The 111,872-nt window shown below is 35.1% G+C and overlaps 2 protein-coding genes across 3 annotated transcripts; both read right to left on the reverse strand.

Moving 5' to 3' along the window:
- Positions 1-9,730: 9,730 nt before the first annotated feature.
- LOC128222587 (NAD(P)H-hydrate epimerase-like) lies at positions 9,731-16,872 on the reverse strand. The gene is made up of 7 exons (XM_052931674.1): positions 16,733-16,872; positions 14,558-14,666; positions 13,569-13,679; positions 12,789-12,966; positions 12,287-12,370; positions 10,744-10,943; positions 9,731-10,011 (listed from the first exon to the last, which is right to left on the reverse strand). Exons 1-7 carry the CDS (start codon positions 16,852-16,854, stop codon positions 9,982-9,984), a joined length of 834 nt encoding a protein of 277 aa, XP_052787634.1. The 5' UTR covers positions 16,855-16,872; the 3' UTR covers positions 9,731-9,981.
- A 26,221-nt stretch (positions 16,873-43,093) lies between these two features.
- Positions 43,094-104,225, reverse strand: LOC128222586 (NAD(P)H-hydrate epimerase-like). Of its 2 annotated transcripts, XM_052931673.1 has the most exons (9): positions 104,201-104,225; positions 100,859-101,017; positions 49,295-49,403; positions 48,307-48,417; positions 47,537-47,714; positions 47,034-47,117; positions 46,098-46,297; positions 45,063-45,129; positions 43,094-44,766 (listed from the first exon to the last, which is right to left on the reverse strand). In XM_052931673.1, the coding sequence occupies exons 2-8, from the start codon at positions 101,002-101,004 to the stop codon at positions 45,103-45,105; spliced, it is 855 nt and encodes a 284-aa protein (XP_052787633.1). In that variant the 5' UTR covers positions 101,005-101,017; positions 104,201-104,225; the 3' UTR covers positions 43,094-44,766; positions 45,063-45,102. The 2 variants fall into 2 exon arrangements, with proteins under 2 accessions (XP_052787633.1, XP_052787632.1); XM_052931672.1 differs by lacking the exon at positions 43,094-44,766 and having other exon boundaries at positions 44,809-45,129.
- Between the last annotated feature and the right edge of the window lie 7,647 nt (positions 104,226-111,872).

Consider the following 111,872-nt stretch of genomic DNA (forward strand, 5'->3'; position numbering starts at 1 on the left):
GATGGCATTTGTAATTATAGCAATAACAGGCGTTCAATCGCGTTTTTAATTATAGCACTAACAGGCGTTCAATAATATTTGTAATTATAGCAATAAAAGGCGTTCAATGGCATGGGAAATAGCAAAAATAACAGGCGTTCAATGTTTTCGGTAGGAAAGCAATGAATGCTTATTACATCAGTATTTATTTGCAATTTTATTTGTATAAGTTCTGTTAGTTGAAACAACATTCTTATAAATTGTTTAACTCATAAAACGGGCTTAAAATGATTCGTTGTAGAAAACAGGAGCAAGAAATTGATATGAAATGAGGTTCATAAGTCATTTTTTTCTATAACAAATGCAGTAAAAGACGCGCCAGTTTTAACTCAAGCATCTCTGACAACTCTGTAATTGTTTGTCACTTAAACATGAATATAACACTGCATGTTTGGCTTTATCCACCGACTTATTAAGAGGTCTAGACACATTGAATCTTAGTTAGTAAACTAACCCTTGCCCCTGACTGCATAAAATATATCATAGAATTTGCTTTGTCTGGTTGATGTTTATACAATATTTTTGATTATCAGACGGTTCCGTTCAGAATTTAAGTCTAATTTCCATATATGTCCTGGAGCTGTCATGTTGTGATAACGTAGGTCGGGCTTAGGCAACATTCTTCTTAGCATCAAATTGAAGAAATAGTATTGACCCTTTCGAACGTTGTGAAGACATTTAGCCTCAATGAAATTGATTTAAACATAAAAAAGTAACGTCGAATTTTGCACTATCTGGTAGTTTTATAAAACTCCACAAAATTTAATATCAAAAACATATAACTTGGAAAATGCTGTTTTAGGCTGTCTAAGCATGGACAATGTTGTTGTTAATATTAATCTTTAGAAAAACTAAAAATAGGATACAACAAAAAGATACATCATCTTCACTTCTCATGCCACTTAATTTGATAAAACTGCTTGAAACTCCTTATCACAAAACACGGGAAATAAACGCAATCTTAGCACAAACAATGTTGTAGTAAATATCAACATCACATCTGAAACCACTAAATTTTATAAACCTATTATCACAAACATGGGAAATAACTTAGAAATGATGTTTAGCTCTATGAATTCAACGCACGACACGCATTCCTAATTTGAAAGAGTATGCTTCTTAAACAAGAGTAAGCACATGTAATCATTATAAAAAAAAAAAATTCATATTACAGAATCGCATATGAAACGGATTTGTCAATTACAATTTACTTTTTGTATATCAATGTAATAAAAACGAATGTGAAGCATTGAACTGAATATACTCGGGGGGGGTAGAAGCACTACATAATGTTATCCACGTGGAAGTGTTTTGGCCTGACCATAATGATTGCCTGTAATAAAGGAGAACACTATTGGTTGATGCAAAATGATAATTAGATATAATGCCTTGTGACCATAACAAAAGACAACAAGAGCTATTATTTTATAGATAAATTAATATAAGCTAAATTATAGTTTTCCCCGAGTTTTGACTGGCAAGATGTGCCCACGTAGCTAATCACGCTTATAAACTCGGTATGGCTCGGGCTTAATGTATCATAACCTAAATCACTACCAGTCATTTCGCGAAATATTTTTGATCATTGAAACAATGTGAACACAAACTTTGAGAACGAAGCATTAGATAAACGATGTAAAGAAAGCCTGAAATACACGAATTGTTGATTAAATTTGTTTTAAAAAAACTCTATTGATCCTGACAAAAACGATTAATTCTAACCTTTGAATAAATACAATTAGTGCTACTGCCAAGAAACCAAATTTGTTTCGAAATTCAATTTAGTCAACGTTTTGTGTGTTTTTAATCAAGGTTTGGTTTGTTTGTGATATTTGTAATTGTGTGTGCGGTGTCATTTTATTTTTGGTGCTCTGTTATGTTCATATGTTTGTGTCTATAGTTCATTGCCGTTTGGACCCTTGCCTTGTGCCCCTAAAAAGGGAGTATTATTGAGTTTTCGACTACTGAATTGTAGTATTGCAAAACACGAGTAAAGCTGCTACAAGGAAAACAAATTTGTTTCGACTGACGCGCAAATAACAGAGAAATAATTTACTAGAAACAAGAAATGCATGTATCACCCTCGTACCTCGAAAACTTTAATCAACAAAATACATTGCCAATGTGATAAAACACATGTGACCTAATTCTGAACCGTAAACGGTAATTGATGTCTTAAAGTTGCACTCACACAGATTGATCGTTTTGACAACTTTTTTTTATTTTTTGCCCTGGAATGAGGCAATATTTGTGAAAATGTCAGGAAACCAGTGATACAATACTTGTGACAAAATATATGTGTCACTGTGTTTTATATTTTTGTTCGTAAATTGATGTTCCGTGGCTAAAAGCGTTAATAAACCGTTAAGAAAAATTACATTTTTCGGCAGATTCCCAAAGAATTGAGATATGTTCTATTGTGAGTTATCTTATATGAATGAATTGACGGCATATATACCAAAATCAGATGATTCCGTGACAAAAACTAAAATAATGTCAAAACTGTCAATCTGTGAGCATGAACCTATAACGGTAAATAATGTCTTAAGTAGAGAACCAAAATTCCCCCAGGAAACACATTCAAAACACTCCTAATTGTAATTGAAACAAAATGATTCTCCGGGAACATGCAATGACGCTAATCCAATCCTGCACTGTAAGTCAAACTATACAATCCCAGTCATGTCCTTCCAGGTTAGTCCAATTATGAATGGATTTTCAAATATTCCAATCGTTTTTGTTGATACTTATGTGAAAAACTACAGTAACAAGCTCAGTAGCCAAACGTTTAAACATAAACCCCGTTTAATGGCACAGGGTAATAGCCTAAGACATAGAACACACAAACAAAATATCACAAACAAGAAACATGAAGAACATGTCATTGAACAGCACAAAACTCCACAAAGCAACACAGTGCATATATACTATATAAAAAAATAGGTATGTTTATCAAGGATTGTTAGGTACCGCATTGGAACGGTCAGTAAAATGTAAATTTACTGGGGGTTTAAACCAGTTTACGTGCAAAAACATCACTCTTATCCCAACAATCCTGAATAAAAAAAAGAACGTAAAAGGTTAACAAGTTTCAGTTTCAGTTTTAAGAATGTCGGTGGTTGGGAAACGTGTTTTGAAAGTGTTGCTTTAAGAAACACTGGCTTGCTTTTCTGTACAGCTTCAACAACATGATAAAGCTTCTGCATGTAGCCTTTGTTTCTATATCTATTCAAAACAATGATACCGTAGATGGTCGTTTACCTGTTTCAACTAAATGGTGTCTCAACACACGTGTTTGATCACTGTCTTCCATGTTCTTTGTTTCAAAATGGGCCAGTTTTCGAACAAAATGAATCGACGAAAACGCCTACACATTATTTTTTGAAATTGTCACAACAAATTAACACAGTTCGTCAAAGCAATATAAAACCAAAACTAGTTATTACCAACATAGCGCCCTAAATATTATTTTATACGCTGCACACTCACAGACTGACCGTTTTGATAACTTCTTTTACTTTTTGTATTAGAATTAGTCATTTCTTTCCTGATATCTGCTTAAATATTGTCTTTAAACTCTAGAACTTTAAGTAGCTTTAGTAGTGCTTTTAAATAAGGCTTAAAAGTTACATGTTCCCTTAGTTTATGTAAGAGTGCTCGTGGGCGAGTGGCTTGGTTGTCCGTTTTCAATCTTGGTCATGACTGTACAGTCTTTCGCTCGCTTCCCACTTCCCAGTAGTATTTCTTTCTACAATTTCGGTTCCAAAAAGTAAAATGATTATAATAAAAGTCCTCAGATCTCTTACCGTGAAACAAAATGTTTCAAAACCACGATCGAGTCCCTTTCAAGGATGAAGGCCTAACTAACACAAAGCGTGAGACTCACAAGGGTTCTTGCAGACACAAATTTCTCACAGGAACACGAGCAAGATGAAGCATGTAGGCCACATCAGTCAAGAGATGACATTAGTTCCATAATCACGTTCGTAAAAACCGTAAAAAAATACATTCACTCCCTCTTAAATTCCGGAAACGGAGAAATGTTGGTCGTAAACGCGAGCTGAATCAGTATATGAGGAGCTTTTACCAGGCATGCATCACTGTTATATTTCACTCGCGGATTCATCTCATAAAATAGTCCAAGTTCAATATCGGAGAAATAAAATGAAATAAAATAAGCTCAAAATAAACCATTTCGACCTAAATCATGTTAAAATGTCTTTTCGGGATTACCCTAAAACCCCTGCCAATATTTTCAACCATTTTAATTTTAGTTATGAACAGAAGTATCTATGGAATTGAGAATATTCCAGACGGCATTTATTGTGAATACGTTTTGTAAATAGTATAAATAGTATTGGGTACCCCTTAAACAACTTGCGATTTCACTTAATCATATAATCATGGGAAATACAGGTACAAAACTAAATCGCCAGATATTTAATGATGGTCATGGTCAAGCACAATGTCAAGGCGTAATACACACTGCAATGAAGTATGTAGACACATATTTGCCCACTCCCGACCCGCAGTAATTGCACATAAGCAAATATCTCATCAGTTGGTCAAATATATTAGCAAGTGGCAAAGCATCGTCGGATACACCGTCACACTACTACGCTATGCTTCATTTTGTACCGTGGGTAAGTTAGCTAAGAAAATCTCGCAATCATGTTTAATTAATCAAGCAGTTGTATTGGTTACGCAATGTACCAGATTCTTTCCTTTTGATTTATAGTTTGCGATTGCTGGATTGAACCGGTTCCGCCTTCCAATAACAATATTTTTTGTCAGCAGTCAAGACCCCAACGCCATCGAGGCTAATGCCACTTCAGGGTTATTGAAAAAAAAAATGAAAAATCATTGGAAGTAGAGTTGTCTCCCCTGTTTCATGCATATTCATTTGAGATTTTGTCAATCAAATGTCCAACGGTGTTTATGAAGTATAACGGAATTTTGTACCGTGGTTGCCGACGATTGTGTCAATCATGCCATTACCACGTTCGTAAAAAATACATGTATACCCTCATCATGTCCACGACCGATAGATTTTCTGCAATAAATGTGAACTATGAAATAGTACATTATAGCAGCGTAAGCATGATGCTTGGAACTTTTGTCACATAAGATATTACATTAAAAGCAAACGGAATAAGTCCTAAATTTCTCGTACCGAAATATCTTATTTTTATCATTTGTTATATCAAAATAAGATAATGATCCGCATTAACAGATTCATAAGAATACGTGATCAAAATGGCCACCAGAATGTCTCCTGCCAAATTCGGAACGTTGGAAAAGTCAAAATCTCAAACGTTTCCCTTTACGCGCATTTCCGAGGATACTGGATAATAAACCGGTATTTGTTGCGCTTGCATGAGCTATTGAAATATTATGGCTTTCAAAGCGAGCATTTTCTGTCTAAAAGCTGGCCTTATCCTTGAAATTATTCCATTTATATTCCGTTTTTTAATATCTCTGTTCGTCGCATTTAATAACTGGAATTCCTCCATTTTAGAAATTTTGTTGACAGCCAATTTATGTATTGCCCAAACCTAATAGTTCTTGCAATTGATTCCTTGTTACAAGAATAAAGGCATGGAAATTGCAATTTTAAAACAAATCGAAACAACAAACAAAAATAAACTAGAGATTGCCTTTTTTTTAAAGCGCTTGACTCCTCCATTGTGTGGCCGTATGATAGTAATAATCAATGATGTACATGAAATTTGTACTTTTGGACTGAACACGAACGAAGTTTAACATATGGTTCATTTACTGCTCATGACCAACCAATATACCAAGTATGAAGTTCCTGGGTCCCTGTATTAAGTTTCTTGGTACAAACGTTCTTTAGTTATTCAACGAGAAACACTTTTGTTTTGTTTTTACAGCTCAAGGCCATTTGACCTACTGACGCCGATATCAATAAGGGTCATCAACTAGTCATTACCAAATGGCATAACAAGTTTTATGTTTTTTGCGCTTTTTAAATGGAAAATACGTGGCTACGTTTCGATTAATTAAAGAAAAAAACATTTTAAAGGCTATTTTTTACTATATGGACCTAAATGATATGCTATTATTTGTTGTTATTATTTAAGACAAATGGGTCAAACAAGATAGTGCACTGAAATTAAGATAAATGCATCAACCAATATTATGTGACTAACACAACGCTGAGTGTGTTTGGGAGCGTTAGAGATTTTAGAAGGTAGTCATTTACAAAGTAATAAGTGAAGGTTTTTCAGTGGGTTTTTTTGGCCTTTTTTGGAGCCAAAATTCGGCCCACTTCCCTCCTGTTTTTTTTCCTCTACCCAGGTAAAACTTTTCGTTTTAGGGAAACTTTTGTATTGGGCGCCTTAAGCAAATTTAAACAAAAATATCTAACTAATATGTACATTTATGATAAGCATTTTTATTTCCTTTTCCATATCCAGAATACCCTTTTCTGATCCCTCCTGATTTTTTTCCTCTACCCAGGTAAAAATTTCCGTTTTAGGGAAACTTTTGTAGTGTGCGCCTTAAACAAATTTAAGCAGAATATCTTACTGATATGAACATTTATGATAAGCATTTTTATTTCCGTTTCCGTATCCAGAAAACCATTTTCTGATCCCTCCTGATTTTTTACCTCTACCCAGGTAAAAAAAATCCCGTTTTAGGAAAACCTTTGTATATTTAGCGCCTTTGTACAAACTGATTCTTATTTCACACGCAACTAAATGTTTTGATAAACAGATAACATAACTATTTCAGGAACATTCTGTTTCTCAAAACGATTCTGTTCGAGACTTCAGCCGGTTTAATTGTGCTTATATTGCAGAACAAGTACTGAATCATAAACTCGACTAATTTATGACGTAATGTCCGGATTGGTGATTCCGGGAATTGGCCTGTCAAAACTGAGGGCAGTGTATTCGCTTAAAACAAAAACTGATTCAAATGAGGCATTCAAGAAAATGAATATCTCGATGGAAAGATTTTCCGGTGTCCTTTTCCACGTCTAATTCGATGTATGAATGTTCGTGAGTGTTCGTCTGTTAACTTATGCGTGTTTACCAACCGAACGCAACCTGATACACGACGATCGATCATAAAATCGTCTATATATATATACCACCGGTATAAAACTAATTAAACAAAATGAGACATAAGCAATTTGTTCTTACGAATGGTGAACTTAAAATTAATTCAATACTATTTTAAACAAACGACGATCTGCATATCTTTGATCATTTTTTTTTCTCAGTTAAGTCGTCTATAATTGATTGTAATTTTAATTGAATCGAATTACTCGCAGATATTCTAAAATGAATATTTGATTAGCTCATTGCAAAACTGTCTTGTCTGGTTATATTTTTTTTATGAAATATTACCAAGTTAATGAGTTTGTAGACAACGGACATTTTACTCGTGAATATTCTAGACGGAATACTCCATTAACACATTGCAAAACTGCTGTGTCTGACTTCACTGAAGACGATAGTGAATATGGGCCCTGAACAGTTCAAATACGGTGTTCTTCGTTTGTCTCCTCCTTATATATACTCCTTTATTTCCAATTTTCAGTGATTATACATATAAAGTTATTGACATGTTCAATGCAAAGAATAATGAAATATAAATATGTGAAAAAACAAAATAGAATGGTGTGTGATAAAACGGTATAATGGTATTTGTCATAGCCTTGGTCTTGTCTGGCAAAACGTCAACATTGGCTTTAACACAAAAATAGTTATTCAGATATACACAGGTTACTTGTGACTGTTATTCAGATAAACACAGGTTACTTGTGACTGTTATTCAGATATACACAGGTTACTTGTGACTGTTATTCAGATATACACAGGTTACTTGTGACTGTTATTCAGATATACACAGGTTACTTGTGACTCTTATTCAGATATACACAGGTTACTTGTGACTCTTATTCAGATATACACAGGTTACTTGTGACTGTTATTCAGATATACACAGGTTACTTGTGACTGTTATTCAGATATACACAGGTTACTTGTGACTGTTATTCAGATATACACAGGTTACTTGTGACTGTTATTCAGATAGACACAGGCTACTTGTGACTGTTATTCAGATATACACAGGTTACTTGTGACTGTTATTCGAATGTTTAGTAAGGACCATATTTTTTTTCCTATTGTTGTGGGGTTACGCCCTTTAATTGATTATTTTCACCATAGTACGTAGTACACTTTTGGCCAAAGTATTCAAATGAAGCATTGTAATTATGTTACCAGTGACAATACCCATGTGAGTACGAGTTGTGACCTGTATGAATTAATATAACGAGCAAGTGAAACTCGTTGAAAATATGTACACCTCCGGGTGCATAACCGCAAGAACCCGTCAAAGGCAGTGCCTCATTTCATACCACCTACATCGCTACAAGTCGTTTCACGAAATAGTTCTGATCATCGAAACATGGTTAATACAAACATTGAGAACAAAGCATTAGAAGAACAAGGTAAAGAAAAACTGCAACAGGTTTCAAAAAAGGGGTGTTTAAATGTGTATGTGTGTTTTAAAGCTATATAAATCCGGACAAAATCGATTTATTCTAACGTTTGAATAAACACGGTCAATGCTGCTGCGGTGAAAACAAATTTGTTCCGATAATCGATTCATTATAATGTGTTTTTTTATGAGGGTATGGTTTATTTTTGATGTTTGTATGTGTGTAAGTGCTGTTAGTTTGTTTTTTGGTGTTTGTAATTGTGTGTGTAATGCAAATATGTTTGTGTCTGTAGTTCATTGTCGTTTGGGCCTTTACACAAGTTGTTCTTTTTCATTTTCGACAACTGGGCATGTCTCAGTATTATTATTCGTTGTTTTATTTGAAAACACGATCAATGCTACTGCCAAGTAAACAAATTTGTTCCGACTTACGTGCAAATGACAGAGAAAAGAAATAACTACAAACAAGAAATGCATACATCACCCTCGTAGCTCGAAAGCTTTAATCAACAAAATACATTGCCAATGTGATAAAACACGCGTGACCTAATGTTAAACCTTTAACGGTAAATGATGTCTTAAGGAGACAACAAGAATTTCCTCGAGAAAAAAAAAAATCAATAGACTCCCTCGTAAAAAAATACAACGACTCTCCGGGAACATACATATATGCGTCATCAATATTGCATTGTAAGTCAAACCCTACAATGCTAGTCATGTCTAACCACGTAAGTCCAATCATACACTGTTTGTCCAATCTTAATGGATTAGTACGATAATGATTAGTGGAGTCAAATTTTGTAGTTTTGAGTCAATACTACCGTTTCATACTGTTGATGAATGGTGTCCAATATATAAAAATATTTGAATACAAGTGAAAAATTCTAAATATCTACTAAATAATACGAAATGTGATTAAAAGTGACAATAGACAATTATGATTATAAGTTTAAATAACGTAACCACTTTTGTCTTCTATAGGTTTGGGCTTCCGCCCACGGAGCAGGAGACTGAAGGTCTGAGCCCCACACGGTTCGAGTTCTTGTATAGCCGATTGCTAAATCTTCAATTAGTTTAATAAATACGTATTAATTGCCCTCCTGCCCGACGACCATATACACGGATGTCTCCAGAACTGCTCAGGAAACAAGAAAACGTGAAATGAATAACTCAACGTATTACATATGACTATTTATTGTCATAATTATGTCGAAAACAGATGAGGAAATAACTAAATAATGTTATAAATAGCAAGGAAGTTAACTATCACGTATTATCATGCCGTGAACTGTTCATTTTTAGTTAACATTTTATTGAACTTTTGAAATGTATGTATGGATCAGTTCATCCTTATTCGCATATAACAAATAAAACACTATTCAACATAAAACGGAAGTACAAAATCAGCAAGCTATCAACGCGAACACTCAAGATCGACGACAGTTCCCTGTTTGACACAAGCCGCTATGCGGTCCCATCCTCTTGTGTATCCTGCTGAAAAGACAAAACACAAATAAATTAATCTAACATTGCAATCAGTACTTTGCCTGAACCGATCTGCAATAATTCGACAATTTCTGTAGAAACAATTTGAATGAATGACTACATCAAGAGATAACGCGCCAAAGTCGTATGCGCCGTTAACCAGTTAAGAACATTATGATGCATTCTATTTGGAGACTTATCCTAGACTTTTCTTTAAGTTGCTTTAACTGATAAATAAATATGTGAATGTTGGATGCCTGGTGCGAACTGAATATAAAACTTAGACAAAAAATAATATATATACACAAATCAAAATGTGCTGACCTTGAAATTTTACAAAGTACTTCTCAATATATTTCAGTTGAAAGAAAGAAGAGAAAAAATCACATTAAAAACAATACGTAACATATAGTTTGAAATGTTTTAACGTACTAGTATAAATCATTTATCAACATGCAATTCTCTTTGAAATCACACCATACCATTTAACCATACCTTAATTTCCAGATTGTATGGGTAATATTTCTCCACCATACCTTATTTACCAGATTGAATCGGCAATATAACTCCACCATACCATAATTTCCAGATTGGATGGGTAATATAACTCCACCATACCTTAATTTCAAGATTGGATGGGTAATATTTATCAACCATATCTTTCTTACCAGATTAGATCGGCAATATAACTCCACCATACCCTTATTATCAGATTGGCTGGGCAATTTAACACAAACATACCTTTAATTCCACCACACAGTCAGTGCCAGGGTAAGGCGGCAGATTCAGCTCGTATTTTTGTTCCAACGTACGAGGGACAAATCTTCCGCCAAGGTAGTGGTGCTTTCCTTTGAACAGGCGAGCACATTGTTTAGGAGCAGTTAGTGAGATAAGCAGTTCGGGTTGAAGACCATTAGGATCGCCTTTTTCAACGTCCCATCCTAAAACATTAAGGAACAAGTAGCGAGATCAGAAACACCTATTACCAGTCGTTTGGGTGTCGAAGCTGAAAAAAATGGGAGCACCTTTCGTGATCAGTAGAGCAAGGGCCGTTTTCACTAATGTATTGAATCTCAAAATGTAAATTCTTCATCTTATTCCACAATTGTTATAAGAAGAACAAAGCATTTACAACTGGTATCAAACTTTGCAAAACAAACATGCCAAACATGTTTTGAAACATAATGACAATAAACATTAACAAGATTGCATATACTTTTATAAAGCGTTTTTCTAAGCAATGGGTATCAAAATCAGAATAGGTTAGTGGACTTGATTTTTTTACACAAACTTAACTGTAATGTAGCAGTTACGGATATGAGTAGACCAGAACAGAGATCTTTTGGGTTGCTTGTGTCTTTGTTTCGACGTTAAGATTTATGTTTCAGGCTCTCCAGCAATACATCTGAATAAACTAGGAGAAAACTAGGAATTTTTCGAGCAGAAAACCAGGAAAAAACTAGGAATACTGAGACAAAAACTAGGTGACATTATCAGATAAAGTATTACCTTACTTCTGTTTAACTGTCCAATTACCTTACATATAAGTGTTAAGCTGACTGTAAATTTGTTTCTGTTTGGCGTCACTTCAGCATAGTCTAACCTTAAATCACTATGGGTGAAGGCCGAACTATGTATCAGTGACACGAAACCATTACTGCAAGTAGCATAGGCAAGTCAGCTGAACATCTTTACATTGTTTTCTGCAAGAAAATCTTCAAAACACAATGAAAAAACAAAATTTGAACTTTCAGTCTGGACTTCATGCTGCAAATGAAAAACTAGGAATACTGGGATCATTTAAAAAAAAACTAGGAAAAACTAATTAGCACTTTAAAAACAAGGAAACACTAGGAAAACTAGGGAAAGAAGGAACGGCTGGAGAGCCTGCTATTTATTTTTCAGCCCGAAATACAGATTATCGACGTTAACGAAAAAGAAAAACGCATTAACATTTATTAACAACTATCCAAACAAAGAATGTTTACTTAACTGCGTACAAATAGTTCATGTTATTTGAAGGAATAAGGGAAGTGTGACGCCCTGACGTAACAAATTGACTTCTGCATTTATTTTGACTTACCATTACAAATTGAATGATATCGTTCAGAACGTCTAGTTAATACCAAACATGTTGACAGTTACGACTCATAAACACATTCAAATATTCATCATGTAAAGGCCAAGGGCCAATAGTGATGAATAAATAGTAAATGAAGTTATCATACGCGTACCATACCCATTACACGTACATATGCCTTTCCTGTTTAAATATTTGGCCTACCTGAGGGAACATCAATGCTGCAAATGGGCGCCTCAATCTTTTTCAGCGTCTCCATGACTGGTTCAAATTCCGGTCTTACGGGGGCTGGAAATACATGGACATTTAATTAAAATTCATCATATCATTTTCATTTGACCTACATCGTCGTTAAAAGGCATATTTTCGGTAATACTAGATCAAACGTTACCGTTTTGTAAGGGATGATAGTAACGAATAATTTTGAAAAGCCTTTGGGGAACTTGCACAAGTAAACTAAGACCTGGACATCTAAACAAACAAACAACATATTGTTCACGCAACATATTACATGTATGTTTTAACATTATAGGAAAACGTAGGCGGGATTGAAAGGTGTCAAAACATATGCGTTGTATTAAATGAAAAGAAAATTGTTTGTTTCCAAGAATATGTTTTCTTATTGCAAAAAACCTTACCTTTACAACTGAATCCTTTCAAGTCATCAGAAAGGAAGGGGTTCGTGTCTAATATAAGGGGAGCATACCTTTGAAACTAAATCCAAACAAGGCATCGACTACGAAGTTGTACGAGTCGGTTATAAGGTGAGCTTCTGATGGGAAGAAAGATAAAACAGGCATGTCCATCCCTTCACATTGCTGGTACAATGCGTCGAACAGGGGTTTTGATGGCCGCTTTGGGTAGAAGATGGTGGGTTTGTAGCCCTACAATTTACAGGAGAAAGGCTGGTTCTAGAAATGTTTTTTCTTGATATGCGTATATGATTAAAAGGATTTTTTTCTTCATCAGGCAACACATTGACAAATACTTCCCTTGTTTCCCGATCGAAATATTTCATCAATAACTCAAAGGAGTCAATATCTATATATTGTAAGTCTGGCGTATTAATCAGTTGTTTGTAATTGGTTCGTGCCTCGTTAGTCATGTTGTTCAGAAAATGCCATCTTGTTTAATAATATTATAATCCGTTAAGGCTACTTGGTTATATAAAATGGTGACTGACCTGAGTTTCCTATATTTTTTCCATACAAATATAGGCTTGAATTTCGGCTAAACCTGTTTACCGTATGTTTCCAAATGTCATATTTGTATGCATCGGTATTGATGAAACATATCAGCGGAGAAAAAATCTTATGCACGAAAACATCATAAGCAAAAAATAGACTCATTGGCCATTGTCTTATGCTAAAAGAGAAAAGGAGCGTTCAATATGACAGAGCAGAACTTACAAACATGTTTAGTTTCATAGCATAGCATAAAGTAACGTAATAAAAAGGTGAATATGTGTAGCACTAAGTATACTTACAAACATTTTAAGATGTCTCGCACACACCAAACCATCCCCTCCATTATTTCCCGGACCACAACAAACCAACACCGCATGGTTGTCTTTCGTCATCTCTTCTATGGGATAGCACTGTAAAAACGTTCGATCCAACATTATTTAAGGAATGAATTTCGGGACTGAAGTCATTTTCGGGGTATGAGCTTATTTTGGCTGATTAAAGTGTGTTGAGTCCGACGGACCAGCCCAACTGCGTTCTTATCGCCGATAATGGCATCAATTCGCAATTCATTACTTATATCTACACCAATAGTTCATTATTTCATTCAAAAAAATGTTTTTAAAAATACTTTGAATAATTTAAGAAAACAATACAGTTAGTCTTCATCAACCACTCTGTATATAGATCGACCCGATCGTAACCGGAAACAGTTAATCAAATGACGTCACAATAACGCGGGAGAATCAATAACTTCTTATTAATTTAAAACGTAAAATTGAAACACTAATGAAAACAATACATTTAACATATCATTAATTTACTCTTTGTAACATGTTGATTTAAGTTTTTTTAAGGTCCTGCTGACACAATTCAACAATCACAAGATACACATTTTTCAATTTACATGTATATTGTTATGCGATGATTCGTGATTCGAAAATGTTGCGTTCATCGGAAAATATTCGCAATTGCCGAAAGGCAGTTCATTTAAGGAATGGAAGTTGAAGTGTGGATATTGTCAGTTAAAATGAGTTTCTAGCAAGGTTTTGCTTGTGAACAATGAAAATTGCATGTTTTGGAAGATGTAATAATGTTTGAACAAAGTAAGCCAAAGGAAATGAATGCAAAAGGCTTCGCGTTTATTTGTGCCATTGTTTCGTTGTTTCTCTCACGCACCTTACCAATGTATAACCTTTGCTATCGCATTGGCGCAGCTATAAACGGCCTCATTCATGAGACCATGTCTCTAATCCAATAAACGGATCATCAATAGAAACAGATAACGTACCTTAGCTATTGCCACGGCACAGCTATAACCGGCAAGTTCCATAAGCTGGTCAACACTAAAGGCATATTCCGTAAACAGCTCTTGGTCAATATTCTGAGCTTCCGTCTGACTGAAAACAAAACAAAGTAAATTTCAACTGATTGGCTAATTCTACAGCATGGCTATTTACAACTCGTTTTTTTCGAGCAGCAAGTCTGTTTTCATGACATGTCCGACAGATGACATCCGACTTGTTACCGAAACTGTCCGATATATTAAGGCCTAAATCATGTTTAATAGCACGACTACGCGTGCTTTTTCCGCTATGCTTTAACTCTTTCAACCACCACAAATATAGTTGGAAAAATTGGCTTTGGCTTGTAAGCTTAATTGTAAAAATCTAGTCATCAACGCCCTTCGTTGTATTCGTCCATTTCGTTTTATACTGTTCTATTTTCCAGGTTTGCATGTGTTTACATGTGTTTCTTTCATACCTCTGACTGATTTATCTAAATTATCACGTAACATGCGTGAGCTATTCTCCAGATGCTAAAAGAAGGGTATGATAACAATGAATAGCTAAAAGATTGGTATTGATAAAGGCAAAGGTTAATGGAGGAGTCACGGATGTGATGAAATCCAATTAGTCATATCATTTTGAGAAAACATTATTAAATTCACGTCTTAACACATGTCGTAAGCTACTTAATTCTAGATTCTAATTCTAATTTTCATACTGCTCTTTTTTTCTTATCTAAAGCACAATTACTTTAGATCTATAGCAAGTAACAATTCAGAAAAGCAACCAGACTCAAGTTTAGTTAGAAAGATGCAACGGTTAATGGCAATATAAACACGGAAAGTTAAATCCATTAATGGTAAAATCAAAGAGTTTAGCTTCAATCTATTTCTTGAACATTATCTGCAAATTCCAAAAAGTTAAATACATTGATCCCTTATAAATAGTTTATGATTCGCTTAGAATGTTTGTTTTTTTATTTGATGTGATGTCATAAATTGATGACACAAACAATTTATATAAATTTCTGCTGAAAAAAAGTCAAATACTTTGCACATAAGATATTAAAAATAGTTCCAAGTAAAACGCATGACTTTTAAGGAAACAGATTTTACTACCATTTACTGAGAACAGATTTAACAAATTAAGTGTTAATTGAAGTGTTGTAATTATATGAAATTATTAAAGTATAAAAACTTAAAATAAAAGTGCAACGAATGTGTAGAAAACAATTGTAAACATGATCTGGGTTGCCATTCAACCATTGGATTGACCTTTAATACGTGTATGAAAATCGGATTTCATTTGTTATCGATAATCGATTCGAATTTGCCTTTGGACTACTGTTGAAAGTTCATAATATAATTTGGGAATACATTCTTTAAACGTACTGCCATCGTGAGCATTTAAATGTTTTTACCTGGAATTAGTGAGTGTCTTTATCCATGCTGGTTTAAACAGTAAATACATTTCCATAACATTTTACTGTCTACAATAACTTAAAGAAACAACACAACAATTAAACACACGCATAATAATTAATTATCAGTTGCAAAACGATGCACACGACATTAAGTAAATTATATTTGCATTTTATCAATTTAATAACACAATGCATAGTTATTAACCTTCAATAACATATTGACCTGGAAATTCCGAACACATATCCTACTTTTATAACATTTCACAAAAAGTAATTAACATGAAATAAAATCGATATTAAAAACGGTTTTACGAACAGAATGGAACCAGCCGGGATCCCTATGGTAACAGACAATTGTAAAAGGTGGTATGAAATATATAAACCATAAAACATAAATCGTAATTTTTGGAGAATTTGGAATGATTTGAGCCAAATTGTTTAAAATTACTGCGTTTTTATAAAATAGTGACCTCCCTTGTATAATGAACAAAACGACAATGAACCGGAAAGAAAGAAAAAGTTACATTTTCTGGACTTTAACGGCATTACAAAAAAACACATTATTACCGGAAGTAACATAAGCGACATCGATTTTGGACAACCACTATCATTGTCTCCGACATGACATTGTCAGCGACGATGTATGGATTGTACTCGATAATTGTGTCATCACTTACTAAATCTATCAGTGTTCGACATTCATTAAAAACATAACCTTCGGACCTAACAAGAACAATAAAATATTTACTATTACCTAATATACTTGATCCTAGGTATATCCTCACTGCTGTTATCGGAAAGTTCGTGTCGATGTTTATCCTTTTTATGACTCACTTTGCGTCGAAATGACAAACGACTTACATTAATTCGATCCATTTTATTCGCTTAGGAATGGTGTACTGAATATATGTCAGGAATGTTGTCTTGATTATCCTTCAGGAATGGTGTCCTTAATTTATCTTAGGAATGGTGTCCTGAATATCCCATTAGGAATGGTGTTCTTAATATAGCTCAGGAAAGGTGTCTTAAATATATATCAGGAATTGCGTCCTGAATACGTTTCACAAATGGTGTCCTGAATATCCCATTAGGAATGGTGTTCTTAATATAGCTCAGGAAAGGTGTCTTAAATATATATCAGGAATTGTGTCCTGAATACGTTTCACAAATGGTGTCCTGAACATAGATTCCTTAATATCACTTAGGAATCGTTTCCGGAATCACTTTGTTATGTTTTCTATAAGAACGCTCCGAAACGGTGTCCTAATTCTTTCTCAGGAATAGTAGTATCCTTAATTTCTCGCAGGATTGTCTTAATAGCCTTCCACAGCGCAAAAATTGTTTGAAAGATCAAAACATAAACTGTTAAAAAATTCATGTTTATTTAGTTTAAAATAATTTGATGTTATATATTTAGCAAGCATAATACATATATCCATTGCGACATGTAAATCTGTAAGTAGGAGTTGATTTTTTTTAAAAAGGAAGATTTTATCAGATTTCTAATCAAAAGGAATTTACATTTTTCCGGAAATGTCATTATACAAAGGTCAGGGCAACCAAATAAATAATGTCTTGATGGCGTGTGGTGATTGCAGCTATTTTAAGAAAGATGTTTGCATTTTTGTAACTCAGAAATGAATTAAATCCACTATTTTTCATAATTTTATTGAATGTCTTTCTTATTTGAAGGGATATAATCAAGAAATCTCAAGATATTATTTATTAAGTAGTCTGGGGAAAAACCTTAAAAGGTATAACAAAATAGAATACTTAGGTATGTTTGTCTTGTGTCATAACATGATCGACGGACAACGAAAATAGCGCTACAACAGCATAGAGACACGACTGCTAAATTTTTGTCACAACGACAGACGATAATTCCAGAATTTACGGCACACATGTATGCAAATGTGACAGTAAACCTATTTGTCACAACGGCGGACAATCACGCAAGATTTCACGAGACAAATGTCTATGTGTGACGATGTTATATTTTCAGTCATAATTACAGACAACGGTGCCTGATTTTATGACACAACTAATAATAAGGCTTTAAAAAAACAGAAATTACTTAATGCGTCTGCAATAATGAAATCCAAAATAACTGTAGATGCAACAACCTTGTATATGTCTCATTTACAAGTAGTCTAAGAAAAAAGTAGTCCCATTGGTAACGTCATACGTCAAGATACCTCTTCCCTATGCTAAAACAATTCATGAGACGACAGCACTTTATTGGCCTGGACAAATCGTTCAATGCAGTTTAGTCGGCGATATCTTCCCTTCCCCCTGAACCGTTTTTGCATAGTTACTATGCATGGGTGAAAAGGTACAACTTCGTGTTTCGTAATGAGTATTTTGAAAATTCTGATAGGAAACAAAGTGTTTGAAAATATATGCTGTTCTAGATCACGTCAATGACGTACGGCCGCATACCCGGCACTGTAAATTCAATAGTCTCGATATTAATCACTTTGTCAACCTTTTCTTGTAAACTTGTAAAGTAATGAATACTTTAAATATTAAAGCAGCAATTCTCATGAAAATGCGATTTGAAAAAAAATGAGAGCACTTTTCCGCAAGCTTCTTTACACTCCTCATTTATATCATGAACTGCTGCCCTCTGTTTATGGTAGAAGTGCTGAACATATGAACAATGTATTACATGCAGTAGAGTACCTTACAAATTAGAAGATAATGGTGTTTATTTTTTCCATTTCAACGAACAAGCGGCTATCCTGCAGAAGACGAACTGTATATATGTATCTCTTTGTAATATTAGCAAATTAACCTGTCGTTGTTATGGATTATTAGTTGTATATTGGTTGTCTGTATATGTAGCCATGATGAAAGTATTTTTGATATTTATATTGTGATTTAAGCAGAGAAGAATTGTAAATGATTGCCTGAAAAAACATAAACCAGAGTCTACGATTGGTGTTAAATCATGTTCACGCCTCTGTAATCAATCCCTGTTCCGTTTCGCTTGGCCCAGCCAGGAAATTAAAACAACCCATTAATACCACGAATATCGTGCGTTGCTTTGTTTTTAACTGAAAGGACGAGAAACGCGGGCGGTCAGGCATTCCGTTCAACAACTGATTGAACAAATTTCTCAGACTACAAAGGTTATCTTAAAGCAAATTAATGAACAACAATTGAATCTGAATGATATGATAAATAAACGGAAAAATTGCAAACTACTTTGGATATGCTCACATATATGTAATTACTGAAAAGAAAGTTATTATATACCCATTTTAGACTGGTTCGTTTGTCGTTTAATGGAATTTTCTGTTTGAGGTACCGAATATATTCGTAAGATACCTTTTGTTTCGATGTTAAACGATATTAAAGTACCAAAACTACTACCAAATTATATTTTGACTGCTAACTGCCTCAGACTCTTAGGTGTAAATAGACAAACACATCGTCTTCATATAACAATGAGGCATGTGTTGGTTTTGATTTAGTTTTTTGAAAAATAACTGAATGACAAGTTATATCATATGTTATAAAATCAACATTACCGTAACAGTAAGACTGAGGTATGTGATAAATAAGTCGTACTTCAAATCAAATGTAATAATTCCGTCAATTTCAAATATACACCTGTCGCGTTCATTAATTTAAGAAGTGCGAGGAGTGTACAATCGTTAATAAACTGAAAGCGTTCAATTCCAACATTTGATATCTGTTGGATATTACGATGTCTTAAAAACGTCCAAATAACTAGACAAACTCCTTTGAATGTTAAATTAGAAAACTTCGCAAACACTCCAAGATATATTGCTATCCAAGAATCACTACGAACAACCACAGCGAAGCAGCAAGTAATGGGACTGGACAGCAGTACGGCCTTAAGGCCTTGTACGGGCAAGACATCGGTTTCCAATATTGCAGCGGTGAGTACCACAGCCTCCCGCAACAGCTATAAAACTATACGAAGACATCGGTTATCTGTTTCAGGAACACAGCGTGAAGTTATGACAATTCAATCTTTTTAATGATCAGAAAGGTACAACATTCAAGTTAATTATTACTCGAGAAATTAAACATTTTTATGTGGCATGAGTTGAGGATGGCAGAATACCATAAACATGAGACCGTCCAATATCGAGGCTTTGAGCAGGGTTGTTTTCGCTTTGCGATCTACAACCGAGTTCGACGGCGTCCACGCTAAAACTCGAACCAGTAAAATAAGCAAAACATAGTATAAGCGGCTAAGCTTTCGTCTCACTGCTGTCGCAAACAGTATTTTGTTCATATTTAACTTGTAGCTTGAATTATTGCTACAGTACATCCTTTGATTAAACTAAAAGAATGAAACAGATGTAACATTCAAATAATTAATGTTTAAATAAACCCTGGACATCTTTATGTGATACGACAAAACAGAATTAGGTACGTCTTGGTTAGAACCTTAAACATATATTTGTTTAAGCAATTACACGTTAAACTTACTCAACTTATATCTTACAAGTGTTAAGTTATCAGCATTCAAGTCCCTGAAATCGCTCCCTAATGTCCAGCCTCCATTACATTTGTTCCTCTTGGTGATATTAAATCTGCTGCTGTTGGTGTTTCGATGTTTTGCCTGATAATGAAGAATCCAGCTCTATTCTAAAATCGAGATACTATCGTGTTGCGCCAAGCCTGTCACATTGTCTGCTTTAAGTGTGTGATTCCTACAAGAGTCATGGTGTCAACATTCAAGTCCTTGAAATCTCTCCCGAAAGGTCAACCTTTATTATATGTTTTGTCTCTGTGTGATATTATGTCTGCTCCTTGCGATATTTTGATGATAAAGGTCTTAAACATGCCCAGACATCGAGGATTTTGCAAACTGCTCGATGCTTCAAAATCTTTTTCCTCCGACAGCGTCGGATATTAAGTGCAGGGTGACGCGTTGGCTTCCTCGGAATGTCCCTGTATTGACCGCGTTGGTCAAATTTGTGATGCGGTGTAACGGCAATATTTGCAACATACGCGATGTGTTGGGTGCCCCATTTACTTTCTCTCACAGGTTTATAGTTAACCGACACTGTTCTTTCCATGCTTGTTGTAAATGTTTTGGTTTTGAAGAATTAATTGTACTAATTTGCTAACGTCTACACACGGAATGATGGACGAATTCTTCTTTTTTCATAAAGGTACAAATGTAATTAAAATTGTAGAGTTATTATGTTGGCCTTGTAACAAAGCAAATTGAATTCTACAAATGAAAGAAAATAGAACGTATGAAAATCCCAATGTAATTCTATTCGTTCTTTGATGAAAATTTGTTTGATCTTGATATCATACGTGAAAAGATCGTGAATACAACAAAACTGCTGCAGCTCATTGAATGGAAGGGAAAATGATTACATCAAATTGAATACGTATATTTTCTCCCTGGCTTTTAACTAAATATGTCTGTTCTTTTACAAAAGCAATGCTTCATCATAAATAGTATGGCAATATAATGTAATTAAATGCAAAATTTACTCGGATCTCTTCTTTGATAACACTTTGTACAGCCTTTTTGCGCATCAAAAGACACCAAATTTCTTCAATAGAACCACATTTCTTTTTCCAACGAATCCTATCATAAATGAATACTAATTTGCCGTTGAACAAGGTCTATGTAACTTCTTAGTTTTTGGGATCATTCTGTCTATATCCTTGTATAATGGACTATATAAATGACAGGTCGAAATGTGAGCCAGTGCAACAACACTGCTATTGAACGCTCTACTTTTTATAAATTCCAAAAGCCTTTGCCTTTTCATTGGTATGGAATAAAGGTTTCTATCAACTCAAAGATTGTCAATCAAGACGTATTGTAAATATAATGTGATAATATGAGTTGTCCGTCACGCTCGCATCCTTCACAATGTTAAACAATCAAAGTTATCGGGCATTATACAAATCCTATTAGTGTTATGCCATAAGGACCTGGACTAACCATGTTGTTGCCGACACTCTCAGTTAAGTACGCGTTATGTATAGGATATTAAGAAGTACGCGAGATGGTATTCGGTACGCTATTATGGATATTGATATTAATTATATGAAATATGTTAATAACTGAATTAAACTCAGAACTCAGAAATTAACCTTATATCGCTCAACCATATGATAATTCTGAACAGCTTAAAAAGAAAAAAATCATATGCTCAATAGTTTCTGTTATTTAAATGACATCTGACTTTTACAATTTGAACAACAGTTACAAAGTCATTAAGATATAGACACCTTAAAAGGACATACTGCGCATAAACACTGATTTCGCACAAGGTTTTCAGGGAAATAAATTAATCGTTCATCACAACATGGTTATATATCATTTCCGGTACGCTTGCGTCGCAGAAAATAATACCTTAGAAGCAACCGACCGTCACACAGAATAATTATTTTCAAATGAAGCGAGGACACCGTAGTCGATATACTCGATCTGTCAAAGTATTGGTAGAAAAGCGACTGTACCGGAAACGATATGAGTTTTTTTATATAAATGTTGATATTTACAGCAGTTTTGTGAGTGCCGTGTGGAAGCTGTAAAAAGTCGCCCTGCACATTTTATGTTGTCATAATTTCCTGTTTTATAAAGACTGAGAACGGTAACTTTTAGTTCACAAAATCGTATCATTGTTGAAGACCTTTTTATAAACGGGTTATAGTACATTTCTCTAGTCACTCAGTGTTGATTTCATTCATTCACTTTATATGACCGAATAAATAATCACTTATGAGTTTTTAGACCGCATTTAATTTGCCAGGACTCTAATCTCAAGTTTCAATGCATGTGTAGTTACGTTGATTTTCGGTGGTCCCTAATATAGCTTTTTAGCAGGGTTATAAAACGTTTCTATGAACTAGATGGCTATTTTTACCAAGATTAATGAATGCCATTAAACGGGGTTTATGTTTAAACTTATGGCTACTGAGCTTGTTTCTGTAGTTTTGCATATACATTATGAAACAGATACATGCTGAAAAGCAATGAAATACATTGATAATAGTGTCAAACTGGTAAACCAATAGCATACGTATGTATGCCATAAACTTCAATTGATTGTTGAATCTGACCTCGAAACCACGCGGTGTACCATTGTAGATTGCTTGGACATATAATTCATATACTTGAAAACAAGTTCTAGACAGGAATATTTAAGGTATTTGCCATTGAATATAACTCGGGTTACATCGACATATATTGCCACTCGCCGTTACAAATCTCGACAACGAACGTCAGGCGTGTTCGGCCTGTACCGTATATTGCTATTTTAAGTAACTGAAAATATTTTCGAACAATTCAAAGGTCAGTATTTGGCATTTCTATTTTCCTTCGTTTGCGGAAACGAAAACATAATTGGGATTCACTATGACTTCTTAGGGAAATGTTTACTTGTGAAAACAGCGATTTAATGTAAGTTAAATGTAAGTTTAATAGATGAGAGAGTTAAAACATGGATATGTACACTTTAGATCAACGATGTGCCATTATGTATGTTTACGTATTTTAATTTGTTCACTTCAGACACATAACATTATGGAGTTGTAAGCAAATTGCAATAAATTCAATTCGTTTTCCAGTTTCTGACATGAAGGATTATCTATCAAAGAAATCTGAGGAGTAACTTTTAATTGGATTAAAACTATAACAAACACACCTGACTAGCAATGTTGCATGCTGTTAATACAAAACAAGCTTTAAAAATCCGTATCAGTACAATTTTACTTCATTCTCGAAATACTGGTTTATTGTCATATGCTGTTTTTAACCTTTCGATATGCATGAAAGGGATACATATTAACCCTAATGTTTATAATAGATATGGGAACGAATCATTCATTTTGCTATTGTCACGAGTTATATGTTCCCAATGCATTCACTCGACTCAACACGACTCCACCATAGGACAGCATCACCTATTATTGTATACAGAGTTTTCATTAAGTAATTACGGTGTTCCCATTCTTGTAATTCCAATTATTGAAGCTTATTTGTGAGAAACAGACATCAGCAACCAAGCCTTTTTAAGCATAACAAGGAGATATTACCTTCGCCGTTTAAACGTCATAAACACAAACTACAGGTAATCCGATACCTGTCATAAACTCATATGTCAAAAGGATCATGATAGTACTAACCAAAATAAAAATCAACACCTCCGATTTACATCCCTGTCAAATTGGCTTATAAAGATAGATATAATACATATACATATTGTATGGCACATTCATATTTCATCTGCTTTACTACAACTAACAGGACCTTCTGCAACAGATCGCCCGATAGATCAAACTTATCTTACGACCATTTCAAACTTAGCGTACAACAAATACTCAATAGCTTTAAATTAACACAATTGTAATCAACCGGACAACAAAAGGATTAGACATATTTCAGATGCTATTTACGAGTCTTCTGTGGCCATGTTAATGTATATTTAGAAAAAAACGTTACGTTAAATAAGTATTGACAATTTTGACTGAAAATCCATGATGGTTTTGGGGTTCCCTACTATTGTTTCTCATTTGCCAAATTAGGTTTTATTCTTATGCAAAACATCCCCGTAAAGTTCATATTCAAAGTGCAACTTGGTTACAATCAAGATCTTAGCTAATATATATGCGTCACTAAATGATAATAACCAAGACCAAAAACGACCATCCACCACCCTAATGCCATTGAAAGCGTCCATATTCGTTAAGCCTAATAAGTTCAAGGCGCTGATACCTGTCAATGCTTCTGTAAATGGATGATATCCAGTAAGTGAAAATATATTAATTGGAAATAAAAGCAATCAAAGATGACTTATAGCATGGGGAATATTCAAATTTATTAATTAGAAATGATTAATGGTTGTGTGAGGCACAAGGGTACTTTATTCATTTTGATTATATACGTTCTGGAACATTATTCATGAACAATTCTGTTGTTGTTGTGTGTTCTTTTTCCAGATAAATCAAGGCTGGTTTGCGATTGAGCCCCGGAGCTAGAAACTTTTCCGTTACTAAAAATACCAATATACGGTACAGGCCGAATACGTCAGATGTTGGTCAAGATTTGTGATGGCGAGTGGCGATAAATATCGATGTAAACCGAGTTGCATAACGGTGGACTAAAAAATGTTTGCTATATCATACTTTCTACTGATGATGGATAGTTTGGCTATGTCGTGTTCGTCTTCAATTTAAGGGACAAACAAATCACGGTAATGCATCTGAAAACAATAATATGTGAATCATTTTACCCTTTGATTCAATAATTGCAGAAAAGAAACAACAAAGCAAAACAGAAGGTCTCTAATGCTAACCAAATAATTGACATCGTTGTACACAAGACATTGAATCTTACTTACTGGTATAACACGTTGCTTACGACACATGTATCTTTTGCAATTTTTGCGCAATTTCAATTAAAATATTTACTGGGATTGTCTACCATGTATATCCCAGTAAATTTTAAAATAGCGTCAGTATATTTATCTGTACACAAAAGCAGATATGGTTTACACTGGAAACCATTATGCGCTATTGTTAAACGGGGAAATTCCGATGAGACAGAAACATGTTTGTTGCATTTATTCTTTAAATCATGTAAATGATGTATTATCTGCCTCCAATATCTCGCATTGGCAATTCTATGCTTGTTTTGAGGAAATACTTTATTGGCTGATTTTTTGACCATCGAGTGTCTAGTCCCTATAAGTGTTTATTGGTCTGAGAATCATGTCGATGAAAGCAGGAAAGAGATTCAATGTGCAAATTATCGAGCAAGTGTGAAAAAACACGTAGAATCTACACCTTCACCCGAAAAACGATGAAAAACTAGAAACATAAATGAAAAAGCATCTATTGAATACCACTGGTCATCAATAATCAGTTATGTTATGCCGCTTGTCAAATTTACCAACACCATTTACCGCTTGTATACCACTGCTGGAATTTAACTAGGTTTAGTTTAAACATATTTATTGAGGAAAATAACACAAGACAACATATATACATCAATGAAAAACAAAGAATTTGATCGAAAGTATAACTTATATAGATCATTTTCGTATGCATGTATACTTTACGAATCAGAAAAAGGTTGTCGCACAAAATATCATTTATTATATTTACCAAGAAGATGAATATGTCTAAAATAAATGTAGAAGAATAATGCTATTATGAAATTTAAGTATTGTAATAAATCAAACATAGAGCAAGTTTAAAGTTGAGCGGTACTACAAATGAATATTGCTATAGTAAAATGTAAATATTTTAGTAAGTCAAACATATAAATAAAATGAGTTAAGCGCTAATAATACAAAATCATTAGAAACAGTAGAAGATTATGGGAATGATGTGTCTCAAAGTAAACAGATTAGATGAATTTCAACGCACACATAAGCTGTTTAGAGATTTAGTACTCAAAGAAACCTCTTGGTAGAATCAATGTATGAGTAAACAATAGAAAAAACCTGCGAGTTGACGGGATCAGTAAATCGAACGTTACCCTTTAGCAATAAGTCGAGCGTGATAGCTGTACCAGGGACGAGCAAATTTATTGACTCGAACATATCCTCTCTGTAGGAGGTATAAAGGGGACAAAATAACATAAAATGGCGGACAGATTCAGAGTCACCACAGAGACAAGCTTGTGAGGAAACAATATTCTTCCGGTAAAGATCATAATTAAGTAGACTACAGCCTAGCCTAAGCCTAGTGTAAACGCCTAGGTCCTGTGTTAAAATAATGAGGAACCTTAGGAGTATTACTAATCAGCCTTTTAAAACTTTTTATTGAGTCAGCGGACTTGAAACTTGAATCGAGAGTATTCCAAGCACGAATGGCAGACGGAACAAGAGAGTTATAGTATAGTGTGGATCTGCAATGTATAAGTGGAATATCCGAAGAGTTTCGAATATTGTACCTAGGATCGGCTGGGCGTAAAGGAATGAGATTAACAAGGTATGTAGGACTAATATTGGATTTTATTTTAAACATAAAAATAAGTTTGTGGTTGGTGCGGCGATCTGAAAGGGGCTGCCAGTTCAGGTCACTGTAAAGTTTATCAATAGATCTAGCTTTGTTGCACCTGTGACGATTCTCGCAGCCTCGTGTTGTATTTTGTCAAGTTCCTGCTTTTCCCCTGCAGTGCAGTTGTCAAATATAATATCGCCGTATTCAAGCAATGGTCGTATAAAGGTCATATAAATTGTCTCAAGGGTGAGACGATCAAGAGTAAACTTGAGCGAACGTAGAATATTAACACGGGACCATGCTTTGTCTTTGATATAATCAATATGGGCAGACCAGGAGCAGTCACTAGAAAGAGACATACCGAGGTGTTTATGGGAGGAAGTCTCTGAAATGTTATGGTTAAGCATAGTCAAAGGGGGATGTAGGGGTCGGTGGAGTTTCCTGGAAATCATCATCGAGTTGGTTTTCTGGGGATTAAAGGAGACTAACCAAGTATCGGCCCAACGGCCTATCTTCTGTAAGTCCGAGTTAAGAACAGAAGCAGTATTGTTAGGGGTATCGACTACCATAGATAGGCTAGTGTCATCAGCAAAAAGACTGATGTTAGCTTCGATGTCGCGAACAATGTCATTAATATAAATGATAAAGAGCAAGGGTCCTAATATGGAACCTTGAGGAACACCTGCTTTAATGTAACGAAGGGAAGACGAAGAATTCTGAAGTATAACACGTTGTTTGCGGTGTTGTAGGTAACTACCAAGCCAGTGAAGCAAATGATCTCGGACGCCAATAGCATGCAATTTCGAACGAAGGCCTCTATGCCAGACACGGTCGAAGGCTTTACTTATATCACAAAATACGATACGCACCTCCTTACCGTTGTCAAGTGCTTCACAGAAGCTGTTATATATAAAGGATAGTTGATTCACAGTTGAATCACATGGTCGGAAGCCAGACTGAAAATCCGTCAATATATTGTTATCTACAATATGGTTAAATAAGTGCTTATAGACTGCACGTTCAAAGACTTTGCCAAGTGAGTCAAGTAGAGATACAGGTCGATAATTAGCGACAAGATTAGACTCACCCTTCTTAAAGATAGGGCAAACATTAGCAATCTTCCAGGAATCAGGAAAGGATTGAATAGACATCGAATAATTGAAAATATCACTAAGTGGTTTTGTGAGGACGGCAGATAGTTTAATAAGAACACGATTATTAATCGTGTCTGGACCTACAGCTTTCCCTAGTGGCAAAGAACGAAGGAGAGGCTCTATATCCGAGGGACTAAAAACGACTGTTGCTAGTAGGGAGGATATATGGTAAGTCGGTGGTACCGGTTCACTGTTAGGCTCTGTGAGATGAGAAGTGTTGAAAGCATCAGCCTTATCTGCATTGCTATGAATAATACCAGATTCAACAACTAAAGGTGGAATCGAAAGAGAACCAGAGTTAGGGGACATGAATTGTTTAATGGTAGACCACCAGCCTTTGGAATGTTTCTTTTCGAGTAGAGATTTAGAGATAGAATCAATATGCAAAGCCTTGGCTTCTCTAATTTTAGAAATAATAAGATTCCGTAGCTCTCTAAATTTCCTCCATGTAGATGGTATGTTTGACCTCTTCGCCTCTTTATATAAGCGTTTGCGACGACGAATGAGCCTCTTGATATCCGATGAAATCCATCTGGGTTCTTGAGGTCTGATAGTGATCATACAATTAGGTATATAGCGCTTGGCACCATCAAGAATATTAGATTTAAAACGAGAAACCCATGTATTAAGATCATTGGAGCGAATCGAGTCCCAATCAAAATCTTCGAGGTGTGCTCTAAATGTATTGTAATCACCACGGTCATACAGCCATACAAGACGACGATAAGAAATTAACTTTGGCTTACAAAACTTAAAGAAGACAAAAGTGGGACAGTGATAGCGAACTTGTTGATCAAACAAGGGATCTCCAACTTCACAGAGAAGCAAACTTCTAGTATTTTTTAAAAATACCAGGTCAATAATAGACGAAGAATGTTCGGTAAAATGAGTGGGCTCATCAATGCATTGGGTAAGACCATATTGCTGACATAAAGACACTATTTTAGGACTGATACAATATGGAGTAGCATTCAAGTTAAAATCACCCACCAAAACAATGTTAGAAATATCAGTGTTTACAGCCGTGTCAATAGACTCCTCAATACGTGAATCCAAGACAGCAGAAGTGTTTGGGGGTCGATAAAACAATCCAACAAGCATCTTCAAGTTAGGTTTAATAGCCAACTCGATCCAAATGCATTCAGTGTCCAGAACTTCTAGATCAAATCTCCTCTTATAAAATGTATTTTCCTTGACATATAAAATAACACCTCCATAATTGTTGGTTGCCCGATCTTTGCGTTCAGGAGCCTGAAAATGTGGAAGAAGAATATTGTTGGTGTCAACTGACTGTGATAACCAAGTTTCCGAAAACGCTAAAACATCGAAGTCTAGAAGTTCAGCTTTGATTATGTCAAGTTTTGGTAATATGCTTTGGACATTGTAATGAACCAAGGATAAATTATGGGACAAATCTAACGATGATCGTGATGAGTGATCTGCAGGGCCTGGATTAGGATGGATGTCACCACTCTGGTTAAGAAGTACTGCCAACCAGGTGCAAAGAGTACATACGGATAGTGTGACTATACAATTCCTAATAAAAGTGTTATTACACTGGAACACTCGGCTTCCTGCTAGGTCACACTTCTTGGATTGCAGACCACGGTATATCTTACCACAGGTGTCTAGTGACTTTAAGTTCACAAGCACTGAGAAAGCGGAGATGGTGTTGAACAATATTACCAGGGAAAACAACAGGGTTAAGAGACGAGTAAGTCTTGATCCTATGTCAAAGGTTTGTTGAGTAGGGGAATTAACAAACTCAAGGGGCATATTTAGGTTATATGTGAAACAAGTGTACAGAAGAGACGAAGTCGCATAAGGAAGTATACAACAGTGCGGTCGCTGAATTCATATCTGTTTACAGAGTAAAGTGTAATATCTTGGAGACACAATGAGTGAACAAAAATGGAAGTAAAAAGAAAAACGGAACAAAAATATAATGTTCCACGATACATAATAATGGTGAATTGGTCAAAACAATAGTGCATAAAATATCTTACAAATAGGACTTGTATTGTTTTCTCTTAAAATTTGGCAACAAAAGTACTTTATCTACACTATATATATTATAGTTATGAAAAATATTATGTTGGTATAATCCAAATGTTTAAAAACAAGTAACAATATCTTCAATATTTTATGGATATTACCAAATATATCTTTAAGGCTATATTTAAATATCAAGATCGATAATTTATATATTTAAACATAGCTTAGAGTGAATAGCTTATTATTTAATCAGTACGATGCATGTTATACCAGTTTATAAAAAGCATATGGTGACATAATAACACTGCTATTTTTCAAAGAATAGTAACGGATTATCTGTTCAGTCGTCACTAAGATAATTTATCAGTATTACAATCACTTATAATAATAAAAGATAAATGATATGTTGAACATAATTGTTTAATTTAATATTATAGGATCACGGATGCAGAACGGCCAGTAAGACAAGATTACAATGAATATGGGACAGGTGAACTAGGTTTGCCTTTATTTTTGCAACTACTTGGCTTGTCCCCAATGAGATATACCTCAATTAATTCAATTGATTCAATTTACCGTAAAGGATGAATACGTATCGAAAACAATGGTTCCTATGAATGATACCGTGTGTAATTCGAAAGACAAGTGTATAAAACACGGTATTTCTATCTTATGACGATACTTTATCACCGTTAATCTTTTACAGCCCATCAATAATTTACTATTTGTGCAGTTTCAGCTATTCAATACACAATTACAATCTTGTTATCAGTAATTAATATTTCCATAAATGCATAATTTAGTAAGAAGTTAAAGATTTATCACTTAAAATTAATGTTTGTTATACATGATTTTACATACGAGTATTACTTGAAATAAAAGTTTGCGAAACATTAAATGACAAAAAAATGTCTAAAACAAATTCCCAAAATAGAGTATTGGTGGTTTTCGCATGTTCGGCATACAGGATAACTACGTCAGGACAGTTGCATTTACTCTCATCACCACACTCGTTTAATGTCCTCTATTGGTTTCCGTGTATGAATTATTTGCCATAAGCGAACACGTTGTTTTATTATATAGCATCGTTAGAACATGTATGAAAAATGGAAGAAAATGGGAATTAAGCGAGGAGTTTATAATCCATTTGTTACAAGAACACCATAGGATAAAAACAAGTGCCTCATCATTTGCAAACAATATGGAGCCTTTGGTGAAATACGAGCAATGCAGCATAATACATGATGTCTCTGACAGATTGTCTCAATATCAGCAGTCAACAAATTTGATGTATGGCCGTGATACAATGCCTGTTTGAATTGATTCATTGTTGCATATTTGAAAGCATGGAAACACAATCATTTAATCAGGTTGAAACAATGAGAAGTTACTTCCTTTTCTATTTGATATGGTGGTGACAATACAGAGTAAGGTTATATCGAGCGGTAGATTCTAAGAAATAAATCAGTTGTCATTTTAACTGTCATAACGACTGACTAGGGCTTTCGAGGCATGGCTGTGATATAGAGAGCTAGAACGCTACTGACTCCAGAACAGTGGTACAATTTGCAATGTTTAGAAATGGCTAGAGGGCTCCTGACTTAAGAATGGTGAACGATAACAATGTTACGAGGGCTAGACAGCTCCTGGCAGCTGAATAGTGTACGATTACAATGTTTAGAGAGCTATCGAGCTCCTGATGCTAGAATAGTGTACGATTACAATATTTAAAGGGCTAGCGAGCTCCTGATTTTAGAATATTGTACGAGTACAATGTTAAGAGGGCTAGAGAGCTACTGACTTTAGAATAGTGTACGATTACAATATTTAGAGGGCTAGAGAGCTACTGACTCTAAAATATTGTACGATTACAATGTTTAGAGGGCTAGAGGGCTGCTGTCTCTAGAATAGTGTACGGTTACAATGTTAAGAGGGCTAAAGATCTCCTGCCTCTAGAATGGTGTACGATGACAATGTTGAGAGGGCTACTGACTCTAGAATAGTGAATGATTACAATGCTGAGACGGCTAGAGGGCTACTGACTCTGGAATGATGTACTGTAAGAAAATGTTTAGAGGGCTAGAGATATCCTGCCTCTGGAATAGTGTACGATGACAATGGCGAGAAGGCTAGACAGCTACTGACTATAGAATAATGTACGATAAGAACATGTTTAGAGGACTAGAGATCTCCTGACTCTAGAGAAGTGTACAATTACAACGTTAGGAGGGTCAGGGAGCTACTGACTCTAGAAAAGTGAACGATTACAATGTTTAGAGGGCGAAAGAGTTCCTGACTATAGAATAGTGTACGTACGGTAAAAACACGTTAAGAGGACTAGAGAACTCCTGACTCTAGAGAAGTGTACAATTACAACGTTAGGAGGGTCAGGGAGCTACTGACTCTAGAAAAGTGAACGATTACAATGTTTAGAGGGCGAAAGAGTTCCTGACTATAGAATAGTGTACGTACGGTAAAGACATGTTAAGAGGACTAGAGATCTCCTGACTCTATAAAGGTGTACGATTACAACGTTAGGAGGGTCAGGGAGCTACTGACTCTAGAAAAGTGAACGATTACAATGTTTAGAGGGCGAAAGAGTTCCTGACTATAGAATAGTGTACGTACGGTAAAAACATGTTAAGAGGACTAGAGAACTCCTGACTCTATAAAGGTGTACGATTACAACGTTAAGACGGTAAGGGAGCTACTGACTCTAAAATGGTGTGCGGTAACATAGTTTAGAGGGTAAGAGAGCTCCTGACTCTAAAATGGTGTGCGGTAACATAGTTTAGAGGGTAAGGGAGCTACTGACTCTAAAATGGTGTGCGGTAACATAGTTTAGAGGGTAAGAGAGCTCCTGACTCTAGAAAAGTTTACGTTTACAATGTTTAGATGACTTGTGAGTTACTGACTCTAATATTGTGTACGATTACAGTGTTTGGAAATACATTGTGAATGCCAATACTAACTTGTCATTGGTAAAAAATACGTTATATTTCTTCGAATACAAAGCAGACACTATGAAGAGTTACACTTTCATAATTATGCGGGAGTTGATTTACAGCATTTCCTTGTCATCTAGTAATGGAAACTTTCGCTTACAAATAGATACCCTTGAAATAAATAGTGTATCCATCAGGATAAACAGATTAAAGCGCAATTAAAACTGCCAGCTTAAACAAGCAATCTGATATTGATCCAGCTGTGTCATCATTTATTTACGAGCTATGAAATTTGGGTTGAATTACTAGTTTGAAATAATAACATTTGCTGCCAGGGACGTTTTACAGCATTCGCGTTACACAATTCAGATTACAATGTACATATCCAACAAGCTTAAACTGTATTAGGCATTTAAATCAAAATAATGTATAAAAAAATAATGAAAACATTAGGGAAAGCCCCATAGCCTTATATTTAAGATGTACCATGTAACGGCCTTAAGGGGACTTAACAATTGGCAAATGAATACAATTACAATGGAGCTTAAACTTGTAAAACCATTTTGATGCCATTTGTTTAAGTACATATTCGCTCATTACTAATTTTCCCAGTAGTTCTTCATCTTTTATTCAAATAAAAAAAATCGTGACTAATTAAAAATTAAACAATTGATACCTGCAAGTCGACATATCGCATTTGAAAAATGTTCATAACGTTGTGTTTTGTTTTTTTCAAAACTACAGTCCTTGATGTTATATTTTGTTTTGTGATATTGAGAAATTGGTTAATGAAATAATGAAACAATTCTATTTCGCATCGGTTAAAGAGCAAGTGTATAAAAGTTAAACGTTTCAGTTTTGTCTGGAACAACTAAGATTTATGTTTAATGCTTTCGTCTTCTAATTCAAGTATTTAGAGGCGGGACTGCAAGGCGGCGTTTTAAGGTCGCCAATATACTATATCAATGGATATAATATTCCTTCTCTTGTCCTGCGTGAGCATCAAATATGATATTGATAATTGAATGTCACGGAAATAGAAAACGCATTTCAAAGCGGTCTTAAGGTTCAAAGTTGTGTTGAATTTCCCTCTTTTCACCAACAGTCTACCTTACAATCATATTGTGATATCATGGGTCATGATTACGAACAGTCTCCGAGTTCAGACTCAAGTGGCAACACTGCAGATCTTCATTTTACCATTATTCGCATTTATTTTTGTAAAAAATGGAATTAAGATTAATCTTTTATATTTAATAAAATGGCTTTTCTGTGTTTGAATCTCGACGTGGACTTGAGACCGTTGGTTATCATGGCACGAAAACTTCATGTTAATTAAAGATGTAGCTTTACTTAGGAAACTTGAATCATATACAATTTGTAACAAGGTATTACTGGGGCAGGGTATGCTTGTTGTAAGTTATGTCATTGCCATTTATGCCAACCTTATGTTTAAAGGGAATATAAAAATAGTATTATGATTGCGATGGTATATTTGGGAAAATAAAAGAATCAAACACCCAGACGAAAACGACCTTTTGCATAAATAAGGTATTGTTCAGCCTGTGTCGTGTATTCGCTAAATAATCCTAATCTTGCGTATTTGTCTATAAATTGATCACTTCATGTATATACTGAAATAGGGGGAAGGTAAATAAATCCTCAAAAGGCGTTCAATAGCATTTGTAATTATAGTAATAAAAAGTGGGCAATAGCATTTGTAATAATAGGAATAAGAGTGTTCAGTTGCATTTTTAATTATGGCACTAACAGGCGTTCAATAATATGTGTAAATATAGCAATAAAAGGCGTTCAATCGCATTAGAAGAAGAGCAATAAAAGGCTTTCAATATTTTTGGTAGGAGAAAAATAAAATCTTTACATCGCTTATAGTATCAGTATTTATTTTTCAATTCTAATTGTGAAAATCTTTACGTTCCAACAACTTCTTATAAATTGTTTAACACATAAGCCTGGCTTGAAATGATTCGTTCATTCGGAAAATTGATGTGAAATGAGGTTTATAAGTGAGGTTTTTTTCTATAACGAATGCAGTTAAATAGGCACCAGTTTTAAATTAAGCGACTCTGACGTAATTGATTGTCATTCAAACATAAAAATAACACTGTTCGGCTTTATCCGCCGACTTAGTAAGAGGTATAGACACATTGAGTCTTAGTTAGTAAACTAATCATTGCCCCTAACTGCATAAAAGATATCATATAATTTGCTTTGTCTGTTTGTCTGTCTATAAACCCGTTTTGATTACGCAGACGATTCTGCTCAGAATAGAAGTCTAATTTCCATATATGTCATGGGGCTGTCATGTTCTGATTACTTAGATCGGGCTTTGGCAACATTATTCTTAGCATCAAATTGAAGTTCTTACAGAAATAGTATTGACCCTTTCGAACGTTGTGAAAGACTTTTAGCCTAAAATGACTTGATTTAAACACAAAAGAAAATTAAAAACAAATGTAAAATTCACGTCGACTTTTGCACTACCGGAATGTTATAAAACTCACAAAATTTAATATCAAAAACATGTAACTTAGAAAATGTGGTTGTAAGTAGTCTTAACATGAACAATGTCGTTTTTAATATTTGTTATCAGAAAAAAACAAAATACAGGAAACAACAAAAATATACATCATCGTCACATCTCATTTCACTTGATTTGATAAAACTGCTTATAACTCTTTATCACAAAACATGGGAAATAACTGAGAACATAAAAACAAGTATGCAGTATGGAACAAAACATACTTTGGGACTTAATAACACTACAGAATGTCATCAAAGCGAAATAGTTTTGGCCTCACCGTCATGATTCCGTGTAATTCTGAAATGAGGCAATTAATAAGATCAATGGACAAATTTACGTTAACGGCTTTGTAATTGAATTATGTTTGTCAGTAAAAACATGTGTAATGCGTTTAATTGTAGTTGGAATATCAACACGTATATTTTTTCGAAAATATAAGTAGTTATTGTGGCCGATTTCACAAGTATTATAACATGGATCACCAATCATTTTACAAGCGAGGTACGGCAGTATTTGTTGAGGGGTTACAACCACTTTCCAAGTGGTCATCAACTGCATGACTGCACCAACGTAATGCTACGTTCATGGCTGCCCTCACCATAAAACAAAAAAGTAATTATTTATGCAGACGGTAATTCTGAGAGTCTACGATTGTAATATGCAACTATTTCATTTGTTGAGAGGTAAAAACCACTTCCCTAATGGTCATAAACTGCATGACTGCAACGAATAGAGGCTGTTTTTTCTTGGTTGGCTTCAAAAATCCATATTTACTAAGGAATTGATTGATTACGCAGACAGTAATTCTGAGAAGCTAAGATTGATACAAATAAATATGCCCTTTGGCTGTCATTATCTAATTACGATCTTCCGAATACATTTATTTCGTATTCTATATGACTATCCTATGGAATGTTTATCTACATCTGCGTTTATCATACCCATGTCGCTACAAGTCATTCCATGAAATATTTCCGATCATCGAAACGTTGTGAACATAAATTTTGAGAACGAACCATAAGATAAACAATGTAAAGAAAACCTGTTACAAAATACACAAACGGGTTGATTAAATTTGTTTTGAAAGAAATCCAGACAGAAAATATTTATTCTAACATTTGAATAAACACAATCAATGCTGCTGCCAAGAAAACAAATTTGTTTCGAAAATTATTTAGTCAAATGTTTTGTGTTTTTTTAATCAGGGTTAGGTTTATTTGTGGTATTTGTAATCGTGTATGTGGTGTAGGTTTATTTTTGGTGTTCTGTGATGTTCATATGTTTGTGTCTATAGTCATGGTCATTTGGACCCTTGCCTTTGTGCCCATAAACAGGGATTATTTCTTAATTTTCGAGTTCTAGGCTTGTCCCTGAATTTTTCATTGTAGTATTGATAAACACGATCAAAGCTGCTGCAAAGAAAACAAATTTGTTCCGTCTTACATGCAAATAACAGAGAAAACAAGTAGAAACAAGAAATGCATATATCACCCTCGGATCTCGAAAGCTTTAATCAACGAAATACATTGCCAATGTGATAAAACGCATGCGACCTAATGTTGAACCTTTAACGGTTATTGATGTATTAAAGCTGCATCCACACAGATTGATCGTTTTAACAATTTTGTTTTTGTCTTGGAATAAGGCAATTTTTGTGTAAATATCTGGAAACCAGTGATACAATTATCAAAAAAAAATATAGCTGTGTTTCATATTTACGTTCGTAAATTGGCTATTAGCGTCAATAAAGCGTTAAGAAACATTACATTTTTGCCAGATTCCCACACAATTGAATTCTGCTCTGGTATGAGTCATCTTATTTTACTGAATTGTAGTCAGAGATACCAAAATCAGCTGATTCTGTGACAACCTAAAATAATGTCAAAACTGTCAATCTGTGAGCATGAACCTATAACGGTCAATAATGTATTAAGAAGGGAACCAAAATTCCTCGAGGAAACATATTCAAAACACTCCTATTGTAATAGAAATAAAACGATTCTCCGGGAACATGCAATGACGCTAATCCAATCCTGCACTGTAAGTCAAACTATACAATGCTAGTCATGTCCTTCCAGGTTAGTCCAATTATAAATGGATTTCCAAATATTCCAATCGGTTTTGTTGATACTTATGTGAAAAACTACAGTACCAAGCTCAGTAGCCAAACGTTTAAACATAAACCCCGTTTAATGGCACAGGGTAAAAGCCTAATACATAGAACACAAAAACAAAATATCACAAACAAGAAACATGAAGAACATGTTATTGAACAGCACAAAACTCCACAAAACAACACAGTGCATATATACTATATAAAAAAACTAGGTATGTTTATCAAGGATTGTTAGGTACCGCCTTGGAACGGTCAGTAAAATGTAAATTTACTGGGGGTTTAAACCAGTTTACGTGCAAAAACATTACTCTTATCTCAACAATCCTGAATAATAAAGTACGTAAAAGGTTAACAAGTTTCAGTTTCGGTTTTAAGAATGTCGGTTGTTAGGAAACGTGTTTTGAAAGTTTTGCTTTAAGAAACACTGGCTAGCTTTTTTGTACAGTTTCAATAACATGATGGAGCTTCTGCATGAAGCCTTTGTTTCTATATATATTCAAAACAATGATACCGTAGATGGTCGTTTGCCTGTTTCAACTAAATGGTCTTTTAACACACGTGTTGGATCTTCCATATTTGTTTTAAAATGGGCCAGTTTTTTCAACAAAATGAATCGACGAAACCGCCTCCACATTTTATTTGAAATTTACGCAACAAATACACAGTTTGTCAAAGCAATATAAAACCAAAACTAGTTTATTCCCAACAAAACTCCCTTAATGTAACGTTTAAGCTGCACTCTCACAGATTGACAGTTTTTGGTCCTAAAATCAGTAATTTTTTGGTGATATCTGCTCATATATTGTCTTTGAACTCCAGCATTTTAAGTTGCTGTAGTATTAAGTAGCTGTAGTTATGCTTTTCAACATAAGGCTTTATGGTTATTAAAGGATTATTCCTTAGTTTATTTAAGAGTTCGCGTGGGCAAGCGATTCTGTTGTCCGTTTTCAATCTTTTTCATGACTGTACCGGCTTTGGCTTGCTTCCAATATCCCACTTCCCATTAGTACTTCTTTCTGCAATTTCGGTTACAAAGAGTAAAATAATTATAATAAATATCATCAGATGTATTACCGTGAAAACCGTGTTTCAAAAACACGAGCAAGTCCCAGTCAAAGATGAAAGCCTAACTGACACAAAGACTCACAGTGGTTCTTGTGGACACATATTTCTCATAGGAACACGAGCAAAAATGTTTGCATGTCGGCAACATCAGGCAACAAATGACATAAGTTCCATAATCTCGTTCGTAAAAACCGTAAAAAATATATTCATTCCCTCTTGAATTCCGGAAACGGAGGACTGTTGGTCATAAACGCGAGCTGAATCAGTATATGAACCAGGCGTGCATCCCTGTTGTATTGCACAAGCGGGTCCAGCTCCTAAAATAGTCCAAGTTCAACATCGGAGAAATAAAATGTTATAAAATACGCTCAAAATTAACCGTTTCGGCCTAAATGATGTTAAAATGTCTTCGTGGCAGTACCCTAAAATCCCTGTCAATATCAACTATTTCCATTTAAGGTTTGAAGGAAGGGTGAGTATCAAAAGGTTGTGCCCCTACACTACACCTCCTCTAAAGTCAATTCCTGGTTCCACCCCTGCATTGGGCAAAACATATACAAATGAAAAAACGCAGAACCCGTCCCACATTCACCTAATCATTTGCTTATCATCCTTGTTTGATATATCGAACATGGGGATAAAGGCTCCCTAAAATGAATGAGCATTTACTTGGCCATAAGTGAAAGGTATCATGTATGACCGCCAGTTGGTTTGTTTCCGAGTGTTACTATGAAAAGAAACAGAAACATAAGGCATTGGACAAATATTTGAAGCTATCCAAAATGTGGCTAATTGTTGAGATCGTAACAGTTGTCTTGTTGAAAAAAGCTCTATTAACTAACATTTGATTAAACACAATCAATGTTGCTCTATTAAATATACGGACATATTGGATTACATTTAGTTCCAAATATGGGTCTTGTAATATATGCCTAGTGAACTTAAGTATACAATTAATGTAGAAAAACAATCAGATCAAAAACGACGTTTTGTTATGCAAATAAAGCATTATTCTTATTGTTTTAAACCAAATTACAAAATTTAAGTGCGTCAATATACTTAAACATGTTTCCCAGTCTTAATTTGTATCCATTAGGCAAACTGCAAAAGGAGAGAAAATGTTTTCGGACATAAGTGCAAATGATAATAAACACATGAAATAAAAGGCACAAATCACCCTCGCATTCTCAACAATTATTCTACAAAATACAGTTGCAATCTGGTACAACATGATAATAATAATAATAATAATAACTTTATTTAAAGAAGGTAACACATTAAGACATAGACATCATATTATAAACAAACATAACACACGACTTATTTACAATGTGGCCTTCTGAAAGAACATACACACGCACACACACATAAATGCTTAGAATGAAAACGTAAGCATAAATTTTTGTTATTTCAAAAGGGTACGTATTAAAATGTTATACGAAAACATAAAGAAACATGAATGTCATACATTAATTATAAGATCAATGCCGAACAATACATCAATTTGTACCTAAAGGTTAACAAATCGTATCATTAAAATTTATTAACTGAGTAAGTAGGACAGTCACACATGTATTTAACACCTTAATCGAGATATATATAATGTAAAAACAATAGTCATGGAATTATGCGTACAATTCTTACAACGGTTTTTGCAATTGATGATGTAAAAAAGTATAATATATGTATGATAGTGTAATCTGTTTCAACGAAGAGTGTTACTTATGTCCTAAAAACAAGAACAAGAATCCCTGGAGGAAGAACTTGATATTCTGCTTAATCAATATTGAAAACTACACTCTAAAACACAATGCATGTTTCATTAGAAAACCTAGATAATTCTTTAAGTGATGCATTCGGCAAATTTGATTCACAAGAAATAACAATTAGAGTTGTTTATTGTTCAAAGTGGACTATGTTTTTTTATATTCCCTATAATGTCAAATTCGCATAAAATTGGTAATGATAGTTTGTTCCGGAAACTGGCATCTGAACAGATCAAATATTTATCAATTGGAATCAATCCAGACGACACTGAATGTAAATATGTTTTGTAAATAGGATAAATAATATTGCGTACCCAATAAACAACTTGCATTTTACTAAAGCATACAATGAAAACTACAGGGACAAAAAACCAAATCGCCTGATATTTATCAATAGTCATGCTCCGAGGCACAAGACCAAGGCGTAAAAAATGGAGTATGCAGACACATATCTGCCCACATTAATTGCACATAAACAAATATCCCATATGTTACACTTCTAAGCTATCGTTTTGTACTTTGGACAATATAAATAAATCTCGCTAACATGTATAGTTAATGAAGCAATTGCATTGGTTACGCAATGTACCAGATTTTTTCCGTTGAAATATAATTTGCGATTGCTGGATTGAACCGGTTCCGCCTTCTCAGAACAATAACTTTTGTCAGCAGTCAAGACCCTTAAGCCATCGAGGCTAATGCCACTCCAGGGTTTTTGAAAAACATTTATTTGTAAATTTATTGGAAGTAGAGTTGACTTCCCTGGCTTATGCATATTTATTAAAACGAGATTTTGTCAATCAATTGTCCCACGGTGTTTATGAAGTATAGTGGAATTAGGTTCCGTGGTTGACGATGATGGTGTCGAACATGCCATTACCACGTTGTAAACATACTATTATTCCCTCGTAATGTCCGCAACCAATATATTTTTCCGCAATAAATGTGAACTATGAAATTGTTAAGTATAGCAGCAGGAGCACGATGTTTGGCACTTTTCGTCATATGTATATCCCTTAGAAATTGACCTAGATCTATACATAAAAAGAGTACGGAATAAATCCTGAATTTTTCGTACCGAAATATCTATATCATTTGTTATATCAAAATAAAGTAATGAATTGCATTCACAGATTCATTAGTAAAATATCAAAAATGGCCACCAGAATGTTTTTTGCCAAATTTTGGTCCTACCAAACTCAGAGGAAAGGGGAAAAAGTCAAAATCTTAAACGTTTCCCCTTTACGCCCGTGGATACTGGATAATAAACCTGTATTTGTTGCGTTTGTACGAGCTATTTAAATCTTATAGCTTTCAAAGAGAGCATTTTCTGTCTAAAAGCTGCTTTTTCCTTGAAATTATTCAATTTATATTCCGTGTTTTAATATCTCCGTTCCTTGCATTTAATAACTGGAATTTCTTCATTTTAGAAATAGTGTTGACAGCCAATTGATGTATTGCCCAAACATAATAGTTCCTGCAATTGATTCTTTGTTACAAGACTAAGGCATTGAAAAAGCAATTTTGAAACAAATCCGAAACAAGAGGCACATCAGTGCCTGTGCTCCACTGGCCAAAAGGTTCAAGCAAAGACCACCTAACGAACATTTTCGTCAAGTTTCATAGAAATACAATCATCAATTTTTGAGGAGAAGTTATTTAAAAAAAAAATTTACTTTAATAGCTCTGGCTGCCATGTTGTGCAGTGGACCGAAATGATTTGGGCAATTTGAGTAAAGGAGCACCAAACAAACATTTCTGTCAAGTTTTATCGAAAAAAGGTCATCGGTTTCGACGACAAGTCGTATAAAGTTTTTTTTTATTTTTTAGCTCTGGCAGCCATGGTGTGCAGTGGACTGGAACCATTTAACAAATTTTGGTTAATGACCACCCAAGGAACATTTCTGTCAAGTTTCATCAAAATCTGATCATCGGTTTCTGAGGAGAAGTGGTGTAAAGGTTTTTCCTATTTTTAGCTCTGGCTGCCATGTTGTGCAGCAGACCAAAACTGTTTGGGCTATTTTGGTTAAGGACTACCCAAGTAACATTTCTGTCAAGTTTCATTGCAATACGATCATCGGTTTCTGAGGAGAAGTCGTTTAAAGGTTTTTCTATTTTTACCTCTGGGGGCCATCTTGTGCAGTGGACCGAAACCATTGAAGCAAATTTGATAAAGGACCATCCAAGGAACATTTCTGTTAAGTTTCATCAAAATCTGATCATCGGTTTCTGAGAAGATGTTCTTTAAAGGTTTTTCTATTTTTTTTGCCCTGGCAGCCATGTTGTGAAGCGGACCGGAACCATTTGAGCAATTTTGGTTAAGGACCACCCAAGGAACAATTCTGTCAAGTTTCATCAAAATCTGCCTATCCGTTTTAGAGATGTCGTTTAAAGATTTTTGCTATTTTTAGCTGTGGCGGCCATATTGTGCAATGGACCAGAACCATTTGAGCAATTTTAATAAAGGACCACCCAAGGAACGTTACTGTCAAGTTTCATCAAAATCTGCCGAACCGTTTCAGAGGAGATGTCGTTTAAAGATTTTGCTATTTTTAGCTCTGGCGGCCATATTGTGCAATGGACCTGAACCATTTGAGCAATTTTGGTAAAGGACCACCAAAGGAACATTCCTGTGAGGTTTTGTCAAAACAACAAAATGGAAATGAACTAGAGGTTGCTTTTTTTTAAAATGGCGTCTGTCTCCCCCATTGTGTGGCCTTAGGATAGTAATAATCAATGATGGACATGAAATTTGTACTTTTGGACTGAACACGAACAAAGTTAAGCATTGGGTTCATTAACTGCTCATGACCAACATGTATACCACGTATGAATTTCCTGGGTCCATGTATTAAGTTCCTTTGTACAAGTGTTCTTTTGTTATTCAACGAGAAACGTTTTGTTCCGCGCCTTTAACAAATTAATCAAAAATACCTAACTAACATGTTCATTTATGATAAGCATTCTTATTACCTTTCCATATCCAGAATACCCATTTCTGATCCCTCCTATTTTGTTTCCTCTATCCAGGTAAAATTATCTTGTTTTAGGAAAACTTTTGTATATTTTGCGCCTTTAGCATATGTTATGACACATATCTACCTAATATGTGTATTTATGATCAACATTCTAATTTCCTTTCCCATATCCAGCTTATCGTTTTCTGATCCCGAATCAAGCCATTTGTTGAGTGCTACCTTTCACACAACGCTTCCTATTTTAAATCAACTAAATAATTTGATAAATAGGAAATGGATAATTTCAGGAACATAATATTTCTCTCATTGAAACTGTTCCAGAAAATACAGCGGTTAAAATTGCAAAACAAGTACTTAATAAGTATAGAATTGCATTGTCAACATTAAGAATGTCTGCACACAGATTACAGGTAGAGGCTGGAAGATGGCATAAACCAGCTCTTATACCTTATTCGGAAAGGAAATGTCATTTATGTGATTCACAGGAAGATAAATATCATATTGTTCTTGAATGTAACTTGTATACTGATATACGAAAAGCTTACATGGATACATTTTATGATGCAAGACCTTATATGCATAAATTTATAGAATGATTCACCTATAAAAATCCTTATGTAAATAGAAAATTATCTATGTTTGTTTTGAAAGCTTTCGAGTTGAGAAGTGCCTACTATAGTTATAACCGATGATATTTAGTTATTCCTCCCGCTATTTATGTTGTTCTATGGAATTGTGATTGTTAACCAAATTGTAACTGTATGGTTGGAAGATTGAGTGACCATTGACTATGTTATAAACATTTGCGTATTTTATTGATTGTGTACACATGGGCGTATTGCCGATTGAATTCTTACATAAAATCTACACTCTATAAAAAGTCTAAACATCTAAATATCTACTCAATAATTCGAGATTTGTGTAAAAGTGACAATAAAAAAAAACAATTTAATGGTAGGGTTTGTTAATATATATACATACATTATATATCTATATATATATATATCACATAACAGGTTTTTTGTGTGTCATGTTATTTCAGATATAAGTTTGGGATTACAAGTTAAAATATATCTCCTATTGGTTTGGGCTTCTTTGCACGGAGCAGAAGGTTGGAGATTTGAGCCCCACACGGTTCGAGTTCTTGTATGGCCGATTGCTGACTCTTCAGCTATTTAATTTGATATGTACCAATTGCCTTCCTGCCAGACCACGACCACGCAAGACGAAAACATGGCCCGTACACAGGTATGCCTCAAGTTCTGCGCAGGAAACAAGAACACGATCAATTGATAACTCAACATATTACATATGACTATTTATTGTCATAATAATGTCGAAAACAGGTGAGGAATTAACTAAAAAATGTTATAAATAGCAAGTAAGTTAGCTATCAGGTATTATCATGCAGTGAACTATTAATCTTTAATTAATTTCTTATTTAACTTGTTGGCATGTATGAATGGATCAGGTCATCCTTATTTGAATATAACATATACCAAATAACACACTATTCAACATAAATGGGAAGTACACAATCAGCAAATTAGAAACGCACACACTAAAATCGACGAACGTTCCCCGTTTGACAGAAGCCGCTATGCGGTCCCGTCCTCTTGTGTATCCTGTTGAAGAGACAAACCAAAAAAAATAATTAAAATGTGCAAAAGGCACTTTGCCACATCGATCTGCATTAGTTCAACAATTTGTTTAGAAACAATTTAGATGATTGACTACATCAGCAGATAAAACGCCTGCGTCTTATGCGCCGTCAACAGTTAAAAACATTATGATGCATACTATTTGGAGACTTATCCTAGGTCTCACTTTTCTTAAAGATGCTTTAACTGTTACCCAGATATGCGAATAATGGATGCATGGTGCGCAAAAAAATTATAAATTTTAGATAGAAAATTATATATATATACATACATCAAGATGTGATGACCTTGAAATTTAAAAACTAATTTCTCATTATATTTCAGTTATAAAAAGGGAACAAATCACATTCAAAACAATGGGCAACATATTTATTGAGATTTTTTAACAAACTTGTATCAATCATTCATCAACAGGCACTTCTCTTTGAAATAACACCAAAATGACATGTGGTCACAGGGCAAGGTGATTTAACATGCCAGATTGAATTACTAGATTGGATAGGCAATATAACTCCAACATACCTTCATTATCAGACTGGATGGGCAATATAACTCCAATATACCTAAATTATCAGATTGGATAGGCAATATAACTCCAACATACCTTCATTATCAAACTGGATGGGCAATATAACTCCAATATACCTAAATTATCAGATTGGATGGGCAATATAACTCCAACATACCTTAATTACCAGATTGGATGGGCAATATAACTCCAACATACCTTAATTATCAGATTGGATCGGCAATATAACTCCAACATACCTTAATTATCAGATTGGATCGGCAATATAACTCCAACATACCTTAATTATCAGATTGGATCGGCAATATAACTCCAACATACCTTAATTATTAGACTGGATCGGCAATATAACTCCAACATACCTTAATTATCAGATTGGATGGACATTTAAACACAACCATACCTTTAATTCCACCACACAGTCAGTGCCAGGGTAAGGCGGCAGGTTCAGCTTGTATTTTTGTTCCAAGGTACGAGGGACAAATCTTCCGCCAAGGTAGTGATGCTTTCCTTTGAACAGGCGAGCACATTGTTTAGGAGCAGTTAGTGAGATAAGTAGTTCGGGTTGAAGACCATTAGGATCGCCTTTTTCAACGTCCCATCCTAAAACATTAAAGAACAGGTAGCGAGATTGGAAACACCTATTATAAGCCGTTTGGATGTCAAAGTTGCACATTAAGGAACAACTTTCGAGGTCAGAAGAGCAAGGTACGTATTAACTTATATATTGAGACGCAAATTGAGAAATCTACATCCTACTTACAATTGCTTTTAGAAGTGCAATGCATGTTAAACTGGTAGAAGGCTTTTCAATTACCATAATTTACATGTTTTTAAACATATTGGCAATTTACGTTAACCAGATTGCATAAACTTTAAAGCGTTTTTCTAATGCAGGGTATCAAAATTAGAATCAATACGTTAGTGAACTTCAATGTAGCAGTACCGGATATGAGTAGATCAGAATAAAGATTGACTGGATTAATTCTCACAAACGTTTACGAATTGAATGGTATCGTTCAGTAATGTCATATATCGGACCATTTGGACAGTAATTATGATTCATGAACCCATTCGACTATTGATCATTTAAAAACCAAGTGGAAATAGTGATGAGTGAAAAGTAAATGGAGTGATATCGAAACTTTAGCTCTGGTTTAGCCAATTTGAAAGTTTTACTATAAAAGGGGGTTGTATGTCTTACATGTGTAGGTATATAATTGTTTAAAAATATTAACTTCATTTAAAAGCTACCGTAGAGACCTATATATCTCCTGCCAACGCATACATACACGTATCATACACATAACATGTACATATGCCATTAGTATTTGCCTACCTGAGGGAACATCAATGCTGCAAATGGGCGACTCAACCTTTTTCAGTGTCTCCATCACTGGTTCGAATTCCGGTCTAACGGGGGCTAGAATTAAATGGACATTGAATTAAACTTCATCATATCATTTGAATATGACCTACATCGTCGTTAAAAATGCATATTTTCGGTAATAGTAGATCAGACGTTACCGTTTTGTAAGGGATGATAGTAACGAATAATTTTGAAACGCCTTTGGGGAAGTTGCACAAGTAAACTAAGACCTGGACATCTAAAAAAACAAACAACATATTGTTCACGCAACATATTACATGTATGTTTTAACATTATAGGAATACGTAGGTGGGATTGAAAGGTGTCAAAACATATGCGTTGTATTAAATGAAAAGAAAATAGTTTGTTGCGAAGAATATGTTTTCTTATTGCAAAAAACCTTACCTTTACAACTGAATCCTTTCAAGGCATCAGAAAGGAAGGTGTTCGTGTCTAACATAAGGGGAGCATACCTTTGAAACTAAATCCAAACAAGGCATCAACTACGAAGTTGTACGAGTCGGTTATAAGGTGAGCTTCTGATGGGAAGAAAGATAAAACAGGCATGTCCATCCCTTCACATTGCTGGTACAATGCGTCGAACAGGGGTTTGGATGGCCGCTTTGGGTAGAAGATGGTGGGTTTGTAGCCCTACAATTTACAGGAGATAGGCTAGTTCTAGAATTGTTTTTTTCTTGATATGCGTATATGATTAAAAGGATTTTTTTCTTCATCAGGCAACACATTGACAAATATTTCCCTTGTTTCCCGATCGAAATATTTCATCAATAACTCAAAGGAGTCAATATCTATATATTGTAAGTCTGGCGTATTAATCAGTTGTTTGTAATTGGTTCGTGCCTCGTTAGTCATGTTGTTCAGAAAATGTCATCTTGTTTAATAATATTATAATCCGTTAAGGCTTCTTGGTTATACAAAATAGTGACTGACCAGAGTTTCCTATATTTTGTCCAATGTGAATTTCGGCTAAACCTGTTTACCTTATGTTTCCAAATGTCATATTTGTATGCATCGGTATTGATGAAACAGATCATCGGTGAAAAAATCTTATGCGCGAAAACATCGTAAGCAACACATAGACTCATTGGCCATTGTCTTATGCTAAAAGAGAAAAGGAGCGTTCAATATGTCAGAGCAGAACTTACAAACATGTTTAGTTTCATAGCATAGCATAAAGTAACGTAATAAAAATGTGAATATGTGTAGCACAAAGTATACTTACAAACATTTTAAGATGTCTCGCACACACCAAACCATCCCCTCCATTATTTCCCGGACCACAACAAACCAACACCGCATGGTTGTCTTTCGTCATCTCTTCTATGGGATAACACTGTAAAAACGTTCGATCCAACATTATTTAAGGAATGAATTGCGGGACTGAAGTCATTTTCGGGGTATGAGCTCATTTTGGCTGATTAAAAGTGTGTTGAGTCCGACGGACCAGCCCAACCGTTCTTATCACCGATAATGGCATCAATCACGCAATTCATTACTTATATTTACACCAATAGTTCATAATTTCATTCAAAAAATGTTTTCAAAAATACTTTATTTAATTTAAAAAAATATTACAGTTAGTCTTCATCACCCACTCTGTATATAGAACGACCCGATCGTAACCGGAAACAGTTAATCAAATGACATCACAATAACGCGGGAGAATCCATAACTTCAAATTAATTTAAAACGTAAAATTGAAACACTAATGAAAACAATACATTTAACATATCATTAATTTACTCTTTGTAACATGTTGATTTAAGTTTTTTTAAGGTCCTGCTGACACAATTCAACAATCACAAGATACACATTTTTCAATTTACATGTATATTGTTATGCGATGATTCGTGATTCGAAAATGTTGCGTTCATCGGAAAATATTCGCAATTGCCGAAAGGCAGTTCATTTAAGGAATGAAAGTTGAAGTGTGGATATTGTCAGTTAAAATTAGTTTCTAGCAAGGTTTTGCTTGTGAACAATGAAAATTGCATGTTTTTTAAGATGTAATAATGTTTGAACAAAGTAAGCCAAAGGAAATGAATGCAAAAGGCTTCGCGTTTATTTGTGCCATTGTTTCGTTGTTTCTCTCACGCACCTTACCAATGTAAAACCTTTGTTATCGCGTTGGCGCAGCTATAAACGGCCTCATTCATGAGACCATGTCTCTAATCCAATAAACGGATCATCAATAGAAACAGATAACGTACCTTAGCTATTGCTACGGCACAGCTATAACCGGCAAGTTCCATAAGCTGGTCAACACTAAAGGCATATTCCGTAAACAGCTCTTGGTCAATATTCTGAGCTTCCGTCTGACTGAAAACAAAACAAAGTAAATTTCAACTGATTGGCTAATTCTACAGCATGGCTATTTACAACTCGTTTTTTTCGAGCAGCAAGTCTGTTTTCATGACATGTCCGACAGATGACATCGAGCAATCCGACTTGTTACCGAAACTGTCCGATATATTATGGCCTAAATCATGTTTAATAGCACGATTACGCGTGCTTTTTCCGCTATGCTTTAACTCTTTCAACCACCACAAATATAGTTGGAAAAATTGGCTTTGGCTTGTAAGCTTAATTGTAAGAATCTAGTCATCAACGCCCTTCGTTGTATTCGTCCATTTCGTTTTATACTGTTCTATTTTCCAGGTTTGCATGTGTTTACATGTGTTTCTTTCATACCTCTGACTGATTTATCTAAATTATCACGTAACATAGCGTGAGCTATTCTCCAGATGCTAAAAGAAGGGTATGATAACAATGAAGAGCTAAAAATTGGTATTGATAAAGGCAAAGGTTAATGGAGGAGTCACGGATGTGATGAAATCCAATTAGTCATATCATTTTGAGAAAACATTATTAAATTCACGTGTTAACACATGTCGTAAGCTACTTAATTCTAGATTCTAATTCTAATTTTCATACTGCTCTTTTTCCTTATCTCAAGCACAATTACTTTAGATCTATAGAAAGTAACAACTCAGAAAAGAAACCAGACTCGAGTTTAGTTCGAAAGATGCTACGGTTAATGGCAATATAAACACGGAAAGTTAAATCCATTAATGGTAAAATCAATGAGTTTAGCTTCAATCTATTTCTTGAACATTATCTGCAAATTTCATATGTTAAATACATTGATCCCTTATAAATAGTTTATGATTCGCTTAGAATGTTTTTTTTTATTTGATGTGATGTCATAAATTGATGACCCAAACATTTTATATAAATTTCTGCTGAAAAAAGAATCAAATACTTTGCACATAAGATATTAAAAATAGTTCCAAGTAAAACGCATGACTTTTAAGGAAACATATTTTACTACCATTTACTGAGAACAGATTTAACAAATTGAGTGTAAAATAAAAGTGCAACGAATGTGTAGAAAACAGTTGTAAACATGATCTGGGTTGCCATTCAACAATTGAATTGACCTTTAATAAGTGTATGAAAATCGGATTTCAGTTGTTTTCGATAATCGATTCGAATTTGCCTTTGGACTACTGTTGAAAGTTCATAATATAATTTGTTAAGACATTTTTTAAACGTACTGTCATCGTGAGCATTTAAATGTTTTTACCTGGAATTAGTGAGTGTCTATATCCATTTTACTGTCTACAATAACTTAAAGAAACAACACAACAATTAAACACACGCATAATAATTAATTATCAGTTGCAAAACGATGCACACGACATTAAGTAAATTATATTTGCATTTTATCAATTTAATAACACAATGCATAGTTATTAACCTTCAATAACATATTGACCTGGAAATTTCGAACACATATCCTACTTTTATAACATTTCACAAAAAAAGTAATTAACATGAAATAAAATCGATATTAAAAACGATTTTACGAACAGAATGTAACCAGCCGGGATCCCTATGGTAACAGACAATTGTAAAAGGTGGTATGAAATATATAAACCATAAAACATAAATCGTAATTTTTGGAGAATTTGGAATGATTTGAGCCAAATTGTTTAAAATTACTGCGTTTTTATAAAAGAGTGACCTCCCTTGTATAATGAACAAAACGACAATGAACCGGAAAGAAAGAAAAAGTTACATTTTCTGGACTTTAACCGCATTACAAAAAAATACATTATTACCGGAAGTAACATAAGCGACATCGATTTTGGACAACCACTATCATTGTCTCCGACATGACATTGTCAGCGACAATGTATGGATTGTACTCGATAATTGTGTCATCACTTACTAAATCTATCAGTGTTCGACATTCATTAAAAACATAACCTTCGGACCTAACAAGAACAATAAAATATTTACTATTACCTAATATACTTGATCCTAGGTATATCCTCACTGCTGTTATCGGAAAGTTCGTGTCGATGTTTATCCTTTTTATGACTCACTTTGCGTCGAAATGACAAACGACTTACATTAATTCGATCCATTTTATTCGCTGAGGAATGGTGTCCTGAATATATGTCAGGAATGTTGTCTTGATTATCCTTCAGGAATGGTGTCCTTAATTTATCTTAGGAATGGTGTCCTGAATATCCCATTAGGAATGGTGTTCTTAATATAGCTCAGGAAAGGTGTCTTAAATATATATCAGGAATTGCGTCCTGAATACGTTTCACAAATGGTGTCCTGAATATCCCATTAGGAATGGTGTTCTTAATATAGCTCAGGAAAGGTGTCTTAAATATATATCAGGAATTGTGTCCTGAATACGTTTCACAAATGGTGTCCTAAATATAGATTCCTTAATATCACTTAGGAATCGTTTCCGGAATCACTTTGTTATGTTTTTATAAGAACGCTCCGAAACGGTGTCCTAATTCTTTCTCAGGAATAGTAGTGTCCTTAATTTCTCGCAGGATTGTCTTAATAGCCTTCCACAGCGCAAAAATCGTTTGAAAGACCAAAACATAAACTGTTTAAAAATTCATGTTTATTTAGTTTAAAATAATTTGATGTTATATATTTAGCAAGCATAATACATATATCCATTGCGACATGTAAATCTGTAAGTAGGAGTTGATTTTTTTTAAAAAGGAAGATTTTATCAGATTTCTAATCAAAAGGCATTTACATTTTTCCGGAAATGTCATTATACAAAGGTCAGTGCAACCAAATAAATAATGTCTTGATGGCGTGTGGTGATTGCAGCTATTTTAAGAAAGATATTTGCATTTTTGTAACTCAGAAATGAATTAAATCCACTATTTTTCATTATTTTATTGAATGTCTTTATTAATTGAAGGGATATAATCAAGAAATCCCAAGACATTATATATTAAGTAGTCTGGGGAAAAACCCTAAAAGGTATAACAAAATAGAGTACTTAGGTATGTTTGTCTTGTGTCATAACCTGATCGACGGACAACAAAAATAGCGCTACAACAGCATAGAGGCACGACTGCTAAATTTTTGTCACAACGACAGACGATAATTCCAGAATTTACGGCACACATGTATGCAAATGTGACAGTAAACCTATTTGTCACAACGGCGGACAATAACGCAAGATTTCACGAGACAAATGTCTATGTATGACGATGTTATTTTTTCAGTCATAATTACAGACAACGGTGCCTGATTTTATGACACAACTAATAATAAGGCTTTAAAAAACAGAAATTACTTAATGCGTCTGCAATAATGAAATCCAAAATAACTGTAGATGCAACAACCTTGTATATGTCTCATTTACAAGTAGTCTAAGAAAAAAGTAGTCCCACTGGTAACGTCATACGTCAAGATACCTCTTCCCTATGCTGAAACAATTTATGAGACGACAGCACTTTATTGGCCTGGACAAATCGTTCAATGCAGTTTAGTCGGCGATATCTTCCCTTCCCCCTGAACCGTATATGCATAGTTACTATGCATGGGTGAAAAGGTACAACTTCTTGTTTCGTGATGAGTATTTTGAAAATTCTGATAGGAAACAAAGTGTTTGAAAATATATGCTGTTCTAGATCACGTCAATGACGTACGGCCGCATACCCGGCACTGTTAATTCAATAATCTCGATATTAATTACTTTTAACCGTTTGTTGTAAACTTGTAAAGAAATGAATACTTTAAATATTAAAGCAGCAATTCTCATGAAAATGCGATTTGAAAAAAAAAATGAGAGCACTTTTCCGCAAACTTCTTTACACTCCTCATTTATATCATTTATATCATGAACTGCTGCCCTCTGTTTATGGTAGAAGTGCTGAACATATGAACAATGTTTTACATGCAGTAGAGTACCTTACAAATTAGAAGATAATGGTGTTTATTTTTTCCATTTCAACGAACAAGCGGCTATCCTGCAGAAGACGAACTGTATATATGTATCTCTTTGTAATATTAGCAAATGAACCTTTCGTTGTTATGGATTATTAGTTGTATATTGGTCGTCTGTATATGTAGCCATAATGAAAGTATTTTTGATATTTATATTGTGATTTAAGCAGAGAAGAATTGTAAATCATTGCCTGAAAAAAAACATAAACCAGAGTTTGGGGTTAAATCATGTTCACGCCTCTAATTAATCCATGTTCCGTTTCGCATGGCCCAGCCAGGAAATTAAAACAAGCCATTAATAACACGATATCGTGCGTTGCTTTGTTTTTAACAGAAAGACAGCCGGTCAGGGATTCCGTTCAAGAAATGATTTAACAAATTTCTCAGACTACAAAAGTTATCTTTAAGCAAATTAATGAACAAAATTGAATCTGAATGATATGATAAATAAACGGAAAATTTGCAAACTACTTTGGATATGCTCACATATATGTAATTACTCAAAAGAAAGTTATTGTATAACCATTTTAGACTGGTTCGTTCGTCGTTTAATGCAGTTTTCTGTTTGAGGTACCGAATATATTCGTAAGATACCTTTTGTTTCGACGTTTAACGATATTAAAGTACCAAAACTACTACCAAATTATATTTCGACTGCTAACTGCCTCAGACTCTTAAATGTAAATAGACAATATCGTTTTCATATAACATTGAGGCATGTGTTGGTTTTGATTTGTTTTTTTGAAAAATAACTGAATGACAAGTTATATCATACGTTATAAAATCAACATTACCGTAACAGTAAGACTGAGGTGTGTGATAAATAAGTCGTACTTCAAATCAAATTTAATAATTCCGTCAATTTCAAATATACACCTGTCGCGTTCATTAATTTAAGTAGTGCGAGGAGTGTAAAACAGTTAATAAATTGAAAGCGTTCAATTCCAACATTTGATATCTGTTGGATATTACGGCGTCTTTAAAACGTCCAAATAACTAGACAAACTCCTTTGAATGTTAAATTACAAAACTTCGCAAACACTCCATCCAAGATATATTGCTATCCAAGAATCACTACGAACAACCACAGCGAAGCAGCAAGTAATAGGACTGGACAGCAGTATAAGGCATTGTACGGGCAAGACATCGGTTTCCAATATTGCAGCGGTGAGTACCACAGCCTCCCGCAACAGCTATAAAACTATACGAAGACATCGGTTATCTGTTTAAGGAACACAGATTGAAGTTATGACAATTCAATATTTTTAATGATCAGAAAGGTACAACATTCAAGTTAAATATTACTAGAGAAATTAAACGTGTTTATGTAGCATGAGTTGAGGATGGCAGAAAACCATAAACATGAGACCGTCCAATATCGTGGCTTTCAGCAGAGTTGTTTTCGCTTTGCGATCTACAACCGAGTTCGTATGCGTCCACGCTAAAAATCAAACCAGTAAAATAAGTAAAACATAGTATAAGCGGCTAAGCTTTCGTCTCACTGCTGTCGTAAACAGTATTTTGTTCATGTTTAACTTGTAGCTTGAATTATTGCTACAGTACATCCTTTGATTAAACTAAAATAATGAAACAGATGTAACATTCAAATAATTAATGTTTAAATAAACCCTGGACATCTTTATGTGATACGACAAAACAGAATTAGGTACGTCTTGGTTAGAACCTTAAACATATATTTGTTTAAGCAATTACACGTTAAACTTACTCAACTTATATCTTACAAGTGTTAAGTTATCAGCATTCAAGTCCCTGAAATCGCTCCCTAATGGTCAGCCTCCATTACATTTGTTCCTCTTGGTGATATTAAATCTGCTGCTGTTGGTGTTTCGATGTTTTGCCTGATAATGAAGAATCTAGCTCTATTCTGAAATCGACATACTATCGTGTTGCGCCAAGCCTGTCACATTGTCTGCTTTAAGTGTGTGATTCCTACAAGTGTCATGGTGTCAACATTAAAGTCCCTGAAATCTCTCCCGAAAGGTCAACCTCTATTATATGTTTTGTCTCTGGGTGATATTATGTCTGCTCCTTGCTATATTTTGATGAGAAAGGTCTTAAACATGCCCAGACATCGAGGATTTTGCAAACTGCTCGATGCTTCAAAATCTTTTCCTCCGACAGCGTCGGATATTAAGTGCAGGGTGACGCGTTGGCTTCCTCGAAATGTCCCTGTATTGACCGCGTTGGTCAAATTTGTGATGCGGTGTAACAGCAATATTTGCAACATACGCGATGTGTTGGGTGTCCCAGTTACTTTCTCACAGGTTTATAGTTAACCGACACTGTTCTTCCCATGCTTGTTGTAAATGTTTTGGTTTTGAAGAATTAATTGTACTAATTGGCTAACGTCTACACACGGAATGATGGACGAATTCTTCTTTTTTCATAAAGGTACAAATGTAATTGAAATTGTAGAGTTATTATGTTGGCCTTGTCACAAAGCAAATTGAATTCTACAAATGAAAGAAAATAGAACGTATGAAAATCCCAATGTATTTTCGTTCTTTGATGAAAATTTCTTTGATCTTGATATCATACGTGAAAAGATCGCGAATACAACAACACTGCTGCAGCTCATTGAATGGAAGGGAAAATGATTACATCAAATTGAATACGTATGTTTTCCCCCTGGCTTTTAACTAAATATGTCTGTTCTTTTACAAATGCATTACTTCATCATAAAGAGTATGGCAATAGAATGTGGTCAAATGCAAAATTTACTCGGATCTCGTCGTTGATAACACTTTGTACAGCCTTTTTGCGCATCAAAAGACACCAAATTTCTTCAATAGGAACACATTTCTTTTTCAAACGAATCATATCATAAATGAATACTTATATGCAGTTGAACAAGGTCTATGTAACTTCTTAGTTATTGGGATCATCCTTGTATCATGGACTAAATAAATGACAGTTCGAAATGTGAGCCAGTGCAACAACACTGCTATTGAACGCTCTACTTTTTATAAATTCCAAAAGCCTTTGCCTTTTCATTGGTATGGAATAAAGGTTTCTATCAACTCAAATATTGTCAATCAAGACGTATTGTAAATATAATGTGATATTATGAGTTGTCCGTCACGCTCACATCCTTCACAATGTTAAACAATTAAAGTTACCGGGCATCATACAAATCCTATTAGTGTTATTCCATAAGGGCCCGGACTAACCAGACCCTGTTGCGGCCGACACCCTCAGTTAGGTACGCGTTATTCGCGGGATGTTAAGAAGCACGCGAGAGGGTATTCGGTACGCATAAACTCAAAATATTTTGGAGTTTGATATAAATACTATCAAATATGCTAATAACTGAATTAAACTCAGAATTCAGATATTAATTAAAGGAAGGAGAAGTCGGTACGCATGGAAAAGTTTCAGCCTCAATGTAGTAGCATAGTAAATCGTTTTATTACTACTTGGTGAATAACTTGTCATATCTAAAACGTTATTTCTTCGCCTCATAACCTTTTATAACGCTTCACCGTATGATAATTCTGAACAGCTTAAAGCTGCACTCTCACAGATTGAACCTTTTGAGAGCTTTTTTATTTTTTGTCTTGGAACGAGGCAATTTTGCGAATATCCATGGATACCTGTTATACAAGACTGAACTCACATATGCAATAAATAAACTGTAGCAAAAAGGCACACCATTGATAGTGAATCGAATATATATTTCCCCTTTCGGCGATGACGGATTTCTAGTTACCTATTGACCGATTTTTTTGTCCCAATTTGCTCTTTACTCTATTGCATTATCTTTTGGATACCCAGTAAGTTTGTGTGTTGAACATTTTGTTCGAGAAAAGGTTCAAACATGTTATGTTTTTATTTCATATCATAAAATAAAAACACAGAAGTCGATACATATGCTTAACCTTTTGCACCGATATATGATGAACATTGTATATCACTTTTTGAGGTGTTTGATTACCCAATGAATGCATCTAGACAACAGCAAGTTCTTTGGAAGATACTTCCATTCGACAATGAGCCCCTTTTACAAATGCTTGGATTAAAAAGCGATATCAAACAATTGAATTATAAAACGCCGATCATCTAAAAGTATGTAGGTATTTCCAATTAGCGATCGGCTGATAAAAGGTATGCTTTTTAGACAAATGAGAACATATGAATGTGAATAGATCGATGTAATGTTGCTTATATAACTCTCATTGCTATACGGACATTGCTTTAGTTTACGTTGGTTAAACGTTTTCTATATAACAATGGTTCTCGTTGCTCAACTACATTTAATTCTACTAACAAGAAAAAAGCGCGTCATTGGTAAATAGACAAAAATCAAAGATCAAAACCATTACATACAAATGCATTACTAACATAATGTTTGAGTGATTAACCTTTAAATTTTTACTAAATAGTGCATTTTTGGAAAATATTAATTACCGATAACAAAACAGTAACCGAATATTTAATAGCAGAAAGCGCAAAAAAAATAAGTTTTTGGTAAAATTTCAAAGTTTTACGGTGATCTTATATAGCCGTATAAGGTAGATTTCTTTCAAATTAAACTCGGTATCCTTCATAAGATTTATTGTTTTCGACATGTATTTATTTTCTTTTTGAAACATTTAAACAATATTATTAATTGTGTTTTATCTGATATGGGAGTAATAGTTTATCTTTTTCACCATCCTTGCCAAGGAGAATGCCAACATTATTTGCTTATGCTTATTGTGTCAAGTGTATGCTGCTTTGTGTTGTTGTATGTTACTCAAATATTATTTGTTTGGCCATGGTCTGTGTGTCTTAAGATGTTTATAAATGGTTTAAGCTACAAAACGTGTTCCAAACAAAATTATTTTTATGAAGAGAATCAATCATTGTTCAGGGATATAGGTTTCAAGTTACTATGACAAGATATTCTATTCAACAAAGATCAGGTGTTTAAGTTGATAAGTTCTTTGAATTTTAATAACATTTTCTGCAGACAAAAGATGACATTATCTCCCACGTAAAAACACGGTTTCCAATTTTCTCGGATAATTGCTTTCATGTCAATATGGGCTTCATATAGATTTGTGAAACCGTCAACTGACATTATCGCAGCGTGGTATAGATGGATATTATTAAAATACAAAAAGTTAGCAAAAGCAATTAAATACAATTATAATCTCAAACTGGTAAAAAAAATAACATAATTATTTCAGACACATAATATTATGGAATTGTAAGCAAATTGCAATAAATTCATTTTTTTCCAGTTTCGGACATAAAGGATTATCAAGCAAAGAAATCTGAGGAGTAACTAGATTAAAACTATAACAAACTCACCTGTCTAGCAATGCTGCATGATTTAAATACAAAATGCCGTTTTATTTATCCTTTTGATATGCATGAAATGGGAACAAATTAACCGTAATGTTAATAATGAATATGGTTACGAATCATTTATTTTGCTATTTGCATGAGTTATATGTACCCAATTTCTTTACTAGACACGACACAACTTCACTATAGGACACCAGATCCTATTTTACTACGTATACATTAATTCTCAAAAATACCTCTGAATACTAATGCCTATTGGCATACTGTATACGCCCTGGACTTTTCATAAAGTAATAACGGTGATTTCATTTTTTCTTGTAATTCCATTTGTTGAAGATTATTTGTGAAAAACAGACATCAGCTAACAAGCCTTCTTAAAGCTTAACAATGAGATATTACCTACGCATTCGAAACGTCATAAACACAAACTTAATCTAGGTAATCCGATTCTTGTCATAGACTCATATCTCAAAAGGATCATGAACGACATGTTCCGTAATCGCATATATTATGTTTAGTATTATATACTGTTTACTCCAGAAATGGATTATTTGTCATAAATGAAGACAATGTAATTAGCTTTGACAGAATAGTACAAGGCAAATTAGAAATCAACACCTCCGATTTACATCCCTGTCAAATTGGCTTATCAGGTTGATATAATACATAAACATATTATATGGCATATTCATATTTCATCTGCTTTACCACAACAAACAGGACTTACTGCAACAGATCGCCCGACATACTTACCTTACGACCATTTCAAACTTAGCGAATATCAAATGTTCAATGGCATTGAGTTAACACAATTGTAATCAACCAGAAAATAAAAAGGCTTAGACATATTTTATTAATTTCAGGTGCTTTATACGAGTATTCTTTGGCGATGTAATTGTATGATTGGAAAGTAAAACGTTACCTTAAATAAGTATTGACAATATTGACCGAACATCCACGTTGGTATTGGGGTTTACTACTATTGTTTCTCATTTGCCATTTACAGATTTATTAAAATTATTTAAAACTAGAAATGTGTCCATAGGACACGGATGCCCCCACTTCGATTTTTTGTCACAGAAAATAAGCCATAATGATTATTCAGGATAATCTGCACAAGGGCAAATCCTTTTCAAAAATTAGATCGGATAAGATATTTTTTAAGTATTGTTGGGAAATAAAGGGCCCTAACTCCTAAATGATTAAAGCGATTTCCATGGCTATCGAACTTGATCAAGGTATTATGGTCACAAACATGTGTTAAAAGTTTGGTGAGGATTGGACAAACAGTTTTCAAGAATTAGATCGGAAACAATCTTCGGGACGTATTTTTCAAGTCTTTTTTTGCAAATAAAGGGCCGTAACTCCTAAATGACAAAAGCGATTTCCATGGCTATCGAACTTGATCAAGATATTATGGTCACAATCATGTATGTAAAGTTTGGTGAGGATTGGACACATACTTTTCAAGAATTAGATTGGAAACATATATTTTTGAAGTATTTTTGGCAAAAAAGGGCCGTAACTCCTAAATGACTAATGCGATTTCCATGACTATCGAACTTGATCAAGATATTATGGTCACAAACATGTGTTTAAAGTTTGGTGAGGATTGGACAAACGGTTTTCAAGAATTAGATCGGAAACAATCTTCGGGACGTACGTACGTACAGACAGACAGACGTACGTACGGACAAGGGCAACCCTATATGCCGCCACTTTGTGGGGGCATAAAAAGAAAGTTCTCAAATACTTAACATAGAATTGACATGGTCGTGCACAACACATTGAATCTTACCTACTGGTGCAACACATAGCTTACGACACATGTATCTACTAGGGTTGTCTACCATGTATATCCCAGTAAGTATGGAAATATAATCCGTATATTTATCTGTACTTATAAGCATAACGTTTTAAACTGGAAGTATTGTTTAACGGGGAAACCCAGATGAGACAGCAACATGAGTGTTGCGTTTATTCTTTTAATCATGTAAATGATGCATTATCTGCCTCCAATATCTCGCATTGCCAATTCTAGGCTTGTTTCGATGAAATACATTATTTGTTTATTTCTTTTGACCATCTGATGTCTAGTCCCTTTAAGTATTTATTGGTCTGAGAATCATGTCGATGTAAGCAGGAAAGAGATTCAGTGAGCAACTAATCGAGCATGTGTGGATCACCTCGCAGAATCTACAACTTAACCCTAAAACCAATGAAGAACTAGAAACACATACGAAAAAGCATCTATCGAATACCACTGGTAATCAATAATCAGTTGGGGTATGCCACTTGTAAAATTTACCAACACTATTTACCGCTGGTAAACAACTGGCAAACTGCTTGAATTTTACTGGGTTTTCCTTTATTTTTGTAACTACTGGGCTTATCCCCAAATGAGATGTACCACAATTAATTTAATTGTTACAATTTACCGGAAAGGATGAATAAATATCGAAAGTAATGGTTCCTGGGAATGATACCGCGTTAATTCGAAAGAAAGGTGAAGAAAACACGGTATTTCTATCTTATGAGACGCTAGTTTATCACTATATATTTTTACAGTAATGAATATTTTTGAATAAATGTATTATTCAGTTAATATTTAAAGGTTTATAACATAAAATTAATGTTTATTATACATGTTTATGTACTGAATTTAAATACGAGAATTAGTTGAAAATTAAAGTTGGTAAACCATGAAATGACAAAAATGTCTAAAACAACTTCCCGAAATGGAGTATTGGTCGTTGTTGCATGTTCGGCATACAGGATAACTACGTCAGGATAGTTCCATATACTCTCATCACCACACTCGTTTAAAGTAATGTCCTCTATTGGTTTCCGTGTATGAACTATTTGCCATAAGCTAACACGTTGTTTTATTATATAGCATCGTAAGTACATGTATGAAAAATGGTAGAAAATTGGAATTAAGCGAATAGTTTATAATCAATTTGTTACAAGAACACCATTGGATACAAACATAACTTTCAAGCAATGTGGAAATACGAGCCATGTAGGACAATACATGATGTCTCTGTCAGATTGTCTCAATATCAACAGTCAACACATTTGATGTATGGCCGTGATATAATGCCTGTTTGAATTGATTCATTGTTGCATATTTGAAAGCATGGAAACTCAATCCCTTAATCAGATCGGAAAAAATGAGAAGTAAATTCCTGTTTCATTCAACACGGTGGTGACAATACAGGATAAGGGTAAGATTATATCGAGCGGTGGATTCTTAGCAATAAATCAGTTGTCATTTTAACTGTCATAGCAACAGACTAGGGCTTTCAAAGCATGGCTATTATATAGAGAGCTAGAACGCTACTGACTCCAGAACAATTGTAAGGTTACAATGTTTAGAAATGGCTAGAGCGCTCCTGGCTTAAGAATCGTGAAAGATTAAAATGTTACGAGGGCTAGACAGCTACTAACAGCTGAAAAGTGTACGAATACAATCTTTAGAGAGCTATCGAGCTCCAGACTCTATAAAAGTGAAGGATTACAATATTTAGAGGGTAAGAGAGCTCCTAATTCTTGAATAGTCTACGAGTACAATGTTAAGAGAGCTAGAGAGCTATCTGACTCTAGAATGGTGTAGGATCACAATATTTAGAGAGCTAGAGAGCTATCTGACTCTAGAATGGTGTAGGATCACAATAATTAGAGGGCTAGAGACCTACTGACTCTAACGTAGTGTACGATTACAATGTTTAGAGAGCTTGAGGGCTGCTGTCTCTATAATAGTGTACTGTTATAAGGTTTAGGCGGCTGGAGGGCTGCTGTCTCTAGAATAATGTACGATTACAATGTTTAGAGGGCTTGAGGGCTGCTGTCTCTAGAATAGTGTACGGTTACAATACTTAGAGGGCTAAAGAGCTACTGACTCTAACGTAGTGTACGGTTACAATGTTTCGAGGGTTTGAGGGCTGCTGTCTCTAGAATAGTGTACGGTTACAATGTTTAGAGGGCTGGAGGGCTGCTGTTCCTAGAATAGTGGGCTAGAATGTGAATGCCAATACTAACTTGTCATTGGTAAAAAATACGTTATATTTCTTCGAATACAAGGCAGACACTATGAAGAGTTAAACTTTCATAAATATGCGGGAGTAGATTTACAGCATTTCCTTGACATCTAGTAATGGAAACTGTCGCTTACAAATAGATACCCTTGAATTAAATAGTTCATCCATCAGGATGAATAGATTAAAGCGCAATTGAAACTGCCAGCTTAAACAAGCAATCTGATATTGCTCCAGCTGTCATCATTTATTTACGAGCTATGGGATTTGGGTTGAATTACTAGTTTGAAATAATAACATTAGCTGCCAGAGATGTTTTACAGCATTCACGTTACACAATTCAGACTGCAATGTACAACGAACTGTAACTGTATTAGGTATTTAACGAATGGCAAATGAATACATTGTAGCTAAAAAAAACTTGTTAAACATTTTTGATTACATTTGTTCAAGTACATGATTGCTCATAACTAATCTCCCAAGTAGTTCATGATTTTTTTATTATTTTTATTCAAATCGAGACTATTTACGAATTGTACTATTGATATCTTCAAGTCGGCATATTACATTTTAAAGATGTTCATGACGTTACAGTCCTTGATGTTATTTTTTGTGATATTAAAATTTTCATTTATAAAATAATGAAATAGTTCTATTTCGCATCGGTTGAAGCTCAAGTGTTTACAATCTCAACCTTTTCAATATTGTTTGGAACAACTAATATTAATGTTGAATGCTTTCGTCTTCTTAATTGAAGTATTTTGCGACATGGTAGCATCACGTTTAACACAAGTAACTCTGACGTCATTGAGTGTCTCTTAAACAAGAAGATATAACTGTTCGGCTTTATCCGTTGTGTCTTAGTAAACTAACCACTGCCCCTGACTGCATAAAAGATATCATAGAATTTGCTTTGTCTGTTTGATGTTTACATTATCTCTTTGATTACACAGACGGTTTCGCTCAGAATAGAAGTCCAATTCTATATATGTCCTGAGCAATTATGTTCGTATTACGTAGATCTCAGACATATTCGATGTCTCATATCCTCTGTACGATATATATGTAACATATACGAACCAACTACCCGCTAATTTCACCGAAATTTTCCAGACTAAAATGCATTATCCCGCTATTGTATCATAAATTCAACACGTGTGCTTAAGAGAAACAATATATCTATCACGATACATGTGAAATGGAAGTCAAATATCGTCCCATAGCACACGGAATGAACACGAACAAAGTATAACATAGGGTTCTTTTACCTCTCATGACCAACCTGTATACCAAGTATGAAGTTCCTGGGTCCATGTATTAAGTTCCTTGGTACAAGCGTTCTTTAGTTATTCAACACGAAACCGTTTTGTTTTGTTTTACAGCTAAAGGCCATTTGACCTACAGACGCCGAAATCACTACGGGTCATCAACTAGTCATTACCAAATGGCAAAACAAGTATAAAGAATACTTGGCTACGTTTCTATTAATTAAAAAAGGCTAATATTTTTATCTGTACCTAAATGATATGCTATGTTTTGTTGTTATTATTTAAGACATATGGGTCAAACAATAGAGTGCATTGAAATTTAAGCCGGTTATATTGTGCTTTTAATACAGAACAAGTACTAAATGATAAACGCGACTGATTTATGACGTAATTTCCGAATTGGTAATTCAGGGAATTGGCTTGTCAAAGCTGAGTGCAGTTTATACGCTTGAAACAAGGAATTATTCAAATGAGGCAGAAAATACAATGAATAGCTATGATAGGAATATTTCCTGGTGTCCTTCTCCACGTCCAATTCGATGTATGAACATGAGTTCGTCTGTTAACATATATGCGTATTTACCAACCGAACTCGACGATATACAAGACGTCAAATCAGGCGACCTATCATAATATCCTGTATGTATTTAACTGGTATCAAAACTATTTTAACGAAATGATACATATGCAATTTGCTAATATGAATGATGAACTTAAAAATGAATTCAAAACTATTTCAAACATTTGACGATTCTCATCTCTTTCTTCTTTTCTCTCAGTTTAGTCGTGAAAAATTGATTGCAATTGTATTTGCTTCCAGTTTCTCGTAGATAATCTGGACGGAATATTTTTATTAACACAATGCAAAAGTGTCTTGTCTACTCTTTGAATATTTGAGTAACTATTAACCCACAAAACTCGATGACGTCAGAAAAGTGACCTTTCATAATATCCTCTATTTTTTCCACTGGTATTAATACTATTTTAAAAAAATCATACATACGCGATTTGTTCTTTTGAATGAAGAACTTAAAAATAATTTCAATACGCTTTCCAACATTCGACGTTCTGCATCTCTTTGTAGGTTTCCTCAGTTTGAGTCGTGAATAATTTGATTGAAATTCGAATTGGTTTCAATTACTAGCAGATAGTCTGGACGGAATATTTCATTAACACAATGCAAAACTGTCTTGTCTGCTCTTTGAATCTTTGAGTAACTAGTAGCAAATTAAATAATGCCTTTTAGGAAAATATTTACTATGGATAACAATTTTGTAACACTGTTTTTAATGGCTGAAAACGCAAATATATGAAATGATTGGTGAGTGATTTACTGTGATCTACAATAGCCTCATAGCTTAGAAATACCATGTTTTCTGCACCTTTCTGTCTGGATTAAATCGGTATCCTTCATATAAACCATTGTTTTCGACATTTATTCATCCTTTTCAGTATATAAAAACAATTGCATTACTTGTGATTAATCTTATTTGGGAGTAAGAGTGCATTTTTAAACATCCTGAAATGAGTATGCAGACGATCATTCCCAGAATGGTGTTTATTCTTAAAGACTATCATTGGTTTGCATTTACCCTGGGGCAGAGGCAATCTAAATACAATTTCCTCATACAGTTTATTATCTCCTATTGTCTGTACTGGTTAGGGACCGCTTGTTCACCAGTAATAATTATTCGCCCACCCTATAAAGCCCTTGTTTGACAACTCCAATATGATTAAATTGTTTGCCAGAGTCTGGCTTCGGTTTCATTAATCATATCAAAACCAAAACAAGTTATTTACTGTCTGAACCTCGGAACGCTGTGAACACAAACTAAGCATTCTTGAGATCCTTTTAATACATGGTATTTACAAGGAACCTGAAAAGTACATTTATGTTTAGGGTGCTTTAAAAGTATGCTTCCATTTATCCAACACTCATGAAAATTGGAAACAAATACAATTCTATATCTATTTGAAATATTAATAAGACGCTAAAATATTTAACAGTCGAAAACCATTTGTCTCGAGCACCCAGGGACCGGCGAAAATACCTCAAGCCTCTGAAAATTTGAGCCAAGCGGGAATGCTTTACTTCAGGAGAAAGAAATCAGTAATTTACATCCAGTTCGAGCCAACAAGTATAAAGAGCCAAGCGAGTTCGAGCTAACGGGGTTCAAATGTATTTGAACTGTCGATAAAATCACTGAGCAGGTGACAGGTAGACCCTATTCAAAGGCACACAGTCAATACAATAACAGACACTTAAAGGGACTAGACACCATGGTCCCAAAATCGGCAAATACAGTATTTCCTCAAAACAAGCCTAGAATTATCAATACGAACTAGGATGAGGCCGATAATACATCATTTCACATGATAAAAAGAATATTTCGTCGCTGTCTCAGCTGAGTTTACCCGTTTCAAAAGTTTCCCAGTTTATAGTGAGTATATTGAACATGTGAAAGACACCTGGTTAGTAAAGATACATATACCGACGTTATTTTTAAATTCACTGGGATTTACGTGGTATCTTAAATTTGGCTAACAATCGAAATATAGCGATATCTGAACAACGTGTTGTTAAGGAGATCTAACATCTGATAATTGTTTAATCCTGAAAATCGAGCCGAGAGTCTGCCTGAGTATGAGGAATTCATGCTAAAAGCAGGGTTAAGGGGGCTTATAATCATATTGCAATTATACTTCCTACTCTTTTCACTGGATCTGTTCAACAACAATCAATCACTACATTACTTTAATGTTGAAAGCCCCAAGTTACAAACAAGCATTCGAAAACAGGGCAAAGCCCAACTGTTTATACATTTTATTAAACAGGACATAACCCAAAAATTATACTTTTTATTTAACAGTACATCACCCACTCATTGATATATTTTATTAAACACCATATAACTTGTAACATAAAGGCATAACTTATAAATTGATACATTTGATAAAACCGGATATAACCAATTAGTTGATACATTTTATCAAACAGGACATAACCCATTAGTTGATATATTTGATAAAACAGGACATAACCCATTAGTTGATACATTTGATAAAACAGGACATAACCCATTAGTTGATACATTTTATTAAACCGGAAATAACCCATTAGTTGATACATTTCATTAAACCGGACATAACCCATTAGCACTTACATTACATCAAAGTAATTCAATGTTTATCTTACAAATAGATGTTGAAAACAGTGCTCGGACTTAAGTTAAAACAATGGAGAAGAAACAATACTCTTAAGAAAGTAGGCATATATCACCGTTGAATCCGTAACAAATAAAGATACAACAAAAAACATTGCCAGTGTTATGAAAACGCGTGACCTAATTCAGAATCTGAAAGCTGATATTTACCGAAAACGTTGATGGATGTCTTAAGAAGAGAGCCAGAATCCCCGCGAGAAGAACATTAAAATAGATTTTCATAAGAAAATTAACAAGAATCCACAGGAGCATGCCTAAAGGCAAAACATACTCCTACATCGGTAATCTAGTAGCGATGTTAAAGCTTACTTCAAAGATTGACCGTTTTGACAAAAAAATATTTTTGTCTTCGACGCACCCGATACATTCCTCCGCCTTGCATATATTATTCTATCCATCCACGGCACTAACCTAGACTTCACTATGTATCATTATCAATGGATTGTGTGGCTATTAGTAAATACACGCAATGTAGAAGGCATATAATATTTTAGGTTAAGTAAACAACTAAAAATCACTTCAGAAGTGATTATACGAACAACATGAAATGCAAAATAAATTAATGTGCTTTCGTTAGTTTTAGTCACAGCTTATTAGCACTTATACTCCTGGGCTGTCATAATCAAATAACGGTGTCCCCAGTAAAAGAGATCAAAAACGGCCACCAGAATGTCTTCTGCCATATTTCGGTCTTACCCGACTCAGAGGAACGGGGAAACAGTCAGAATCTTAAACGTTTCCCTTAACGCGCATTTCCAAGGATACTGGATAATAAACCTGTATTTGCATGAGCTATTTAAATCGTATGGCTCTCAAAGTTTATGTAAGAGTCCTCGTGGGAGAGCGGTTTTGTTGTCCGTTTCCAATATTTTCCTTGATTGTACCGGCTTCTCACTTCTCACTAGTATTTCTTTATGCAATTTCGATGACAAAGAGTAAAAAAATATTATTAAAGTCTTCAGACGTTTCACAAACACGAGCGAGTCCCTTTCAAAGATAAAGGCCTAACTGACACAAACAAGAGACTAACAATGGTTATTGCAGACACATATTTCTCACAGGAACACGAGTAAGATGTAGCATGTCGGCCACATCAGTCAAGAGATGACATTAGTCCCATAATCTCGTTCGTAAAAACCGTAAAAATATATTCATTCCCTATTAAATTCCGGAAACGGAGGACTGTTGGTCATAGACGCGAGCAATGCAGTCAATTGTTATAGCAACTGAAACAGTATATGAGGAACTTTTACCAGGCATGCATCCCTGTTATATGGCACTTGCGGATTTAGCTCCTATAATAGTCCAAGTTCAATATCGGAGAAATAAAATGTAATAAAATGGGCTCAAAATAAAACATTTCGGCCTCAATGATGTTCAAATGGCTTTGGGGAGTACCCAAAAACCACTGCCAATATTTTCAACCATTTCAATTTAAGGTATGAGGCAGGGGCGAATGTCAAAATATTGTGCCCTACTCTACGCCGCCTCTTACGTAAATTCCTGGTTCCGCCCTTGTATTGGGCAAAATGATATACAAATGTAAAAACGCAGGACCTGTCCCACATTCTCCTAATCATTTGCTAACCATCCTTGTTTGATAAATCGAACATAGGGATTAAGGCTCCCTAAAATGAATGAGCAATTACTGGGTCACAGGTGAAAGGTATCTTACATTGCCGCCAGTGGGTTTGATTCCGAGTGTTGCTATGAACAGTAACATATACATAAGGCATTGGACAAATATTTGAAGCTATCCTAAATTTGGCCGATCTCTACGGAAACCAGCATAACATGAATTATTTGATTACATGCTATGAATATTATATAATGTTTTATACAATAAGCATTTCGTGTCGTATGGTGACAGTTGACTTGTAAAAAAGCACCATTCAATAGGGCATAACCAATTAGCACTAACATGTGATTAAACAACACCAATGGTGCTCTTATGTAAGTTAATACAAGATACATTTTATTTCCAATTATGGGTCTTTTAATATATGACTTGTGAACCACAGTATATAAGTAGTGTAGAGAAAAAGAAACCAAGATGTTTATGCAAATAAAGCATAACACTAATTGTTTCAAAGTAACATTTAAGTGGGTCAAAAGACTTTAACATGTTTCCCACTCTTCTTTTCTATCCTTCAGAAAAAACTGTAACAGGGGCGAAACTGTGTTCAGACCCACAAATGGTAATAAATAACTGGAATAAAATAGGCACAAATCACACTCGCATCCTGAACAATTATTCTACAAAATACATTTGCAATCTGGTACAACTTGATAGTGTAATCTGATTCAACAAAGAGCGTTACTTGATTTCTTAAAAACGAGCGCAAGAATCCCCGGAGGAAGAACTTGATATTCTGCTTAATCAATGATGAAAACTACACTCTAAAACACAATGCATGTTTCAATAGAAAACCCAGATAATTCTTTATGTGAAGCATTCGGCAAATTTGATTCACACGAAATAACAATTAGATTTGTTTATTGTTCAAAGTGGACTATGTTTTTTTATATAGCCTATAATGGCAAATTCGCATAAAATCGGTAATGATAGTTTGTTCCGGAACTGGCATCTGAACAGATCAAATATTTATAAATTTGAATCAATCCAGACGACACTGAATGTAAATATGTTTTGTAAATAGGATAAATAATATTGCGTACCCAATAAACAACTTGCATTTTACTAAACCATACAATGAAAACTACAGGGACAAAAAAACAAATCGCCTGCAATCGTCATGCTCCGAGGCACAAGGTCAAGGCGTAACAAATGGAGTATGCAGACACATATCTGTCCCACCCTACCCCGCATTAATTGCACATGAGCACATATCCAATCTGATGGCCAAAGATATCAGCAAGTGACAAAGCATTGTCGGATACACTGTTACACTTCTACGCTATGCTTCGTTTTGTACTTTGGGCAATTTAACTAAGAAAATCTCGCAATTGTGTATAATTAGTGAAGCAGCAGTTGCCTTGGTTACGCAAGGTACCATATTATTTCAATTTCGCCCGATTGAACCGGTTCCGCCTTCTCAGAACAATAAGAATTGTCAGCAGTCAAGACCACTACGCCATCGAGGCTACTGCCACTTCAGGAATATTGAAAAACATTTAATTGCAAATTCATTGGAAGTAGAGTTGTCTTCCCTGGCTTATGGATATTCATTAAAACGAGATGTTGTCAGTCAATTGTCCAACGGTCTTTATAAAGTATAATGGAATTAAGTACCGTGGTTGCCGATGATGGTGTCGAACATGCCATTACCACGTTGTAAAAATACTTTTATTCCCTCGTAATGTCCGCAACCGATATATTTTCCGCAATAAATGTGAACTATGAAATAGCAAAGTATAGCAGCAAGAGCACGATGTATGGCACTTTTTGTCATATGTATATCCCTTGGAAATTGACCTAGATATATACATTAAAAGCGTACGGAATAAGTCCTGAATTTCTCGTACCGAAATATCTATATCATTTGTTATATCAAAATAAGGTAATGAACCGCATTTACAGATTCATTATTTCGGTCTTACCAAACTCAGAGGAAAAGGGAAAAAGTAAAAATCAAAAATGGCCACCAGAATGTCTTCTGCCAAATTTTGGTCCTGCCAAACTCAGAGGAAAGGGGAAAAAGTAAAAATCTTATACGTTTCCCCTTAACGCGCATTTCCGTGGATACTGGATAATAAACCTGTATGTGTTGCGTTTGCATGAGCTATTTAAATCTTATGGCTTTCAAAGAGAGCATTTTCTGTCTAAAAGCTTGATTTTTCCTTTAATCAATTTATATTCCGTGTTTTAATATCTCCATTCGGTGCATTTAATAACTGGAATTTCTTCATCTTAGAAACTTTGTTGACAGCCAATTGATGAATTGCCCAAACATAATAGTTCTTGCAACTGATTCTTTGTTGCAAGACTAAAGCATGGTAAGTGCAATTTTCAGACAAATCGAAACGAAGAAATGGTTGCATTTATTGAAATGGCGCCTGTCTCCCCCATTGTATGGCCATAGGTTGGTAATAATCAATGATGGACATGAAATGTGTACTTATAGAATAAACACGAACAAAGTTTAACATAGGGTTCTATTACCGCTCATGACCAACCTGTATACCAAGTATGAAGTTCCTGGGTCCATGTTTAAAGTTCTTTGGTGCAAGCGCTCTTAGTTATTCAACGACAAACCAGGGGTTTTCAGCTCAAGGTCACGTTCACATTGACCTCTTGACCTACTCATGCCGAATGTGTCACTACCAACCGGCATACCAAGTATGCTTTTGCGCTTTTTTAATCGGGAATTCGTGGCTACGTTTCTATTTTTGAAGAAAAAACATTTTAAAGACTAAAAAAAAATTATCTGTAGCTAAATGATATGCTTTTTTTTTTATTATAAAAGACGAATGAGTAAAACAAGATGTGGCCAAAATTCAGCCCACTTCCCTCCTGTTTTTTTTTCCTTTACAAAGGTAATAGTTCCGTTCAAGAAAAAAATAGTTATATTGTGCCTCTTTAAACAAATACAATCAGAAATATCTACCAAATATGTGTGTTAATGATAAGCATTCTAATTTCCTTTTCCATATCCAGCATACCGTTTTCTGATCCCTCCTGATTTTTTTTCCTCTTCCCAGGTAAAATATCCCGTTTTAGGAAATATGTTGTATAGTTTGCGCCTTTATTAAACTTACTGAGAAATACCTACCTAATATGTATATTTATGATAAGCATTCTAAGTTCATGTTCCATATTCAGCATTTCGCTTTCTGACCCCATATCAAGCCATGTGTTCCCTTTCTGATACTGCTTCTTATTGGTAACGCAACTAAATGTATTGATAAATAGGTAACGGATTATTTCAGGAACATACTGTTTCTCTCAAAGAGACTGCTCCGAATAATTCAGCTGTTTAAATTGTGCTTATATTGCGGAACAAGTACTCAAATATAAATGAGACTGATTTATGACGTAATTTCCGGATTGGTTATTCAGTGAATTGGCCTGTCAAAGCTGAGTGCAGTGTATTCGCTTTAAATAAGAACTTATTCAAATGAGGCATAAACTACAAGAAACACCTCGATAGGAGGGTTTTCCGGTGTCCTTTTCCACGTCTTATTCGATGTATTACCATGTAATCATCTGTTATTTTATGCGTGTTTACCAACCGAACTCGACGTGATGCAAGACGACCTATCATAATATCATCTATATATAGCACCGATATAAAAAACTAATTGAACAAAATGACACATAAGCAATTTGTTATATACAGATAATGAACCTAAAAAATTATTTCAAAATATTTCAAACTTTCGACGATCCTCATCACTTTGTTTCTTTTTTTCTCAGTTGAGTCGTGAATAATTGATTGTTATTATAATTGATTCAATTTACTCGCAAATATTCTAGACGGAATATCTCATTAACACATTGTAAAACTCTCTTGTCTGCTTTTTATAGTGACACTCTTATTCAAAACCAATACCAACACATGTATAACAAACATAAATTTTGAGTGATACACCTTTAACTACTTAATAAATAATGCATTTTAGGAAAATATTAATATTAATACCAGATCGTAACCGTGTATTTAATGGCTGAAAGCACAAAAATATTAAATGATCGGTGAATGCTAAAAGATTTTCTGTGATCTACTAGTTTATTATCTCCTGTTGTCTATTCTGATTCGGGACCACTTTTGCACCAGCAACAATTTTTCGCCCACCCTATAAAGCCCTTGTTTGACAACTCCAATATGATTAAATTGTTTTCCAGAGTCTGGCTTCGGCTTCGTCTATCATATCAAAGTCATAACAAGGTACGTACTGGCTGGCTTTCGGAACGCTGTGAACACAAACTAAGCCTTTTTGAAAACCTATCCATGCATGGCATTTAAAATCGGTAAATCTATGAGGTAGCTTTACCAAGAGACAAACAACAACACAACACACAGACATACTACACATACATGAAATTATATGTATTATTAAATTTTGGGTTATGACCATTAAACGGTCAACGGGAGAGGGCCGTAACTGATGTTGGCATAACTCGTGGCCCAATCCCTTTGCATGCTTGGTCAACGGGAGAGGGCCGTAACTGATGTTGGCATAACTCGTGGCCCAATCCCTTTGCATGCTTGATTTTATAATGTCGGTCTAAATATTGTGTTAAAATTTGTATTGATATTGTCATTGTGAAATGTGTTTTCATGCAATAAAATATGATCAAATTAAAACGGTCAACGATACTTGCGCCACATCGTTTTCACAATATTTATATTTCAATACGTTTTCCTCACCTAAGAATTAAACTATAAATGAGTTCTTTTACCGAAGGTTAACAGTGCAAGAAGTACAAACCATTCGACACAGGAAAATATTTAGAACAAGCCATTGTGCAGGAATAAATCAAGTCGACAGCAAAACAATCTTTGAAAAAAACCATTCGAAAAAGAACAATTCCTTTTTACAAACCATTTGATAGAGAAACCCCCTTAGAACAAGCCATTCGATAGAGATAAAACCTTAAGAAGAAACCACTAAGCTGTCTTAAATTTGGCTTAAAGTCGAAATATAGCGATATTAAGAGAACAGGCTTTTCAGAGGATCTAACATCTGATAATTGTTGATCCTGAAAAACTAGCCGGCAGTCTGTCTGAGTATGAGAAAGTCAAGTCAAAAACGAGGTGAAGGGGCGTGGATCCCAATAGAAATTAAACTGCCTTTTCTTTTCGCTGACTCTGTTCAACAACAATTAATCATGACATTACCTTGGAGTTAAAAGCATTTTATCAAACAGGATAATAATCAATTAGTTGGTACATGTTATTAAACCGGACATAACCCATTAGTTGATACATTTTTAAACAGGACATAACCAATTAGTTGATACATTTTATTAAACAGGACATAACCCATTAGTTGATACATTTTATTTAAGCTGCACTCTCACATATTTACCGGTTTTCCAACTTTTTCATCTTGGAATTAGTAAAAAAAAGGCGTAAATATCTGCTAACCAGTAATGAAAGACTTCTGACAAAAGATCAGATCGCAAATGATCATATTTCAATTCCAAATTTAATGTTTTATGGCTTAAACCGTTACTAACAGTTTAAGAAAAATGCATAATCATCACTTTTTGGACGGAAATATGTAAAGCTGCGATCTGATTTTTTGTCAGCAGTCTTTAACCACTGTTTTGCAGATATTTACGCCAAAATTGGCTCGTTCCAAGACAAAAAAAAAAAAGTTGTCAAAACGTTCAATCTGTGAGAGTGCAGCTTTAAACAAGACAAAACCCATTAGTTGATACATTTTATTAAACCGGACATGACCAATTAGATGATTCATTTTATTAAACAGGACTTAACCCATTAGTATTGTCATTTCATCAAAACCAAATCAAAGACTCTCTCACATATGGATGCCAAAAGCAGTGCTCTGACTTAAGTTGAAATGATGGAGAAAAAACTGCTTGAACCAAAATAAGCATATATCACCGTTGAATCCGTAACAAATTAAGCCTCAAAAACTGCTAATATTGTGTAAATCACGTGACCTAATTCTGATTCTGTAAACCGATATTATCCGTAAACGTTAATGGATGTCTTAAGAAGAGAGCAGAATTCCCTAGAGGAAAAACATTTAGATTTCTCCGCATAATAAAATTAACAAGAAACCACAGGAACTTGCCTTATAGCAGAACACATTCCTTCATTGGTAGTCTATATGTGTGATATTGGACACAGCCATGTTAAAACTGCACTTTCACAGATTGACCGTTTTGACAACTTTGTTTTTATGTTTGTACATTTGGTTCGGGTTACCCGACCCTACCTACGACATAGGCACCGACCCTACCGTTTTTATAGTCAGTTTGAAAAAAAAATGAAAAGCTAAAAAAAAAAAAAAAATTGTTTTTGTTTTTTAATTGCTTTTCAATATATAGCTTAAACCTTAAATGCTTATACAGAAGATAACTTTAATACCATTCTCCAATGATGAAAATGATATTCTTATAAAAAGCCTAATAAAAAAAATAAAAAATAAAAAAGCCTACCCACCCTACCTATTTTTGAAAAGGATGTAACCCCAACCAAACAAGTTTTTTTAGGCCTCAGCCAATTTTTGCCTATATGTCTGAACAGTAAAAACCAGTGATACAAGACTGCAGGTAAAAGATCAGATCGCAGTTTTCCAGGTTTGCGTTCAAAGATTGATATGTATAGGTAAAAAGATTACATGTACTAACGCTTTCAGACAAATGACTTTTTCGGCAGTTTTCCGAATAATTAAGATCTGTTCTATTGTGAATCATCTTATGACTGAATTAAATATGGTTGTCCGGTTAGCCCAGTGGTAAGCGCACTTGCTTCTTACCTAGGCGACCCGGTCGGGTTCGATTCCCGGCTTGGGCGCATGTGAGTTTGGTTTGTGGTCACCAAGCCGGACAAGTGGGTTTCCTCCAGGTTTCCCCCACAACACAAGACCACACTCTCGCGTAAAATCGTGCCAACGAGAGTGATTGATATAATGTTGTTATAACTTGTTTCATAATCGTTGTAAAATAAATAATTTTAAACTTATTGAAGTCATTGATACCAAAATCAGCCGATTCTGAGACAAAGATTGTTTTTAAAACAAACAGTCAAAACTGCTAATCTGTGAGAGTGTAGCTTTAAAGTAAGGAACTAAAAATACTCTGGGAATTAAAAGCACTACAGAATGTATTCCATGCGGAACTGTTTTAACCTGAAATCATAACGAATGTGATTGTACCATCAGCCAGCTTTGTCAGCTTTACGGACAATCTTCACGCGTATGGTTTCGAAATACCGAATAGTTTTTAGTTTTATGTAGTGTGCTATCGAACAGTACTGCTTTGGCCTAATATGTCTGCAATGCCGATAAAAATAGAACCTAAATTACTTCTTTTATAAAGTTTATCTTAATATGTACCCGTGTTTAAAATACTGGTTTTTAGTCAAAGACGTACCATAAGAAAAATATAATACATCCTTATGTTGAATGAAATGTGTATGGGCTCACGTATATAATACTTAGACAAATACATATGACTGTTAAAATTAACGAAAATCTGTGTTTGCCGGCTGCAATGTTTCTTAGTAATAGCCTTGTCGGTTATATTTGTATGCTTCAAAATAGAACTTGTACTTAACGGGAGTTAAAGCTGCACACTCACAGATTGAACGTTTTGACAACTTTTTTTTATTTTTTGTCTTGGAACGAGCCAATTTTTTGCGAAAATGCATGGAAACCAGTTATATAAGACTGCTGACAAAAATTAGATCACAGATTATTATATTTAAGTTTTTATAGTCAGTTTGAAAAAAAAATGAACAACTAAAAAAAAAAGATATTTTTTTTTTGTTATTGTTTTTTAATTGCTTTTCAATATATAGCTTAAACCTTAAACGCTTATACAGAAGATAACTTTAATACCATTCTCCAATGATGAAAATGATGTTCTTATAAAAAGCCTAATAAAAAAAATAAAAAATAAAAAAGCCTACCTACCCTACCTATTTTTGAAAAGGATGTAACCCTAACCAAACAATTTTTTTAGGCCTCAGCCAATTTTTGCCTATATGTCTGAACAGTAAAAACCAGTGATACAAGACTGCAGGTAAAAGATCAGATCGCAGTTTTCCAGGTTTGCGTTCAAAGATTGATATGTATAGGTAAAAAGATTTCATGTACGCTTTCAGACAAATGACTTTTTCGGCAGTATTTCGAATAATTAATATCTGTTCTATTGTGAATCATCTTATATGACTGAATTAAATATGGTTGTCCGGTTAGCGCAGTGGTTAGCGCACTTGCTTCTTACCTAGGCGACCCGGTCGGGTTCGATTCCCGGCCTGGGCGCATGTGAGTTTGGTTTGTGGTCACCAAGCCGGACAAGTGGGTTTCCTCCCGGTTTCCCCCACAACACAAGACCACACTCTCGCGTAAAATCGTGCCAACGAGAGTGATTGATATAATGTAGTTATAACTTGTTGCACAATCGTTGTAAAATAAATAAGTTTAAACTAATTGAAGTCATTGATACCAAAATCAGCCGATTCTGAGACAAAGATTGTTTTTAAAACAAACAGTCAAAACTGCTAATCTGTGAGAGTGTAGCTTTAAAGTAAGGAACTAAAAATACTCTGGGAATTAAAAGCACTACATAATGTATTCCATGCGGAACTGTTTTGGCCTTAAACCATAACCAATGTGATTGTACCATCAGGCAGCTTTGTCAGCTTTACGGACAATCTTCACGCGCATGGTTTCGAAATACCGAATAGTTTTTAGTTTTATGTAGTGTGCTATCGAACCGTACTGCTTTGGCCTAATATGTCTGCAATGCCGATAAAAATAGCACCTTAATTACTTCTTTTATAAAGTTTATCTTAATATGTACCCGTGTTTAAAATACTGGTTTTTAGTCAAAGACGTACCATAAGAAAAATATAATACATCCTTATGTTGAATGAAATGTGAATGGGCTCACGTATATAATACTTAGACAAATACATATGACTGTTACAATTAACGAAAATCTGTGTTTGCCGGCTGCAATGTTTCTTAGTAATAGCCTTGTCGGTTATCTTTGTATGCTTCAAAATAGAACTTGTACTTTGCCCACTATCGACATAGCAACGGGAGTTAAAGCTGCACACTCACAGATTGAACGTTTTGACAACTTTTTTTTATTTTTTGTCTTGGAACGAGCCAATTTTTTTGCGAAAATGCATGGAAACCAGTTATATAAGACTGCTGACAAAAATTAGATTACAGATTATTATATTTAAGTTCAAAAATCGATGTTTTGTGCATTTTTCTTAAACATCTTAAATCTGCGATCTGATCTTTTGTCAGCAATCTTTTACCATTGGTTTGCAGATATTAACGCAAAAATTTGCTCTTTCCAATACATAAAATAAAAAAGTAGTAAAAACCGTATATCTGTGAGAGTGCAGCTTTAAACCCATGCCGCGAACATGAAATTATCTTAAACTAGAAATTTTGTTTTCGGACCGCCGCCTTCTGATGTATCCCCTTAAATGAGAGCTTAATTGAAAAGAGGTAATATTCAAGAAGGGGGTATGTCATTCAATTTCAATGAATTCGACTGCCTTCATGTAGTGGTAACTACATGTATATATGTTCCATTATTCATTCAATTCCTTTAAGTTGCAGTATTCATTGTGTGTATACCACGTGCTAAATTTCGTTTGTCGAAATGTTTTAAGAAACTAAACTCCCAATCAAACTCTGGTAAAAGGCCGAAGGCGGGGCTCCGTAGGCGGCGTAGATTGCGCGTTGTTTCATTTAAAATGGTGAAGAAAAAGTAAAGAAATCTTTGTTTAAAGTCTACATTCGAACCAAAATATTGCCTTCCGACGTAGCATTTATGACGCCATTTATCACGTGGTATACACACACACTGGTATTTTTTTATCTTTGTTCCAAGTTTCAAACAATTCCTTCAAATAGCTGTTAAGTTAGGCTCCGGACAAAATTTTGGTTGAAGTAAAATGAAGAATTGGAAGAAAAATAGATATAAGAATAATAATAAGAATAATGACAATTACAATATGTCTTCCTTTCAGACGAAGGGTGGGGGGCGGCATAATAATAAAATGGAAACTTTAGGGACAACAAACCTAGTTGCCAGAATGTATCAGAGGCCCTGTTTAGGGGCACAATTTTAAGGCCTATCGGAAACTCAACGAGAGACACAAAATGGTACACGTATTACCGTCGTTGCCCACGGTTCTTAATTCAGTTATACTTCATAAACACCGTGGGACAATTGACTAACAAAATTTCGTTTTTATGAACATGCATGAGGCGGGGGAGACTACACTTCTTCTAATGAATTCGCATGTAACAATTAAATATTATTCAATAACCCTATAGTGTCAGTAGCCTCAGTGGCCGGGTGGTCTTGACTGCAAGAAAATACAATTCAACTGCAAAGGCGCATCCAGTTCCGTTCCGGCTTTCACCAGAGTATTTTCTACGGGAAAAAAACTGGTACCTTGCCGAGCCAATGAAACTGCTTCATTAAGTATTTATGATAACGAGATGTTTACAGTCAAAATCACCCACGGTACACAACAAAGCATAGCGTAGTATTGTATCGGGGGCATCCGACGACGTCCTTGTACATGCAGACACATATCCCCCATCGGAACAAGGGCAAGGTGTTTGCCTGTTGGCCACGTCGGTCAAGATGTGACATTAATCCCATCAACTCGTTAGTAAAACATATTTATTCACAAGCAATTTCCGACAATCATGGATTTTCCGTCATAAACGCGGACAAGGAAATCATAACTTACAACATAGACGATCATAATTAAGATTAATGGAAATATTGTTTCGAGATTAACGTTTCTGTGATGTTGGTAAAGAATTGGTAGTTGGTAGGCGATCCAACGGATTATTCATGAACGCCCGGAATGTACCAGATTGCACCATTGTTTTCAAACTTTTCCGAGGAAGTATGCCCCTGGGCCCCACTGGCAGAATTATGAACCTATTTTTTCAGGTGCACCCGGTTCAATTACGGCTTTCGCCATAATATTTTTTCTACGGGAAAACACCTGGTACCTCGCCGAGCCAATGAAACTGCCTCATTAATTATTTATGATTACGATATTTTACTAGTCAAATCGCCCACGGTACACAACCAAGCATGGAGTAGTACCGTATTGGGGTCATCCGATGATGTACTTGTATATGCAGACACATATCCCCCGATGGAACATGGGCAAGGTGTTTGCCTGTTAGTCACATCGGTCAAGAAGTGACATTAATCCCATCACCTCGTCCGTAAAACATATTAATTCACAAGCAATTTCCGGATATGATGGATATTCCGTCATTAACGCGGACAAGGAAATCATAAATTCCTACATAGACGATCGTAATTAAGATAAATGGAAATATATTTTTCTGGATTAATATTTCTGTCATGTTGGTAAAGAATTGGTAGTTGGTAGGCGATCGAATTGGTAGTTGGTAGGCGATCAAAGTGGTAGTTGGTAGGCGATCAAACGGATAATTAATGTTTTCAAACATCTTAGAACTCATTCGGAGCTCCTCGGCCATTCTTTTTTTATCGAAAACAACGAAAAATCGGATGTATGCCGGTACATCAGCGGAAGTAGTTCGTATTTTTTTAATCATATTCTTAATTTAATGTACTGTTTTAGCTTGTACGTGATCTAAGTTTAAACTGATTGCAAGTGAAGTGTACTATTGCAAACATAATTTAGATTCCCAAGAGTAAAGTCATTAAGTTTAACTGCTAAATTAAATTATTACGCGATCTACCTGGAGCAGACTTAAAATATACCGATTCCGGAGTATGTAAACCGTCCACATACATCCGAGGTTGTTTTCGAGAAAAATGGCCGATGAGTTCCGAATGCTTAGAACGATGCCGATAAAATAAGCGACTTTCCCTATCGTTTTCATTGGTTAATTAAAAATACACAATCATATTTCAAGTTTATACATATCACCCTCACTGCTGCACATACAAGGTGTCGGCGATATCAGTCACGAGGTGACAATAACTCTTCTCGACTCCGTGAAAAAACTTCGACTAAAATTGACGATCGCTGTTAAGATTAATGGAAATATTTTTATTATATTGATATTCCTATGAAAGTGGTAAAGAACAAGAGATGTTTGTCAAACAGTATCCCCCCCCCCCCACCCTCTGAGCGCCATGTTGTCAGGATTATATGGACAATTGAATGAAATATGCATGGACCGAAATGACAGCTGATTTGTCACTGACATTGGATGCCGTTGAGGCAGTTTTAAGATTATGACCATTCAAAGTGTGAGGATAGAGTGTGTTATGACCATGACCATGACCTTTGACTCTCTGACTTCAAAATTCATAGGAGTCATCAGCTGGTCACCAAAAATCTAAATGTCAAGTTTGAGGGCCATGGGTGCAGGCATTGACAAGTTATCACACAGACAATATTTTTTAGTTCAAGGTTACTGTGACCTTGACCCCTAAAATCATAAGGGGTCATCTACAGGTCAGACACAACTCCAAGTCAGGTTTGAGGGCCATGGGTGCAGGCATTGTCGAGTGATCACTCAAAACATTTTCGCATTCAAGTTCACTGTGAACTTGACCTTTGACCCAATGACTCCTAAAATCAATAAGGGTCATCTCCTGGTCAGGCCCAACTTTCATGTCAATTTTGATGATCATAGGTTCAGGCATTGTTGAGATATCACTGGGAGAGGATTTGTTAACTTTTTTGCGTTAAAGGTTATTGTGACCTTGACCTTGGCACAATGATCCCCTAAATCCAGAGGGGTCATCTACTGGTCAGGCCCAACCTCCATGTCAAGTTTGAGGGCCATGGGTGCAGGCATTGTCGAGTTATCACACGGACAACCGTTCACCATTCAAGGTCACTGTGACCTTGACCTTTGGCCCGATGACTCCAAAAATAAAAGGGGTCATCTACTGGTCAGGCCCAACCTTCAAGTCAAGTTTGAGGGCCATGGGTGCAGGAATTGTCGAGTTATCTCTCGGACAACCTTTCACCATTCAAGGTCACTGTGACCTTGACCTTTGGCCTGATGACCCCCCAAAACAATAGGGGTCATCTACTGTTTAGGCCCAACCTCCATGTGCAGTTTGAGGGCCATGGGTGCAGACATTGTCGAGTTATCACACGGACAACATTTTACCATTCAAGGTCACTGTGACCTTGAGCTTTCGCCCGATGACCTCCAAAAACAATAGGGTCATCTACTGGTCAGGCCCATACTCCAAGTCAAGAATGAGGGCCATGGGTGCAGGCATTGTTGAGTTATCACTCGGACAAGCTTTAAAATTATTTTACCATTGAACAATTCCGTCCGTGGTTTGGACATTACAATTTTGACAAGAGTTTTTCGACATTTTTCTTCTTAAGCTAAACAGGCTTAAGTTCCTTGAGCCGAAATACATACTTTATTTTAATTTTGATAAATGAAAAATGGTTAATTGTAATAATCATCAAGATTTTTCCTATCAAAAGTATAAAAAATGATAATTGAAAAAACTTATTTTTATGAAGCTATTGAAAAACAGAACAGTGAGCTTAGCTTAATCCTGTTAAAAAGGACATAAGAAGTTTCGAAAAAAATTGGGCCCGGTGTCTGGTCCCTTTAAGAGGCACATTCATATTCACTGTTATATAGTCCACCAACTCGAATACCGACCAACGTTTCGCCTGTTTGCTTTATCAGTCAAGAAGTGGGAAAGATCTCGTTAACAACGTTCATGAAAAATACATTTTTTGCTCATAATTTCCGCAAATGACGGGTTTTCTGTCATAAACGCAGACAATGAAATTATTTATTACAAAATTGACGATCGTAATCAAAATTTATGGAAATATGTTTTTCGATATATTATTTCTGGTATATTTGTCAATAGGAGTACAAAATTGTCCTTGATAAGTTACTGATCAAAAACAAAAACAATTATTGCAATAAACTTGACAGGCCTAAAATCTAATATTCTAAGATAAATCAAAATGTGTTAATTCCTGACAGCCATGCTTCAAAGATTCTTATTGCCCTACCATTTCACCCTTAATTACCCTACTACCTGACAGAAAGCATTGAAAGCGACTTATTACCATACTACTGACAGAAAGCATTGAAAGCGACTTATTATCCTACTACTGACAGCAAGCCATTGAAAGCTTCTTATTACCCTGCTACCTGACAGAAAGCATTGAAAGCGTCTTATTACCCTACTACCTGACAGGAAGCATTGAAAGCGACTTATTATCATACTACTGACAGAAAGCATTGAAAGCGTCTTATTATCCTACTACTGACAGCAAGCCATTGAAAGCTTCTTATTACCCTACTACCTGACAGAAAGCATTGAAAGCGTCTTATTACCCTACTACCTGACAGGAAGCATTGAAAGCGACTTATTACCCTACTACTGACAGAAAGCATTGAAAGCTTCTTATTACCCTACTACCTGACAGCAAGCCATTGAAAGCTTCTTATTACCCTACTACCTGACAGCAAGCCATTGAAAGCTTCTTATTACTCTACTACCTGACAGCAAGCCATTGAAAGCTTCTTATTACCCTACTACCTGACAGAAAGCATTGAAAGCGTCTTATTACCCTACTACCTGACAGGAAGCATTAAAAGTGTCTGATTACCCTACTACCTGACAGGAAGCATTGAAAGTGTCTTATTACCCTACTACCTGACAGGAAGCATTGAAAGCGTCTTATTACCCTACTACTGACAGCAAGCCATTAAAAGCTTCTTATTGCCCTACTAGCTGACAGAAAGCATTGAAAGTGTCTTATTACCCTACTACCTGACAGGAAGCATTGAACGCGTCTTATTACCCTACTACTGACAGCAAGCCATTAAAAGCTTCTTATTGCCCTACTAGCTGACAGAAAGCATTGAAAGTGTCTTATTACCCTACTACCTGACAGGAAGCATTGAAAGCGTCTTATTACCCTACTACCTGACAGAAAACATTGAAAGCGTCTTATTACCCTACTACTGACAGAAAGCATTGAAAGCGTCTTATTACCCTAATACCAGACAGCAAGCCATTAAAAGCTTCTTATTGCCCTACTAGCTGACAGAAAGCATTGAAAGCGTCTTATTACCCTACTACTGACAGAAAGCATTGAAAGCGTCTTATTACCCTACTACCTGACAGGAAGCATTGAAAGCGACTTATTACCCTACTACTGACAGAAAGCATTGAAAGCTTATTACCCTACTACCTGACAGAAAGCATTGAAAGCGACTTATTGCCCTACTAGCTGACAGAAAACATTAAAAGCTTCTTATTACCCTACTACCTGACAGAAAGCATTGAAAGCTTCTTATTACTCTACTACCTGACAGCAAGCCATTGAAAGCTTCTTATTACCCTACTACTTGACAGCAAGCCATTGAAAGCTTCTTATTACTCTACTACCTGACAGCAAGCCATTGAAAGCTTCTTATTACCCTACTACCTGACAGAAAGCATTGAAAGCGTCTTATTACCCTACTACCTGACAGGAAGCATTGAAAGTGTCTTATTACCCTACTACCTGACAGGAAGCATTGAAAGTGTCTTATTACCCTACTACCTGACAGGAAGCATTGAAAGCGTCTTATTACCCTACTACTGACAGCAAGCAATTAAAAGCTTCTTATTGCCCTACTAGCTGACATAAAGCATTGAAAGCGTCTTATTACCCTACTACTGACAGAAAGCATTGAAAGCGTCTTATTACCCTACTACCTGACAGGAAGCATTGAAAGCGACTTGTTACCCTACTACTGACAGAAAGCATTGAAAGCTTCTTATTACCCTACTACCTGACAGAAAGCATTGAAAGCGACTTATTGCCCTACTAGCTGACAGAAAGCATTGAAAGCGACTTATTACCCTACTACCTGACAGAAAGCATTGAAAGCTTCTTATTACCCTACTACCTGACAGAAAGCATTGAAAGCTTCTTATTACCCTACTACCTGACAGAAAGCATTGAAAGCTTCTTATTACCCTACTACCTGACAGAAAGCATTGAAAGCTTCTTATTACCCTACTACCTGACAGAAAGCATTGAAAGCGTCTTATTACCCTACTACTGACAGCAAGCCATTGAAAGCTTCTTATTACCCTACTACCTGACAGGAAGCATTGAAAGCGACTTATTGCCCTACTAGCTGACAGAAAGCATTGAAAGCTTCTTATTACCATACTACCTGACAGAAAGCATTGAAAGCGTCTTATTAGCCTACTACCTGACAGGAAGCATTGAAAGTGTCTTATTACCCTACTACCTGACAGAAAGCATTGAAAGCGTCTTATTACCCTACTACTGACAGCAAGCAATTAAAAGCTTCTTATTGCCCTACTAGCTGACAGAAAGCATTGAAAGCGTCTTATTACCCTACTACTGACAGAAAGCATTGAAAGCGTCTTATTACCCTAATACTGACAGAAAGCATTGAAAGCGTCTTATTACCCTACTACTGACAGAAAGCATTGAAAGCGTCTTATTACCCTAATACTGACAGAAAGCATTGAAAGCTTCTTATTACCCTACTACTGACAGAAAACATTGAAAGCGTCTTATTACCCTAATACCTGACAGCAAGGCATTGAAAGCGTCTTATTACCCTACTACTGACAGAAAGCATTGAAAGCGTCTTATTACCCTAATACCAGACAGCAAGCCAATGAAAGCTTCTTATTACCCTACTACTGACAGAAAACATTGAAAGCGTCTTATTACCCTAATACCTGACAGCAAGCCAATGAAAGCTTCTTATTACCCTACTACTGACAGCATGCCAATGAAAGCTTCTTATTGCCCTACTACTGACAGAAAACATTGAAAGCTTCTTATTACCCTACTACTGACAGCATGCCAATGAAAGCTTCTTATTACCCTACTTCCTGACAGAAAACATTGGAAGCTTCTTATTACCCTACTACTGACAGCATGCCAATGAAAGCTTCTTATTACCCTACTACCTGACAGAAAACATTGAAAGCTTCTTAATACCCTACTACTGACAGCATGCCAATGAAAGCTTCTTATTGCCCTACTACTGACAGCAAGCCATTGAAAGCTTCTTATTGCTCTACACCTGACAGAAAGCATTGAAAGCGTCTTATTACCCTACTACTGACAGAAAGCATTGAAAGCGTCTTATTATCCTACTACTGACAGAAAGCATTGAAAGCTTCTTATTGCTCTACTACCTGACAGAAAGCATTGAAAGCGTCTTATTACCCTACTACTGACAGAAAGCATTGAAAGCGTCTTATTACCCTAATACCAGACAGCAAGCCATTGAAAGCTTCTTATTACCCTACTACCTGACAGAAAGCATTGAAAGCGACTTATTACCCTACTACTGACATAAAGCATTGAAAGCGTCTTATTACTCTACTACCTGACAGAAAGCATTGAAAGCGACTTATTACCCTACTACTGACAGAAAGCATTGAAAGCGTCTTATTACCCTACTACCTGACAGAAAGCATTGAAAGCGACTTATTACCCTACTACTGACAGAAAGCATTGAAAGCGTCTTATTGCCCTACTAGCTGACAGAAAGCATTGAAAGCGACTTATTACCCTACTACCTGACAGGAAGCATTGAAAGCGTCTTATTACCCTACTACTGACAGGAAGCATTGAAAGCGACTTATTACCCTACTACCTGACAGGAAGCATTGAAAGCGACTTATTACCCTACTACCTGACAGAATGCATTGAAAGCGTCTTATTACCCTACTACTGACAGCAAGCCATTGAAAGCTTCTTATTGCCCTACTACCTGACAAAAAGCATTGAAAGCGTCTTATTACCCTACTACTGACAGCAAGCCATTGAAAGTTTCTTATTGCCCTACTACCTGACAGAAAGCATTGAAAGCGTCTTATTACCCTACTACTGACAGCAAGCCATTTGTAAGCTTCTTATTGCCCTACTACCTGACAGAGAGCATTGGAAGCGTCTTATTACCCTACTACTGACCGCAAGCCATTAAAAGCTTCTTATTGCCCTACTACCTGACAGAAAGCATTGAAAGCTTCTTATTACCCTACTACTGACAGCAAGCCATTGAAAGCTTCTTATTGCCCTACTACCTGGCAGAGAGGCATTGAAAGCTTCTTATTACCCTACTACCTGACAGAGAGGCATTGAAAGCTTCTTATTACCCTACTGCCTGACAGCAGGCCATTGAAAGCGTCTTATTACCCTACTACTGACAGAAAGCATTGAAAGCGTCTTATTACCCTACTACTGACAGAAAGGCATTGAAGGCTTCTTATTACCTTACTACCTGACAGAAAGCATTGAAACCTTCTTATTACCCTACCACCTGACAAAAAGGCATTGAAACCTTCTTATTGCCCTACCACCTGACAGAAAGGCATTGAAAGCTTCTTATTACCCTACCACCTGACAGAAAGGCATTGAAAGCTTCTTATTACCCTACCACCTGACAGAAAGGCATTGAAAGCTTCTTATTACCCTACCACCTGACAGAAAGGCATTGAAAGCTTCTTATGACCCTACCACCTGACAGAAAGGCATTGAAAGCTTCTTATTACCCTACCACCTGACAGAAAGGCATTGAAACCTTCTTATTACCCTACCACCTGACAGAAAGGCATTGAAACCTTCTTATTACCCTACCACCTGACAGAAAGGCATTGAAAACTTCTTATTGCCCTACCACCTGACAGAAAGGCATTGAAAACTTCTTATTGCCCTACCACCTGACAGAAAGACATTGAAAGCTTCTTAAATCCCCTTATACCTGACAGAATGGCATTGAAAACTTCATTTAATCTTACTATCTGGCAAAAAGACATTGAATACTTCTTTTACCCAACTACCTGACAGAAATGTATTGAAAACTTCTTATTACCCTACCACCTGACAGCCAGGCATTGAAAATTTCTTATTACCCTACCACCTGACAGAAAGGCATTGAAACCTTCTTATTACCCTACCACCTGACAGAAAGGCATTGAAAGCTTCTTATTACCCTACCACCTGACAGAAAGGCATTGAAAGCTTCTTATTACCCTACCACCTGACAGAAAGGCATTGAAAACTTCTTATTGCCCTACCACCTGACAGAAAGGCATTGAAAGCTTCTAATTACCCTACCACCTGACAGAAAGGCATTGAAAGCTTCTTATTACCCTAATACCTGACAGAAAGGCATTGAAAACTTCTTATTACCCTACTACCTGACAGAATGACTTTTATGGCACACCTTTTGTGCACTATGTCATACAGTAATGTATATGTAATGGCACACTTTTGTGGACTACGTTATCTAGAAATGTCTACGTGATGGCACACCTTTTGTGCACTACGTCATACAAGTTTGTGTACATTGTACACATTTAGAACGACATGTACAATATCGCAAGGAAAGTTATTTATACGTGTACCGGTGAGCATAAAAATACAAGTTTAGAGCAACAATTCGCAAACGACTCTTGAACAGTGTGTGAACATTAACATGTAGCTACAATTAAGAACACGAGCAAGCAATGTTTCGCAACCTCTATATTTTCTAATTAAGTCTTCCTAGAATGACCCATTTACAATACAACACTTCCGATTAGTCGTCCGTAAATGACCACTAAATGCGCCTATAAATGAAATAAAAGGATGATTTCTAGATGAGAAATAATCGTAAAGCAACATTTATGTAAATTCGAGACAAGCGGGAAGCATAACTGACAAGCATTCAGTTTATGGAAATCGGTCCTTTACATTCAGTTTGTGGAAATCGGTCCTTTACATTCAGTTTATAGAAATCGGTCCTTTACATTCAGTTTATGGAAATCGGTCCTTTACATTCAGTTTATAGAAATCGGTCCTTTACATTCAGTTTATGGAAATCGGTCCTTTACATTCAGTTTATGGAAATAGGTCCTTTACATTCAGTTTATGGAAATCGGTCCTTTACATTCAGTTCGCGCAAACGCGGAATTCGAGCCAAAGGAGTTTCGACTGTAGATGAACAAAGAAGTATTCTGTTGCAATATTTCTTTCAAACCATTTGATACTTAGAAATAAATATTACAAACGAACACTTCTAATAAGTTAAACAGATTTTCCATATACATGTAGATACATAGCCATGGGGTCCAACGTGAAATGTGTTCGCCGAATTTTAAGTGAGGGAAATTGTGTGAAGCCGAAAAAAATGGCGGCGTGGAAAGGAATTTCGGTGTTTCAAGGATGTATTTTCACCTGGTAAGTAAGTTATATCACCTTTCTCGCAATATAAATACGCCTACCCGGAGACCACACGTGTAAGCGTCTCTCGGTTTTTTAACCTATGTTTCTAGAGGCCTTTACAAAAAAGTTATTGAATGTATAAGCTGAACGATTGATTGTTTAAAAAGTGAAAATAGAAAATTGCGTGACTTGAAACTGTGTTTTCGGCCCAAGTTTACCATTCTTGTACCTGTTTTAGCTATTTGTTATTGAATATTTGCATTATTTATCTTTTCGACCGCTACTGCACTTACATGGGTATTATACGGCCGATTTTTTCATGTTTAAACACCTTTTATGTTGGGCGACGAAGTTTTATGCAGATTTTGTGTAAAGCAGAATCAGAATAAGCGTGCTTTAAAGCTGCATTTTCACAGATTAAAGAGTTTGACAACTTTTTAATTTAAGTCCTGGAACGAGCCATTTTTGCGAAAATCCATGGAAACCCGCTATAAAAAACTGCCGACAAAATAATTATATTTAAATTCAAAAAATTATGGTTTATGCATTTTTTAAATCGTTAGTAACGGTTTAAGCTATAAAACATTATTATTTTAACTGAAATATAAAAATCTGCGATCTGATCTTTGATTAACAATCTTTTAAAATCAGTTAACTATTACTTACGCAAATAAGTGTTCTTATCAAGACAAAAAATAAAAAAAAGTTGTAAAAACGGAATATCTGTGTGAGTGCAACTTTAATAGCATTCTTAAGACACATTTTAATATTAATAATTAAAGAAAATGTGGTACCCGATAAGAACATACCACGTGCTTTTAATGCAAAATTACACACCAGATACACCTGTGTACTATTTTAGCAAGATTGTATACTCTAAAATTCACCATTTTACACTGACCGAAGTATGAGAAGACCCCACAGCCTCTTTTAATTCATAGACGATGTTGAGGGTATAAACACTTCACTGCGGTCAATAACTTAAGTTCACTGAAATACGTCTACCAATGTTAAGGTAGTCTTAAAGGGTCTAGAATAAATAGTTGAGTGGGTTATACATTTGCGTGAAATTCCACTATCTATTATCCTGCATTGATAAGAATACCATATACTCTTAACAAATTATTTTAGACAAGGTTAGACAACATAAATATCAGTACATTTCAGTGAAAGTAAGTCAATGTGCTTTATTATTATATCATAACATTTATTTCATACATATATTTTGTTATTTAGCGTTGTACCCAAAGATCCATTGCAAGACAACTGCCGGGGTTGGTGGGGTTGGGTATGGGTAGACTTAAACTGCTTTAAAACGTATTTTCGTTGGTAAGATAAAATTAGACTGATAATATTGCATTCATTGTATTTGCCGTATTGCGGGACGTTCGTATTACATCAAGAGTTCTTACATTTATTTACAGAGTGATAATTTGATTTCCGTTCATATAGATGAATTGCTGGAAAACTATACAAATAATTTTGCATAACAAATACACGGTACGTTCAAATTTCCTTTTGTTATAATTACTAACATGTGTAGCATCTCATGTCTTAATTAAACTTTTATTAACGCATGTATATTCTGATTCTGCTTCACATAAAAACTGCATAATACTTCGTCGCCCAACATAAAAGGTGTTTAAACATGAAAAAATCGGCCGTATAATACCCATGTAAGTGCAGTAGCGGTCGAAAAGATAAATAATGCAAATCTTCAATAACAAATAGCTAAAACAGGTACAAGAATGGTAACCTTGGGCCGAAAACGCAGTTTCAAGTAACACGGGCAAGCGATGTTTCGCAAGCACTATATTTTCCAATTAAGTCTTCTTAGAATGACCCATTTACAACAAAACACTTCCGAATTTGTGTCCGGAAATGACCACTAAAAGCGCCTATAAATGTAATCAAACAGAGATTCCTAGATGGGGACAAATCGTAAAGCAGCATTTATAGTTGCTGTAAAATTGTCCGCACTCTACGTGGTATAGGTTTAATAGAGTTAATTACGTATTTTTTCGTAAATAAGTAACCTAAGGTTGGAGAGCGCAGTTTGGTTTAACTCTCAATGATCCGAAGTGAAATATTACAAGAAGTTGTAAACTCTCTGTGAACTGTTGCTGTTGCACAAGTGTGTGAAGCTGGCGCGTAGCTCGTTGATCCTACATTAATGAGAAAAAAATGAATTGGTCGACCTTGGTCGTAACTCGTAGATCGTCAATGTTTTATAGTCATCGACATTTGTTGACCTGGGGCGGTATTCATAAATCTCATAACTTGAGTAACTTTCCTAATTTGAGTATATCTTTTATCATATGAAATAAAAACAAAAGAATTTCAAAAATACATTCGTTTCATTGAAAAAAAAACATATTTTAATGTTAAAAACCCTTATACATTTCTTCTAATTTTGCTTCGAAATATTTAATTAATCGATTTTAAATTAGGAATTGACGTAAGATGTTTTATGGATACGGCCCCTGGGTCATAGGTAGATCGACCAAATAAACACCATGCTTATTTTGTCGACCTGGATCGCAAATCAAGATAAGACGTTGCCGATATAGAGAAACCGATTTAACTAGAAATGCTATCTTCCGTTTTGAAATCATTCGGAAATCCTCGGCCATTCTCCATCGAAAACAACCTGGGATGTATATGCACGGTTTACAATGTCGGAAATCTTTACATTTAACTACTCTGCAAGTGTATCGCGTAGTAATTTTAATTTAACAGTTAAACTTAATGGCTTACCTCTCGTGAATCTTAATTAGCTATGTAATAGCACTCTTCACTTGCAGTCAGTTTTCCAAAAATACAAAATATAAGTTATAACACTACAATTAACTGTTACCAATATTTAAAATTTTACGAACTACTTCTACTGATGTACCGGCCTTCATCCGATGTTATTTTCGATGGAAAATGAACAAGGGATTCCAAATGTTGTTTTCGAGGGTAAATGGCCGAGGAGTTTTAAATGGTTAGGAAATATTTCTCCAAGAGGATGTTAGGTATTTAAAGGTCCAGTACTTAACTGTTAACATTCCGACCCTATTATGATTGACTCTGATGGCTCACGGGCATTACATTATGTCACAAATATGAGTTAGTTGACTTACATACAGTCGAACCCCGTTGGCTCGAACTCCCAGGGACCGGCGAAAATACATCGAGCCTCGAAAAACTCGAGCCAAGCGGGAATGCTTACCATTCAGTATATAAAAATCGGCCCTTAACATCCACTTCGAGCCAATGAGTTCGAGCCAACCGGGTTTGACTGTATTCTAGTGTTTTTGAAGGAACACACATTGTAACAGAAAAAAGAACCGAAAATGTAATCCGTAAATTGTCACTAAATGCGCATGTAAAGGCGAATCGGTGATAGCGGATGTTAATGAATTAAGTAATAAAATGTCTCTCTCGAATGACATTTAAAATCAAGGGTGCTCGTCACATTGCCTGGATACAGTAATACATACTTTTTTCATATTTTTTTTATTTTTAATATTTTGTATTATTTATTCATTTATTTATTTCGGTCAAGATAGTGAATACATGTCATTTAAAAAATTATTCCACAATTGGTCATGAAAGAAAATTAATATAATATATAAATAAATATAAGGTGCAAAAATTCATCAATTCCAAACGGACCTAATTCAATAGAGCATAGTTCCTAAAATAATTGACACAATCTAATAATTTGTACTGTTCTGGTAAGGTAAGATTCCCATCTACAAGAAAAATATAACTTTTATGCTAGTAAGATTGATCTTATTGGCAAATTCAAACAAAATGCACCGACCAGAAGCTGAAATTTGCCATTACGAAAGAACCGGGAGGTTGAAAAACAACTGGTTTTCCCCCCTAAAACACGTTAAAAACAGACTGAATGCAAACTTTGCGCATGCATTACAAAGACAAGCTTACAATATCATTCCTACCGTTAAAACTTGTTGAGTAAGACGCGTATTTATCCAAATAGATCGTTTTTTGTTGCAGTATTTCTACGTTCGGAAATTGATGGTTTATGCCGAAAACTCGTTTTTCTTAGAGCGTTAGTAACCCTTTTAACCACAAAATACATTTTACAAAAGAAAATATTAAAAGCTGCGATCTGATGTTCTGTCAACATTCTTATATCACTGGTTTCCAGATATTAATGCAAAGATTGGTTCATTCCAAAACACAAAATAAAAATAAAGTTGTCAAAACGGTCAATCTGTGAGATTGAAGTTTTAAAGAAGGACAATTTAGGTTGATGCAAAATTTATATTTATTTTTAATTGCATTTCATGTTAAACTCATTTTGACTTCAATGATAAAAACAAAACAAAAGATATGATTTAGGAACGGATTAAAATAGGTTTACGTTTTCAAATTGGGTTTTGTAAATTAATAGCTACGTGTTCTCAAATGCTCATGTTAAAAAAGCGCGAAAATAGGGCTTATATTTTTTATAACTTTTAAACCTAGCAGTTGCATATTATTGTAGTTTTACCCAAGAATTTACCATTTGCAACAGACAAAGTACTGATAATATTTTCCGAAATTTGCCACTGCATGCGCAAATAAATGTAATAAATTCGTGAAAGCTGGTGGTTATTAATTAAGTTGAAATATGTTTCTCGGAAATGACATCTGTACGGTCCCCCATAAGTGATTCAGGGCTCTTTATTCGGAAATTCGTAATATCATTTCGTGATTACGAAATATTAAATCATATTTTTGATATAAACTTCCGTTAATACGAAATAATATTTCGAATGTATGAATTAGTCGGTAAAACATTTTGTAAATATGAAATCATATTTCGCAATTACGAAATAAAAATAAGTGTCAGATATGTTCGTGAAGTTGGCAGCCCAGCAGCGCGAAGTCAGCAGCCCAGCAGACTGGCAGCCTAGCAGCATGAAGTCAGCAGCCCAGCAGACTGACAACCTAGCAGCGTGAAGTCAGCAGCCCGGCAGACTGGCAGCCCAGCAGCGTGATCAGTGGTTTATTCAAAACTAAGCTCTTTAACGCATTAATAATAATACGTTTAACGTCATGTTAAACGTTTTTATGCAATACGTATTGAATAAGAAACAGGTATAGGTGTTAGATTTTTTGATACTGCGCAAAAAAATCGGTAAAGTACACTTTTACTGATATCAGGCCATTTGTAATTAAACATTGAATACATGTATTTAAAAAAATCAAAAATTAAACGAGCAGTTTTTTTCAAAAATAAAGAAAGGCGCACTTTTTTCAGCGAAACACGACGCCGTTTTCCTCGCGAAAAATGACTTTATAGACGAATTTAAAATAAAAAACGTAAAACAAGAGAAAGAAAAATATATGAGCATGAACGTTTTCACAACACGCACTTGAGGTTGAAATTTCATAGCGGTAAACGAGTAATTGATAAAAATATCAGTAATTGTAGCTGGAACGAAAAAATATGAGAGACCTCTCAAAATTTACGTCGGTGGTATATATTAAAGATTGGTAGTTTCAAAACTGTTCTGAATATTGAAAAAGTAATATTAGTCCTTAACTGGGCATATGCTCTTCTATTCGTATACCAATTTTCAGATATTAACTCGAAAATTCGTTCATATTCGCATTCCACCTTAAAGGTGTGTTTTGCAAACAAACTATTGTGAAGGGTCATTTCCTTTTTTATGTTTTTTTTCGGCTTTGAAAACATGAAATTCACGATTTTCCGTGATGAAAGAAAAAACTAAATCCATCATATAATGCTTTGATGCGTGATGGTAAGTTGAAACTAAACTACCGCTTAGATGGCAAAATAAAATGTTTCGAATTTAAAGACGCGCTTTTTTACAAAAAACGAGGTAAACGTCGCACGATTTCGTCTTAGCAAAGCGATAAAAAAGAGTGAAATTCTAGCAAGATAACGTTAAATAATTATTGTTCTGTAACATTTTACATCTTATCTTTACTTTAAAGTCATTAAACTCGAAATCATTCGAACGTTACACATACTTAAAGCCTTGTATCCAGCCCGTGTAAAAATATCGTAGCTACCTGGGGCTGTCAGAAGCGTGAACTCGAAAAATGGAGTAAAGTGATGTTTTTAGTTCACACAAAAATAATAGTGTAAATGTTGAATTAGTATTCATTTAAGTATTTTGCGTCATTTAAAGAGTATTTTGCAAACGAATTATTGTGAATGATTTTTTCAAATTATTTTCGGCTTTGAAAACATGAATTTCTGAATTTTCCGTGTTGTTAAGTCATTAAACTTGTTATCATTCGAACGTTTCATATATTAGAAGCCATTTATCCAGCCCGAGTGAAAATACCATAAAACGCCCGGGGCTGTCTGGGGCTGCCCGGGGCTGCTAGGGGCTGCCAGAAAGAAAACTAAAATAGAAAAGTGGAGTAAAGTGATGTTTTTAGCTCACACTCAAAGAATAGTGTAAATGTTGAAAAAGTATTCATTTTAGTATTTTGCGTCATTTAAAGAGTTCTTTGCAAACAAATTATTGTGAATTATTATTTTTTTCCATTTTTTTTTTGGCTTTGAAAACATGAATTTCTGAATTTTCCGTGTTGTTAAGTCATTAAACTTGTAATCATTCGAACGTTTCATATACTAGAAGCCATGTATCCAGTCCGAGTGAAAATACCATAAAATGCCCGGGGCTGCCTGGGGCTGCTAGGCTGCCAGTCTGCTGGGCTGCTGACTTCACGCTGCTGGGCTGCGAGTCTGCCGGTCTGCTGACTTCACGCTGCCAGGCTGTCAGTCTGCTTGGCTGCTGACTTCACGCTGCTAGGCTGCCAGTCTGCTGGGCTGCTGGGCTGCCAGTCTGCCAACTTCACGAGCATGTGTCAGATATCACTTTAGGGACACCGTTAATTTAAAACCACCAATATAAAATTTCTGCGTTAAAAAGAAAATGCATGTTAAAGGTATATTAACAGTTCACATAACCAAGTATTTTATTTTTTGTAAGAACATACTAACAATCTTTGAGTTTTAGTGGTCTACATAACATTTTGTTAACTACCCTCCAACTGGGCCAACATCGATTGTTTATATCTACCGCTTCAACTGATTAAAATCAATAACGACTGGCTGCTTATTTACTGAAAACGTGTTTTAGAAAACTTGAGAAATACTGCCTTCTCATTGAACACAATATTATGTTGACCACTAACTATCGTATTAGTACGTTCCAAACGGTTTTGTTTGCATTGAAACATTTTTCTAGCTCAATGTGTTCATGAAAAGAAATTACGCCCCCACCCCCTGCTGATCGGCATCAATAATTATAATTATTTCATCAAATTAATATGTCCCTGAACTGTTGCGGCCAAATGAGACACACTTGATCCGTTTGACTGACATGTAAAAAAATAAAAATAAACAATTCTGCAGTTTTTCAAGACCTTTTTTTCTCTGTTGAGCACAGCGCATCGACAAGCTACAATAATATGATCACCATGATTCTGATATACGTTCCGTTGCTGATGGAGTATCTAGGTCTCTAAAATCAATGATTGTAACTATGGCGGCCGTAAAAAACTACAGTCGAACCCCGATGGCTCGAACTCGCTTGGCTCGATTTCCTCATTGGCTCGAACGGGATAAAAAGTCAAAATTTGTTCTATTTCATGTAAGCATTATCGCCTGGCTCGATTTCCCCGATGTTTGAATTTTTGCACGGGTCTCTGGGAGTTCGAGCTATCGGAGTTCGAGCTAACGGAGTTCGAGCTAACGGAGTTAACTTCTCTATGTATGTCAAGTAAAGACGAATAAAAAATCGTTCTTGTTGGTGAGCGTTCAAAGGGAGCATTCATTGACGACGAAATTTAGTTTAAACTTGTCCAAAATCTTCATACCGTATAAAAATAATCTCCCCACAAATCAATCAACAATTGTCATTGCAAATACCGAGAAGAGCTTGTAACCTCAACTTCAACCCATAGGCCCGTGATTTAACTACAAGAGTTAATGGGTGTCCTAAGGTAACACTAGAATCAAAATTGGATAACTTAAGAGGTCTTTCACCAGGAGAGTGTTCGGTATGTTAAACCCTATTGATCCCAATGGCACGTGCTGAGAATCTTATCTTTAAAGGGTCACACTGGAGAATAACACTTGGTAGTTGCAAAGAAAATAGTTGTTTTGTTGTTGGTGGTTCTTTTTAATTTTGATGCACTATTTTGTTAAACTCATTTGTCTTTAATGATGAAATTAAAAAAAAAAAAAAAAAAAAAAAAAAAATACATATATATATATTTTTATTTTTTTTCATTTTTGTATGTATGTATACCGTGGTGATATTCAATATTCAACGGAATGTTAATCTTATGGTCATACATTATTGGCCTCATTCACTCCATTGGTCAGTTAAAAATAACAAGTAATCCGATTAGCTACATCGTTCTTCGATCTAGTTAAGACATATATTGAATATCAGCCATGATAAAAGAAAATATTAGAGATATTTTGGCGCTTTTATAACAGGCCACGTAGCTATTAATTGAAAGCCCAATTAGAAAAGGCTAATACTTTTTAACTGTTCACAAATCATAAAAGTAAAATGAGTTAAAATTTAAAAAAAAAAAATATCTATCAAGTTTTGCCCTATACTGTGCCCCTTTACAGATTTCTACGAGACCAGTGGCATTAATCGGAACACCTCGGCCATTATCCCGAACCTTGCCGGAGATGACCGAGTTGTTACGATTGATAGTGGCATACGCCATTAACACTTAGCTTAAACATATTTACTTGACCACGATTGTGAAACTAGTTATTACAACATTATATTAATCACTCTCGTTGGTACGATTTTACGCGAGAGTGTGGTCTTGTGTTGTGGGGGACACCGGAGAACCCGGAGAAAACCCTCTTGTCCGGCTTGGTGACCACATACCATTAAAGCTTTCGAGGTCCCTTATAAATACGGCCGTGACAACAACACCCCTTCTGTTGTAATATTTGTTTCAGAAACAGATTGCCATATCTAAACACATACAAATTCCTCGTAACTATAATATGAATCGTCCAGGGATAACATTAATCTGATTACCATGTTTGTAGAACTCATCATCTTACAATTTCTGTAAATGATGGATTATTTGTCATATACGTGAGCTTCATAATCAATTATTATTTTTTTAATCAACAAGATATATCTTGGACTATATTTTCTTAACGTTATTGCTTTTATATTGACAAAGATGAAAACAAATTTGTTCTTACAAAGCGAGGCAAACAAATATTTTGAATCTCCAGATATGTCAAATGCTTCCATATCAAAGTAACCTTTTAGTTTAGTTAAGTTCAAAAATCATATATATTTTACAAGGATTGTGAAGACGGTTATATTATCTTGTACAAAGTCTCTCTCGTTGGCACGATGTTACGCGAGAGTGTGGTCTTCTGTTGTAAGGGAAACCGGAGTACACGTTTATAGACAACTTATATACTATTAGAAAATAATAAGATGAATTATTCTCTGTATTAATTCAACTCTACAAAACATACTTTAAAGTGACGCAATTATTCAAAATCAATACATACATGGAGTATCACTTCAAAAACAACTATTCCTTGTTGCAACTAACAAAATTTCCGCCGGTCCATAGTAAGCAATAATCTTATTTCATTTTTTGTAGTTTACAATAATCTTGCAAAATCTGCAAATGACGGATTGTCTGTCACAATCGCAGACTTCCTATTCATTCATAAAGCTTCGTCATCGTTAATAATATAGTTATGGAAATACATTTTCATAACAACAATATATCATATCGGTCAGGCTAGACAGGAAAAAACATCTTCGTACTTCATAGCAACCAATCCAAACGGGCAGTGTTTAATATTTTGAAACAGTATATGAGCTTATTACATGTATAGCAAATTACTCACACTACATGTTTAGAACATTACTGGCGCCATATTCAGATGGTAAATGATTGACGCCATATTAAGATGGTAAATTATTGACGCCATATCTAGATGTCAAATGGTTGACGCTATATCTAGATGGTAAATGATTGACGCCATATTGAGATGGTAAATGATTGACGCCATATTCAGATGGTAAATTATTGACGCCATATTGAGATGGTAAATGATTGACGCCATATCTAGATGTCAAATGGTTGACGCTATATCTAGATGGTAAATGATTGACGCCATATTGAGATGGTAAATTATTGACGCCATATTGAGATGGTAAATGATTGACGCCATATCTAGATGTCAAATGGTTGACGCTTTATCTAGATGGTAAATTATTGACACTGTATTGAGATGGTAAATGATTGACGCCATATTAAGATGGTAAATGATTGACGCCATATTGAGATGGTAAATGATTGACGCCATATTAGATTGTTAATGATTGACGCCATATTAAGATGGTAAATGATTGACGCCATATTAAGATGGTAATTAATTGACGCCATATTGATAGTGTAAATGATTGACGCAATATTGAGATGGCAAATGACTGACGCCATATTGAGATGGTAAATTATTGATGCCATATTCAGTTAGTAAATGGTCCGCACAATATTTAGATGATGAATGTTTTACACCATATTAAGAAGTGTGAGTTCCACATTTATTCAATACTTAGATGGTAAATGTCTGACACAATAGTTAGATTGTATTTATTTGACACCGTATTTAGATGGTATAATGGTACGCAACAAGTGTTAGTTCCACATTTATATTGAATAATATTGGCTGAAGACCTTGTTTAGTTGTATAATACACATATCATATGAAATAACACGGAGAAAATGTATACCGAGTCTGTTAAACAAGAGCGCTGCGGAGTGAACACTAACGCCCGTCTGTTCTTGGTGTTTGTTATTTAGTCGAACAAGGGCATAACCCAGTAATCATAAAAACAAGAGTTGTGCGCAAAATGGTATATTTCGCAACGCAAATTTTCCAGAACGTCTAGGGCCTTTTTTCATAAAATGGGTAGAATTGCCTGGTGTATTGTCTCTGGCAACATGGGTATTAAAAGCAAAAATCTTGAACGGGTGTATATGGGCAAGGTTTTTGCACGTCATCGACAACGCCGACAAAAACGAAAAATAGTCCGACTTTTATCTCAAAAACCAGACGAGTTAAGAATGTATGTTATTTCGATAACAAAACAAGCAAACAAAATAAAAAAGAAATAGCTGATTAATTCCATGCAATAAACATCTACCATTTGTTTAAAGATATCAACCATGTGACACATGATAAACCATGTTGCCCACGATACATTTTTATCAGCCATCAATGTGAAATCCCTAAACACAATATATCAACGTGCAAAGCACTTCTTTTCGTCAAACGGACAAGTAGGGTTTTAATCGAGGCGACTCCGTTAAGTGCCCAAAGACAGTTTTGGAACTTATACCGTATTTAATGAGGAACTTAGATTGAACTTAAAATTAAGATAAGGAACTCAGTATTTTGATTGGCCAGTATATTTGGCTGACCAATAGGCGGAATGGAATCACTGAGGCATGTTTAAAGATAACGATATGATCAATATTGAGTAATGGCACAGGGGTTCGACCAAAAAATGCATGTTATACAGAAAATATATATATACAAAATATCTTTGAGTTTCATCTTTGAGTTATACGTCAAAGATGTCAATAACAAATAGATTGAGCGTACCACAACAAAATAAAAATCTTAATTGTATTATTATGCGCATAAAAGGTCAATGTGTTATCAAAACATTGGGGAGTATGAGGGGGGGGGGGGTCTTAGCCCTGCTGAAAATAAGTGGAAGCTTGTCTGTATAATCTTACTTGAGGAACTTCAGGTCTCCAATGGCAACCGACATCTTTCTCACGAGTTGGTGTGATGACGTCAGGAGGTGTGATGACGTAACCTGTTGGTGTCTAGTCACGTGAGCAAACAGAACACCAATTCTTCGAGCAGACGAGATAAACATAGAGACAGAAGAACTGAAATTTGAAAACGAGGCTCTTATTCATCATTCATGTTTACAGGATGTAATACACGTATACAAATATCAGTATTAAAATACAGTTAGTTTAAACTGTAACATTTTATATAATGTCATAGAGATTGAAAAAAAACACACTTATGGTGAAGTCATACCCGTGATGTCGTGCGAATGTGTTGTTTCATCACACGCTAGGCCAAAACAATGGTTTGCGTAGGGTTACATCCTTTTCAAAAGCAGGTAGGGTAGGAAGGCTTTTTATTTAAATTTATTTTATGTAAGAACGTTATTGTCATCACTAGAAAATTGTGTTAAAGAAATATTCTGTATAAAGCTCTAAAGATGTTGAACTTCATATCAAAACACACTTAAATTAAAAAATACCAACTGTAGGGCCGGCGCCTATTTCGTAGGTAGGGTCGGGTAATCCGAGCGAAACATATTTTGAGGCCCCCATGGGGAAAACCAGAGTACCCAGAGAAAACCTACATGTCAAGACTAGTGGCCCCTGATCCAGTTCACATACCGTGATAAGCCTACCCGGGTTTCGAATCCGGGACGCCTTGGTGATAGGCTAATGCGCTAACCGCTATACTTTAAGAAACACAACATTAACAACTTCGTACAGAAAATGTCGCATTTTATAACCTTAAAAAGCTGCACTCTCACAGATTGAACGTTTTGACAACTTTTTATTTTTTGTCTTGGAACGGGAAAAATTTTGCGTAAATATCTGCAAACCAGTGTAAAAAGACTGCTGACAAAAGATCAGATCGCTGATTTAAATCGTTAGTAACGGTTTGAGCCATAAAACAGCAATTTTAGAATGGAAATATGAAAATCTGCGATCTGATTTTTGTCAGAAGTCTTATATCACTGGTTAGCAGATATTTACGCAAAAAGTGTTTCATTCTAAGACAAAAAATAAAAACGTTGGAAAACGGTAAATCTGTGAGAGTGCAGCTTTAACTGGGGGGGGGGGGGGGTTCTTACTGTCGTCGAAAAAACAGACTCACCTTACTACTCTGTAACTCACTGTTATTACATGTATTGTTAGAGTGTGTTTTTATATTTTTGAAGAACCAGTCGGTATTCATTTAATAATTGATAACGTATTTGGGTTTTAACCAGGCCAAAGTTCTCGAAACTTCTTAAGATTAACAGGCTTAAGTAGCTCATTTCAATAAGTCTAAATACATTGGATTTTTAAAATAAAAATTGGATTATCATAAAGGTTATTCCTATCTTAAGTATAAAAAACTCTTAAAGAAGTAAATATTACGCAAATTAGTGAAAGAAAAAAATAGTGAGCTTAGCTTAAAGTGACACTTATTCAAAAACAATACATACACATGTATAACAAACATAAATTGTATCTGATGAAAGATATCGAGTTTAATTAGAAAGAAAGGTGCAGAAAACACGGTATATCTACCTTATGAGAAGAATAATAGATCACAGTAAGCATTTTAACACTCACCAATCATTTAATATGTTAGCGTTTTCAGCTATTAAATTCACGGTTACAATCTTGTTATCAGTAATTAATATTTTCCATAAATGCATTGTTTAGTAAGTAGTTAAAGGTTATGTTTGATATACATGTGTATGTATTGATTTTAAATAAGAGTGTCACTTTAACAATGGCCCGATAGTTCAGATCTTTGTTAACGATATCAACGACATCGTTGTTACCTTTATAGGTGAAATATTTGATAATGTGCTCATATATTAAAATAAAACAAGTACAGCTGAACTCTTGTTTGGAAGACTAAAGATATTAAGTGTATCTGTGAAATTTACAGTATTTATTTTAAAGTTAACAACGATGATGTTAACAATATTGTTAACTTTAACAAAGTTATGAATAATCGGCCATCTGTTGTTATTTTATATTTAAATATTTGATGTCAGGAAAGAGGGATTGATATTTACAAAACTTAGCTAAGTTTATATATAGTGATATGAAATTAAGACAAGAAAAGCTAGAAGTTTAGCTGCTTTGATTGGTTATATTTTCGTATATATTATTAGGATATTGCTTTTGTAAATATATATGTTATTTCATCACATAATTGCTTTATAAATCATTATACTTCTGTGACTTGGCCATAAGTAGATAGTTTGTAAATGATCGAAGGAAAAGACGCCGATTGGCCAATAAACTCTTGAAACTCTTGTTAATGAAAGCCCTTGAAAAAGTGGTGTACTGAACTTTGATTTCGATAAAAATAATATATATTATTCCAATAACATTGATAACCAACTTTCATATTGGCGGCGTGTTATGGAAGGGAGGCAAATTCTGGGTTTACATGGAAGACGGTATTATGCGGTTACTTCCCATTCTGAATATTAAGTTGCAATATTTTCTAATTTAAAACGTTTTCAATATCTAAACCTAAATGTGTGTTATTAAACTTATCATCTGTTACTATTCAAAACCTAGTTCGCTGTTTTACATCGAAATAATTATCTGATTCTATTGTGTAAACTCCGCATATCGAGAGAGTTCATCAGTTCGATGACCCGGTGGCCGGTGTACATGTCGTAAGCTATGCTTGTTTCATGTTATTTATCTAAGCTTAAACTCCGCATATCGAGAGAGTTCATCAGTTCGATGACCCGGTGTACATGTCGTAAGCTATGCTTGTTTCATGTTATTTATTTAAGCTTAATCTGAAGTTATTCATATGTGAAATTGAAGGTCTGTACCCATGACTGCGAACAGTCTCATATCCGAGTCTACACTCATCTCAGAAAAGCATATTATTTTAAGCATATTTATTTAATTAATAGAAATCGTCTTTATTCTATTCAAACATGTAAAATGTAGATACATGTACTATTTTAAATACATTAGTAAATTTACCATCATTGTTTAACTGAAAAGAACTTTAAAGAAAAATGAAGGCTTTAAGTCATCGCCCAAGAGAGTGTACATTCACAACTTAAACTGTGCATAACTGCAATAAGTGGAAATGATTTATGTAATCACATTCACAGTAATGTCGATTGTCGGCACTTTACCATTTTTAAATAAATTACATTGTCATACTTTATTTATCTACTCTCTAAATAACATTGAAGTTGATAAAACCTAATTAAAAGTAAACTTTTGGCATGCCAAACGTTAATTTGCACCAAATTTCAAATATTAATCTTCACTAGTCTTACCTACCTGTCAACAATCTACTTTCACTTTCGCTTTGATCATAAAACCCCACCGCATAGTTCACACTGTTGAGCGAGTGAATATTGGACGCAGTTATCTCCCTCGTCGCTAAACTAGTACAACGTTGCGATTTTTGTGTTACATTGTTCGTTCTGTCTTATATCTCAATATTTGATAGTTGTGTTTTGATCTGAGAAATTATGATTCTGATATTAATAAAATCTAAAATCAAATTATCGGCCGTAAACTTTACTTCCTTAAGGCGTTAAACCACAGTTATTTTTTCTATATGTGTTCATATAGACACTAACCTGGCTTTTTATTTTAAAACAGTCTTAATTGAAAAACAAGTAACTGGCTGCTGTAGAACAATCCAAGACGCAAAATTTAATCACAAGAAAACATAAGGTTGACCAATAAACTGTATATTTTCCAATTCTAAATAAACCACCTCAGAACGCACAGAACGCAGCTTGCACCCTTGTTTTCAAAACTTTCCGAGGGGGCATGCAACGTCCCCCCCCAGCACAATTATGAATACAGGGCTAGCTGCGCCCCTGTATTTAGTGTCTCACAATATTGAATAGAAATACATGACCCTGAGGACAAGAGGAATATTACAAACAACCAATTTACACAGCTCACCATGGTATTTATACTTGCGCACAAACACTCTTTTTCTGTAATTAGATCCGGATCTTGGTCAACGAGGAGTGGAGTGTTGGGGGAGTAACAGAGGCAGCTAACTGTGGTCTCGAGCCTTATCGCATTATAACGGGCCTACCACAGTACACACGTTCCATGGTACAAAAGTCGTGAGATTGATGAAAACATGAAATTTATTAGTTGTACGGGAAGTCTGAGGCATTTTGACATAAACAATATTTTATATTGTCAACATGCTTTTTCAATGCTTTTTGATCCGATATCTGATTAAATCTTCAATCGTGAAATTTGATCAGCTTCTTATTACACAAAACATGTCGCAAAAAGGTTCCTCAACACTAAGCAAATTATGATATGTTTAAACATTTTTATTATTGGCCTTCGAACCCACTTTTTTATAATGAAAATATTGTTAAGGTGAACGATAGAATTGCAGGGGGCAAAGGCAAACAAAGTGTAAGAATTGTAAGAGAGTAAAAGAGAAGAAGTGTAAGTGAGAAAAGGAGAAGTGTATTGGAGAAAAGGAGAAAAAGTGTAAGAGAGAAGAAGAAAAGAGGTGTAAGAGAGAAGGGGAGAAGAGGTGGAAGAGAGAAGGGGAAGAGAGAAGGGGAAGAGAAGTGTAAGAGAGAAGGGGAGAAGAAGTGTAAGGGAGAAAAGGAGAAGAAGTGTAAGGGAGAAAAGGAGAAGAAGTGTAAGAGAGAAGGGGAGAAGAGGTGTAAGAGAGAAGGGGGAGAAGAGGTGTAAGAGAGAATAAGTGTAAGAGAGAAGGGGAGAAGAAGTGTAAGAGAGAAGGGAAGAAGTGTAAGGGAGAAAAGGAGAAGAAGTGTAAGAGAGAAGGGAAGAAAAGAGGTGTAAGAGAGAAGGGGAGAAGAGGTGTAAGAGAGAAGGGGGAGAAGAGGTGTAAGAGAGAATAAGTGTAAGAGAGAAGGGGAGAGGAAGTGTAAGAGAGAAGGGAAGAAGAGGTAGAACAGAGAAGGGGAGAAAAGAGGTGTGTAAGAGAGAAGGGGAGAAGAGGTGTGTAAGAGAAAAGGGAGAAGAAGAGGTGTAAGAGAGAAGGGGAGGTGTAAGAGAGAGAAAGGGAGACGAGGTGTAAGAGAGAAGGGGAGAAAAGAAGTGTAAGAGAGAAAGGGGGAAGAGGCATAAGAGAGAAGAGGGAAAGAGGTGTAAGGGAAGGGGAGAACTTTTAGAGAGAATGGGTGTATAAGCGAAAGGAAGAAGAGGTGTAAAAGAGAAATGGATTAATTTGAAGATGACAATCAGGATAAAAAGTGTTAGACAATTTGAGAGAGAAGACAGATATCGTACGATACGCGACCACATGCGTATGTTCGATTATGGCTCTGAGAGCCACTGGGAAAGATAGAGAAGAAGACAGATCTCGTACCATGCACGACCACACGTACGAGCGGGGGCTCAGTGAGCCAGGATGGAGAACCAGCATCGCTAGTTCCCGTACAAAATTCTGGATATAAAACCCAGAGATACATTAAGTCCATATGACAAAATTTGGACATTATATGCTGGCGTTAAACATCCATTTCCAGGAAAGTAAGAAATTTTGATACTAGACAATGGTGCACCAAAACGCATGTCATCGAAAAAAAACTTATTTTCCAAGGGTTAGTTTAAAGTAATATCTCATTTAAAAAATGTTATTAGTCTTATATTAAGGTTTTATTATTTTTAAATGACTTCCGGTTTTTTATCAGTTACAAAAATATGTTTTCTATAAATACATTGATAATTGCCATAACAATACATTGGACCATTCGGCAGTTTCAATGAAAGGTGCGAAAATTATTCATGAATGGAAAGGTGTTTAAATCTGTAGCTAAAAAGTCACTAACTTCTTGTATTCTTTGATATTTTAGTAAACTGTCATAAAAATGATACTCGGTAAAGGTAACATACTCTTAGAATACAATATACATTTTCAGCCAATGAAATTGCAAATAGGTAATCATTAGGTACTAGGCTTAATCATTAAGAATTTTAACTTTCGTGGGAGTTTAAGGTCCACCTACTGCCATTTATCCGATACACACTCCTTGCTTCAGAGTTTGCGTTGACAATGTGTTAGCCAATCAGGTAGTATTCTAAGACAGTAAGATTACCTGAAGTAATATCTTAATGATTAAGAAGTGCTCGTTTGCTACGCTCACTCCGCCCATTCTTAATCATTCAAATGTTACTTTGTGTCATCTAATTGTGACATAAATCACGCTGGACGTAACTGGACACTATCGCACTAGTAATACTGCATAGTTTTGCACATACTGTGACCCCTCCCCCCGCACCCCCAAGCCCTGCCTCCAATTTGTCAAGCGGTACTCTGTTGCCTTTTATGTAGTGGGCACATGGAACTAAATAAGATAGTACGTGGAACGCAGCAACCCACAGTTTGGCATTAAGCGTTACGCAGACTCTTAGAATATTTTAATTGTATTCTGTATGCCAAATTTGGATAAATCCAGTGCAGCGAAAGTGCCTATGGAGTTATATAGGGAAATATGGTAAGACAGTTTTCACGAATAAGTCTTTTAACATCAATTTACTTCCTACATATATATGTTAGAATAACTCTTGCCCTTTAAGATCATTATTCGGATCGAAATCGGAGAAGCACTCAGATAACCTTTCAAGACAAGCTTTTATTGAAACGCAGTTAGGCCAAACACGGAGTTGAAAAATGGCCAACAATCAGCAATTTTGAAACTTACAAAATTGGTATAGGGCATAAAATGTTTATGAGTCTTCACATGTCAATTTTGATATGTTTTCCATCTTCTGAAGTGTTTTAGTGATTTTAATGACAATTTGATTGGACTTAACTAGCCGTTATAGGCCAGCATGACCTGTTAGCAAAGTCATGAAATATGTAATGGTTATGTACCTTTGTAGGTTATAACAATAATGCTTAATCTAATATGTATGTTATAGTATGGTACAGATAAATATAATTATATTGCCCACACCTTGGGACTTCTTAAAGATGCACTATTACTCCCAAATAAGATGTACCACAAATAATCCAACGGTTTTAAATTACTGACAAGAATGAATAAATATCAGAATCAATAGTTCCTATTAAGGATAACGTGTTTAATTTAAAGGAAAGGTGCAAAAAAACACGGTATTTCTACATTTTAAGTTGACAGTTGATCACTGTAAATCTTTTAGCACTCCCCAGTCATTTAATATTTGTGCGTTTTCAGCTATTTAATAAACGGTTACAATCTTGTTATCAGTAATTGATATTTTCCATAAATGCATACTTTAGTAAGAAGTTATTTTAAAAGTTTTTTTCACTCAAAAAATATGTTTGTTATACATGTGTATGAATTGATTTTAAATACGAGAGTCACTTTAAAAGTCAGAATCGCATATCCTTGCCGATATTATTACCAGTAGGAAGGACAACTCTGTTTGATCTCTATCAAACATGAAAGTAAGGTTGTTTCCCCTTATTCGTGAAAATTGATTCGTTTCTTTGTGGGTAACACCCACTACTAATTTGCGGTGAGGGAAAATTGTCACAAGTGGGAATTCGATAATTATTTTGTAATTACATTCTGAAGAACACTTACACGCACTCATCTTATTACAGGCAGTTATATCTTATATAATAATACAACATGTGTGGGTTGTTCTCTCTAGCGGATCCACTGAACGCCCACGTCGCCATAAACTTAAAGCGTCAATTTCGGTGATATATATGCATATAATTAACCATATTAGACTAAAATGGCATTGGTTTGCTGAAAGAGGTAGGAGGCGGTTACTCCCAGAAAACCTATCATGTATTTAACCCATATCTTTATTTCGTTTTATTCTTCGGGTGGGGGGCGAACATCCTAAGTTGCGCTAACTGCAATAATGCCATCCTTGATGTTACTACAGAATAGCTACAACCGAATTATTTAATGTAAACGGGCCTGGGGTCGTATTCAATATTGGTCTTAATTGCATTTATGAACGATGTAGCTAATCGGATTACTCGATATAAATAACGGACATATACTGACACAGTGAATGAAGTCAATGATGTATGACGATAAGATTGATTTAAGTTGAATATTGAATACCATCACCTGAACTAAGCATAGCCCGAAACACCGTGCACAGGGGGCTGTATCAGTCACAGGGGCGGTCAAGGATCGGACGTTAGAGGAGGCGTAACGTAGAAGCCTAAGCTTTTGACTTGCGACCCACCCTCAGAACCGAAATTGATTCTCTTTAGGGATACTCCTCCATGATTATTTATAACTAATGTTAGTGGTGGATTATGTGCGTATTTGTTTAATTTGTCCACCAGTTTTGAAATAAAAAGTACACCCCCCCATCCCCACCCGTCAACGGTCAATCTGTAAGAATGCATCTTTAAATGAATTTTGACCGGTAGTTAATGCGCACGATATAGGCTGATGCCCATATTTTCATTTTAATGCATTATCATGTTAAACTCATTCGACTTAAACGTTCAAAACAAATGAATATAACTTAGGTACAGGTTTATGATCAATATTTTGGCGTTTTATTATCTGGGGAATTTGTGACCACGTAGCTACTAATGAAAAATTACGAAAGCTATTCTCTTTAGATTTTGTTTTCCTATATTAAAATAAAAAGTAGATTTGGAATGTTCAAGGGGGATCCACGCCTGGTGCCCTCAACCCTGTATCCGCTAGTTAGTCAGGGGTGGTGACAATATGGATATGATGTTACACATTTACATAAGTTGGATGTTTCAAAAGTCGTTTATTAATTTAAAAAATTAATACTTTTGTAATGTGTTTCATACCTTGTTGAAGAGTGTTGTTGTTTTTTTTCGTCTGTACGTTAACTCCAATATCAGAAATGTTTGATCGTGCTATAACTATCGTGCGGGAGATATACAACGTTATTCTGTTATTCGCACGCTTGATATTGAACGTTGTCATTGGCAACATGGTATAACATAGTAACTATAACCCACCTCGTGATCGCTAACGCTTAATATCAAAGCTGCACCCTAACCGGTTAAAAGTTTTTAACACGTCTCAGAATCAGCTTATTTTGGCATCAATGCCTTCAACTTAGTTATGTTTGATAACTCACAATATAACATATCTAAAAAAGTTTCATCTTTTAAAAGCGTCAGTAACGCTTCTTTTCATAAAGCATCAATTTTCGAACGTAATTATGAAAAAGTGCTACCTGACATTTTTGTCAGCAGTTTTGTTCACTGAATTCCAAACACTGACGCAAAAAATTGCTCAACTTCCAAGACAAAAACAACATCGTTGTCAAAACTATCAATTTGTGAGATTGCAGCTTTAACCATCATTATTTCAGTGTTGGTTCATTCAATTATAATCAATTCTAGTGGAGCTTTCTAAAATATGTACACGCCAGTTTCTTGATATTACTGAGAAGATACTTCGGCTTTTCTCCGTATTAGGATTATTTCCGGTGATCAGAGTAGCTAGACGCGTGAGACGAGGAGTCAGATTCTTGCAAGCGCTTATCAATTATGAAGACAGTCCAAAATTTAATTACCACGTTCAGACAGTGGCGTTTGGGAGCAAGAAGTAATTAACGGATACCATTTTCATTCTTACAGACTGAAACGTTTATATGCGCAGAACTGATTTATTGAATCGACCTTTTTCTCTTCCAAGAATCTAAGACAGATTTGCCCGAACCGCTATAACCGTTCAATGGAGGCGTAAAGTGTGATAAAGATGGTGATGGTGATGATGATGATGATGATGATGATGATGATGATGATATGATGATGATGATGATGATGATGATGATGATGATGATGATGATGATGATGATGATGATGATGATGGATGATGATGATGGATGATGATGGTGGTGGTGGTGGTGATGGTGGTTGTTGTGGTGGTGGTGGTGGTGGTGGTGGTGGTGGTGGTGGTGATGATGATGATGATGATGATGATGATGATGATGATGATGATGATGATGATGATGATGAAGAGGAGGAGGAGGAGGAGGAGGAGGAGGAGGAGGATGATGATGATGATGATGATGATGATGATGATGATGATGATGATGATGATGATGAGGAGGAGGAGGAGGAGGAGGAGGAGGAGGAGGAGGAGGATGAAGATGATGATGATGATGATGAGGAGGAGGAGGAGGAGGAGGAGGAGGAGGAGGAGGACGACAATAATGCAAAGCATTTGCTTCGACACTATCTGAACAAAACCTCCATACAAATTGAAAGTAACAAAAATATTTCAATATCTTTATCGCTATGGACCTCAATTGTTCCCCCAAATCGACTCCAGATAGAAGCATGTCCTTAAAATCATTCATCCAGCATCAGCCCTCTTATCAACTTAATTAACCCATACTTGTTATTTAATTACAGTGGATTTACCCCTTGCATCTTGAATAATAGATGTCAGTACGGCGAAAAAATCCCGCTATATAATTTCCCGAGGGAGTTCCGGAGCTTGACTTTTTTGCGTGTTATTTCTACTTTTGCCGGTTTTAATTGCTTAATTCGGTATTTACTCCCTTCTCCGGAACTTTGAGAAAGCCATATGCTTGGTATGTTTTTAGTTTTTCCATGTAAGGTTTGGTTCCCAGTCGAATTTTACGACCCCCTGTTTTATATAAACCATGGATGGTTCCGTCTTTTATGAGCGATACCAAGTCATACTATTTCATCAAATTGGTAAAGTATTGGGTACATCCCATAATTGGATAAAAAAGTTAATGCGTTTCTGTTAGTATTTAACATTCCAAATGAGTTTTTTATGTTTCCGGGATAAAAAAGGCAGAGAAAACAGCTTTGAAAATTCAAAAAATGCAGTAAAATCAATGTCTTAATTTGTTTTATTGGTTAACGCAGTTATGTTTTTGGAAGTATATATTATCATTTTCGGGTTAGGACTAATAATTGACTTTTGTTGAGAAGAAAGATATACTTTCGACTGGAAACAAATATTGTTTCAAATGGTACACTGTCATATAATATTATATTGTTCTGCAATGT

The sequence above is a fragment of the Mya arenaria genome, chromosome 16 (assembly GCF_026914265.1).
Source record: "Mya arenaria isolate MELC-2E11 chromosome 16, ASM2691426v1".
NCBI lineage: Eukaryota > Metazoa > Mollusca > Bivalvia > Myida > Myidae > Mya > Mya arenaria.

Bases quoted from the DNA above. Each gene is read 5' to 3' on its own strand.
- LOC128222587 (XM_052931674.1), bottom strand. From the start codon at position 16,854: ATGGATCGAATTAATGTAAGTCGTTTGTCATTTCGACGCAAAGTGAGT. The intron at 12,371-12,788 runs GTATGCTCCCCT...ATGTATTTCCAG, and splicing joins GTTTGGATTTAGTTTCAAAG to CCCCCGTAAGACCGGAATTT. The intron at 10,944-12,286 runs GTAGGCCAAATA...TTAATGTTTTAG, and splicing joins CAGCATTGATGTTCCCTCAG to GATGGGACGTTGAAAAAGGC.
- LOC128222586 (XM_052931673.1), bottom strand. From the start codon at position 101,004: ATGTTTATCTCGTCTGCTCGAAGAATTGGTGTTCTGTTTGCTCACGTG. The intron at 49,404-100,858 runs GTAAGATTATAC...TTTTGTTTTCAG, and splicing joins GGAGACCTGAAGTTCCTCAA to TCAGACGGAAGCTCAGAATA. The intron at 47,715-48,306 runs GTAAGTATACTT...TGTAAATTGTAG, and splicing joins CGAGACATCTTAAAATGTTT to GGCTACAAACCCACCATCTT.